We start from the raw sequence: 110623 nt of genomic DNA, 5'->3' as shown, positions 1-110623 counted from the left end.
TGAAGTTCTAGTGCTTTTTATCATTCGAAATTGTATCTTAAAATTATGATATATATTTTTGTACTAACTTTTTATTAGAGTATAGTTATGACATGTGAATTCCACTAAATACTTTTCTATAATTTCAAGCACAAATCTGAAAGGAATGGTGTCCTTCGAACAAGTGTACTATTCCGTTAGTGGGTTCATAATTATTAGAAAGCTAATATATTTAGTAAGGTCAAGTGATAGGAATGCTTAGGTGGAAGCCGCTTCCGATTAGTAATATTAATGCATAATTAATATTACAACTTAATCTTGACTTAACCCTTCGGGTCACACCCTTAGCAGTTAACGAACCGACTCGACGAATTAATTCGGAAGAAATTAATTCGTCGCCCAAGTACTAAATATTTAGATGTCGGAAATTCGAGCTTAGAGCGCCGAAACCGAGTCAAAAAACAGTAAATGACGAGACGCGCAAATAATAATAAATTGCCAATATTTCCCAAAATACCCCTAACATCGGAGTGCCCCGAGCATCCGAGTGCTAGGGGCAAAAATGTCCTTGCATAGGTGGCTAGCAAGCACACCAAGCCGAGCCATGCATGGCCGGCTAGCTAGTGCGTGCTAGCGCACCATAGCTAGCAGCCGCAAGCAATGCATGCTAGCAGGAGCTAGCAGCCGCAAGCCTTGCGTGCTAGCAGCGCACGCAAGGGGCTGGGCTCTCGGTCGGGCTGTGGCTGGGCCATAGGGCCGAGTACTAGGGGAAACTATTGGGAGCATATGGAAGCAAGTGGGGTGAGGGATATGTGGCACAAGGAGAGTATTGAGTGGGGAGCAAGTATGGTCCCCTACTCTCCATGTGGTCCTCACCACCTTTTACATATGATAGTGTCACTTGTAGATTTATTATTAGTTTGCTTATTTATTTTATTTTAGCTTTAAAATAAATTGTGGAAATTCATGACTCCCACATTGATGGGATAGAAATTCCCACTCTTCCTCTTGCCTATAAATACCCATCTTGGGTATTTGGGAAGAGTGCTTGAGTAGGAGTTCAATGGTGCATTGCATTAGCAAAAACTCTTAAACTCATATAATACTTAGGTTTTGGTCGGACCTCGCTAACCTCGAGGTAACGGACCTAAAAGTCGCTAGTAGTTTTTGCGGGCGGACTTCCGTAGGAGGCTCGCGTATTTTCGGAGCTTAAAGCTTTCAAGTAAGAGCCCGACTTTGAAGGCGAAACACGCTACAAAGGTAAATTTCGATTTTATCCTTTAATTTTATGTTAAGTAAGAGCCCGGCTTTGAGGGCGAAGCACGCTACAAAGGTAAATTTCGATTTTATCCTTTTATGTTTATTTGTTATGTTTTATGGTTTTATTAATTGCGAGTGGTTCTTTTGGTCGGGGTTGTTTCCGCGGTAAGTTGGATTTACCAAACCCCAACAAAATCTTGCTAGACATTCCGTGTACGCCAATTTTGATTTTAGATTGCACCACCTCAGTTGTGCCAAAGTTGGAATTTTAAGTGCTTTTACTACAGAGCCTCTTGATTGACTTATTACTTGATTGCTCTCCTGGGTCGTCCCAACCTTTTTGGAGGCCCTGTGCAAAAATAGAATATAAAATTTGGCTTATGATTTTTCTCTACTCACGTTATATTTTTTAATACAAGAAACAAAATCGTTGTTCTTCACAAAAACGGAATATATAAAGTTTGCAATCATAAAAAAGTGAAATACTTTGTAAGTAGAGGTTAGTCATTTATTATATATGACAGAAAAAGAAATGCATTAATGGTTTTGGAAATAGTAAACATTAAATAAGAATAGGCATTAAATACATTTTGTAAAAAATGAGAATTGAACCAAGGACCTCTTGCAAGTGAAGGTGGTAGAGATCATGAAACCACTAAGCCATTATTAATATACCTGAATAATTTTACAACATATATTGCTTATACATTTTTAATGATTTGAGGCCCCAACCAAAGTTGGGCCCTGTGCGGCAGCTCATGCTGCACACCCTAATGGCCGGCCATGCTCCTGTGCTTGAGCGATTATAAGTACTTGATTGAGTTTTTACTACAGAGCCTCAAGAAGACTTCTTATTCAAGGATATTAATGCAATTAAATTGGTTTCATAGAGCATCACGAATGGTGGAAGTCATCTGTCCAAAGAACATATTGCCAAATAGATCTGTTCATGTTGCCACCACACTTGTACTTCAGATTTGTTTTCTGATCCTGCTTAAGAGACTAGTGACTGGTATTTACTTTTTTGTTTCGTAAGTAGCCCACAAGGGAGAAAATGAGTGATCCTTTGGTTGTTATACATAAGACTTAATACAATTATAGTTTATGGTTTGTGTCTCACTGTTGTTTTATTTCATTTGCTTCTAGTTTAAATTGCAGAAGGAAAATGTTCCTGTGTGTAAATTGAGGTTTTGGATGAATTGTTTTTCGGCTATGTTACTTGGACTCGGGTACTCATGTCCAACATGGGTACGTGTCCAAGCGTCCAACTCGGCTATTTTGTGAAAAAATTCCATAATTTTGAACTAAAAGTGAAGTGTCCGGGTTTTATACCCATGTCCGAGTGTCGAGGGTCCGACACCGGTACGTGAGGTGAAATGAAGAGTCCGAGTAATAATATAGTTTTTTGGGGAAGGGGAGCTTTTCGTAATTAATTGTTACACCAAGGAAACTGCCTTAAGCTAGTAGTATAGTACAAGTGCTTTTACTTTAAAATTTCATAACAGATTTTTGTGGTTTTTTTTTGTATAACAATTCAGGGATTGTTGAAAAGCAAGACTCTGAAATTGCTTCTTTGCCAGTGTTTCGGAGCCCCACAGACATGGGGCTACGCATTCAAAAGAGGCTAACAGGTGGAGGAGGTCTTAGGAAATATTTCAATGAGTGAAGAGCTCGTTACAGTATGTTATTGTTGCAATGCTTGAAACGTCACAGCACTTGTTGCCGGGTAACAATTTTATTTATACAAGTACGCGCGATAATATTTAATTTTTTCACATAAATTTTATTTATATTATTTGCCTTCAACTTATCTTATTTTTAACTTGTATTTATCTTCTATGAACTTTTTCATTCTTATCTTACAGAGTATATTCTTATCAATCTTGTTGGAACTTGTATTAGGTATTATATAGTCTCCTAAAAAAATATAGTCTCCTTACTAGATCTTATTATAAACCCTATTTTATCTTGTTTGAACTTATTTGCTCTAATTAAATTTATTAGCTTTTATAATTTTATCTTAGCTGAACTTAGAGTATACATACCATTATCATGCATAAGTTCATGTACTCTATAATATAAAAGTTGGAGAAAATTAAATTAGATTTGTTTAGAATATTTTAGCATTGCAATTAGAGAATTTTGGAGTATACTATGGTTTCTCCATCTGAGTTTTCAAGCAATACCAGTATTATGGAAGATAAACAAGATTTAATCAGCAATTTTCCAAATAATGTCATTGACAAGATCATAGAAATCTTGCCAATATCCGATGTAGCCAAGATGGGTGTGTTGTCTAGAACTTGGAGGAACTATTGGTTGAATCTTGGTAGCCTTGTTTTTGATAATGTTTTTTCGAAATCACAGCACGATGACAATGGAAACTAGATTTGTCAAAGTACCACTCCATCATCAGCAATATACTCTTTCGACACCATGGTCACATTCACATACACGTTCCATCTTTACATCCCGGATGTTGAATTGACTCAGTATAAATTGTTATGCACTAACATTGATTCTAATAATGCTCTTCAATTGCCTTTAGTAACCTTTAATGATGATCTTGAAAATTTGAAAAAAGAATTACAGGTTACTAAAGACAAAAATGAATCCCTTGAAAAGGATTTAGAAAGAGCTAGAAACAACAAAAGTGCAATCCACATGGGAGTTCCAAAGTGGATATTTGAAGCTCAAACCAGAAGGACAGAGGGTTTGGGTTTCAACCACAAAAAGAAGAACAGTGGTAAAAAGAAAAAGTACGTGGAACTCCCTAGTGAGACTGTGTGTTCCTTCTGTGGCAAGTCAGGACACAAAGATACTGATTGCAAAAGAAAGGAACTTAAGTCCACTAAAAATATAGCTTATGTATGGCAAAAGAAAAATGAGTTTGCTGTATCAACAAAGGAACCCATGAAAGATGGGGTTCCTGAATCTAACCCTTAGCTTCTTTTGCAGGTCGAAGTGAGGGGGAACAACCAATGATACCTCGATAGTGGTTGTTCCAAGCACATGACAGGAGATAAATCAAGATTTCTCTCACTGACGGCCTATACAGGAGGAACAGTGACCTTTGGTGATAACAAGAAAGACAACATTGTTGCCGTAGGAAAAGTTGGAAGGTCAAGTTCCCAAGCTATTGATAATGTTTTTTTAGTCGAGGGCCTCAAACACAGCTTATTAAGCATATCACAATTTTGTGATAAAGGAAACTCTGTAAGTTTTGATTCTGAAAAATGTAGCATCATTCAGAATGACATTGGGAAAGTTTTGCTGGAAGGAACTCGGAAAGGAAACACTTATACAGTGGATCTCAATACAGTTCCGAGGAACAACTTAACTTGCCTCAGTGTCATTGAGGATGATCCTTTACTGTGGCATAAACATTTTGGTCATGCAAGTTTCTCTTTGATTGATAAGTTAAGAACAAGGAACTTGGTAGAGGGACTTCCTTCAATCAAGTTCCTATGTGACAAAATTTGTGACGCTTGTGTGAAAGGAAAACAGGTCAGGACATCCTTTAAATCCAGAAGATGGTGAGTTCCACGAAACCCTTAGGGTTAATTCATATGGATTTATGTGGTCCTATGAGAATTCAAAGTAGAAGTGGAAAGAAGTACGTCTTAGTAATTGTTGATGATTATTCTAGATTTACATGGGTTATTTTTATGTCTAGTAAGGATGAGACTTTTGACGAGTTTGTTACATTTTCCAGGAGAATTCAAAAGTCCACAGGTCATCAACTGATACACCTTAGATCCGATCATGGCACTGAATTTGAGAATTTTAAATTTGATGATTTATGCAGGGAACAAGACTTAAGTCATAATTTCTCAGCTCCAAGAACTCCACAGCAAAATGGAGTTGTGGAAAGGAAGAACAGAACCTTAGAAGACATGGCTCGAACCATGTTAATAGCCAGCGATCTTCCAAGGAACTTCTGGGTAGAAGCCGTGAATACAGCCTGTTATATTATAAATCGTGTCATGCTAAGGCCTATATTAAATAAGACACCCTATGAACTGATGAAAGGCAGAAAACCGAACATATCTCATCTTAGAGCATTCGGTTGTAAATGTTTTGTGCATAATAATGGTAAAAGAAACATAGGGAAATTTGATGAAAGAAGTGATGAAGCCGTATTTCTTGGATATGCTACTAACAGTAAAGCGTATAGAGTTTACAATAAACGTACTATGTGTGTTGAGGAAAGTGTGCATGTTATATTTGATGAAACTAATCCACTTCCATGTACACAGGAACATGAGGACTATGACTTTGAAATTGGTCTAGTACGTTCTCAAGAACAAGAAGAAAATGCAGTAATTCCAAATAAGCAGCCAACTCGAGTAAATGAAAATCATGAAAATCCGGAGAAGGAACTCGACATACTGACTGAAGTTCCGTCGATAGAATAGCCTCAGAATGAAGAACCTGCCGAGAAACCAATAACACAAGAGGAAATCACTGAAGAAGAAGCAACTGGCTCAGATAATAAGAATAGTCGAGTTACTATTCAAACTTTCCAGCCCAAACCTTGGAAGCACCAAAAGTCTCACCCACTGGACAAAATTATTAGTGACTTATGCAAAGGAACTCAGAATAGATCGCAAATGAGGAACTTCTGTGCCTTCAATTCTTTTCTATCTACTTTGGAACCTCGCAACCATAAAGAAGCCTTAGAGGCCCTGACTGGATTATAGCCATGCAAGAGGAACTTAATGAATTCAAAAGAAATCAGGTATGGCATCTTGAACCTAAGCCACTAGATAAAAAGGTCATAGGTTTAAAATGGGTCTTTCGAAACAAACTTGATGAATATGGTACAATTGTAAGAAATAAGGCTAGGTTGGTTGTAAAGGGATATAACCAACAGGAAGGTATTGATTTTGAGGAAACATTTGCTCCTGTTGCTAGACTTGAGGCTATTAGAATTTTAATATCTTTTACTGCTTTTATGGGTTTTAAACTGTATCAGATGGACGTAAAGTGTGCGTTTTTGAATGGTTTATTAAAAGAAACAGTTTACGTCGATCAACCCCCTGGATTTGAGAATCCAAACTTTCCAAACCATGTTTTTAAACTTGATAAGGCTCTCTACGGGCTAAAACAAGCTCCAAGAGCATGGTACGAAAGACTGTCCAAGTTCCTTTTGGAAAATGATTTTAAAACGAAGAAAAATTGATAAAACTTTGTACTTAAATTCTAAAGGAACTCATCTCTTAGTTGTGCAGATCTATGTTGATGATATTATATTTGGTGCAACTAACGAATCTTTGTGCAAGTACTTTGCTGACTTGATGTGCAGTGAGTTCCAAATGAGCATGATGGGGGAACTCAATTTCTTTTTAGGACTACAGATCAAACAAACAGAATCAGGAATATTTATACATCAGCAAAAATATGTCAAGGAACTCCTGAAAAAGTATAACCTTGACAGCGCAAAGACTAACCACACTCCTATGGGAACTAACTCTAGGTTAGACGAAGATCCCTCAGGAACTTGTGTGGACCAGACAAAGTACAGAGGTATGATTGGTTCCTTACTATACTTAACTGCAAGTAGACCTGACATTTCTTTTAGTGTTGGTCTGTGTGCTAGGTTCCAATCAAACCCCAAAGAATTGCATCTAACAGCCGTCAAGAGAATACTAAGATATCTCAAAGGAACTGACGACTTGAGTTTATTCTATCCAAGAAGTGACACATATGATCTTACTGGATTTGCCGATGCCGACTATGCTGGGGATTTGGTGAATAGAAAAAGTACATCAGGTATGGTCCAATTCCTAGGATCTTGTTTAGTTTCTTGGAGTTCCAAGAAACAGAATACAGTTGCTCTATCCACAGCAGAAGCAGAATACATAGCAGCTGCTGCATGTTGCTCACAACTGTTGTGGATAAAACAACAATTACGTGATTTTGGCATAGTTCTTGATTGTGTTCCGATATACTGTGATAATACAAGTGCTATTTGCATATCAAAAGATCCAGTACATCATTCACGTGTAAAGCATATTCATGTTAGGCATCATTTTCTAAAAGACAATGTGGAAAAAGGCTCTATTAAACTAGAATTTGTACAGACTGAATATCAAATTATTGACATTCTAACAAAGCCTTTGAGTAGAGAAAAATTCGAAAAGATGCGATTGGAACTCGGAATGATAAAGCTGAATTGAGCAGTTCTTCTTGGAACCCCAAGGTATGTCTTAGTGAAACGACTGAGCATTGCTATATATAACCTTGGTGTGAAAAACATAATCTCGAATCTTGCAATGAAAGAGTGTGTAATTCTTATGAGTGTGTGATCATGTGATAATGTTGATGAAGAAGACAAATTAAGCCATATTATTTTCCAAGTTCCTTTGTGAAAAGCTCTGTACAGGTCAACCAGTATTTTACTTTGAAGTAACTTACTGGAATTTTTTTTCTTTTGTAATTTTTAATTTTCTTTATCTTTCAATTTTTATCTTTTTATTAATTTTATCTTATAAATTTCAAAACAACAAAAAGATTTTTTTATTTTCTCAATTAGATTTTATCTTATTTTTTATCTTTATCTTTAATTCTTATTTTATCTTAATCATTGTAAGTAAATCACAAAATCCTTTACCTTACCCCACTAAACTCTCAACCATCATTCATCGATAATTACATTCTCAAGCCTGAACACATCCTTCAAGAAAAATCATTGTTAAAGCTGAATTTAAAAGTGGTGAATGGGAATGTTTGTTTTGCATCTGATGTGCAAAGTGAGTCTGAGGGGGAACACAGTGAGGGGGAAGGAGAAAAGAAAGAGGAAGATAGTGAGAAAAATACAGAAGAAATTGGTGAGAAAGAAACAGAAAAAGATAGTGACAAAGAGGTCGAAGAAGACAAGAGTGATGGGGCAGTAGAAAAGAAGAGTAGCAAAGGAGAGAAAACAGAAGGTGAATCAGAGGAAGCAGGAGAAAAAGAAAAAGAGAAAGATACAATAGAAAAAGAGAGTGAGAGTGATATAATAGAAAAAGAGAGTGAGAGTGAGAAGGAGGAAGAGGATGATCAAGAGAAATTAATGAAAGAGTTGCTTCAGGAAATTAGGGGCTCTGTCAAACACACCCCTGTAACAGGAAGAAGAAGGAGAAGTATCAGACTTGCTACATCTAAACCCAGAACCCTGCAATCTGAGCCTGTTATTGTTGAGTTGGATGATGATTCAACCAAAGTTTCTGAAGGAACTTCCATCCAAGTTCCTCAGGGTCCCTCCTCATCTTTTCCAGAAGAAACTCCATCACCACCTCCAATTCCATCCCCTGCTCACCAAACCACACCTTCTCCACCTGCTTCACAGCCTCGTACTTCTGGTCTCGGCTTCAGTGCTTTTAGCTCTGGTCCAAGTTTCTTGCAAATCCAGGAGGAACTTAAGCTTTTGTCCACTACACTTACACAGAGTATAACTAACCTTTCTTCTAAAGTGGATAACCTGGCTACTAAAGTTGAGGGGCTGCAAACTCAGATGCTTTCTCTGGAAGATAAAGTAAATGCTCATATGGACTCCTTGGCTCAGGAACTCAAAGCTAAAGTGAAGCAAAGTTGTTACAAGACCATTCTCGATGCGATCAAGGATGTTACCTTACCATGAAGCTGCTACCATTTCCTAGCCCTTTGCAAAACAAACCTACCCCACTCTTTCTTGTGTTTTATTAAACAGTGATATTGTCCTTCAATTTTATTTTGTTTGGCTTGTTTTGAACACTTTATTTTGTTTTATTTCGGTTTGTATTAAACTGGCTAAGTTTGTCTTTGAATTTGATGTTTTCATTTTGGTTGCATATGAACTGTGTGCGCATGCTTAATCGTTCATGAATTCAGATTTACTACTCCCTCCGTAGTTTAGTAATATATATAGCATGCTCTTTCTATCATTTTGATAATGTCAAAAGGGGGAAGAGAAGAACAAACTCAGAAAGCTGGACTCAAACCGATTCCCTTCAAGTCTTTATCATTTAAGTAAAGGTATAAATTTCACAATTTATTAATTTCATGAATGATGCAGACTTCTTTATCCTTAGTTTATTTTATTGCTTTAAATAATTTAATTGTTTTATTTAAGTATTGGTTACTCTGATTGCTTGGATGTTTGTTTTGTTTAACCGAGTTTGTTTTTGTTTGTCATCATCAAAAAGGGGGAATATTGTTGAATTGACTACCTTAATATTTTGATGATTGACTTAAATAAAACAAACTCTGACTAATGATGTTTATGAGTCTTGGTTGAACAGAAAAATTCAGGTACACAAATACATGTTCCGGAGTAGGAACAACAGAGTTTGGAAGACTTGATGATGAATACAAGCTTTCAAGATGTCCTCACAACTCTATATACTTAGTTACTCAATGTACGAGCTTAAGAAACAAAAGTGTTGGAAGGAATGGAAGGAATTAAGAAGAAACTCGAAGTTCCTGAAGGAACCTGTAGTTCCCGAAGGAACTTGACGATTGACTCAGAAAGTTTTAAACGAAAGTTTTAAAACAGTTTTCATATCCCTTAATTTAAGGAAGTGATAAAAATCAGTTTTGAAAAAGATTTAAAAAGATTTTATAAATAAATAAATAATTCATTAATTTAAAAAGATAAGTTTTAAATTAATTAATTATTTATCTTTTAATTAATAAATAAATAATTATCTTTTTTTAATAAATAATAATTATCTTTTGAATAAGTCTTTAACTGATTTTTAACTTGGTAAATATTGGCTGCTTAAATTAAGGAGCACGTTGAATTTAGGAGTCAAGCTAGGGAAATCATGTTCCTAAATTTCCTCTGCCTACATCCCAACTTCTCAGTCAAAGAGAACGTGGGATTAAGGGGGAAGTAGGAACTTGATGGAAGCTTGGTTTAACTCCTTATAAAAACAGATCAACATTAAGTTTTGAAAGTGTGGAAAAACAATCTTAAGTATTCTGAGCATAGAGTTTCAAAGTGTTTAAAAGAGAAGTTCCTTCCATCCTTAGTCTCTTAAGTTCTTTAGGAAATATTTGTAATCATTGTGTAATTGGGATTGGGTTGTGAGAGTTGTAAAGTGTGAGACTTGTGAGAGTTCTTTACACTGTACAAGTGATTCGGAGTAGAATCACAAAGTGTGAGAAACTGTGATTGAGGGATCACAGTTGGGTAACTTGAGTTCCTCACGGAACTTGAGTCTAGGCAACGTATTAGTGATTGTAAATCATTTTTACATAGTGAATTTATTCATTGCCTATCTCAGTGTCTTTTCTCTTAGTAGTAGATTTAATTCTGCAAAATTTACCATAGTCTACATACACTACAATTCACCCCCCCTCTTGTAGTATACATTGTTCTATCACCGGAGGACGAAACTGTTGGTGAAGAAACACTTAGTTTTAGTCCTTGGTTATCTTTTCTTTCAAGGAATGGTGTCAAAGACCTAGTATTTCTGAATCTGCTTGATGCCATCTTGTATATATTCTTTTGTCGAGTTAGAAGAGATGACTCTAGGTTTTTTCACTTTGAATCCTCCACCTAATGACTTTAAGCGGTTTGAACGTCTATGGAGACTTGTACTTTGCGAAATGAAATTCAACATTGACATCGGGAGTTTAATTGCAAATTGCCCCAATCTTGCTAGGTTAAAGCTAATGGGCTGCACCGGGATAAACCATCTTGCTATAGACGCGCCAAAACTCAAAAACTTATCTATCAAAGGCGAACTTAGATCCTTAAATTTTATAAAAGTTACTAGCCTTGTCAGTTTAGAATTAGCCGTGGAAGGCGAATGGGATAACCGTTCATGTACACAATTAGCTGATGCCTTCAAGAATATTGCAACTTCATGTAAACTCACGTCTCTTCAAATTGGGCTTAGTTTGTCTAAGGTAAATTATATGGAAAAAAAAAAGATATATATTTCTTTGTCTCTATGTTTTTTTTAACAAAGTGCTCATTAATTTGATGGATGGTTTTGTTGTGGAAGTTCTTGGCTGCAGGTGGTATAATGAGACCCCTTCCAAATGCACTCACACATGTTAACAAGCTATACTTCGTCGACAAAGACTTGGATAACTATGGTGTATTTTCTTGCACATTTGGCTTAATTCAAAGCTGCCCATCAATCAAAAAGCTTGCAATTTCTGTAAGTAGCTAGCTTAAACATATATACTATATATATTTATTGCATAATTTGAGACTAATGATGATTATTATGCGCATTGTCCCCTAATAAAATCTCGTGCACTGGTTACTCCAAGCAAAAATTTAGATGTTCAGCATAAATATTGTTGAAAATTAGATAATACACCCGGGTGCACCATGCTCATAGTGCACCCGGGTAAACAAAAAAAGGCGGAAAGAACATGTAGTGTTTGATAAAGAACATACCAATGTTTGACAAAGAACATACCTTTAATATGTTCTTTGAGTGTGATCAGTGTGTTCTTTGAGTAAAATTATATGTTCTTTACATTGTAACTTATTTAACATATGTTGATAAACATATATGTATTTTTGGGTTTAATAATACAAAGTATGTTCTTTGAATTTGGCGTGTATGTTCTTTAAGGTCGTAGTGATGCCCAAATTCTACTTTTATTATCATATGTCATATTTAAATTACTTTTATTATCGTATATTCTTTAAGTTTGATTAGTGTGTTATTTAGGTATTAACTATATGTACTTTACAATATAAATTATGTTCTTTTAACATATGGTATTTTGAAATTTGATATTGAAATCTTAAATTATTTTTAATTGAAAATAATATTAGAGTAAAAAAAATAAATTATTATGGAAAGTTGAAATTTTTTTGGAGAGATAGAAAACTATTTTTTGGGGAAATGATATCTTTGGTAAGAATTTTTTAAGAGGTGATCAACATTGGCATGACTCGCATCCCGACCCGATCCGGCCCGAAATAGGGTGGGATTGGTCAAACCTAAAAATGCATTTTTAGTTAAAACTCAAACCGGGTTAGAAAAAAGCCCGAAAACCCGCTACTTTTCTACGGGTTTGGGCACGATAAATTATGATATGGCCCGGCCCTACTAGATTTTTTATCACCTCTAAATTTTTTCCGTTAATAATGTGTAATTTTTCAGAAAATTTAATTAAGTTTTAATCTCGTTTTTTTTATTATATCTTTATGTTCTTTGGTAATGCATGTTTTTGTCAAATACAAACATGTTCTTTATCAAATACATGTATGTTCTTTATGAAACACAAGATGTTCTTTCCGCCTTTTTTTTATTTATCCGGGTGTATGATGAGCACTGTACACCCGTGTGTATAAACCACGGATTAAATATTGTTACGATAACAAGTTCAAGTTGGATCATCTACTTGAGGTGGAATTTGAGGGCATTACAGGGTCACGCGCAGAGGTCAAATTGATTGAATATGTGCTTTCTGTCTCGAATGCTCTTGAAAATTTGTTTATCGTACTTGGAAAGCTTGATTACAATTCAGCATTTGCGTTGCGAAAAGAATTGATTGGTTTGAAAAGAGCTTCTCCAAATGTACAAATTGTATATCTAGAGAAATCGAAGACGTGGCCATGTGACTATTGTAAGTCTTCTAGTTGTTGTTCTCCTACTCCGCAGGCTTTAGAGCAGTTGAGACTGAGATGAAATCAGTCAGTGATTTGGATACAATACATTTACTTCAACGTTTAAACAAGTGGGAACTTTTTCTATTTTTATTAATTTTAGATGGATTTCAACCTTTTTTTTCTTAAGAAATTTCAATTGTGGAGATATTGTTATGTTTTGAGTATAGTTTAATTCCACCATTGCCATGAGGCCCACAACAAATGTATAAGGCTCGTCGTTTCTTTTTGTTTATGCCCTGTTCTTTTCACATTAAAAAAAGTTAAATAAAATTAAGATTAGTTTAGTATAATGTATAAAGCTCATCGTTTCTTATTTTTAGGCCACGACTCTTCAACTGTCCATTGTTCGTGAGCTTTTGGGTGAGCTGTGATTGTGTCGATATGTTTTTTTGGCCTAGAAGAATGACTTTTCTTCTTCTTTTTTTTTTTTTTTTTTTTTTTTTTTTTTTGTGTATCTAATTGGTTCTTTGAGAATACTAAATGCTAAAAACCAATGTAGAGGTGCTATCTTGATATGTTGATCGATTATGGAATAGGAGAAACGAAATGATTTCCAAAGAGAGTAATTATCCTTGACTTATTGACCGTCAAGGTCTCAATTACTTGTTTGGGAACCAACAATTCATATTCATGAATCATGATAGATACATATAGCACCTTGTATTTCCACTAAGGCCCCGTTTGGTTTAATGTAAAACATTTTCAATGGAAAATTAGTTTTCATAGAAAACATATTTTCAAGGAAAAACACAATTGCAAATTAGTTTTCCTTTGTTTGATTGCATATAAGAAAAATAAAAAATAAGAGTGGAAATGTAAGGATGAATGAGAGGGAAGTAAAAAAAGAGGTAAGGAGGAGAGAGGAAAATGTGACTTCCCTTGTTTTTGGAAGGAAAATGTTTTCCATCATTAAAGATGGAATTTTCTACCCTTGAAAAATTGTTTTCCACTCCTTAACAAACCAAACAAAGGAAAATGGGAAAAAAATGAAAAATTCATTTTCCATGAAAACATTTTACATCAAACCAAACAGGGCCTAATAAATGTGACGCCTCGTAGAACAAATTACAAGTACAACATATTTTCTTTCTAAATTTTCCCATCTAATTCAAATTATATTCACTTTGGAAAACAACGTTTATTAATTGGTACGTGAACAGAATAGACATACGTACTTATAATTACTCTACTCGTATTATATATCCAAAGCAAGCATTTTATGATTCATTCCCATCCATTACAACTTTCATATTCAAACTCTAATTATCATCAAATAGTTTCTCCTTCAAAGTTATCTACAAATGTCGAAGGCAGACAAGATCGCATCAGCAATCTGCCCGTGGTACTTTGTAGAATTAATGAAACAGAAATCTTGGGTATTATTTCTCAGAAAACCACTATATATAATACAAGCTAACACAATCCCAATCAAGATAGATTTAGGAAAGTATCAAAAGATATTGTTAACTACTAAAAATATGCTATCCAATATATCCTAAGATCTTTGGAAAATATATCCTATTTTCCTCAATACCCCCCTCAAGTTGGAGCACTCGGATCAAAGATGCCCAACTTGGAAAGGAGAAAATCAAACTGTGATTTCCCAAGTCCCTTGGTGAAAATATCTGCTAACTGAAAAGAAGTAGGCACATAGGATGGAGATATTAGCCCTTCATTGATTGCATCACGGACAAAATGACAATCAACCTCAATGTGCTTAGTGCGTTCATGAAACACTGGATTTTTAGCAATATGAAGAGCCGATTGACTATCACAAAACAACTTGATTGCCTGAGGATGTTCAATCCCCATACTCAATAATAAAGCCTTTAACCACTTTAACTCTAACGTAGCGGAACACATGGATCTATACTCGGCCTCAGACGAAGAAGTAGCCACTGTAGGTTGCTTCTTGGTTTTCCAAGAAATAGGAGAATGACCAAGAAAAACAAGCCATCCTGTCAAAGAACGACGAGTGAGAGGACACGTCGCCCAATCCGAATCACACCAACCCTGCAAGGTTAGGTCACTAGTTGCACTCAACAAAATTCCTTGACCTGGGGTACCCTTCAAATATCGAACCACACGCATGGCCGCTTCCCAGTGCTCAGAACGCGGCTCTTGCATAAATTGTGACAGAACATGTACTGAATAAGCCAATTCCGGTCGTGTAACCGAAAGATAAATCAATCTCCCTACCAATCGACGATAGGACGCAGGGTCCTTAAGCAATGGACCATCGACAAGGCCAAGCTTATGGTTTTGTGGAATAGGAAAACCACTCGGCTTTGCCCCTAACAAACCTGCTTCAGAAATAATGTCCAACGTATATTTCCGTTGGCACACAAACACCCCAGATGAACTACGAGCCACTTCTATACCCAAAAAATACTTCAAGGGACCAAGGTCCTTCATTTTAAAACAGTCACCAAGATAAGCTTTAAACACAGTCAATGCAGCGGAATCGTTCCTAGAAATAATAAGATCATCTACATACACCAAGACATTAATCTGAACTGTGCCTCTAGTGTATGTGAAAAGAGAGTAGTCAGAGTAGGATTGAATAAAACCATACCCTTTCAAAGATGTCGTTAGCTTTGCAAACCAACATCGCGGAGCCTGTTTCAAACCATACAATGACTTCCTCAAACGACACACCAATGATGGATCATAACTCTCAAACCCAGGGGGCAATTTCATGTACACCTCCTCATCAAGGTCACCATGTAAGAAGGCATTGTGAACATCCATCTGATGAAGATCCCAATTTTTAGAAGCCGCAATTGCAAGAAAAGCTCGAATTGTAGTCATCTTAGCCACAGGAGCAAAAGTCTCTCCATAATCTATGCCTTCCTGCTGATGATTACCGAAAACAACTAAACGATACTTGAGTCGCTCAACTTGGCCATTAGACAAAAATTTTGTCTTGTACACCCATTGACTTCCTAGAGCTTTCTTGCCTAGAGGAAGGTGCTCTAAAGTCCATGTGCCATTATCTTCTAAAGCGTTTATCTCTTCTTTCATGGATTGCCTCCAACCCTCATGCTTCATAGCTTCTTTGAAAGATTTCGGTTCTTTGTCATGAACAATGGCTACGAGAAACTTACGATAATTCGCAGAAAATTTGTCACAATTTATATAATGTGCTAAAGGATAAGAGATACCTGAAGGAGTGTTGGAGGACGGAGTGGACTGAGACGGACTATTAGCAAAAACGGAATGAGTGACATAATCTCGAAGCTTCACTGATGGAATTTTGTCACGTAAACCCCGACCCAAAACCTCTGGTTGTGGCGGCTCAGAGGCGACGGTAGACTCCGGCTGGGACTGCTCGGAGCTGCTGGTGTGAGGCACGGTAGACCCAGCGTCAGCAGGCTCGACTGTGTTGCACTGCTGTTGCTCTGCGACTGTTCCTGCGGTCTCTGGATTTCCAGCGGTTGGAGCAGAATCTGGCAGGACCTTCTGCCCAGCCGTGGAATTACCTGCGGTCGCAGGTTGCTGCGAGTGAGGGGCAGCATGCTCTGTGCTCGTGGCTGCCTGCAAATCTGTAATTTCCCCAGCATTTTCAACACTCAAATCCCCCTGATTATCATCCAACAATTCATACTCTAGAAAATCATCATCCACCCCCCCATTGATGTCATCATGGGACACAATATTCACATCCTCCGGAGTACCATAAGGAAAAACATCTTCTACAAACCTCACGTCTCGTGAGACAAAGAACTCTTTGGACTCAAGATCATATAATTTCCATCCTTTTTTTGCCAAAAGGATAACCCACAAAAACACATTTTCTACTACGACTCGCAAATTTGTCACCCTTAGTCTTTTGGTTATGAGCAAAACAAAGACAACCAAAAATACGAATGGCATCAAAATACGGTGGTTTATCAAACAATATCTCAAAGGGAGTTTTGTTTTTTAACAATGGGGTAGGAGTACGGTTAATTAGATGAACTGCGGCAAGAACACATTCCCCCAAAAATAGATAGGTAATTTTGCTTGAAACCTCAAAGCTCTCCCAACTTCAAGAATGTGTTTGTGTTTACGATCAACCCTCCCATTTTGTTGAGGAGTTCCCACACATGATGTTTGAAAAATTATTCCAGTGGTACTAAAATAATCAAACAAGCAATTAAATTCGGTACCATTGTCACTCTGCACAATTTTAATTGTTTGGGAAAATTGTCTATCAACCATTGCAACAAACGACAAAAACATGCGTAATACCTCAGTTTTATCAACCAACAAATAAATCCAAACTGCTCGTGAATAATCATCAACAATTGTCAAAAAATGACGAGCTCCACATGACGAAACGTGTCGATATGGACCCCACAAATCACAATGTATTTTCTCAAAAATCCTAGAAGCTCTACTATCACTTAGAGGAAATTTATTTCTAGGATGCTTAGCACGCATACATACTTCACACCCCTTAACTAAACAATCTTTATTGCTACTAACATGAGGAAGCAACTTAACTACTTTTTCGGAAGGATGCCCCATTCGACGATGCCACAACTCTAAGTTTGATGTTGTTCCAATGACGCCAACATGATGCACCAAGTCCGATTTGCTAAAATAATATAGTCCGTCCCTCCTAGCTCCCTTTCCAATCAGCTCCTTCGCTTGGTCCTGTATAGCACACATATAAGAGTTAAATTGGACAGTACAATTAAGCTCATCAGCAAGTTGAGATACGGAAAGCAAATTACAACTCAAATAAGGGACAAAAAGCACCCCGGTGAGGGTAAGCTGATTCGATAAACGAACAGAACCAATCAAAGAGGCTAACACTGTGTCCCCGTTAGGTAAACCAATGGGACACTCAAAATTTCGTGTATCAAACAACCAAGAATCATCTCCTGTAACATGGTGAGTAGCTCCGGTATCAATAATCCATGAAGTGACATCAAACTTACCACTCAAACGATTTTCAGACACATTGACATTACCAAACAACCCCGTGATTGCTTTCCATTGCTCGCTTGAGAATACTTGACCATTAGACGGTGCACCCGAACCCAAGACTGCATTGGCACGCATCGAACCTTGACCACGGCCAGCCGAGAGTGGCCTCCCCTGGCTGCCTTCGCCCGTGCTAGGTGGATAGCCATGTAACTGAAAACACTTGCTCTCTATATGTCCCCGTTTCTTGCAATGATTACACACTTTATCAGACCAACATCGTGAAGTCTCATGTCCACCCTTTTTGCACTTTGCACACACCAAGCCACTAGCATTACGGTCAGACACCTCACGACCACGGGCTTGACCAGTACGGACAGCAAAGCCAGCTGCGTGCACTGGTTCCTCTCGAATACGATCAAGACCCCTCACAAGTTCATCTTGAGAGACCTGTTGGTAAGCCTTATTCAATGTAGGTTGTGGGTCTTGTGCTAATATGTTAGACCTAGTTTGAGCGTAATACTCGGAACAAAGACCTAATAAAAATTGTTGAAGTCTATCATCCTCCTCACGCCTCTTTTCATGTTGCCTCCCCACATTACATGTACACTTCCCACATTTGCAATTAATTAAAGGTTCAAGTTTAGCAAGTTCATCCCATAAGAGCTTCAACGTCCCAAAATAAATAGCCACTGTCATATTCTTAGATTGTTCACACCTATTAATTTGGGCCTTTAAATTTTGAATACGAGGACCATTAACCACACAAAACCTTTCATGTAAATCGTCTCATAAGCGTTTTGCATTATCATAATTAGAAAGCAAAGATTTTACCTCCGGATCAATCATGTTCATAAGCCATGAAACGAGCATACAGTGCACCACAACCCAATCCTCCTTGGTTGCAGGCGGCACGCAATCAGTGATAGTACCATCCAAAAACCCAAATTTCCTCCGAGACGAAAGGGCAACAAAGATTGCATGAGACCACGAATCAAAATAATAAAGTCACCAGGTCTATCATGTGCCCCTAGATAGAATGGTGAATTGGTTTCTATTTTTTGTGGTGGCGGTGGTGGTGGTGTATCATCACCGGCCATGGCGAAATTTTATGAGAAAAATACTCTGGCTCTTATACCATGTAGAATTAATGAAACAGAAATCTTGGGTATTATTTCTCAGAAAACCACTATATATAATACAAGCTAACACAATCCCAATCAAGATAGATTTAGGAAAGTATCAAAAGATATTGTTAACTACTAAAAATATGCTATCCAATATATCCTAAGATCTTTGGAAAATATATCCTATTTTCCTCAATATACTTACTGATAAGATACTCGAACTGTTGCCACTTGACGAAGCAGCCAAGATGAGTGTGTTGTCCAAACAATGGAGGACCAATTGGTGCTGTCTTAGGAAACTTGTTTTCAATAGGGATTTCTGGAAGCGGCAGAATCGCAATGGCAATGGAAAATTGGAGTGGGAAACATACACCAGCATCGTCAACAATATCTTACTCCGCCATCATGGACCTATACATGAGTTCTTCCTCGAAATCCCTCGCATTCGACAAGATAACATTTATTATAATGAATTTCTCAATCTTAATCCGTGGTTATGTTTTCTTTCAAAAAACGGTGTCAAAGAAATCACTCTCGGAAATATGTGGTATTCTGTAAGATATGTACCTTTGCCATCTCATATCTATTCCTGCATCGAGTTGGAGGAATTGATACTGAACAGGTATTTTATTTTGAAACCTCCACCCACTGATTTTGAAGGCTTTAAACATATTCGCAAACTTGAGCTCGATTCAATAACAATTGAGGGTGATATACTTCAGAGTTTGATTGCGATTTGCCCCAAACTTACTATACTAACGCTCAAGTATTTGGGCATTAATTCAATTAATCGTGAAGAAGCTGCTGAAATAGCTGATGTCATAAAAAATCTTGCAGCTTCTTGTCATCTCAAGTCGCTTCACCTAAGGGACTTCTTCATATCGTCGTCTACGGTAAGTTTTATGGCTGAACAACTTCACGAATTAGGTTCTATAATGTTTTTAATATACTATACATATTGATTATGTCTATTTTGTTGTGCTAGCTCTTTGTTGAAATCGAAAAAATGAAATTGTTTCCTTTGGCACTTACCCACCTCTGTGAACTGTCTCTGGGAGTACTTGATTTTGATGACTTTGGTGAATTTTCTTGCACTTTCGGTTTTATTCAAAGCTGCCCATCCATTAAGAAGCTCGCTATCAATGTAAGTATCCTATTATGTCCGAACTACTTCAACTGTTTTTTTTGAAACAAAACTACAAGTTTTTAACATTTTGGAAAACAAAATTTTGTTAACCTCATGTCCAATAATCTACTTTCAAGTCTTTACCTTCTAATAAGTTGTCTTCTTTTGCAAATTATTGAGTAATATGACGATGATTGAATAGACTTACCTTGACAGATAAGAGCTTATCGTAATGAGAAATTTGGGTTAGTTTTTTAAACAAATGGATCTAATCTTTTAATGGTTAAAATGAAATAAGAGGGATTGGTTGAATGAACAAATGAGTTATTTATATTTTTAATTAATGTTACCTATAATTTATGGTTAAATTAGAGATATTTACATAAATAATTGAATTATGAATTAATGAGTATTTTTATAAACAATTGTCGCCACACCATTTGGCTAACCAAACAAAAGATTTATTGTTTTGTGGGATAGAGAGAAAGAATTAGTCGGCTTATTTAATACTCCCTCCGTTTCATAATTATGTTCCTGTTTCGCAAATCGATGTAAAATTTTACCCATCTTTGACCGCAAATATCTTTAATCTCACATTAGCAAAAATTATAAAATTTAGATATTAATAATCTACTCACCAAAACGAATCAAACTAGATCCCACATGATTATATTTGCTCTTATAGATTAAGAGAAATTTAGAAGATTCTCTCTTTCTTAAAAAAGTCAAAGATTCAAAACAGGAACATCATTGTGGAACGGAGGGAGTAGAAGATTAGAGTTTAGGGTTGTTTTGGATGTGAAGAAGGGTTATTAGATTGTTAAAAAAAATGAAAATGTGAAGTTTTGTCTTCTGATGTGTGTAGGTTGCTTCAAGGGAAGATGTAGAAAATCAGCATAATTATGATTATGACAATAACTATAAATTAGGGCAACTGGTCAAGGTGGATATTAATGGTGTTACAGGTTCAAAACCTGAGCTCAAATTGATTGAATATGTACTTTCCGCTTCAATTGTTCTTCAAAAATTGATTTTTAAAAATTGCCATTTCACATGGTGGTGCGGATGAGCATGCTGTCAAAGCACTGGACGGAGGCAAAAGTGGTTATCACTTAAGACCCTTGTTTTTGACAGGTTGCTTTATAAGTGGTGCAACATCAGCAGTAATATACTTCTCCATCATAATGGTCCTGTATTCAACTTTTGGCTTTATATACCAGACATATTTGATGAAGGGAGTCCGAATATCAACCAGTGGCTGTCTTTCCTTTCAAAAAATTGGGTAAAACAGATCACTCATAGCTTGTAAACTGTTTTGGCAGGGAAGATGGGGATGAATATCCACCACTGCCTTCTCATATATTCTTTTATTTGTCGGGATTTGGTGAAGTTGAAACTTAATTTATTTTTCTGTCTAAAATCTCCAACCAGTGACTTTAAAGGCTTTACAAATCTGCAAAGCCATGAGCTGCTCCACATAGATCTTACAGCTTTACAAATCTTGCTTCATAAAGCTCTTTTGTTGGGTTTGGCATGAGGCATTCAGTTATATATGTACCCAGCCTTAAAAGCTTAGTTATCGAAGCTCTATTTGAATCTCTAGAAATCAGTAATGGCCAGCATCTTGTTAACATTTCAATAAGTTTGGAAGAAGCAGAGTTTGAATTCTTCATGCACCGGGATTGTTGACACCTTCAAAACTCTTGCAGATTCATATAAACTTCGGTGCCTTCACTTTGGGGAAGGTTTGTGCAGGGTATAATTTATATCCACTGTCAAATACAATTTGTCTTTCATATATATCAGAATTGCAGCATATTATACACTTGTATGTTTTTTTCTTTGAATTCTTAAATCAGTTTGGCCCCTAAATATGATCTTTGTTCTGTTTTTTCTATTGCATGTTCTTGGCTGCAAGCGGTTTCCTGAATACGATGCCAATGGCATTTAATCACCTGGATAGGCTTTGCTTGGCTGCTCTTGATGTGCTGACTTTGATATCTTTCAAGTTACTATTAGCATGGTTCAAAGTTGTCCATGCATCAAGGAGCTTGATATTGAGGTGAGCTAATTATGATTGCTTTCTGAGTTTTTAATGACTTAACTAGTTGATCTGACTTGCAAGTAACAACAAACTTGTCATAATTATATAGCCTGTCGCTATTATAAAGGCTTCCAGGTTACAGCAAAACATTCCTATGACATAAACCGTTGCTGTTGCAGCCTTCAAATTCCTTTTTCACGTCTTTCTTTTGTGGACTGTTGTATAGAATAGTGAAATCTCACAAGAAGTTAATATCATGCTGTTTCTAACAAGATTTTGCCATTTTAAAGTTTAATGTCAAGTTTAAAGTTGCTAGAATTTGGCAGCTCCGTTTATAAATTTATACTCGTATGAAACTAGTACGTAGTCATTTTTGTGTAGTTTACGTGTTGTTGGATTGTGACGAGTACGTATTATATTACCCAAAACAAGCATTGTATATTTGTATGTATTATTAATTATTATTGAGGATATATTTTTTAAAAGATAATAATCGGGAATATTTGGTGGTTATTTGGAGTGTATCTTTTATATTGTTTCTTAATCTCTAATATTACCAAAGGTATTGTATGTATCTCTAGGGTTAACATTGTATATATATTGTTTTTTGTTTCTTGAATGAGAATTAAGCAATCTTACCAACGATATGGCATGCATCTCTAGTGTTAACATTGTATATATATCGTTATTTGTTTCTTGAATGAGAATTAAGCCGTATGTTCACACAAAAATTAACAATTATTTATTTCCATCCATTACACCTTTGGTCTTCAAACTCTAATATCAAATGGTTTTTCCAATAACTACAAATGTCGAAGATCGCATCAGCAATCTGCCCATGGTACTCATTGATAAGATACTCGAACTGTTGCCATTTAGAGAAGCAGTCAGAACGAGTGTGTTATCCAAACAATGGAGGAATAATTGGTGCTATCTTAAGAGTCTTGTTTTGGATGACGATCTCTGGAAGTGGAATTTCCGCTTCAAGAAAGTAGATTATTAGGAAAAGATATATTAGTATATTTACTAAATCTTATTTTGTTTGGCAAGATATATTTTGTTGATATATTTTCTAGCTTATCTTAGGAAAAGATATTGGAAGATTTTAGTTTCCTAGTATGATTATACTTCCTTGTAGCGCAAGGAGAGTGATTGTATAAATATTTGAGGCCTTGGATGAATACAGGCAAGTGATTGAGTTTCAATCTTATCATGGTATCGGAGCTAAGGTTGCTTCAATAAATTTTTTTACCATTCTACCACCATGGCTGGCGATCCACCGCCACCACCACCAACAAAAATAGAACCTACCTCTCCATTTTACCTTGGACCCCAAGATCGTCCGGGCGATTTTATCACCTCTCAAAGACTAAAACTTGATAATTTCAATGAGTGGTCTCATGCAATCTACATTGCATTGTCCTCGCGACGGAAATTCGGCTTTCTCGATGGCACTATCACGAGCTATACTCCTCCTTGCACAAAGGATGATTGGGTCATGATACATTGTATGCTCGTTTCGTGGCTCATGAACACAATTGACTCGGAGGTTCGTTCTATGCTATCAAATTATGACAATGCCAAAAAGTTGTGGGATGACTTGCAACAACGGTTTGGCCTCATCAATGGCCCTCGCATTCAGCAACTAAAATCGGAAATAAGTCGATGTGAGCAGCCCAAATCGATGCCAGTTGCGGTGTATTTCAGCAAGTTATCTGTTTTGTGGGATGAGCTTGATAAACACGAGCCTCTAATCAATTGTAAATGCGGCAAGTGTACGTGCGATATTGGGAAGCAACACGCTGCAAGGCGTGATGGTGATCGACTCCAACAATTTTTGCTTGGGCTAAATTCGGATTATTATGCTGCATTACGCTCTACCCTGCTTTCTCAAGATCCCTTGCCGACCTTGAATAGAGCGTTTCAAACTATTTCCCAGGAGGAACGTGTTAGGGGAATCTCTAGCCACAAAGAAGAGCAACCCGAGGTGGCTGGTTTTGCGGTTCGAATGGAGCACACCTCCAAGCCGCGTTTGTCCTTGGCCGAAAGAGCTGCGATTGAGTGTACTTTCTGCCATAAGAAGGGTCATGATACCACCACGTGCTTTGACAAACATGGGGTCCCTGCTTGGTATATTGAGAAATATGGTACAAAATAAAATAATAAGGGGCCTAGTCGTGGCAGAGGTGCGCCTATTAAGGCCAACGCCACCCTGCTGCGGCAGCTCCACCTTCGGCATCGGCTGCTCCGACTCTCACTGCCGAACAGTGGCAGGCCTTAATGGCCGTTATGGGTAACACACCCCCACCACCCCATCGTGTGAATGGTAAGTGGATCATCGATACCGGTTGCTCCCATCACGTAACCGACAATATTTCTTGTTTATTGGAGGTTCATGATGTGCCTTCGTGCAATGTAGGACTCCCGGATGGCCAGAGTGTAGTTGCCATGAAAGAAGGGGTTGTAAAACTAACGGACAAAATCACCCTTTATAATGTGCTTTTTGTTCCAAAATTAAATTGTAACCTAATTTCGGTTTCACAATTGTGCTCCACTACTAATTGTGAAGTCATAACTAACTCTTCGATTTGTACTATACAGGACCAACGCACGAGGGAGGTGATTGGAACGGGTGATCTAATGGATGGACTATACTATCTTCGGGAGGAAGCATCATTAGCGGCTATTTCAGTTGAAGACACCTTGAAGCTATGGCATAGGCGTTTGGGTCATCCTTCCGAGAAAGTTGTAAAGCTACTTCCTTTCCTTAGTAATTCTAGTGGTCATTTAAATTAAGATTGTGAAGTGTGTCATCGTTCTAAACACACTAGAGACAAATTTCCTTTAAGTGAAAATAAAGCTTCCCATATTTTTGAGATAGTACATTGTGATTTATGGGGACCATATGCCGAACCCTCTTCTTGTGGTGCTCATTATTTTTTAACTTTGGTAGATGATTACTCTCGTGCGGTTTGGATTTATTTATTAATTGATAAAACGAAGGTATTTAAAATATTCATGTCATTTATTGCTATGATTGATAGGCAATTCTCACAGAAAATAAAAATTGTACGGAGTGATAATGGTAACGAGTTCTTTTGTTTGAAAAACTATTTCCCAGTACAGGGAATTTTATTTCAAACCTCTTGTGTAGGAACCCCACAACAAAATGGAAGGGTAGAAAGAAAACACCAACACATACTTAATGTTGCTCGTGCCCTTCGATTTCAGGGGAGGTTACCAATTTATTTTTGGGGGGAGTGTGCTTTGGCTGCGGCTCATGTTATTAATCGTACCCCTTCGGTCCTCCTAAACAATAAAACACCCTATCAAATGTTGTTTGGCTCCCCACATTTTTTTAGTGAACTCCGTGTGTTTGGGTCGTTGTGCTTTGCTCATAATCAACGGGCAAAGGCTGATAAATTTGCGAGTCGTAGTCGTAAATGCATCTTTTTTGGTTACCCCTTTGGGAAGAAAGGATGGTATCTATTTGATCTTGACAAAAAGGAATTTTTTGTATCTAGAGATGTTCGTTTTTTTAAGATGTATACCCTTATTTAGATGCCGTAGGCACAAATATAGATGTTGCTACTGATGATATGAATGCGACTATTACTTTGGGTGATGATACGGAATATTTTCACCCGTATGATGAGGGCAACGATGGCCAGCCACTGCTGCCACCACCTGTGGCTGTGCCGCCGCTGCAGGTGGGAGGGTCACCACCGCAACAGCTGCTACGGCAGCAGGAAGGGAGGAGGAGCTTGGGGATGCCACGACACCCGGTCTAATGGGGTGTGGGCATCGTATTAAAATTCCTTCGACAAGATTCAAGGGCTTTGTTGCTCATACTAATGTGGCTCAAAATAGTTCATCCAAGGATCTTCCTAATCCAGTCATTCCACCTCCCTCGGGTATGTCGTATCCTATAGCACATTATGTTAGTTGTGATAAGTTTTATGCAAAACACCGAAATTTTGTTGCAGCAATAACAGGTGGAAAGGAGCCTAGATCATTTAAAGAAGCTATGCAAGATAGTGGTTGGAAACAAGCAATGAAGGAAGAAATGCGTGCCCTTGAGGATAATGACACATGGACCTTGGAGAAACTACCTCCCGGTAAGAGGGCTCTTGGAAGTCAATGGTTGTACAAAATTAAATACAACTCTGATGGGAGCATTGAAAGATTGAAGGCGAGATTAGTTGTCTTTGGTAATCATCAAACCGAAGGCATAGATTATGATGAGACATTTGCTCCCGTTGTCAAAATGACCACAGTTCGTGCATTCCTTGCCATTGCCGCTACAAAGCACTGGGAATTACATCAAATGGATGTACATAATGCGTTTCTTCATGGTGACTTGAATGAGGAGGTATATATGAAACTTCCACCGGGCTTTACCGCCGATGAACCGGGTCTTGTTTGTCGTCTCCGAAAGTCTTTGTATGGTCTCAAGCAAGCTCCTCGTTGTTGGTTTTCCAAGCTTACTACGGCTCTGAAAAAGTGTGGTTTTGTTCAATCGTACCCGGATTACTCTCTATTCACTTATACACAGGGCTCGATTCAACTTAATGTCCTTGTTTATGTGGACGATTCAACTTAATGTCCTTAATTCTACTGCCTTGAAATTGTTCAAAAATTATTTGAGTAAGTGTTTTCATATGAAGGACTTGGGAGTTCTCAAGTACTTTCTTGGCATTGAGGTAGCACGGAGTAGTACCGGTTTGTTTTTATGTCAACGTAAATATGCACTTGATATAATAACTGAGACAGGGCTTCTAGGGTCGAAACCGGCTTCAACACCCATGGAGCAAAATCATCGCTTGGGTCATGATAACAGCCCCCCTCTTGATGATCCAGAACCGTATAAACGGTTGGTTGGGCGCCTTGTTTACTTGGCTGTAACTCGGCCAGATTTGACATACTCCGTGCATGTACTCTCGCAATTTATGAAGGCGCCACAAAGAGCTCACTGGGAGGCTGCCATCCGAGTGGTGCGCTACTTGAAAAGCACCCCAGGTCAAGGCATCTTGCTGCGTACGGACAACGATCTCACCCTCAACGGGTGGTGCGATTCGGACTGGGCAGCATGCCCACTTACTCGTCGTTCCGTGTCTGGCTGGCTGGTCTTCTTAGGCCGTTCTCCTATTGCGTGGAAGTCCAAAAAGCAGCCCACCGTAGCCACTTCATCAGGTGAGGCCGAATACCGATCCATGTGTGCTATAACCATGGAAATGAAATGGTTAAAGGGTCTACTTTTCAGCCTAGGGGTCCATCATCCTCGTGTTATTCCTATATTTTGCGATAGTCAAGCGGCAATTCACATAGCTCAAAACCCGGTGTTTCATGAACGAACAAAACACATTGAAGTTGATTGTCATTTTGTTCGAGATGCAATTCAAGACGGATTAATTACTCCAATCCATGTTCGCACAAATGAGCAACTTGCGGATATTTTTACCAAGGCCTTGGGTAAACAACAATTTGATTATCTTCTTAGCAAGTTGGGCATCTTTGATTCAAGTGCTCCAACTTGAGGGGGGTATTAGGAAAAGATATATTAGTATATTTACTAAATCTTATTTTGTTTGGCAAGATATATTTTGTTGATATATTTTCTAGCTTATCTTAGGAAAAGATATTGGAAGATTTTAGTTTCCTAGTATGATTATACTTCCTTGTAGCGCAAGGAGAGTGATTGTATAAATATTTGAGGCCTTGGATGAATACAGGCAAGTGATTGAGTTTCAATCTTATCATAGATCAAAAATCAATGTGGGAAACATACAACACAATCATCAACAACAGCTTTCTCCATCACCATGGACCTATACACGAATTCTACCTCTACATCCCCGACAACGGACAAAACAACGGTTCTTATCAGAAAACTCTGAATCTTAATGCGTGGCTACATTTTCTTTCGCACAATGGTGTCAAAAAAATTACCCTTATAAATTATCTGTGCTTATTTGCAGCTATACCTTTGCCATCTCATATTTATTCATGCATTGAGTTGGAGGAATTGACACTTTCCAAAGGTTTTATTTTGAAACGTCCATCTACCGAATTTAAGTGCATTAAACATATTCGCAAACTTGAGCTCAATTCAATAACATTAGACGGTGACATATTTAGCAATTTGATTGCGAATTGTCCCAAACTTATTATACTAAAGCTTGAGCACTGCCTCTACCATAAGAATATTGTTATAGATGCACCAAAACTGGAAAACTTAACTCTAAATGTCTCTTCATCTATTGGATTGTTGAGTTTCAAAAATATTCCGAACCTTGCTAAATTAGAGCTATCTTGGTGTGATTCATCAATTACTGATCGCCAAACTGCTGAAGCAGCTGATGCCATAAAAAAACTTGCAGCTTCTTGTGATCTCAAATCCCTTTTCCTAAGGGACTATAAGTCTAATAAGGTAAGTTTTTTGGCGGAAATACTTGTCGAATGTATAGTGTATAACTGTATATAATTAATATGGTGCTATGCTATACAAATTGATGCATTTTATTTTGTTGTGCAAGATCTTCGCTGCAATTGGAAAAAAGAAAGTTTTTCCGTTGGCACTTGCACATCTCTATGAACTGTCTCTGGGAGTACTTAATTTGAATGACTTTGGTGTATTTTCTTGCACTTTTGGTTTTATTCAAAGCTGCCCATCCTTTAAGAAGCTCGCTATCTCAGTAACTATCTTATAACGTCCAACCTACTTCAATTTTTTAGTACTATTTTGGAACTGAAAATACCTTTTAAGTTTCTTATTTTGCAAATTATATAGTAATACCGAGTACTTGTTTATCTTATTAAGAAGAATGAATCTTATTGAGAGAAATAATTAAAATAATAATATGATTATTTAAGGGAGCGTTTGGTTCACAAAGTGGTATGGGTTTGTTAATAGGAATGAAAGGTGGTATGAAATCATTAGGAACTTGATTCTTAATACTGTACATTGTGTTTTGTTGTTTAAGAAATGTTATTTTATTTTTATTTGATACCATGAGTCATACACATCTCTGTCCTTGGGTTTCTAAATACTATACCATGTGAGTTTTTTTGATACCATTTGTCATACACACCTCTGCCTTTGGGTTTCTAAACACCATACCATTTGAGTTTGAGGTATGTGTTTAAAAATTGAAATTTTTTTAAATTACCAACAAAAAAATGATACCTATTTCAAAAAAAAAAAAACCCATTTATTTTTTTTTTAAATTTTACCATCCCTTAAATTTTTATTTTTATAAAAAAAATATAAAAAAAAATAAATTAAAAAAAAATAAAATAAAAAAAAAACTACTTAGATTCCCACTTTTTCTAAATTTTAGTGGTTTATGACCGATTATCCGTCTTTGGGCCCTAACTCCATTTCCATTTTTTGTTTCATCAACTGCAAAACCTCTTTCCCGCGTCACTTTCTCCATTTTTCTCTTACCTGAAACCACCATGGGAGGCCCTACCTCCATTTCCCTCTTTCCGGTGGTTTTTCCTTCTTTTCTCCATTTTCCTACTTCACTTTCTCTCTCCTCCTTTTTACCTGAAACCACCATAGGAGGCAGAGGAAGGAGCCGTACTCAACTGAAACACTTCAAGCAAAGCAGAGATAACGTATGGAAAAGTGGCTCCAAATCCGACGCCGCTATCGACGGTGAGTACAACTACGGTGATGCTGAAAGAAAACGCAGGGGAACTAAGAGCCATTGAAGACGCCCAATTGATGAATTGTCCCAAGAACTCTAATTCCCAAAAATGCGAATTGAAGTTGGTAGAGGTGTTTTAAAGCTAAAAAATAGCGGTTAGTAGCTGGTTGGGCCCACAGACGGAAAACCTACTGGAACTTTGAAAAAGGTGGAAATCAAAGTAATTTTATAATTTAAATGGTGGTAAAATATAAAATAAAATAAAATAAACGGTTGGTTATTTTTTAAAATGGAGTCTTTTTGTGTAGTAATTAAAAAAATTCCTTAACAATTAGATTTTTCTTAAATAAACGTTAGGGGTATGGATTTTACTCATTTCAACTCCATACCTCATACCTAAATCCTACAAACCATTGCCCCCTAATATTGTTTAAAAAGTAGTATTAAAATGAAGAAAAAAAAGTGATAAATTAAATGCATTTGAAGTATCTTCTGATATATTGATACGCGTTTCAATGTGTAGGTTTCTCGTCCAAACATAAATGTGGAAGTTGAGCACGATTATGATTATGACAATAATTATAAATTGGGTAATCTGGTTGAGGTGGATATTGATGGTGTAACTGCTTCAAAAGCTGAGCTTAAATTGATTGAATATGTGCTTTCTGCTTCAATTGTTCTTCAAAGATTTACTATCAAATTCGGAGCAATTGGTGATGTTGCAGAGTTGAAGGTGCAAAGAAAGTTAAATGGGTTTCAAAGAGCTTCTCCAAAGACACAAATTGTTTTTTAAGAAAAAATTTCAAAGACTTGGTTAATTATGTACTCTGGTAGTAAATTTTTTCTGTGAGACAGCATCCTTGATGCTAAAAAACAACCATTGCTTGATGTTATTTTTCGTTTTCGGTTGTTAATTTTTTTGAAAACAAAAATTAAAAAATAGGAAATAAGAAAAAGGGGTGAATACTTTTTTGTTGTGAATTTCAAAATTATCAAGATTTTAATAAACTTGACTAATGTTTGATTTATTGACATATTCACATGTATCTTGTAAATTAAAAAAACCAAAAAATAGAAAATCACAAGGATGTACCGTACAAACCCTAGGCAAAAGTTTCTAATATATATGAAGTTAAGTCATATAATCATATTAATTACGTTTATTGATACGAGAATTTCACTTCATGCTTATTCCAATTGAGATTTTTATGAACTTAGCCCAGCTTTCATTTCTTATGTCTTCATTCTTTTGCCACTCTTATTCCCTTCTCCGCTCTTGTTTTAGAATTTCTTTGTTTGAACTTACATGGATTGGAAAACCTTTCTGCTTTTGGATTAAAGACAGGTTAGACATGGTAGAAAGTAAGTTATGCCATCAATTCACCATCATTTACTTGGCTAGATAATCCATGATATGACTTACTCGTGGAATTATCTTTATATTCCTTCTGTCCTTAAAAGATTGCCCCAATCCCTTGGTTGCATTCACTTTTTTAAGAAACACAAATGACTTTTAGGGACGAAGGTCGTAAAATAAGTCAAATCATTTTTTTTTTTTTGGCCATGATATTAGAGTTGCATAATGTTTAGGCAGCCAACTAGAGATTGACTTGGTCATGATTTGCATGAAATCTTGTTAAGTTCAACATGGTTTGTAGATTCAGTTTTAAGACTTTAAGAGGGAACTTGGTCCAAGGTTTATTTGAAAACTGGTAACATGGATATCTTGACATCTAGTATAAATCTTGTTAAGTTCTAATTTTTGGAATGCACCAATATCTAGTATATATGCTGATAACTAGATGAAATATATTGCAAGTTTGGACTCGTCTCATGAAGTTGATTTTGAACTCTATCTATTGTGAAGAATTTAACTTTTGTTTCGCTCTCTGCTGAGTACTATACAATGACAATATGTTTCAAACCTTCTAAAAAACACAACATTGTTTGTTAAACTAGGCCAGATTTGATAAGCAATCTGCCAGATATAGTAACTGATAAGATCCTTAAACGTTTGCCATTTCACATGGTGGTGCAGATGAGCGCGCTGTCAAAACATTGTTGACAAAAGTGGTTATCACTTAAAACCCCTGTTTTTTTAAGTAATGTACTTCACCACCATAATGGACCTATATACAATTTTTGTCTATATGTTCCGGGCAAACCTTGATGAAGGAAGTCCAGATAATATCAATCAATGGCTGTCTTTCCTTTCAAAAAACCGTGTAAAAAATCACGATTGTGTATCCTCACCTTATAAAAAGTAGAAGATAGCTCTTAGGAATAGTGTCCTACTAACTATACTCTCAAAAAAGTGTACAAAAATGTATATTTGTTTTTTTAGTTTTTTACCCTCATTAATATGTTGTTTTTTTTCATTAAACCTATCATCAATGAAATTTTTTTTTTAACAAAAAACTTGTATGCTTTTTTTTTTTTTAATGCTTTATACTTCATATGTTATTATTATTATTATTTAAAAAGAAAAAAACTGTACGTACAAAGAGACTGTTTATTATCAAAAGACCGTCTATTTTTACTCCTTCGTGGTTATTCGATCTTCTTATTTACAATATTGTCGTCATTTAATTACAACTATTATTAAGGTTTATTAGCTTTGAAATCTACATTGTTTGATGGCACATGAACAACATTATGGAAATTGAATGAGATTCATATTAAAAAGTGATATTTGAGCAGGTGTTATCAAGAGGTATAAAAAACTTAAAAATCCTAAAATCAAGGAAAATCGATGATAGGAAAAAAAATTGGTATTAATTAATTATGGAGAGAATTTAAGAGGAAAAGTATAACTAACGGAAGAACTTACATTATTAAGTTTTTAGCTACAACAAACATTTCACATTTTAAAACTTCGTATGACCAATGCTCACAAAGAATTCATTTGAAGAAAAACACACTAGGCATTATTGAAACATGTAAATCAATTAAGAGTTCTAAACTGATAATTGCTACTTTAATTATGAAGGAATCGGATGCAAATCAATTAAATACTATTTAATAATAATTTGAAAAAAACACTATCAAACTTTTGAGGGTTTTAAAAAATAACTGTCATAAAAGATTTTTGTGGCTTTCTTATTATATTTCTACATAGCCACCACATAGACACATAAATCAAATAGTATGTATTAAAACTACCTGGTCTACCAACCAAACAAAAGGTATAAATACACGTCAATACAGCTTCTCTGCAAGAGCTAGCCCTTTGCGCGCATCGTGCGCGTAGGCTACCCTAGTTGTTATAAAGGTGTTGAACATCTACAACTACATTATTCTCATACATCTACAACTTAAAGCTTTATATCTAGGATCTCCAACAAGTGACTTCAAAGGCTTTACGAATCTGCGAAGCCTTGAGCTATTCTTTGTGGATCTTGCAGCCGAAACGTTTACCTGAATAACCATGAATTGTCCCCATTTAACTTTCAAAAAGTTGTATTAGTGAACTGGCATGAAACATCTTGTCATCGATGTATCTAGTCTTAAAAATTTAGTTATCGAAAGGTATCATAAATCTTAATCTCTAGAAATCATTAATGGACAACATCTTGTTAATATGTCATTAGATTTGGAGGAAGATTGGGGTTGGAAGATCCAAGCATAGGGGACTGTTAAAACCATCAAGACTCTTGCAGCAAGATTCATATGAACTTCGGCGCCTTCACTTTGGGGATGGTTTGTTGATAGTATAATTTATATCCACTGTCAAATACAAATTGTCCTATATGTATATGTTGAGGATTGCAGCAAATTATATACTACCTCCGATCCAAATTACTCGCAACTTTGGGGTATTATTTGTGAGATATAAAATATTGAGGTGATTAACGTGATGTAGATGTATTTCGTGTTACTATTGGTATGGTTCAAAGCTGTTCCTGCATCAAGAAACTTGATATTGAGGTGAGTAAGATACTAAGATCTATATAATTGATTTGATAACACCCAATTTTCATTTTTCTCTTTGGTAACACCCAATGTTACCAAATATGATGATAACTTTTACAATTTACCAAAGAGAAAAATGAAAATTTGGGTGTTACCAAAGAGAATTTCTCTTTAACTAATTGATCTGACTAACAAGTAACAACAAATTCGCTACAATCATATAGCATATCTAGGGTTGAAGCACAACATTCATATCTTCAATTTCATCTTTTTGTCTTTCTTTCAATGCCTTTGTTTGACGGAATAGTCATTACAATCTCACAAAAGTCGCAATAAGTTAATAACAGGATCGATTTGTCCATTTTTTTCAGTTTTTATATGATAAATAATTGCAAGAAATTGGCAGAGCTATATGTAAGTATGCAACTTCAACCATTTTAATTGTGCAGTGTATGAGAAAAAAAGTACTGTAAAATCAAAAAAATAATAGTTTGAAATGTGGGCCGAATTTGATTAATGTAGGTGAAAAGCTGTGACGTGTTTACAACACTGTCTTGGAAGCTTCGCCCCGACTATGGTGCAATCGGAGATGGTGTTGCCCCCCAAGAATTAACACAACGATCTATCTTAATGTGCACTCAAAAAGAGAGATTAAGAACTCACAATATGCTCATAATTAATTTAGAGGAAAACTGGAAGAAAAGAGAGAGAGGAAGGAAATTGTTTCTGTGGGTATTTTAAAAGCCACGGAAATCAGATTTTTATAGATGAAGGAAGGCATAACTGATGGAGAAAATCAAGCCACAAAATAATTCGTGGGAGGAAAATCAGGGGCAGTTACAAACGTTTAAAAACCGAGTCAAACGTTGTTGCTGGCTTTCGTAACTGAACTATCTCATAAACACTGGAATGTCAGTTACGACTTGGCCCAAAAAGGTAGCCCCACCTCACCGCGCACGTGCCACAAACACGAACCAAACCGGCCGGACGGCGGCGTGCGTAGGGATTCCCCTTCTAGCCCACAACAATAGGGAAAGCACTTCAAACACCAAAGTATAAACACACATATTTAAACCAAGTAAAAACCTTCCTTATCCCATCAATGTGGGACAAAGAGTTATCTTCCAAAAATAAGAAACCTTCCTTCGCATTATTTCCAACACAGTGTAAGTGTACTTGGTGTGAGAGTTCACAGCAAAATGTTGTTATTCCCAGCGGAAACAATAACCAGCACAAAATTGATTTTGTTGGAATTTGTTTAATTGGGCTTAATTGGGCCTAAAATTGCAATACACAAATGGGGTTCTCGTTCCTAGGAAGGGCCTAGAAAGTCCACAATTTATATACACTGAAAGTTGAATTTTCTTTTCCAAAAAAAAAAGTTGATTATTTTTAATGAAAACTTATGTTTACTACATTAATTAAGGTTATATTTTTAGGAAAAAGATGTATGCAGCCCTAAGGACTGCATATAAGAACCTAAAAGTGGAAAGAATTGACAATAAATATACAATTATTACACCGATTTACTCATGAATTGTTGATAAATTCCCAATTTAATACTAAACAAGGAAAGATATTAAATGCTTATGGGCTGCATATAGCATTACCCATATTTTTATTACTCACACCAATTTTATTGCCTGATTGGTACTTTATGGAGTATTTGTTTTATGGATTTTTTGTAAGATTTTCTCACATACTGTTCATATGGTTAAGTTTGAAAAATTAAACATGATAATTTAAATTCCTTCAAATACAATATGTTCATGTGGAACTGTATCCTTTCCATTATACCTGTGGCAAGCAAAATCAAATCTCTTATCTCGGGTTTTGATCCAACTTGTGCTTGCTGTAACCTTGGTGAGGAAACTCCTATACATTTGTTTAGGGAATGCACCAATGCTGCACAGATCTGGCAAATGATTTTTGACAAGGTCAAAAGACCAAAGAATTTTAGCTATGATAAATTCTTTGGTCTAGTATGGAATGATTGGGTGACTTTTAACCTCTCTCAAAATAGCAAATGGGTCACTACTTTCATCCTAGCCCTTTGGCATTTATGGAAGGCTAGAAACAAAAGAATTTTTGAGGATACTGTTTTCTCAAAAATTTCAGTCTTCAATGGTTTTATTATTGACCACCAGATCACTTACCATGTTTTGCAGGATACAATACAGGGAAAGGGAAAAGGTATTGCAGTAGCTAAACCACAGAGATGGATGGGCCCACCTTCGGGATTTGTGAAGTTGAGCGTTGATGGGGGCATGGAAAAATTCTGCCGATGCAGAAGGAGGGGGAGTCATCAGGACCCCATCTGGGGGATGGTATGTGGGGTATTCAAGCAAATACAATGCCATCACTCCTCTTGCAGCTGAACTGTATGCTATCAGGGAAGGGCTAGAGATGGATAAGGAATTTAAGATCAAGTTCCTGGAAGTGGAAACAGTTGCAGAGATTCTTCTAAGGATGTTGCCCTCTGCACTCTCCAATCATCACGATGAAGTAGCTGCTGCAATCATGGATGTTGCCCATCTGCTAAATCTAAAGAGTTGGACTGTCTACGTGGTTCACATTCCAAGGGAGAGGAACAGGATGACCCATAAGCTGGCTCAGTTTTCCATGACCATGAACCTTGATCACAAGATGCACTTCTCAGTCTCTGACTGTGCCTGAAGCTGAGTCAGACTTAGCTGATGTGCATGCTGCAAACTTGTTTGGCAGTGGAAGGTTTGGAGGAAAGGAAGATTTTTTGCTCCTGCTATGATCTAGCAGTGTATGTTTTTAATAGTTATCCTCTTCCTTTTTTGGGAAAAACTTTGGTCTGTAATTTTTGTTTCCACAAAACCTATATACTTTGCTACGGTAACTCTCACTGTGGTGAGATGTTTACTGGGGGTCCTTTTGAAAACTCTGGCAATTAGCCTAATATAATACTTCATCTATTTGTGTTAAAAAAAAATTGTCACTTCTAAGATGTTACAATATTTGTTTCTTTTTAATATTTTTTTTATGAAGTTTCACAAATATTGCTAGGTTAATGTCTCTGTCTACATTATAATACACAATGCACTTTTATTTTTTTATCGGCATTTCCTTATAAGTTAATTCCTTGTATTGGTTTTGAGGCTAATTCATATCGTGTTTCTGGTCTCTTACCTTGAGAAAATCAAAGTTATTAAGTCTAGAATATTACTTCAGAATAGATAAATTGAACATAGCTTAAGTCCATCAGTTCATATCATATAAATTTTGTCTTTCACAACTATCAAGAGCCGGCAAATAGGCAATAACATCACTGATTTAGTGATTTGGGCTGCCCAACGGTCAAAAAAATCTACAATATTCTGTCGTTTCATTAAAGAAATCCTGTTACATTTATGATTTACTGAATTTGGAGTAGACTACTAGACTTTTTTTTTTCTTTTTTTTGAAAAGGTACTAGACTATTTATTAGTGGCACATTGCAACGTTCGAATGAATAAAATTCCAGAGTAGAATATTGTAATAATTTGTAAATGCTAATCGTATCTAAATCTTCCTTGTTTAAGGCATTGTCTGCCAGCCAGTCTGCGACAATCTAACGCTATCGTAAGGAGATATAGTAATTAAGTTCGAATTGCAAAATACAAAGCACTAGATACAAATTTGATATGATATTTTGGTTGACAATTCTTCATAGAAGTCATGAACATCACATAAAGGGAAAACTCTTCTATCATGAATACAACGGCAACTCGAATATTAGGTTATTTTGAGTTTATTGGGTTCACATTATATCATAATTTATTGGGTAATGCTATACATAGCCCTTAGGGCTATATATAAGCATTGAATATACTCTTGGAAAATGTATAAAGTTAGGAATTCATGACAAAAACACGCACAAATCGGTGTAATTAGTATGTTTATGTCATGATTTTCTAAATTTAAACAATTTTTAAGAGTAAATTTAAACAATTTTTAAGAGTAAATTAAATTTAAACCTGGTGTACACATAAGTTATTTTATACATATATGTATTTTAAGGTGACCAATTGATAAGAGTAGTTTCTAAAAACACCAACTTTAACAACAAATGGATAACTAATAGAAAAAAGGGCTTGGACTTTTCGTAAACAATTATTATATAGGTGCCATATCTTTTTAGGAGAAAGTGTAGGATCGGAAAAATGTCTAGATTTGCCTTTTTGAGAGTTATGCTTGTAAATTTATACTATGTCATTTTTTGCTCTTATTATTTATGTGGTAATATTTAAAAAAGCTTTGATCATCTACTGCTATTTTTAATATGTGCATTAAAAATGGCTTAAAATAATAATAGAAATTAAAACAAAATCAGATAGAGGAAGTATTTTGGTACTCCATATTTATATCTTTGACGAATAACATAAATCACATGTGACATGTCACAACTATCTTGTAACAACTCCTTACACACTTTCTTGTATCACTCTCTCTCCCTCTCAAGTCTCAATTGATCTCTCACCACACACTTTTGCATCTATCTCATGTTATGTTTGGTTTTGGTGTTAATCTCATGATATATGTTTGTAGACTTGCTACATTGAAACTTAATTAATTATTTAAGTGCTAAATAGGGAGAAAAAACCTAGCTTTTTCTTTTTTTTTTCTTTTTTTTTTCCAGTGTTTAGAGAGTTACAAAGATGAGGGTGAGAATCGATCCCAACATCTCCTGAAATTGGGAGGAAAGCTATAACCACTTGAGTTATCGTTACTCTCACCTAGCTAATGTATGAGTAACATTACAAGTATTAACAACTACGGTATAAGAAGATAAACTACTAACCGCATAGTATTGGATATAACTCCACTAATCATTTTATTCATCCAAATGAGCGTTAAGGAGCATGTGATCTAATATATGCAAATTAAACCTTCAGTCTTAACTACTAAACAAAGACCTCATTGATCAAATTTAATGTTCGACAAAGAAATAGTAGTTACATTCTTAAACATAATTTAAGTCATTTATATTTTTTAAAAAACGGAAATTTCACCATATACCACTGAGTTTAAGCTTAATTCACCGTATACCACCAAAAACTTTCTAATACACCATATAACCTTCAGTTTTATGGAAATGTCACAACATGCCATTAATGACTAACGGAGGTTAACACCGTTAGTCATTAAGGTTAATAATGTCACGTGGCAGCTTGTGATTTGTTCCCTTCTAAATAATTTAATTTTAAAATAATTATTAGATTAATTATTAAATAAATTAAAAAAAAAAAGAAAAAAGAAAAAAAATCAACCACCACCAACGTTCCCCCAGCCATCCACCACCAACGACACCCCCTACCAGCCACCGCCAACGAACTCCCTCGCCGGTGCGGAATCCGACCAGGACCTCCGCCGGCGCTCCTCCCCTTCCCCTGAACTATCGTGCCTCCCTCGAAAACCCCATTGAATCACCTCAAAAACCCCCCTACCTCCCTCGAAAAACCGTCCCCTAAACGCCGGCCGACGTCGAAACCCCCCTCCCTCGCGTCGGCAAACGAATTCGCCTTGTCCCGATGAAATCTCCACCCCATTGAACCACCACGTATGCCGAAACCCTAAAACCAAAATCTAGGGTTTCGATTTTGGTGTTTTGGGGTTTCGTGGTGGTGGTTTTCGTGGTGAAGGTTAGAGGGGTTAATCGGGGATGGGATGGAGGTTTTCGGCCTTTTTGCGAAGGTTAGAGGGGTTAATCGGGGCTTGGATGGAGGTTTTCGGTGATTTGCGAAGGTTAGAGGGGTTTTTCGAGGCTCGATGGTGTTTTAAGGGTGGTGGTTATGGTGGTTTTGGGGGTAAAATCACCCCTTGACCCAAATCCTACCCCCGGCTAGATTTAGGGAGGAGCGCCGGCGGAGGTCCTGATCGGATTCCGCACCGGCGAGGGAGTTCGTTGGCGGTGGCTGGCAGGGGGTGTCGTTGGTGGTGGATGGCTGGGGGAACGTTGGTGGTGGTTGATTTTTTTTCTTTTTTTTTTTAATTTTTTCAATAATTAATCTAATAATTATTTTAAAATTAAATTATTTAGAAGGGAACAAATCACAAGCTGCCACGTGGCATTATTAACCTTAATGACTAACGGTGTTAACCTCCGTTAGTCATTAATGGCATGTTGTGACATTTCCATAAAACTGAAGGTTATATGGTGTATTAGAAAGTTTTTTGTGGTATACGGTGAATTAAGGTTAAACTCAGTGGTATATAGTGAAATTTCCGTTTAAAAAAATTAACATTTGACATATTGTACCTTAGAAATGCTAGTAATGTTGGAGAGAAACACTATGCACTTGGTCTACTTCAACTATTAAACACTACCTAAGCGAGCTCTTTGACAGATAGATACTCTTATTTTTCTTTCTACTACGAGTAAATGTTTTTACCAATCCAAAAACGCTAACTGCTACTTACAAGACTACAACGTACCACTAAACAAGGCCATGAATAATTTATGATAAATTTATCTTAACAACAAGCACTTTGCTTAAAAAATTAAATATTAATTAATGAAACGACAAAAGCTAACCGATAAACTTAGCAAACATTGACCAATTCTTGCGTGTAAAATGGAACGTAATATCCTTAGAAAATTTCCTATTATCTTACTCCAATCTTCAGAAATACTACGTATATGCATAACATATTATCATCTGTTATGAAATATTTGTGGATATCCATTATCCTTCTTTGTGTCATTCCGGAACAATCTAGATCTAGGGTTTATATTCTTATCCAATCAAACCCTAATATATTGTATGTATATGTACACCTTATCATATGGAATAATATATACAGATTTATTCTCTATCAATCTCTCTTATATTTCTCTCTATTTTCATAACACGTTATCAGCACCAAAGCTCTAATTATTATCTTCTTATGTCGCACCTTGGGAAGAAATTAGAAGGAGATTAATTTTGATCATGGGTTTTGATCTTTTAATAATGAAATCACACGTTTCAAGAATGTCATATCATTTCCAATCCTCATTAATTAATTTGGGACTAATACAAGTAGTCTCACGGTATTAATAATTTGGAATGTTAATAGTAGTGCCGCTTTATTTAATTACAAAGAACTCTCGTATTATTTTTCGGTTGCATTGGTTTGTTTATCTTGAATTATTGCTATACTTTATTTTCTTTTCATTGACGTTTTCATGAGTTACAGGCTAGCAGATGACGTTGACAACATGAATTTGACGATGATAAGGCTGGTTTTTATAGTGGGAAAGATTTTGATATCAGAAAAGTTCATTTTTAACTATCCTGTTATTGTTAATTTTAAGCCTTTACATAATATGTTTATATTGTTTCCCAAATTTCCGTATTTTTATTATTGCTAGAGTTCAATGAGCAATTTAGGAATAGTTGGATTTGAATTAGAAAATAACTAATTAGTAGTTTTGTTTTGACTATGAGTTTTGTTTAATTTGAATATAAAAGGGTATTTAGAATTATTATTGGTGTTAATTTTATGAACGTATGGTTTTCATGAACTTGTATTACATATATTTGCTAGATTTTGGTATTATTTTTCCTATCCGTAAATGAGTTTGGTTATTTTTCTATGCTTCATAGCAAATATGAATGGTTCGATTTAGCAATTATTTACCCATATAATTTGTTTGTGAAATCCTATGTCTAATGCCTTGAATGTTTGTAAATTGTACGAAGTAAGCCTAAGGTACATGTGAAACTATTTATAATTTATGTATTGAATTATGTTTTTATATTTCAAGTATGATATGAAACATGTGGTTTTCCACTAACGTGAACGTGTTAATTTTGGTTGCTTATGTGCTTGTTTCTATTTTCTAATTAAGCTTTATCAGGCAATATATTGATATAATTGACCCGACAGTATAGTTGATTCAATCGATTCAGGTATGTTTTTATTAAAGCGTGAAGTAATAGGTTTTCATATTTTTACCTTTTTATTCAATTATAGTATTATGTACCTACTTGAAGTTTGATTATTGGAATAAATGTAAATTGAATACGATGTGCGGACCTGAAGTTCCTTATATTTATAAAGAGTATTCACACTAGCTTGAATATATAAATGGCTCAAAACCCTTAAGGATAATACAAAGAAATGAGCATGATCTACAAAGCTAAAGCATATTGCTTAGATTTCCACTACATACTAACGTGATTCTACAAACACAATGTCATGTTTACCTTCTCTTTCTGAAAAATGTAGATGGATTGGTATATATTCTCGTACATATGGACTTGAAGTTCCTTAATTAATTAAATATATAGCAAAAAGTGTGTTATGAGTTCAAGTAATTAAACATGACATTGTGAGAAACTATACATAATCAACGTTTTATTATGCCCATAAATATAAGAGGTTTTGTTTTTTTTAAGATGAATGTAATTGGGCATGAGGAACATGATAAGTGTTCTTTAAGTATAATTTTATATAAGCATGTTTTTGCTAAAAGAAACACTTTACTTGATACATACATGACATTGCCAAAAGAATTTATGGCTTAAAAGTTGCAAGGATTTTAAAGGTTGTTGGATTGATTCATTCCATACCCCCATTTGCAAGGATTAGGGGGAGAGTGTATGTAACCCTTGCATATAAATAATAAAATATATTGATGGTCAGTTTGATACATACAATAACTTAAATATCAACGATTTATTTAATAGAAGTGGCCACATGTTCATTAAATAATTTGAAATGATACCATCCTGAAGGTGGATATAAACAAATGACATTTATCATATACTAGTTGTAAATGCTCTAATTTAAAATTGATGTCCTAAGAGTACAACATCAATTGTTGATGAACCTATAGCACATCTGAAGCGTGATAAATCAATAGGTTCTAAAGATAATTAAGTATTTTTGAAAAGGAAAGGAGTCACTATTGACAATGACAAATTTGAGGAAGTGGTAAATATCATTATATTTCTAGAAGAAATCACTTTTAGTAAAGTTCATATGTTTGATTATATATAAAAGACTCCAAAAGAGTATGAAATATCCAACAAAATTAACATGTATCAAGTTTATAGTTTAAACTCCAGCAGAGTATGAGTAATTATTGGATAAAATATTAATCGATTGTCTTGCCAATTGTATAAAGAAACACATGTTGGTGTTCTAAAATCACATCACATTCATGGCCATGCATATAGTAAGTTTAATAAAGTGATCACTAGTGTTGAAAACTGACCAGAGTTCAAATTTAGAGAAGTGATTGGATGTGATAATTAAATTAGGCCATCCGGTTTAATAATAATTACTCGTAATGGAAATCTGAAGTTTCATTTGATAATGTGCTGACGCTTTCTCAATGTTAAATATATAAAATGAATTGAATGGCAAGACGTAACATTGAGATTGGGTTACATTTGGATTGTGAGTTATAATAATTTGTATTGATGAAATTTCAAGATTTAATATGTTTTGATTTTTTTTTTTATATATATATATATAAAGGAGTAATGGCTAACCAGAAGTTCACCAAAATAACTTATATATTATTGTCAACTATCAAGTGATTAGAAGCTCACCAAATATACTATTTAAGTTTTTAAAGATCCTGAAGATCATCACCAACTAGAATTACGAGCAAGTGATTTATGCTTGTATAACAATTTTTTTGATTGGGGCTATTATATGTCAGCACATATGAAATAGGAGAAGAAAGAAAAACGTACAACTGCACAACATATGTCTCCCCATTGACATTGATCTCCAGAAGAGAAAATATTATTGAAAATTTAATAATAAATACACATGAATTATAAAGTTAATGAATAAATAATTCTTCATTGAAATTGTTCTCCAGAAGAGATAAATTTTGATTGTGATCCTCCTAATGAAGTGAATTTTATTAATGCAAATTTGTCTACTAAGTTGGTATATAATAAGATGCCCCTATAAATGAGATATTTTACAAACTTAAGGGGAGAAGAACGAATTAGAAAAAGTTGGAAAAATTAATTAAAATAAATAAATAATAAATATGATCCCTATAATGGTAGTTTGAAAATTTATATATATGCCAACTTTTGTATATACATTATCAAGATATGTTGCACATTTACGATTTGATTTGTATTTAGTTATGACTCATGTTGCATAGCGTTGAAGATACATTTTGGTCATATTAATTATGTGTATACATTGAGATAAAATCTTGCCAATTGTACTTGAATCACTACACCTGAAGTGTAGGTTGTATATGATCGGTTCCAAAATAAAGATATGTTTAATAGATATGATATTTGGCAAGATAGTGCAGTTGACACTAATAGTGTAATAGTATATAAATATCATAGTGTATGAAATACCCTAAAAGTGGTATAGATATCTGAATTATTATAATAGATGGCCTATGATGTAAGAAAATATTATGATGGTACCAATGAGAAATGTATTCAGATATCATAGTAAAATAGCATGCGGAAAGTAAGTTAAAGGAATTTTATGATACCGGTACATAATGGAACCAATGAATAACATGCATATGCATAATGGAATGAAATATGGATTTTTAAATCCACAAGTAAGGGATCTGAAATATATGTACATTTTGATGTTGACATAATGATAATGATCATAAGTTTATCATGGACCCGAAGTCCAATGAAATATGGATTTTTAAATCCACACTGTACAGTGTCTTGCATTATTTCGAGTCTTATATGCATATGTAGGAAGTTAGATGCATTACTCATTGTATAATTTGTTTATATGTTGTAATGTTTTATATATCTCATATTGCATGGATTAATTTCATATAATGGTTGTGGTGTATGTGAATGTTCTTTCAAAGTATAGTAAGACATATTTACAACTTTGATGAAAAATTAGAAAGAGATATTTATATTCCAATGGGCTTATAATTGTAATGAAATTATTGATGACACTTATTTAATAACATGTTATGAATCATGTAAAAGGAGTTCCTGAAGAACTTATATACGACGTATTAAATGTCCAACCCTACAATTTTTATGTCTTGAATATTGCAATTGTTATCAAACTCTTGAAAAGTCCTTGTGATTACATTATTGACATCTCAACCTGAAGTTTGAGCATATGAGAGTTAGTAAGATTTACTATTTGTTTTTACAAGAGAGCTATCATGTCAATCATGAAACATCTAAATAATATCAATGGAATACTTATGCACGAGAATGTTTTCTCATGGTCCAGAAGAATCATGATTAACGTACATAATTAAATATGTTATATTATAATTCATATGAGATTGAAGAATGACATTAATAATATCAAGTTTTGTCATCAAATTATTATTAATGAATGTTAAATCAAATAATGATCACCAATATTTATTACTAACGACTTCCAGAAGAAGTCATAACCGCATGAGTTTAACCTTTTTAATCAACTATTAAATAGAGATTTGGAATGGTGATACTGGAGATAAACACATATATGGTGAAATGAAGACACTTCACATGTTCGCGTGAAGACTTGAAGAATTGAAGATGCAACTTCAGCTTAGGAGAGTCGAAGATTAACAAGTGATATTTTACCAACTTATTAGAAGATATCCAACATATTGGATTCATTGTTACGACACTAGAAGATCTCAAGTTATATATTCATCAGGGGGAGAAAATACGCGCTGCACTCTTTTTCCCTTGACCATGGTTTTGTCCCAAATTGGGTTTTCCTGGTAAGGTTTTTAATGAGGCAGCATCTCGAGCGTATTACGAAGAATGATGTACTCTTTTTCTTTCACTATGTTTTTATCCCACAGGGTTTTTCGTAGTAAGGTTAATGAGGCACAATCTTTGATAATGGACATCCAAGGGGGAGTGTTATGAAATATTTGTGGATATCCATTATCCTCCTTTGTGTCATTCCGGAACAATCTAGATCTAGGGTTTATATTCTTATCCAATCAAACCCTAATATATTGTATGTATATATACACCTATACAGATTTATTCTCTATCAATCTCTCTTATATTTCTCTCTATTTTCATAACATCATCAACCATTATTCAATTTAATTGCTTGGTAGATTACTAAAATTAATAAAGAGCCAAATACCATCAAACCTAGAGGCCTCAATTCAAATATCTGAGTTAGGTTTAGGTAGCTTGAGTCGGATATATTTCAAAATTGAGTTATATGCTAAATTATTGTGTCATATGAATCGAAATCTGCATTGAGTTTTTTTAGATCAATTCAGGTCAGTCAGATCAAATTTTAACACCTTATTCAACCCCATATAACTAGGACCTTTTTTATAATAATATACCGGAGTAACATCAAAACAATTAAAATAAATAAAGTCAGGCTTATTTGGGGCACTTAATCACATGATTAAAATAATATGAAATACATACTTAAAAAATTTATAATCTACTGCAAAATTCTAGGGGTATGTGCTTTGCCTTGTTTATTGCTTCCTTGCTTCCGTTACCCACTTGCACAACGTACCAAATCCCATGTTCTAATTTAATTTTTTATTATGAGCTTCTTAGTTCTATAAATAGATGCCAAATCACATAAATTACACCAAATTCATTACTTTAAACTTTCATTTTTCAACAATTCAATCATGATAAACTTTAAAAATCTTGTTCCTCTCATTTATGTCATACTATTGGTAAACACATATTATTTCCAACTAGTAGAGTCATGCCATGCTATAGACAAAGCAGCATTACTTGATTTCAAACACAAAATCACTGACGACCCGTCCCAGCTCCTCGGCACTTGGGTGTCCATAACCGACTGCTGCACCGCGTGGGAGGGTGTCGATTGCAACCCCGCCAACGGACGAGTAGTAAACGTGTCTCGGTCCGGCCTCCAATCCGGTGACGACTTTATATTGGACACTTCCATGTCAGGTACACTCTCCCCTTTACTTGGTAACCTTGCCTACCTTCAACTCCTTGACCTTAGTAACCTTAAAGAGTTGACCGGTCCTATACCACCTCAACTAGGTAAATTGTCTCATTTGACCCATCTTTATCTTAACCTTAATAAGCTTAATGGTTCACTACCCTCTTCTTTAGGTGGTTTACATAAGCTAAAGGCGCTATATTTAGGCCAAAATAGCCTCTCTGGTGCCATACCAAGCTCGATTTTTCGATCATTGACATCAATTTTGGAATTAAGTTTTGGAGAAAATGTATTATCTGGTCCAATACCATCTTCAATTGTTAATATGATTCAACTTATTAGGCTAGATCTTCATAAAAACGAACTCTCCGGTAGGATCCCTTCTGATATTGGCAAATTAAAGAGACTAACAAATTTGGATTTGTCCATGAATCAAATTGGAGTTAACATACCTTATTCTATAGGTAAACTAGCCCAATTACGCGATTTGTCCCTAGACTACAACAAACTCACCGGACCAATCCCTTCTTCAATAGGCCAGCTTATTTCATTGCGTGTATTAGGCCTTGCTAACAATAAATTATCCGGTGTTTTACCGAAAACCATTGGTAATCTTCCAAATATCCAACATATAACATTAGAAAACAACATGATCACTGGCCGTCTACCACCAAGTCTAGGACATCTTACTACATTAATCAACATGTTATTTTCAAACAACCGGTTTGTCGGTCCAATACCGAGAAGTTTTGGCAATCTAAAGAGCCTAATGGCCTTAGATTTGTCGAAAAATCAACTTGTTAGTCCCCTCCCTCATCAACTTACTAAAGTTAAGGATTTGCAAATACTTGATTTGTCTTACAATCCACTTGGTCTAGTAAATGTACCAACTTGGTTGTCCAAAATTAATCTGTTTCGGCTAATGTTAGCCAAGACGGGGCTTAAAGGCGAGCTACCCTCGTGGTTGTCCTCCTCCTCGATAGGTTACCTCGATTTATCGAGCAACAAACTCTCCGGGAAGTTGCCAACATGGATAGGAAACATGACACAGTTATGGTTCCTAAACATATCTTATAACGGATTCTACTCAACCATTCCACAAGAATTCAAGAATCTTTTATTACTCTCAGATCTTGATCTTCACTCAAACAAGTTCTCAGGTCCCTTGGATCTTATTTTCGATAAAAACGTGGATGAGCCACGAGGGCATTACAACTCTATTGACTTGTCTAGTAACATGTTCACGGGTCCAATTGATAAAAATGTTGGTAACAAGCTCGCTATGGACTCGATCACTTCCTTGATCTTGTCAAATAATCAATTGGGAGGATCGATACCAAACTCGATAGTGAACTTGACACAATTGCAAGTATTGGAATTGGTACGCGACGGGCTATCAGGACCAATCCCAGAAGAAATTGGAAATGCTAAGGAATTGAAGACAATCAAGTTGTCTAGGAATTACTTGAATGGGAGTATTCCAGAAAAAGTGATAAATCTGGAAAACTTATCAATATTTGAAGTGTTGAGAAATAAATTGAGTGGCGAAATTCCAGCACATAAGGCTAATTTCCCTGCTTCGGCATTTTTTGGTAATCCTGGTCTTTGTGGTGTGCCACTTCCTCCTTGTAACCTTTCATAGACGTTATTTAAATTTTATTTTTGATTCATTTTGTAATCTAATCTATAACTGTATCTGCAATTGTAATTGTAATATTGGTTATTTAATCAGCAAAATTAATAAATGATTATTTATTTTGTATTACTTTAAAAATTTGTGTCTTGATAATGTAGTGCGATTGATTAAAGAGTAAAATAACAAAGTTTGAATAAAGTGGTATATTTCCAAAGGTAAAACTGTCGATCAAATAAGCAAATAATGGAATGATCTGAGCAAAACAGATAAGCTTAATCCTTCCAACATACCAATCAACGCACTCACCCCTTCACACAACATAAATAAATTAATTAATTAAATATATAAAATAAAAGTTTTGCTCGATCTACTTCATCTATACTGCTTTAATAATGGACTATGCTGCAACGATCACTGTCGTCTGTCGAATAATCTACTCAAATACTGTTACGTGTTTAAACTTGTTGAGTTGAATTCCACTACATCTATAAACTTATACTAAAGGCGAAACTTGAAATTGGAATGACACTTGTCATTTCCTGGTTATAAAATTTCCCGCCTTTTTTTCCTTTTCTATTTTTTTTAATTTTTTTTATTTATTTTTTTATTGCCATAATAGTTATTTCCATTTTAACAACATATTTAATCTGATTACACTAAATTTTTTTATATATATTTTTTATAAACTAGGAACTTTTTAGCTACAAAAATATTAACATCTATCTATAAACTTATACTAAAGGCGAAACTTGGAATGACACTTGTCATTTCCTGGTTATAAAATTTCCCGCCTTTTTTTCCTTTTCTTTTTTTTTTTAATTTTTTTTATTTATTTTTTTATTGCCATAATAGTTATTTTCATTTTAACAACATATTTAATCTGATTACACTAAATTTTTTTATATATATTTTTTATAAACTAGGAACTTTTTAGCTACAAAAATATTAACATCTATCTATAAACTTATACTAAAGGCGAAACTTGGAATGACACTTGTCATTTCCTGGTTATAAAATTTCCCGCCTTTTTTTCCTTTTCTTTTTTTTTTTAATTTTTTTTATTTATTTTTTTTATTGTCATAATAGTTATTTCCATTTTAACAACATATTTAATCTGATTACACTAAATTTTTTTATATATATTTTTTATAAACTAGGAACTTTTTAGCTACAAAAATATTAACATCTATCTATAAACTTATACTAAAGGCGAAACTTGGAATGACACTTGTCATTTCCTGGTTATAAAATTTTCCGCCTTTTTTTCCTTTCCTTTTTTTTAATTATTTTTTATTGCCATAATAGTTATTTCCATTTTAACAACATATTTAATCTGATTATACTAAATTTTTTAATATATATTTTTTATAAACTAGGAAATTTTTAGCTACAAAAATATTAACATAGATTAAAATAAGGTATTGTAATATATCATTTTTCAAGATTATCATAATATTATCAACATCAATTTTTTTCTCCAACTTTTATCATTTGATAATAAAATTTATTTTAATTAAAAAAGAAAAATCATTTGGTAGCATACTTTGTATATTCTTGAAATTACATAACGTTTATAAGAACAAAATCTCTGTTATAGCATACATGTATATTTTTTATACAATCCAATCTTTACGTATTTGGTATTGGTATAAACTAAAATTCAAGTTATTTTGTTACAAATAATTTTTTTAGATGAATTAATGTTGAATTTACACCATTATTTATAATTTATTTGTTGTAAAATTTTATTAAGACCGTGCATGGCACGGGACTTAACCTAGTATTCTACTAAAGATAATATACTCCCTACCGCTCATAGTTAGATACTTATTACATGTAACACGGTATTCAATGCACAATTTTATTTTTTTTTAACACTAAAACACAACTTTAACAATCAACATCTTTGATTAGAAATTAACCAAAATTTATAAAAAAAATTAAAAAAAAATGTTTATATTATAAAACTACACATAGAAACCTGTATATCTAACGATATCTTACATGACCATTTTTTTCATATATTAATGAAAATATGCGGTCAAAATTATAAGTTCCACCATGAAAATAGAAAGTCACTTAATTTTAGAACAAAGGAAGTAAAAAAAATGTAATTAGTTTAATAGATGGTGAGTCAATGCCTATGTACTATGTTTATAATTACTTATAAATATCTAGTGTATAAGTTAAATTATGAATATTGTAAGTTAGTCAAAGATTGCTTGGGTTTAGACATAGATAAAATATTTTATTACCTTAAGTTTCTTAAACAAGTTGAGTCAAAGATCCATAATATGTGAAAAATTTTACTAATTTATTTATGAAGTTAGAATTTTAGTTCTTTTTTCTCTATTCTCTCTCCTCTCTTCTCTCTCCTCTTTCTTCTAGGGTTTTAATTTTCTTGGCCGTTTAGGCCGAAAATAGTCTAATTTCTTCGAAAATTAGATTATTTCCGACCCTTTTTCTTTAATTCAATTTAGTTTTTTGTTTTGTTTTACGATTTGGTTTATTTGTTTGTTTTGTTCACTCCATCTGTGAGAGTTTTTCCCAATTTTCTGGGTTTTTTCCAATTTTCTGGGATTTTGATTCTCATCTATGGATGAGAATTTTATTTTTAGGATTCTTATAATAATTGGGAAGGTGATTTGGATTCCTATGGGTCTGGGATTTGTCATCAACCGGTCGATCAAAACATCAGCGCAGATTGCGGAGGTCTCAACTTGGAAAGATGCAAAGATATCGAAAATCATTGCTCGCGTCAAGCTTGAGGCGATGGAGTATGAGCTATGCCAAATATGCAAATTAGTTATGATTTTGATTGTAAAAGTTATGATATTTTCTCTAAATCTGTGGTTTACATATCCTTGTTATTGTAGATGTCGTATGGCTTTTATTTAATGATATTATTTTTCCCGTTAAAAAAAAAAGTTCCATAATATGTGGTGTGTTTAGTGTACGGCAGTAGCGTAAATGCTCAACATAGAGGATGGAGACAGACATTAGTACATTACAGTCAGGCCCGTTTCTGAGATTTCGGTGGCCTGGGGCAAAAACTTAAATCGGGGCCCTAATTCACGTATACTATATAAAATTTTTAAAAATTGGGTATGCAAAATGAAAATGCATATTTTATTATAGTTAATAATCTTTAAAAAATCAAATTTCATAAAACATTGAAATTACATTCCCGTAACTCTCGTTGAAGTAATTACACCAGCCGAACCATTCAAACTAAGTATTCAATCAATTAATTAGATTTTTTTTCCTCAAATTAAGTATTCATCAAGATTTTTGTTGTGTTGTACAATACACACTTGTTGCTTTCTTTCTTTTTTTTTTTTTTCAAATGTATATATAAGTAATACTCCCTCCGTTTTTAAATACTTGCTCCATTTCTATTTTTTGCACTATTCATTTATCCTACTTTGACTAATGTTTGTGATTTATACCTAAGAAAAAATATATACTTGTTGGAATTATCTCGATGAATAAATTATTAATTTTCAATTATTAGAAGTTATACCTATTGATAATTAAAGATATTAGTGATCAAAGATTAGCATTGACATGCGTGTCCAAGATAAATAGAGCAAGTATTTAAAAACGGAGGGAGTACTATTTAGTATGAAATACTACCTCCGCTTCATATTTTTTTGCAACTTTGGGTATTTTTTGTGATATAAAATATTACAAAGTTGCAAAAAAATATGAAACAGAGGTAGTATTTATTTTGGGGCCTTGTATTGTATTGAAGCTGGGCTTTTTAACAAGGGGCCCAGAGCAGCCGCCCCAGCTGCCCTCCCCTTGCTACGGCCCTGACGTAAGTACGTAACTACTCTTCACCCACTTGGGTAGTTACTTCCACATCAGCCAAACCCATTAAATTAGAGAAAAAATAGAATAAAATGGCTTGATTATTATTTAAGGTTGAGTGTTTATACAAACCTAATATCATACGATTACAATCTTTCTAAAAGAAATACTAGCATAACCATAAATCCTAAAAATATATTCTCTAAATAATATCTTAACATAAAATAAATCTAAATATATTATTATTTTAATTAATAAGATCAATATATATTTTCCTATATCTTATATCTCTAACATATTCACATTTCATTAAAAAAAAAAAAAAAAAGTTCTAACTTAACAAATCATCTCGTGGCTGGTGCATTAATATTGTCTTTTCGTATTTTTATTAACCTTTTATTTTCACATTATAAAGTTTTTATCGAACCCAATTAAGTTTACATCAACAGCTTCTTCGATCGACCATCAGAAAATCTGCTCGTCTTTCACAATATCAAGGTACTTCTTAATTCATACGAGTACATTATTAGTTTCTTGTAAAATATTAAATTATATACGTAGTAATTTTTTTTTTTTTTTTTTATCTTAGCTTGTTATTGCCATATGCGCCGTGTTTGTTTTCACAATTTCACATATTCTTGAATTAGGGCTATAGGAGATGATCTCAAAACCTAGGTCTTATTTTGGGAATTGAGATCTTTCTATGAAGTTCAAAACACCAATTTCATAATATAATATATTACTTAAGAATTCGATCTCAAATTCAATTATTTGTTAACTTGTTCGATTAGGCTCTTATTTTAGTCCTATACACGGCTACACCGGACATGCTCCTAAAAGGTTATGAATTTATACATATTTTTTATTTTAACGGAGTAATTTAATTAAATTTCTTAGAGGGCAGAGCATTATTGTTTAACACGTTGATGATTAGATTACTTGGGAAACCGGCTTAGCATCTTATCAATATCGCCATGAATACATCTATATGCTTAAAAACCGCGTTTTGTAATCATATTAGTTCACATAATACAAATTCATTGATAATCGATTGTGTATCACTTTATTTGTTTAGCATTAATGTGTACCTATTGTCGTTTTTTAAATGCGTTTCAGACACCATGTTATCGGAAAAGACGAGGAAGTCAGTTGAGAATCCACACCATGACAAGTTAAGTAGTCTTCCTGACAATTTGATTGAAACTATCTTAATGTATATGTCAATAAAAGAAGCAGCAAAGACTAGTATCTTATCTAGACAATGGCGGTATAAGTGGACTACGATTCCAGTTCTTAATTTCAATCTTGAAAGCCTCAATATTCCTATAAGGGCTGTAACAGCGATTGATGATCAATCTGGTGTCGATAAATATAACCATATCATCAACACTGTTCTAAAACAACATTCTGGTAATGTTCAAAAGATCAAAATGACCATTATCAACAAAAAACGTCGTAATGATGATTTACAAGTGCCTAATGAATTTAGATGGATACAGGAATTAATCTTGGGTTACAATCTCAAAATTTCATATAATTTGCCACCTTTCATATTTTCTTGTAAATCACTTGAAGTTTTACGCCTTGAATGTTGCATTTTTACGTCTCCTCTATCTATGATCGCGTTACCCAAGCTCAAGACCCTTGACTTGAGAAATGCCACTTTTCGTCCCAGTTGTTTGGAGTCGCATATATCTCAATGCCCTTTACTTGAAAATTTGCGTCTATATGATGTTGAAGGGATTGTAGATTTAACACTCGATGCTCCAATGCTCAAGTCATGCGTTTTGAAAGGAGCATTCGAGTCCATTCACCTCAATAACGCTACTTTACTCTCTTTCCTATACCTTTGTCCTTACCGTATTTTTAGAAGATATTTGGATTATTTTCAACCATTGGATTATTTTCAATCGTTTTTTCAATTGAAAGCGTTGAGAGAATTGGAGGTCCATAGCGAATCAATACAGGTACCTTAGACTCTAACAAATATTCTTACCTTTGTATCAATAACCATTTTCGAGTTATGTATTTGATGATGCGGTATATTTTGTCAAGAATTTATTTGCAGGAAACTGCCCTGAAGCACGGGTTAAGAACTTACCTGAACTACAAGAGTTAACGGTATATGAATTTTCTCCTGGAGATTTAAGTATGGTGTCCAGTCTGTTTAGCCTGATTAGAAGTTGCTCAAACCTTCAATATCTCGAAATTCATGTAAGTTGAAGAGTGATTTTCGTCGTTTTACCAAGTCATTGAAAGAAAAGTTATTAGTTTCTCATGATCATTCATTTTTCTTAGGTGAAGGATTCTATTTCCAGTATCTTGCCTTCTTTAGAAAACTTCTTGAAGGCTATGGGAGACACTCCGAAATGCTTCCAACACGTAAAATCGATACATCTTGTAGGGATCTATGGAACAATGTACGAGATGGAATTATTAAAATTTCTACTCATCAACTCCCCTTCTTTAGGAAAGATGATTGTAAAGTCCATACATAAAGATACTTGCAAAGAACACACCACATTGTTGAAGGATTTGCTCAGTTTCAATCGAGCTTCATGCACAGTACAAATTATACTTCTTAGCCGACAGGTAAATTGAATTGATCAATTTTATTTATTTATTTTTTTTCCTGATGATTTAGCGCGTTTTTTTTTTTTTTTTCTTCTTCTGATGATTTAGGCAAAATTGGCTTCAATAGCATAAACTTTAAACAAGGTGCCCGGACCTTAACTAGTAGGTGTAGTAGCACCAGAAACTTTTTATTTGGGTGCAATAAATGAAATCCGGCATTTGAGATTCTGTCAAAGACCATTTTTTAGTTCAAATTTGCCCCTTAAGGTCCTGATTGACTTCAAAACCTTAACCAAAGTGTTTTAGCAAATCGATGCCTTCATGCCTTTTGGTACATTTTTTATAAATTTGATCTTAAATTTTATTGAGATAAAAATGACACTTGGAACCTGAACATATCAATTTTCTCACATGCCAATCGAGGCACGTCAAGGCGATTTTGATGTACTAAAATGGTATTAAATATTCTCCATCTTCGACTAAATCTCTAATAATATTGGGTTTCATTTGTGATATTTTGTGCACTTGATGGTGAAGAAGTTTTGCTTGCTGCAACTACTAGTTGAAATTCTTGTTTATTAAAAAGTTGTGATGTTAAGGCCAAGATTGCCTTTAATTGAAGGTTATCATATGTAATTAGGTGCGAATTTAGCAAATTTTGCATCCGAGTGTGCCATTTAATTGCATACTTTGATAGTGATAGAATATATATATATATATATATATATATATATATATATATATATATATATATAGAGTGTGGATCACGTGAAAACAAGATTAAAACTGAAAACTGAAAACATGCAATCTCTACCCTAGATTATGATCTATTACTCACCCCTCATCTAACGGTTCAGATTTTTCCCCCAAATTAAAGCAAAATGATAGCAATTTCTCTCTCCTCCTTCATTTGCACGTAACTTTTTCCTCCTCTATTTTCTCTCTCCTACTTTCTCTCTGCTACTTTCTCTCTCCTACTTTTCCAATTCTTCTACCAATTTCATGCTACTAATTCAAATCTAGCTTCAATTACTTTGATTTTCAGCAATTTCTTAGCTCTACAATCTATTATCAAGTAAGTTATTTGTGTTAATTTCGTTATTTTGCTTGATTTGAGTACTTAATTTCGTAATTTTTGTTTCACTTTTTCAACCAAATTTAACTCGTTTTTGCTAGATTTTGATTCATTTCATTGATTTTGAGTTTTGTTTTTTTTGGATTGAAATTGCAGTAAATCGTTGATTAAGCAGACGAGAACTCGAATCAAAGTTGTCCGACGAATGAAATGCGACGGAGAAGTTTTTGAGGAAAGACATTGCTGATCTGCTTGCTAATGACCTCGAGAAGAACGCTTATGGAAGAGTGAGTGTGTTTTTCCGTTATTTTTTTAGCTTAACGATTTGAATTTTGATAATTGATGAATTTTTTTAATGTTTATTTGAATTTTTCCATTGTACATATGATGAAAAATGTTGGTGCATCAGAATATTGTATTGTCTTTGTTTATATTTTAATTTTGTCGATTAATTTTGACCGAAAAGCATGTTTGCTTGAATTTTGCGAGAGTTGAATTATTCATTTCTATTGAATTTGTAATTTGACTGTCAACATTTGAGGTGTTACTTAGGTCTAAAATTAATCTTCTAATGAGTAAATTAGGTTTGAGTAAATTAGAAAATCATAGGAGTACATCTTTTTATTTTCTTAGTCATAGGAGTATATGTTTAGAACTAATGGCAGAAGCTCCATTAGAAGCCTTGCCAATTTGCTAGAAGCGAGTTGAATACCCCTTAAGCTTCTTCATCCATTACAGGAGTATTGAACATGTTTTAAAGATTATGAACACCAGGGTTGCAAACTGGAAATTTCTCCTCGTTGTTTTGATACCTGTCTGATTTATTGAACTGTTCAACATGATATAGCGTTTAAGTTTGGTATGAAATTTCTGCAATTCTGTTATCTTAGGATTATTTGCTTAGGAATTAGGACTTGTTTAATATGTTTCTTCCGGATGTCAATTGATGGCCTTGTATTGGCACTTGGGGAATGGTTTATGATAGTGTATTGATGTTGTACTAGTACTTCTGCTCTGGCTCTTAGAATTCTTTTTTTTTATCTATTGTTCAGTCATTTGCTGTACTGATTCCATCTTTTTCAATAATAGTGTGTCCGTTCAAGTGATATATGGCTTACGTTGTTGTTATATCTGTATTGACTAAGCCTTGAATAATGTCCAACAGCTTATAGAATGTGTTTGATGCTTTGATATGTATGAATCACGTGTTGCATTTCTGCATTTTTCTGGTTTACACTTAATTGACATTTGATGCCTGAATTATATTACAATGTATAAATTTTCTGTGAGCTGTTAACTTTGTTCCATTCCAGCTATTAAAATTCTGTTGCTTTTTGTGTTTTATTGCCTTCTAAATTTTGGATTTTCTTACATTGGTAATGGTGATAGTTACATTGTGTTTTTGGCTTGTTGCTAATCAATCACCCTTTCATTATTTCAGTGCAAGTTCTGTGGCAGGGAGGGTACTATTACAATGTTACCAAAATCTGGCTGCTATCTAACAGGTGATGACTGACTGTGAAGCAGGAAAGTTTGTCCGTTTGATGAGCTTTGACTGTCGGGTTTGGAGCCAGTGGACTACTCCTTTGGTGGTGACAAGGAGGAGCAGCAGAAATTATCTTATGATAAGGAGCAGCAGGAGAAGTTATCTGATGACAAGGAGGCCGGAGAAGGAGAAGTTATCTGATGATAGTTACCTTACTTTTGTAAATAGTGACATCTATATAAATATGGTCAATGTTGTCAAAATTTATATAATTACCTTATTTTTATATATAGTGACCTTCGTTATTTTTATATATAGTGGCCTCTGTATAAATGTGGTCAAAATTGATATAGTTACCTTATTTTTGTATATAGTGACCTTTATGTAAATATGCTCAAAATTGATATAGTTACCCTATTTTTGTATATAGTGACCTCTAAGTAAATATTCTAAAAATTGATATAGTTATCTTATTTTTGTATATAGTGACCTTTATGTAAATATGATCAAAATTTATATAGCTATCCTATTTTTGTATATAGTTACGTTATTTTTATATATAGTGACTTTATGTAAATATCGTCAATTTAGATAAAGTTACCTTATTTTAGCATGTAGTGACCTTTAAAACGTTGCGTTTGTCAAAAAAAAAAAACAGAGCTTATGGTGAAAACTAAAAACAAGCAATCTTAGCCATTCATTACTAGCACAAAAGATCAGACGGTTCTAAAGCCCTAAGATCATTCCAACCTTACATATAATCAATTCAACTGTTTTAAAGGTTTTTTTTTTTTTTTTTTTTTTTTTTTGACAAACGCAACGTTTTAAAGGTCACTACATGCTAAAATAAGGTAACTTTATCTAAATTGACGATATTTACATAAAGTCACTATATATAAAAATAACGTAACTATATACAAAAATAGGATAGCTATATAAATTTTGATCATATTTACATAAAGGTCACTATATACAAAAATAAGATAACTATATCAATTTTTAGAATATTTACTTAGAGGTCACTATATACAAAAATAGGGTAACTATATCAATTTTGAGCATATTTACATAAAGGTCACTATATACAAAAATAAGGTAACTATATCAATTTTGACCACATTTATACAGAGGCCACTATATATAAAAATAACGAAGGTCACTATATATAAAAATAAGGTAATTATATAAATTTTGACAACATTGACCATATTTATATAGATGTCACTATTTACAAAAGTAAGGTAACTATCATCAGATAACTTCTCCTTCTCCGGCCTCCTTGTCATCAGATAACTTCTCCTGCTGCTCCTTATCATAAGATAATTTCTGCTGCTCCTCCTTGTCACCACCAAAGGAGTAGTCCACTGGCTCCAAACCCGACAGTCAAAGCTCATCAAACGGACAAACTTTCCTGCTTCACAGTCAGTCATCACCTGTTAGATAGCAGCCAGATTTTGGTAACATTGTAATAGTACCCTCCCTGCCACAGAACTTGCACTGAAATAATGAAAGGGTGATTGATTAGCAACAAGCCAAAAACACAATGTAACTATCACCATTACCAATGTAAGAAAATCCAAAATTTAGAAGGCAATAAAACACAAAAAGCAACAGAATTTTAATAGCTGGAATGGAACAAAGTTAACAGCTCACAGAAAATTTATACATTGTAATATAATTCAGGCATCAAATGTCAATTAAGTGTAAACCAGAAAAATGCAGAAATGCAACACGTGATTCATACATATCAAAGCATCAAACACATTCTATAAGCTGCTGGACATTATTCAAGGCTTAGTCAATACAGATATAACAACAACGTAAGCCATATATCACTTGAACGGACACACTATTATTGAAAAAGATGGAATCAGTACAGCAAATGACTGAACAATAGATAAAAAAAAAGAATTCTAAGAGCCAGAGCAGAAGTACTAGTACAACATCAATACACTATCATAAACCATTCCCCAAGTGCCAATACAAGGCCATCAATTGACATCCGGAAGAAACATATTAAACAAGTCCTAATTCCTAAGCAAATAATCCTAAGATAACAGAATTGCAGAAATTTCATACCAAACTTAAACGCTATATCATGTTGAACAGTTCAATAAATCAGACAGGTATCAAAACAACGAGGAGAAATTTCCAGTTTGCAACCCTGGTGTTCATAATCTTTAAAACATGTTCAATACTCCTGTAATGGATGAAGAAGCTTAAGGGGTATTCAACTCGCTTCTAGCAAATTGGCAAGGCTTCTAATGGAGCTTCTGCCATTAGTTCTAAACATATACTCCTATGACTAAGAAAATAAAAAGATGTACTCCTATGATTTTCTAATTTACTCAAACCTAATTTACTCATTAGAAGATTAATTTTAGACCTAAGTAACACCTCAAATGTTGACAGTCAAATTACAAATTCAATAGAAATGAATAATTCAACTCTCGCAAAATTCAAGCAAACATGCTTTTCGGTCAAAATTAATCGACAAAATTAAAATATAAACAAAGACAATACAATATTCTGATGCACCAACATTTTTCATCATATGTACAATGGAAAAATTCAAATAAACATTAAAAAAATTCATCAATTATCAAAATTCAAATCGTTAAGCTAAAAAAATAACGGAAAAACACACTCACTCTTCCATAAGCGTTCTTCTCGAGGTCATTAGCAAGCAGATCAGCAATGTCTTTCCTCAAAAACTTCTCCGTCGCATTTCATTCGTCGGACAACTTTGATTCGAGTTCTCGTCTGCTTAATCAACGATTTACTGCAATTTCAATCCAAAAAAAACAAAACTCAAAATCAATGAAATGAATCAAAATCTAGCAAAAACGAGTTAAATTTGGTTGAAAAAGTGAAACAAAAATTACGAAATTAAGTACTCAAATCAAGCAAAATAACGAAATTAACACAAATAACTTACTTGATAATAGATTGTAGAGCTAAGAAATTGCTGAAAATCAAAGTAATTGAAGCTAGATTTGAATTAGTAGCATGAAATTGGTAGAAGAATTGGAAAAGTAGGAGAGAGAAAGTAGCAGAGAGAAAGTAGGAGAGAGAAAATAGAGGAGGAAAAAGTTACGTGCAAATGAAGGAGGAGAGAGAAATTGCTATCATTTTGCTTTAATTTGGGGGAAAAATCTGAACCGTTAGATGAGGGGTGAGTAATAGATCATAATCTAGGGTAGAGATTGCATGTTTTCAGTTTTCAGTTTTAATCTTGTTTTCACGTGATCCACACTCTATATATATATATATATATATATATATATATATATATATATATATGCTATATGGTTACAATATATACTCTGTATTAATTAAGTATGACCTTGATATATTATACAGGAGCTTCTACCTACAGAAAAGGTGTCACGTGCCTTATTTTCTTGGAAGCGGAGATGGGTATAAGTTAATCATATGGTGTTACCACAATGATGGTTTTCAACAACACTCGAAGAATACTAGGTATATTGGAATTTTATTTGAAATTTTTGGGTGCACTAGAAAATTTATTTTTAAACTGTATGATTCAATTACTTGAAATATTCGAATTCGATCCAATTTTGTGAGCTTATAAAAAAAACAGATTGGATATTCTAAATTCCAGATGAATTTATTTGACTAGATGACGACCCATTTTGCCGAGATAGAATTTCAATTTGTTTCTCTTGTCGAAATATCAAAAAATTTCAAAGAATCCATCTGGAAGCAATTAAGCAATACATAAACACCCCCTTGTATAGTTGTTTACAGTATATAAAAATAAAATCTGAGAATAGAAGCAACTTGATCACAAAATAGAATAATCATACTCAACTAGTAGTAATCTATTCCCTTTGTGTTACTTCCATTTGCCCAACTTAAAAACCCACGTTCTAACCTTCACTATAATTAGATGCATAATTTCTCCATAAAACGCATCAAATTCATTGCTAGAACTAAACTTCATCAATTCTTCATACGTTAATCATGTTGAAAGACATAAATTTTCTTCCTATAATATACATTGTACTCTTGGTTAACTCAAATTTTTACCAATTAGTAGAATCTTGTCATGCTATTGACAAAGAAGCATTGCTTGATTTCAAGCATAGAATCACTTATGATCCATCAAAGCTCCTCGGCTCATGGCTCACAACCACGGACTGCTGCACCGCGTGGGAGGGCATTGCTTGTGACCCTTCCAACGGACGAGTAATAAACATTTCTCGCCCTAGCGCCATGGAAACCTTCATGTCAGGTACACTCTCCCCTTTCCTAGGCAACCTCACCTACCTTCAAGTCCTCGACCTTAGCGACCTTAGCGAGTTAAGTGGTCCGATACCACCTCAACTAGGTAAGTTGTCTCATTTAACCATTCTTTTCTTAAACAATAATAAGCTAAATGGTTCACTACCCTCTTCTTTTAGTTACCTTCATAAGGTAAAAAAGCTCTGTTTAAGCCGAAATAGCCTCTCTGGCACCCTTCCTTACTCTGTCTTTCAATCATGGACTTCGATTTTGGAAATAGATCTTTCAGAGAATCAATTTTTGGGCCCAATACCATCTTCAATTTCAAACATGAATTCACTAACTAATCTTGCACTTCAATACAACAAACTCTCTGGTAGAATTCCCTACAAGATTGGCAAACTAAAGAGTCTAACAAAGCTATTGTTAACATCGAATCGTATCACTGGAAGTATACCTCATTCAATAAGTAAACTCTCCCAATTACAAGATTTGTCCCTTAACCTAAACAGACTTATTGGACCGATCCCATCTTCAATAGGACAGCTTGCATCTTTGCTAATATTAGATCTTAGTCACAATAAATTAACCGGTGTTTTACCAGATTCCCTAGGCAATCTTTCGAAATGTTTTTATATGAACATACAGAACAATATGATCACAGGTCATCTACCACCAAGTCTAGGCAATCTAGTGAGCCTTGAGCAACTAGATTTGTCGAAAAATCAACTAGTAGGTCCAATTCCTCATGAACTTAATAAGATAAAAGATTATTTGTCAGTACTAAATTTGTCATACAATCCACTTTCTTTAGGGAAAATACCTAGCTGGATGTCGAAGCTTAATAATCTTAGTTATCTAATGTTAGCCAAGACGGGGCTCAAAGGCGAGCTACCCTCGTGGTTATCATCCTCACTATTAGTCCATCTCGATTTGTCGAGTAATGAACTCACAGGGAGATTGCCTACATGGATAGGAAACATGAGTGATTTGTGGTACCTTAACATATCTTGTAACAAATTCTACTCCACCATTCCAAAAGAATTCAAGAATCTGGTATCAATCACAGATCTCGATCTTCACTCAAACAACTTCTCAGGTCCCCTGGATTTTATTTTTGACAAGAACGTCGATGGACCACTAGGACATTACAACTCCATCGATGTTTCTAGGAACAAGTTCACAGGTCCTATCGACAAAAATGTTGGAAACAAGCTCGCCGTGAACACGATAAGTTCATTGATTTTGTCAAATAATCCATTGGGAGGACGGATACCCAAGTCCATAGGCAACTTGACCCAATTGCGAATGTTGGAGATGGTGCGCGACAAGCTTTCAGGGACGATCCCAGAGGAGATTAGTAATGCTGATACTTTGAGGATTATTAATTTTTCGAGGAATTACTTAACCGGAAGGATTCCAAAGAAGGTGATTAATTTAGAGTGGTTAGAAGAGTTTAAAGTCATAAGAAATAAATTGAGTGGCGAAATTCCAGCACATAAGGCTAATTTCTCTGCTTCGGCATTTTTTGGTAATCCTGGTCTTTGTGGTGTGCCACTTCCTGCTTGTAAGCAAGTTTAGTTATTATGATTCATAGTTACAAGTTGATTACGTTTTGTTTTTGATACTTCTTACTATGTGTTATTATGAAATTGTAACTGTGTGATTGTAACAGGCTAAATTGAACTTTAATGACATGAATTATTGTTAATTTGCCTAATACATATTCCACAACTACTATTTTTATCCTACACTATTTTTAGTCTAAAATTGTCGATGTCCCGCTATCAAATTCAGGGAATTTATTAAGTTGCTCGTCAAAACACATATGACCATCTTATTTTCTCCGTTTTTTATTATTGCACCATACAAGTTGGGCACAATTATTTTGATAGTGAGAAAAAGGAAGAGATAGAAAGGTAAAAATACAAAAATGTCTATATGATGTTATGATAAAGTAAATAATAAGTGTGAAAAAGTAAGGATAATTAAACGGGCTAGATTGAATACTTTATCTATTACAATACTAGTAGCGACTAGGATTTAAATACAAACTAATCAATACTTCGTATAAAACTAGTTGCTAATATAGGCAATTATTGACCAATATTTGTACTACTACGTACTAAATCCACCAATCCTTTCACGTGGAATGGGAGAGAAATCCGTAAATTGTACTGCTCTCAGTTTTATCACACTCCATCAAATATATAATGCAGAGATTAGTAAGTCAATTCAAAGGCAGATCAGATTAGTAAGCTTAATAATACCGACCATAATTCAATTCAAAGGCTTATTAATGAAAAATAAAATGTAATTATAATTTATAGTGGCACCTAGTTATCCACATACTTCGTACATTACAACTTTCTCAGCTCTTTCAAGTCATGGGTTTGACCCAACATGATCCCATTTATTCAGTGGGTTGAGTTGGGGTTGGACTTTCAAACCCGAATCTGATAATAATATAATATAACCCCTTTGATTGTTTTTTTGCTAGCTAGGCTACTATTAATATTAAATAAATGGATCAAGTGACCCGTTTTATAAACAAGCTAAGTTGACTTCTATTATATTGAGTATATTGACAACTTGTTTACTAAACTATTCTAATTAAGATTGAGGACATTCAAATTGTAAACACTAAGCTTACACGAATTATTACCTTTGACATGATCGAGGGGTGATGGTGACCCAACACTTATAAAATCCTGGATCCGTCATTGCACGTGCCAACTCTAGAAGTAGTAACACTTGTACTATTCTATTCAACGGGCATGTGGTTTTCATTCTTAGTTATTGGTTACTTCAATCACATCCTTCTCCTCTTGTAATAACCAATTTCCTAGTTTATAAATAGATGCCTCATCTCTCCCTAAACACATCATATATTCAATGCTAAAAACCTACATTATTTCTCAATAATGAAATTCATCATAAACTTTCTTCCTCTCATTTACACCATACTCTTGATTAACACATACTATCCCCAATCAGTAGAATCCTGCCATGCCATAGACAAAGAAGCATTGCTTAATTTCAAGCACAAAATAACCCATGACCCATCACAACTCCTCCGTACATGGCTACCCAACACGGACTGCTGCACCGTGTGGGAGGGCGTCGATTGCAACCCCGTTAACGGCCGAGTAGTAAACGTGTCCTGCCCCGGAGTCCAATCAGGAGATGACTTCATATTAGACACCTCCATGTCAGGTACACTCTCCCCTTTCCTAGGTAACCTCACCTATCTTCAACTCCTTGACCTTAGCAACCTTAAGGAATTAACTGGTCCTATTCCACCTCAACTAGGTAAATTATCTCATTTAACCAATATTTTCTTAAACACTAATAAACTAAATGGTTCACTACCTTCTTCTCTAAGTGGCCTTATTAAGCTAAAAAAGCTCTATCTTAGTCAAAACCGCCTATCCGGGATCATTCCCAACTCTGTTTTGCAATCATTGAAATCGATTTCAGAGTTGGATCTTTCAGAAAACCAATTTTCAGGGCCAATACCATCTTCAGTTGTTGACTTGATTTCATTAACTAGTCTTACACTACATGATAACAAACTCTCTGGTAAGATACCTTTCGAAATTGGTAAACTAAAGAGTCTTAAAAGTTTGCATTTGTCACTTAATCGTATTAGTGGAAGCATACCTGATTCAACAGGTAAACTCTCCAAATTACAAGATTTGTCCCTTAGCCATAACAAACTCACTGGACCAATCCCGTCTTCAATGGGCAAACTTGTTTCATTGCAAGCATTAAGCCTTAGTAACAACAGATTAACTGGTGTTTTACCGAGTTCAATTGGTAATCTTCCAAAAATCCAATATATTTCCTTAGAAAATAATATGATTACAGGCAATCTACCACCAAGTCTAGGGAATCTTACTACATTAATCACCATGGTTTTTTCGAATAACCGGTTGGTAGGCCAGATACCGCGAAATTTTGGCAATCTAAAGAGCCTCATGAGCTTAGATTTGTCAAAAAATCAACTTATAGGACCAATCCCTCATCAACTTACTAAAGTTAAAGATTTGCAAGTACTTAAATCTTTCATATAATCCACTTGGTCTAGTCAAAATTCCAAGTTGGTTGTCCAAGTTAAATCTGTTTTGGCTAATGCTGGCAAAGACAGGGATTAAAGGCGAGTTACCTCGCTGGTTTTCTTCATCATCCATAGGTTATCTCGATTTATCGAATAATAAGCTCACAGGGAAGTTGCCTACATGGATAGGAAACATGAGCGAGTTGTGGTTCCTAAATATATCTTATAATGAGTTCTACTCAACCATTCCAAACGAATTCAAGAATCTTTCATTACTTTCAGACCTTGATCTTCACTCAAACAAGTTCTCAGGCCCCTTGGATTATATTTTCGATAAGAATGTGGATGAACCACGAGGGCATTACAACTCTATCGACGTGTCTAGCAACATGTTCACGGGTCCTATTGATAAAAATGTTGGTAACAAGTTGGCCATGGACTCGATCACTTCATTGATCTTGTCAAATAATCCATTGGGAGGACGGATACCCAAGTCGGTTGGAAACTTGACCCGATTGGAAGTGCTGGAAATGGTGCGCAACCGGTTTACAGGGACAATCCCTGAAGAAATTGGTAATGCTAAGGAACTTAAGACAATAAAATTGTCTAGGAATTATTTGAGTGGAAATATTCCAAAGAATGTGATAAATTTGGAAAATTTGACAGTATTTGAAGTTATAAGAAATAAATTGAGTGGTTGAAGGTTCAATGGGCACTCAAGAGGGGGGGGTGAATTGAGTGTTAAGTAATCGTTGGCTAATTTTTGCTTCTTTTCGAATTATGTGTGAGGAACCAGTTGTGCTGGTTCCCGTACGCAGCGGAATATAAATAAGCAATAAAGAAGACAACAAATTTAACGAAATAAAACAAAGCAATAAAGAACACAACAAATTTAACGAGGTTCAGCCAACTCAGGCCTACGTCCTCCTATCCTAAGTTCTTTATTAATCTACTCCGAAAAACAAAGACAAAGAACACTCTGCTGTTTCCCTACTCCGGGAACCAGCAAACCCCACACTCTACTCCGAGTATGCTCTCAACTTACCCTCGTAAGTTCTAAACGTGTTTGAACTCACAAACACTCACCCAGCCTTTAGCCTCTTTGCCAAAGACTCAATTACAAGATCAAAACTCTCTAATGATCTAACTCTCAAAAGTTAATGTAGAGAAAATATTAAACACTAAATGCTCTTGTATATAACTTGATGAATGGGATTAGTGCTTAAGTATATGCTCTCAAATAATTGCTCTTTTAATTCCTAGAGAGGCACACGAAATATGTGAAATAAGATGAGTTTATATAAGCTTAGATTCCTAAAACCTAGTTTCCTTAAATCACACAATCTTAGAGAATAAGATATATTGTAATTTTAGGAAAGTTTTTATCTTATTTGATTTAATCACAAAGATAGAATCAATTAAGATAAATACTCCTAGTTTTTAGGTAACCAAGAATATTTCATCTTATTTCCAGCTGCACAAAATATTTTCAAAATAATCTTTTCGAAAAAATCTTTTTGTAAAATCTTTTTCCAAAACGGCAGCTCGAATATTTCGTACAGTGAACCTGGTTCCCCGACCTGGTTCCCTGAATTGAAACATGTTATGAAACCTGTTCCAACTTTGTACCAGATTTCATATCATACTTCAATATACTTTTAAGCACTTATATAACCCAAACATGCAAGCATACTACGGAGCATATTACATGAAAACCTAGATAACATATTAAAGCATAAATCGTCTTTTCTTCATGTAATCTTCAAGATTTGAATCTTCCTTGAATACTTCTATTATGAGCAAACAATCTTTCTTCGAAATATCTTCGAAAGGCTTCTATGCTCCAAGTCTTGGAATCAACTCAACTACTGCACATGTAACATGGTTAATGCACAATAAAGAGTATGTGACTGCTGTACCACGTAGCAACCATGGAAACAGTACATACTGGTTCCCTACCAGTACATAACACTTTTATCATATAACTGTTCCCTGTATAAAGACAAGTTAGTTCAATAAGAAAACTCATGTAAGTAATAACTTGTCTGGGGAAACAGTGTTCTATGTTAGCTGGTTCCCCCAACTGTATCGAACACTTTCAAGGACCTGTTTCCCTTAGCTGTTTGTCATCATTCAAAACTATCAATCAAAACCTAAGGGACTCAACAAATTCCCCCTTTTTGATGATGACAAACTTTTGAAGTTCCTGAACCTGTGGACATGCTCAAAAAGAAAACCGTCAAAAACTTCAAGGACTCAAAACTCTTTGGAACAAGTCAGTTAGGCTAACTGGTCCCCTAAACAGAAAATAGAAAATACGAAATAAAAAGACTCAAACTGACTCAATCTAAACTAGCTAAACCTCAAACTGACTCAATCTAAACTAGCTAAACCTTAGGCTTCAACTTCAAACTACTTCCCCCTTTTGGCATCATTAAAAAGTATCCACAAGTAAAAGCAATGTGCACAAGTTAATGTGCTTATCCATACAATGGCATCAACCACCATTCAAGCATTATGCTGCAAAAAGAGATTAGTCAAACAGTTCATACCATAGCAGAGTTAGTAGTTCATACAAGCCAACAAAGTTCAACCAAAGAAGCCCAAATCCATCCAAAAAGAAAGTTCATGGAATGGAGAGAAGTAGACAGACCAACAAAATCAGTTATTTTAGAATAAACATGAGGGTGAGGAAACAAGAACAGAAACAGCATCACTCCTCATCATCATTCTCGTTCCCTTCCTCCTCCTCGAACTTTGCAACATCTTCTGCATCATCATCTGGTTCCTCTTCATCCCACTCAACCTTGTCATCATGCTCTACTTGAACCAATCTCATTATCTTACTAAGCATATTCTCATGGTTCTCCAATCTGTTTCAGAACCACTTCCTGACCTGCTGGTTCCTCTAATTTTTTTTTTTTTTTTTTTTTTTTTTTTTTTAAGAAATCATGAGAGATATGTACTGATTCAGAATGTTCTCCTTGTTGCATAACGAGTGCAAAACTAGCATCACATCAATCAAGCAAGGAGGTTCTTGCTGGTACCCTTTTTCTCTTGGTTCCTGGAACAGCGTCAATGGACTGTTCCTCCTGCACCTTCTCAGTGAACTTCTTTAATTGAGTTACTCTACTTCGTACCATGGTCTTAGCAATGGGTGTCTCCTCATAATAACCAACAATCTCTATTTCATCCTCTTCACTCTGAATTTTCTGAATTTCCTCCAACTTCGGGCTTAAGGACACTTATGCTTCCATCTGATGTTCCCCCTGAGACTGAGCTGGTTCCTTGAGTGAACAGTAACCGAATGAACAATGATGAAATTAAAGCATACGAGAGAGAGAAAGAGAATTTCGAGTGATGATGATTGATGATCTGCACAAAGGGTTAGTGTATATTTTTAACAATGAAGCACAAAGAGAGAAGAAGGAAAGAAAAGAGTTAGTTGAGCCAATAAAAAGCAACTGTAAAGGATATTTTTAAATTAAAATCAAAAATTTGGTAATTTATCTTTTACCATAATTATCTCAACCAACTATAAATAAGGCATATGATATGTTTGCCTTTTATATGGGATTAAATAACTGAAATAAGATAAATTCCTTCCAAAAGGAAATATCTTATAGTAATCTTCCGAAAATAAAAGATATTATCGGATGACATATCAGAGCTGGTCTGCTGTTTCCCTTTGCTGGTACCTGTATAGAACCATGTCACGCTGTTTCTGGCAATTCAGCCTGATTTCACCTGTTTCTTACAACAATGATTCTCAATCCTTTTGAGATTTTGAACCATCTACACAACACTTGAAAGATATCAACATAAGTATGTACACACACTATACAAGAGAATACCATTCTAACCAATCATTGAAGGAAGTAATTGAAGCCAATACCTAAAATCTAACTAGACCTAAAAGGACTCTTAACCTACAAAAAGACTCTCTACACAAAGGCTTTGTGAAGATATCAGCAATTTGATCTTCACTTTTACAAAACAACATCTCCACCAATCCTTTTTCCACATTGTCTCTTAAAAAATGGTGTCTTATTTCAATGTGTTTTGTCTTGGAGTGTTGCACAGGATTCTTTGAAATATTGATTGCACTAGTGTTATCACAAAAAATAGGAACACTTTTATAAATAACACCAAAATCTTTCAGCTGGTTCCTTATCCACAGTAGCTGGGAACAGCATGAAGCTGCAGCTATATATTCAGACTCTGCTGTGGATAGGGCCACTGAATTTTTCTTTTTAGAACCCCATGAAATTAGACAAGAGCCAAGAAAGTGTGCCATACCTGATGTGCTCTTTCTATCAACTAAGAAACCAGCATAATCTGCATCTGTGTATCCAATAAGATCAATGGTACTGCCTTTGGGGTACCACAATCCCAGATTTGCTGTTCCTACAAGATACCTAAGTATCCTTCTAACAGCCTTCAAGTGAGATTCCTTTGGATTGCTTTGAAACCTAGCACACAAACCAACAGAAAACACAATGTCAGGTCTACTAGCTGTTAGGTAAAGTAGAGAACCTATCATTCCTCTATAAAGGGAAGCTTCAACATCTTTTCCCTTAAGATCAGCATCTAATTTTGTAGATGGGGGAACAGGTGTATCATAAGCCTTGCTGTTCTCCATGCCGAATTTTTTCAGCAACTCTTTTGAGTACTTTTGTTGATGGATCATTATTCCATCATCCATTTGCTTAATCTGCAACCCTAGGAAGAATCCTAGTTCTCCCATCATGCTCATTTCAAATTCACTCTGCATAAGATTAGCAAATTCATCACATAAAACCTGATTAGTAGCACCAAATAAAATATCATCAACATAAATTTGTACTACAATCAAGTGTTTCCCCCTGGTTCTTATGAACAAGGTCTTGTCTACTGTTCCCCTCTTGTAATCATTTGCCATCAAGAAATTGGACAATCTTTCATACCAAGCCCTCGGAGCTTGTTTCAACCCATATAATGCTTTGTCCAACTTGTACACATGTTGGGGGAACAGTGCATCTTCAAAACCAGGTGGCTGCTCCACATATACTTCTTCCTTTAAATATCCATTGAGGAAGGCAGTCTTTACATCCATCTGAAACAACTTAAAATTCATGTGAGCAGCATAAGCAATTAAAATCCTAATAGCCTCTAGCCTAGCTACTGGTGCAAACGTCTCATCATAGTCAATTCCTTCTTGTTGATTGTACCCTTGCACCACTAGCCTTGCTTTGTTTCTGACTATAGTACCAAGGTCATCTAACTTGTTTCTAAAGACCCATCTAGTGCCAATGACTGATCTTTCCTTGGGACGGGGAACCAGGTGCCAAACCTGGTTCCTCTGAAACTGATTTAACTCATCTTGCATAGCTAGTACCCAATCAGGATCAGTCAATGCAATTTTATAGTCAGTAGGCTCTACATTAGACAGGAAAGAATAGAAAGCACAAAAGTTTTGAAAAACATTTGTTCTCGTTTGAATCCCCTTATTTATATCACTAATTATTTGATCAGTGGGATGAGAAGATTGATATCTATAACTTTTAAAATTAAGACTGTTTTGTGCTTTCTCATTAAGTTGGGAACCAGCATGTTCATGGATCTCTCCTTCTTCTGAGGAGCCAGGAGGATTCACATTCATGTTGTTTCCTCTATCATTACTTACCTCAGGTTCAGGGGTGGTACCTTCTTCTGTTCCCCCTGAACTCATTACCTGTCTATTATTTGAGGAACCATCAGGACTTGGTTCCCCTTCAGAGTCCTCATTATCTTCATTTTCTTCTCTAGGCACTTCATCATTATCATCTGGTGGAGTATTTGGTAGGCCTAGATCTGCTTGCACTTCATCCGTGGGACCAGTATACTGGTTCCCCGTGAAATCCATCAATCCAGTCACTTCATCAGGTTGTACCTGCGCAATCTCAGAAGACATGTTAAATTCATCAAAAATGACATGGACACTCTCCTCAACACGAAGAGTCCTTTTATTAAAGACTCTATATGCTTTGCTGTGAGAAGAGTATCCAAGGAAGATTCCCTCATCACTTCTAGGATCAAATTTATCAAGCTGGTCCTTCCCATTATTATGCACATAACATTTACATCCAAAAATGCGAAAGTATGTAATGTTGGGCTTTCGACCTTTAAGCAGTTCATAGGGAGTCTTATTTAACTTTGGTCTAATGAGACCTCTATTCAATATATAGCAAGCAGTGTCAACAGCTTCTCCCCAAAAACTCTTTGGGAGACCACTCTCAATGAGCATCGTCCTCGTCATCTCCTCAAGAGTTCTATTCTTCCTTTCTACAACACCATTTTGTTGAGGTGTTCTAGGGGCTGAGAAGTTGTGATTGACTCCATGTTCCCTACAATAATCAATAAAGTTAGCGTTATCAAATTCAGTACCATGGTCTGATCTTATCGAGACCAGCTTGTGGGTGAGCTGGTTCTCCACTTGTTTCACCAATGTTACCCATTCTTCAAACGTTTCATCCTTTGTGTGTAACATCATTACCCAAGTGTACCTAGAATAATCATCAACCATAACACAGACATATCTATGACCTCTTCGACTTTGTACTCTCATGGGACCACACAAATCAATGTGTACAAGTTCGAAGGGTCTGCTGGTACTCAAAACAGTTTTAGACTTAAAAGAAATTTCGACCTGTTTCCCCCTTACACATTCAGAACAAACTTTATCAGCTTCATACTTAATGTTAGGAAGGCCTACAACTAAGTCACGTGTTTTAAGTTTGTTTAGAAGTGTTAGGCTAGCATGTCCAAACCTCTTATGCCAAATCCATTGATTATTGTCAGAAACAGCTCTCAAACAGATGGACTTGTCTTGAGGGATTTTATCTAAGAAGGTGATGTAAACATCATGCTTCCTGGTTCCCTCACATACAAGTTCTCCTGTTTGTGAGTTAACTATGTGACATAGGTTGGCTTGAAACTCAACTATATTACCTTTGTCACATAATTGAGAAATACTCAAGAGATTATGTTGCAAGCCTTCAACATAATAAACATCATCTATTGCGTTAGAAAGTGTCTTACCAACCTTACCTAAACCAGTGATGGTTCCCTTGCTGTTATCCCCAAAGGTGACACTTCCTCCATCAAAGGCCACTAGTGAAAGGAATTGATCTTTATCCCCGGACATGTGTCTTGAGCAACCACTGTCCAAATACCAATAGGTGTCTCCCTTCACTCTAGCCTTCAAGAGCAAATCAAACATTAGTTTTAGGAACCCAAACATACTTGGGTCCCTTTTCAACAACATTAACATCTTGTTGATCCTTTCTTCTCCACACATATTTTACACCCTTGCTGTTCTTATTAGCACTAATTTTCTTAGCTGGACATTCATGTATCTTATGTCCATTTTTACCACAATGAAAACACACATGCATCTCTTTAGTCATGACATACTTGCCTCGTTGATATTCTTTGATCCAGGTGGTTTCTCTGGGAGACCAGTTAGTCCTGGTTCTCTGTCTAGTATAACCAAGACCAACTTTTCCTCTGTTTCCTCTTGATGAAGTCAGGTAATTTAAGGATTCTTGAGCATTCAATAATTTGTCCACATGTCTATGACTATCATTAAGTTCTTTTTCTCTGGTTTCAAGTGTTTTAGTTAACAATTCGTTTTTCTCTTTAAGAAAATCAAAGTTACTTTTTAAAGCTTCGAATTGTAGATTAAGCTTTGAAACCATAGAGTCAATAGACATGTCAACAACCACTGGTTGCTTGTCCTTTTTCAGTTGATTGATTTCCGCATGCAAATCACAAATATTACTTTCATACTTATCAATCGTATTACTGACATCTACACTGGTACCTGTAGGGGAAACAGTGAACTGTGCAGCTTTAAGTGAAGCAATTTCCTTGTGAGAGTTTTCCAGGTTGTAAGCCAATGTTTCAAAGGCCTTCAACAAGGAAGTTCTAGTACACGAATTTGCTTTACTTATAGCTACTGAAAAATCAAGAGTATCACTAGTGGTTGATAAGTCTCTAGGGAACCAGGAGGTCAGATCCTCTTCACCATCAATTGGTTCAAACGATCTTTCCTTTTCTAGTTCCACTTTACACTTGTCCAATTCAACCTCTAGTTCTGCTACTTGATTTTTTAGTTCATAACAGACTCCTTCTAGATGATCACAACTAGCAATAGCAATATTACATTCACCACGTTTTTCTTTTAATTCTCTTTTGCAAGTTATGTATGTTTCACTTAGTTTATAGCATTCATCTAGTAAGGAATCAATACAAGCAAGCATATTTTCTCTATCATATTCATGCATATCTTCTCTAATTTGCTCTAAGCTTACCTTGCGTTCATGTAGTACATCCTTCTTTGCCATAAAGCATTTGTTGAATGTACTGGTTCCCCCTCTGGTTCCTGGACCAGTGCTGTTTTCCTTGATGTTTGTAAAGGCAGTTAGGCAAACATCTGAGTTGGGTGATCCTTCTTCTTCATCTGACCCTGAGTCAGAGTCTCCCCACATGGAAGCTATCATGGCATTCTTGTATGCTTGTTTATCTCCGGATTTAGACTGTTTGTCATTCCACTTAGGACAATCTCGAATAAGATGTCCTTTTTCTCCACACTTGAAACATCCTGTAGAAGAAGAATTAGAGTTAGATTTTTTATAGTTTTTAAAATGCTTACCTTTGAAATTCTTTCTTTGATCTCGAAGAGATCTCTCAAATCTTTTTGCAATCATGCTAATTTCATCTTCATCATCTTCTACTGTTCCCTTAAGCGCCATGCCTCTTGCTGGTTCCTTCTCAGACTTAGAGTCAATCAGCATCTCATGAGTCATAAGGGAACCAATCAGCTGTTCCAGAGACAAGGTAGACAGATCCTTTGCTTCGTATACTGCTGTTACCTTGGCTGTCCATGCATCTGTTAAACTACGCAATAATTTTCTCACAAGATCCTCGTCAGATAAATTTTTACCAAGAGATCTAAGATCATTTACAATAGTCATAAACCTACGAAAGCAATCATTGATTTTTTCATTTTTATTCATGGCAAACAATTCATATTTAGACATGATTAAATCAATTTTAGACCGTTTTACCTCACTGGTTCCCTCAAACGCAAGTTCAAGGGTGTCCCATATCTCCTTAGCACTACTGCAGCCAGATATACGATTTGTTTCGGTCTCACCTATTGCTTGTTGTAGTATTGACATTGCCTTAGCATTCTTCTCCAGCAACTTGTAATCAGCAGTGACCAATTCGCTATCTTTCTTGGGAACCTGGTTCCCCTCAACATCTGTCTTGAAAATGATATTAGGACCATTTTTAACTACGAGCCAGCATTCATAGTCAATACCCATGATAACATTCTGGATCCTGTTCTTCCACCAAGCATAATTATTTCCATTAAACTTGGGTGACTTGTTGTCATAACCGATTGCACTTAATTCTTGAGTACTCATTCTTAACTCCTCTAGATGTTACTCTTTCGAGAAGCTTAGGCTCTGATACCAATTGAAGGTTCAATGGGCACTCAAGAGGGGGGGGTGAATTGAGTGTTAAGTAATCGTTGGCTAATTTTTGCTTCTTTTCGAATTATGTGTGAGGAACCAGTTGTGCTGGTTCCCGTACGCAGCGGAATATAAATAAGCAATAAAGAAGACAACAAATTTAACGAAATAAAACAAAGCAATAAAGAACACAACAAATTTAACGAGGTTCAGCCAACTCAGGCCTACGTCCTCCTATCCTAAGTTCTTTATTAATCTACTCCGAAAAACAAAGACAAAGAACACTCTGCTGTTTCCCTACTCCGGGAACCAGCAAACCCCACACTCTACTCCGAGTATGCTCTCAACTTACCCTCGTAAGTTCTAAACGTGTTTGAACTCACAAACACTCACCCAGCCTTTAGCCTCTTTGCCAAAGACTCAATTACAAGATCAAAACTCTCTAATGATCTAACTCTCAAAAGTTAATGTAGAGAAAATATTAAACACTAAATGCTCTTGTATATAACTTGATGAATGGGATTAGTGCTTAAGTATATGCTCTCAAATAATTGCTCTTTTAATTCCTAGAGAGGCACACGAAATATGTGAAATAAGATGAGTTTATATAAGCTTAGATTCCTAAAACCTAGTTTCCTTAAATCACACAATCTTAGAGAATAAGATATATTGTAATTTTAGGAAAGTTTTTATCTTATTTGATTTAATCACAAAGATAGAATCAATTAAGATAAATACTCCTAGTTTTTAGGTAACCAAGAATATTTCATCTTATTTCCAGCTGCACAAAATATTTTCAAAATAATCTTTTCGAAAAAATCTTTTTGTAAAATCTTTTTCCAAAACGGCAGCTCGAATATTTCGTACAGTGAACCTGGTTCCCCGACCTGGTTCCCTGAATTGAAACATGTTATGAAACCTGTTCCAACTTTGTACCAGATTTCATATCATACTTCAATATACTTTTAAGCACTTATATAACCCAAACATGCAAGCATACTACGGAGCATATTACATGAAAACCTAGATAACATATTAAAGCATAAATCGTCTTTTCTTCATGTAATCTTCAAGATTTGAATCTTCCTTGAATACTTCTATTATGAGCAAACAATCTTTCTTCGAAATATCTTCGAAAGGCTTCTATGCTCCAAGTCTTGGAATCAACTCAACTACTGCACATGTAACATGGTTAATGCACAATAAAGAGTATGTGACTGCTGTACCACGTAGCAACCATGGAAACAGTACATACTGGCTCCCTACCAGTACATAACACTTTTATCATATAACTGTTCCCTGTATAAAGACAAGTTAGTTCAATAAGAAAACTCATGTAAGTAATAACTTGTCTGGGGAAACAGTGTTCTATGTTAGCTGGTTCCCCCAACTGTATCGAACACTTTCAAGGACCTGTTTCCCTTAGCTGTTTGTCATCATTCAAAACTATCAATCAAAACCTAAGGGACTCAACAGTGGTAAAATTCCAGTACATAAGGCTAAATTTCCTGCTGCTGCATTTTTTGGTAATCCTGGTCTTTGTGGCGCTCCACTCCCTCCTTGTAAGCATTCATAAGTATAGCTCATCATTAAATCTAGTTATTATGTATACTATAAAGTTTATTTTGCTTCATTTTTATTAAATTCTAGTTTCAATTTATAGTTGTATTATTTGTGATGTATTAATTAAGTAAATTTGTTGTGCAAACTTTTTAGTGCATCTTCTTTTTATTCTAATTTGTGAATTTTTGCAGCTGTTATTATACTTTAATCTCTATATATAGTATAAGCTTGGTGACTCTTATTCAAACCTTAGAAACCATTGCAAAATAAAAAATTTGAAATTGGAGGTGATCCTGAGATTGATTCTCATCACTCACCCTTATGAAACTCTAAACACCAAATAAAAAATTTGAAACTTTCGCACAGAAAGTAATGCATTTAAATAAACTGAGTATGTATATATGTTCTTCTAATCTATCTTTTTCAATACAATACATATTCTTTTAGTTGTTTAATAAAAATGAACGTGTTATATATAGGTTTGAACTAGGGGTGAAACAAATTCGGGTTAAAACCGAACCGAACCGAAAACCGAACCGAATAAGAAATATGGTTCGGTTTTTTTTTTGAAGTGGTTCGGTTCGGTTTTTTAAAAAAAAATATTTCGGTTTTCGGTTTGGTTTCGGTTTGAGGAAATGGAAAACCGAAAAAAACCGAAAACCGAAATTTAGGCCCAGATTGGCAGATTTACCCTAAGTATATAAGGAAAAAAAAAAACCCTAACCCTCATTCTCTGATTCTCTCTCCTGACTTCCTCAGTTCCTCGCCTCTTACCCTACCCTCATTGCGAATTTCTCAGTCTCTCACCCTCACTTTCTCAGTTTCTCAATCATCTCTTTTGTGTTTCTCAGAATTCTCACTCTCCAATTCTCCATCGTTCACCGGCACAGCGCACTCGTTCAGGCGTTCACTGTGACACCGTCCACCGTCCAAAGGTATGCTTTTAAGTTTTGATTATGCTTGATGTTCATATTTTTTTATGGTTTTAATTATGATTAGTGTTAAATGTTAATTACGAAAATCTGCAAATTACATGTACAAATTTGTTAAACATTCTGATTAGGGTTTTAATATATGCTTTATGTTCATATTGCGATGTTGTTTCTGAATTTTCTATTCTGTACAAATTAGTAAAACATTCTGAATTTTCTGGTATTTTGATGCTTCGGGGTTTTGGTCTATTCAAGGGTATTTTGGGTTTTGGTCTAGTAAAACATTCTGATTAGGGTTTTGGTCTAGTAAAACATTCTGAATTTTCTGGTATTTTGAAGCTCTATTCGATTGGACTCTGTTGAAGATTGTTTCAGATTATTAGTTAGTTATTAATTCAAGGGTTCGCATGATTAATAGCATTATCATTGTCTTGATAAGTGTTTATTAGATTGTTGATCTTTGTTATTATTGTTAATTTTGATTTTACTTGTTTTGGGTACAGTTAGTCAGTTAGTGCTTAATTTGATTGTTTTTGGGTGGTGGGGTGGAATCTTAGGGGGCTAATTATTATTGCTAAATTGTTATTGTCTTTGGTGCAGTTAGCCAGTTACTACTGATTTTGTTTATTAGGGGTATAATTATTATTCCCTTTAAAAGATCCAATATTCTTAATTTATGAGTTTGCATGTATTCTTACAGATTGTTATTCAACCACGAATTATTGAATGACAACCAACGTGGGTGGTGTTCCTGACCAGCCTCAATCCGAACATGAGACTGACCAAGTCTCTCAAAATCAGAAAAAAGAACAGGGAGCAAAAAGGAAGAGGATGAAAGAACGCTCTGAAGTTTGGGAGCACTTTGATAAAGAAGACTTACCTTCTGGAATGCAGGCAATTTGCAAGTATTGTGGGATGAGCTACAAGTGTGGGGCAAAGAAAAACGGCACTAGTGTGTTATGGGCTCATATTTCGCGATGTCGTAAGTATCCCTTTAACACCCCTAAAGATTCAAAACAAAGTTTGCTTTCATTTAAAAGTGCTAAAGAACCAAGTGGTGGTACTAGTGGGTTGACATACCACAAATTTGATGCTGGTAGTATTAGAAAAGCTTTGTCATTTATGGTGATTGTTTATGAACTTCCATTTAAGTTTGTTGAAGGTATAGGTTTTAGACATTTTTGTGGTGTAATAGAGCCTAGATTTAATGTTCCTTCTCGAATTACAGTAGCCAAAGATTGTTTTGAAACATATTTAACTGAAAAACGAAAGCTGAAAAATGTGTTAAAAAGGTGTAATTCAAGAGTTTCTTTAACCACTGATACATGGACCTCTATACAACAAATCAATTACATGTGCTTGATTGTCCACTTTATTGATAATAATTGGAAATTACACAAAAGAATTCTGAATTTTTGTCCTATTTCTAGTCATAAGGGTGATGATATTGGCAAAGAAATTGAAAAGTGTTTGCTTGATTGGGGGCTTGAAAATGTCATGTGCATAACAGTTGATAATGCTAGCTCAAATGATACTGCAATTGTGTATATGAGAAGGAAAATAAATGGGTGGAAAACTGGGGTTCTTAAGGGTCGTTTCCTTCACATGCGTTGTGTTGCACACATTGTCAATTTGGTTGTTTCTGATGGGTTGAAAACTGTTAATGAGTCGGTTCAACGTGTTAGGCATGTTGTTAGGTTTATCAAACAATCTCCTGCTAGGTTGCAAAGGTTTAAAAAATGTGTCTTAGATGAAAAAATCAACACAAAAAAGGGATTGTGCCTTGATGTGCCTACTAGGTGGAACTCCACCTATTTGATGTTGAATGCTGCTATTGAGCTTCAAGATGCTTTTGAGAGGTATTCTGGGGAAGACCCTCACTATGTAGTTGATTTGAATGAGAGGGATGGTAAGGGTAGCCCAGATTCTGATGATTGGAATAATGTAAGAAGACTTTCTGAATTTCTACAAGCCTTTTATGATCTGACCTTGCATGTCTCTGGCTCTTTATATGTCAGTTTGAATTTGTTTTTCATGAATTGGTGAGTGTTGCTGTACTTATGAAAGATTTGGTTTCAAGTGATGATGTGGATATGTGTCTTATGGCTTGTAGAATGAAAGAAAAATATGAAAAGTATTGGGGTGATCCAGAAAAAATAAACCTCCTGATTTTTATTGTCGTTGTCCTTGATCCTCGTTATAAGCTTGATTATGTTGAGTGGATGATAACTGAAATTTATGACCCTATTGTTGCATCAAAGTTAGTTGATAATGTGAAGGTAGCTTTGAATGCTTTGTATGAGGAGTATCGTGTTTCTTCTGGTAATGATGTGAATAGGGAGGAAGTGTCTTCAAGTAAGGATGGCAAAACTCCATTGAGTCCCAAACATAAAAAGATTGAAGTCTTAAAGAGTAAGTATAAGAAACACAAGTGTGAGAGAGATGGAGATGCAAAAATAGAGTTAAACAAATATTTGGAGGAGGATACAGCGGAGGATATTGATGAATTTGACATTTTGAGCTGGTGGAAGTTCAATTGTTCAAGGTTTCCTACTGTGGGGAGAATTGCCCGTGATGTTCTTGTTGTCCCTGTTTTGACAGTAGCTTCTGAGAGTGCATTCAGCACTGGGGGCAGGGTTCTAGATCAGTTTAGGAGCTCATTAACTCCTCGAGTTGTAGAAGGTCTTGTTTGTGCTCAAAATTGGTTACGTGTTTCACCATTTCCAAGTATTGAAGAATGTTTAGAGGAAGTTGAGCTTCTTGAAGAGGGTAATATATAAGAACATCTAATCATAAGTTACTTATTTTCATTATGTGTATATATTTTAACTTGGTTATTTTTGTTATGAATTATGATAGACTTGAAGAATATGGCAGTTGGTGATGCTGATATTGATGAAGTGCTTGAAATAATAGACTGATGTGGCTCTTTGCTCATTGTTGACTTGTTGTTGCCACTTGCCAGACTTGCTACTGCCTTGCTCTATCACTGCTACTGCCTTAGTCTATGCTGCTGAGTGTTGACCTGCTTTTGCTGCTGACCTGCTGTTATGATGTTGCTGCTGCCCTGCTGCTTGTTGCTACTGCTGTTAAACAATTTTTTTACTGCCTTTTAGAACTTGGTCTATGCTGCTTGTTGCTACTGCTGTTAAACAATTGTTAAAGTTGTAATGTTGAACAATTTTATTTTTTTTTGGATGAAGTGTTGAACTTTTAAAACTTTGAATTATAACTTTGAAGTTTTAGAACTTGTTAATGTTGTTTAAATCTCATTAAGCATTTATGCTACTACATATGTTGATGAATATAATATTTATATGATTTAAGCCCACAAAAATTGCAGATTAAAGCCCAAATAAACAAGGCCCAAAAAAATTCGGTTTGGTTCGGTTTTTTCTTTTGAAACCGAAATTTATATGGTTTGGTTTGGTTTGGTTTCAAAAGTAAAGTGGTGCGGTTTGGTTTCCAAAAACCAAAAACCGAATTAGGGTGGTTCGGTTTCGGTTTGGCCTATAAACCAAACCGAAAACCGAATTTTCACCCCTAGTTTGAACTACATGTTTGAGTTTGGACGTGATGATTAGACATGTTCTTCGTTGCTTTTAGGGTTCATGTTCATTCAGTTTAATTCTTATGCTCTTTTAAGGTTTACTCCCATTTGTTAATGTCTTTATTATGCTCTTTGAATCCAGTCTTTACATTCATCGGTTATAAAGTGAGCGTTATGCACCTGGGTGTACGAAACAATAATACTTACAAAACCTATACATAATGTGACAAGGACGATGAAATATGGTTGAGTTATAATTAATTGGAAATTATTTTCTTTGTGCAATTGTACATCCAATTGTGCTTACATGAATTCACATCTTTCCTCAAGTAGCTTTATGTTATCTACAAGTTCTCTACCTTTGCTTAGGATAATTATAGCCTAGACTTTTCTATATTTGCATATATACTGTTAGATTTGTCATAGGTAGTTCATATTTTACAACACATTTTATCTAGATTTTCTGTACATTTCCATTTATATTGTGTCAATTGTTTCATATATAATCAATTATCTTCGATGTCAAAGCCAAGTCATTTAGAGATCTTCACTAATATAGATAATTTGTCGATCATTTGGGTGTATTAATCATTCCCCCTTTTCTCAAGTTCTAGATCACAACCATCGATGGCAACTTATTACTCTTATGCTCAACCCAGATCAGTCCACGAATTTATTGTCAAAGTTAGTTTTTCTTTTTGATTATTCTTTAATTGTACTTTTGTTTCTTATATTCTACAAAACTTTCAATTTTGTTGTGATTATTAATAAAGTAATTGATTTTATTTTTTTTTAATGTTGGTTTGTAGGGTTGATACATGTACTCCCTCTGTTTCAATTTGTTAGTCTCATATATTATTTTGGGCGTTTTAAAAAGATCTACACATATTGAATATATTTCACTTTTAACTTAGTTTTTATTTCCTATTTTATACATCCTAACTTCGTTATAGGTTATGTGCAACGATTAGACATTTTTCTCTCTGCTTTATGTTAAATCGTTACACATAACATGTAACGGAGGTAGTATTAAATTTTGATTGGTTAAATTAATTGATTGTGAATTTTTGACCTGACTCTAAGTAAAGAAATTACTCCCTTGATTTATGCAATTAAAGCTAATGCTTTCTAAAAAAAAAATCAAAATTTTAAATAAGGCAAAACTATTTATGAATTGTTTTTTTTTTTTTTACTTTAATGTTAGATTCAAATATTCTCCTTTTCTTATTTTATGTGATTGATTGTATATGGGATTATCATATTGAAACGAAGAGAGTATATGTTTTGGATTTCTTATACTACATATGTTTTGTCAGAGTCGCGGCTATTATTCGGCTATTATTGTTAGTTTGTTACATTGCAGAATGCAGAATGAACGTATTTTGATATAGTGCCTATAAAATATCGGACTTAGTTTGATCAACATATTAATTGTTAATATGCAGGATGCAAGTGGTAAAGATGTTAATCTTAGCATTTACAAAGGGAAGGTATTGTTGATTATTAACGTTGCATCACTATGGTACGTATGATATGGCGTGAACTATCATTTTAAGACGTACATTTCTTTTGTTGGCACTACCATTTGTGCTAAACTCAGCTCACTCCATTTCTGTTTTGGGTGCAGTGGTCTTACCAAAAAAAACTACACTTACTTGACACAATTGTATGATAAATACAAGGACCTAGGTAGCTTAGCTTCTTTGTTCTATGTTCTTCCTTTTGTTTTTGTTCGCGCTGTTATACGGAAGGTTAGACGACTTATGAATGTGCTGAATTGCTGCAGGATTTGAGATCTTGGCATTTCCAAGTAACCAGTTTAAGCAAGAGCCAGGAACTAATGAGGAGATCGTGGAGTTTGCGTGCACGAATTACAAAGCTGAATTCCCCATTTTTGACAAGGTGTTTTGCTTGTTTGATCATTTACAAACCACCATAATACTCCATTTGATCATATGTTAGTACCTTCATAAATTTGAGTGTTAGAGGACTAACTCAACCAAAATCTTAAACTAATGGTTAAGGTTTAGAAATATGTTTTATACTTTATCACTTCCCCTCACATGAAAGGCCCTTTAGGCTTGAAATGTGAATGCAGCACAGACCTTCCCATACCCGGTGCGAAATAATTCCACTTTAAAGGAGGGGTGGTTGAGATTCGAGCCCGTGACCTCTATATCACGTTGACTCTGATACCATGTTAGAGGATCAACTCAACCAAAATATTAAGCTAATGGTTGAGGCACAGGAATATGTTTTATACTCTATCATTGAGAAGTGTGGTCCGGATAAAATGTGAAACCTATTACTCTCTTCATGTTTTAATAAGTGTTATAATTTGACTTTTTCATTATTCACATGATATTGTTTTGACTTGATTAATTTACTAATATATAAAAATAATAAATGTTATTGTATAATACATTGTTAAATTCATTATAATGTATACTTTCATAATATTTATTTTCCTATAATTTTACTACCATATAATTAGATAAATTAATGGTCAAAGTCGTATCTTGACATCCGTGTTTGGCCAAAATGTAACTCTTATAAAAAACACGGAGAGAGTGATACAATCAAGAGTATTAGGGTCTATTCGACATAACTAGTTGTAGTTGTTGGTTGTTAGGGAGTAGCATTTATGACTTAATTTGTTTAACATTTTGGCTTCTTTTTTTTCTAGATTGAAGTGAATGGTAGTAATGCTGCCCCAATATTTAAGTACTTGAAATCAACCAAAAGGGGGTTTATGGGAGATAGAATAAAGTGGAATTTTACCAAGTTTGTAGTTGATAAACATGGTAACGTTGTTGATCGCATCTCACCATTTACTCCCCTAAAGATCGTCGAGGTAAAAACTTAAGCTTCACTCGTTATGATACCAAGAAACAATTTGGGTAATTTAATTGATCTTTTTTCGACCGTTTTGCAGAAGGACTTGAAGAAACTGCTGGGCGTCCCTAAATAAGGAGGCATCTTGACCAAGACATATGATACTTATGAATCAGACTGACTTCATGTTCCTATCTCGTTTCTATTGCTATCAAGATATAACATATAAAAAAAAATTAAAAAAAAAAAATTTATTTCAATGTTTTTTGTTTTTATTTTGAAATATATAACCAAAATTTGGTTGTTTCATATGTGTCACTCTATAATCTATATGAATACATCATGTATTATGTGTGGGTGACCATATCATATGACCGTTTGTGAAAAAACGGAGTATTCTCAAATTATACTGACAAAGTAACTCATTATTATACCTAATGAATGCTAACCCTTAAATAATACGAAGTATAGTAACCCTAGCTGTAATACCCCTTATGATTGCTTTAAAACGATTAGATATACTACTCATATATCAACAAGGTGCATCTTCCTTTTAGGAAGCTCATTCGCTAAGATAGTCCACAGTTAAGCGTGCTTGGTTGGGAGTAGTTTTGGGATGGGTGACCTCCTGGGAAGTTTTCCTTAATCCTATGTCAGTCGTCTAGCGAAGGAGAATTCTGGGGCCATATTGAAGTCCCTAGCTTTCTAGGCGCAACAAGGGCGTTGCCGTTCTCAAGTGGGGTGTATATTACTAATTTAGTAACCCACATGATACCCCCTTTAACACTAATCACTCGAGTCCCCATGGCGGTTTGCCACATAAAAGTTACTCCCCTTTATTTTGACAAATTAACTAAAAATTTCAAAAAACTATACTAATAAGTATTAATTCTGCTGAGGGCCTAAGGGGATACCAGTGGCGGTTTCAGGAATTTGCCCTTGTAAGTATGGGCTCTCGAAGTTATCAAGCATAAGATAGTTTTGTTAACTAATATACTACCTCCAATCCGTTTCTGAAAATTCGACTCACTTAATATTCATGGAGTAAAAATAAAAATAACTTTAACCATATTTAGTGACTTATTATAAAATTAGCATATGTGATCTTATAATCATAATAGATTTCCCTTATTATAAATTTTTCAAATATCAACTTTTTATAATTTTCACTTATACATATCCGAAGATATTCATGGTCAAACATGTTCATTGGATATCGCGCAAATGCAAAGTGAGCCGAATTTTAGAAATGAAGGGAGTACATTGAAAAATATTATATATAATAATTGTACAAAATATAAGTATGATGGTAATATATATTCTAAGTATATGGCCTGGTTTGATTTTATTGAAAAGAAAAATATAATACACAGTAATAAAAATCAAATGAAGCAACAAAAAAATTATAGAAATTAACAAGCTATTGTGTTAAATGTCAAGGGGGAAAAAACAGATAAACAAAAAGTATGATTGTGAAAAAAAAAAGCAAAATAAACACAATTTCTTATAAATGCAATGGTTGGCCACACGGTGTGACCAACAACTTTAGGGATTACTTGGTAAGTATTAAAAGGGTCATTTTATCAGTATAATAGGGATTACTCAGTCGTATTACAAAGGTTGCTTGGTCAATATTATAAGGGTTACTTTGTTCTAGTTTTTTTTATAAATGGTCATACGGTGTGGCCAATCATACACAAGACTTGCTGCAAAAATAAAAGAGGTTTAAAATCTGATGAAGTAAAATTCTATCACGTGAAATGCTTGACCACTAAACCACGGATAAGTTTAACAATATAAAGCAATTGCATGATTATTCAACTTAGATTTTTCCAGCTCTTAATTACGAATTTCCCCCAAATCCATGATGAACCCATACTGAAACCGTCACTGGGCAATACCTTCCATTGTTGAATGAAATCGTAAAGATAAATTTTTGGCTCGATGGTCAAATGTTAACAACTTAACACAGTTGTAAATACAAGATTTATATACTTTTATGCCTCTTAAATGATGTAGCTTGTGATTGCCTTACACAATGCTAAATTTACACTTAAAAGGAATGGTGGATAAGATTTAAACTCGCGACCTAGCTTTTTGTCACTTTACCTCTTGATATCTTATTAGAAAATCAACTCAACTAAAAAGTTAAGCTAATGGTTAAAGTCTAAGATTAATTTATATACATTATACTTAATGATCAAATATATCATACTTGGATCTTGTTTTGACATAATATTTTAAAACAAATTTTATTATGTAAAATTAACAAAAATTATAGATGATTATAAATTATAGATAATTATTGAAAATTGTAATTTATTTAAACAAATAAAACAATACAAGTAATCTAAATTATTTACAAGGTATCCACTACGTCACCTAACTTGAATCCCATCTGAAGACCCAAATTGACATCATTACGTCACCCCCCGCATATTCATTTAAGATATCTAAGGGTTCGTTTGGCATTGCAGTGATTTTCTGTTTTTTGGTTTTTTGTTTTCTAAAAATATATGATATGAATCCCATAATGAATAAAAAATTATATAAATTTATTAAAATTATGATAATTTTGAAAACTGACAACTGAAAAGTGGAAACACCTTTTTCTTGTTTCCTGTTTTTAGTTTTTTTGTTTTATAAAAAACAAGAAACTGAAAACCAAAACTAATGCCAAACAAGCCCTAAATTTATTGTTTTCTTATGGTTTTTTTGTATCAATAGTATCCACAGGGTAATAAATAAAAAGGATCAAAGAGGTGGAGGTGTTAAAAACTGACTCGATCTATCCAATTTGATCTAATCTTTAAGAATTAAAGAAAAAAAACCAAATAAACAAACTCATTTAAATTATATAGATACAGTAATTTAACACGACTCATCTTTAGTAGCAACTCAACCCGACATTATCAATTCCGATCCAAGTACCCAATTTGACACATTTAAAATGAAATACTCTAAACATTTGGACTTTTGGAGTTTAGCTAAGGTAAAAAACTTCTCAATTTGATTTGGTTAGGGGGAACTTCAACTTCTTCCCACATAACGCCACCTTCCACCGATACTGTTTCAAGTTTCAACTCATCAAAGTTTCTCAAACCATCATCCTTTTTTTCTTGCATTGCCTTTTTGACGAATTTTCTGTAGAAACATTCAAATCGATTTCATACCAATATCTCACCCAGTTGTTTTTCGGTGAGTTCTTACTTCGTTGATTATAGTTTGTATCAACTTCTCTTATTTTACAATTTAATTGATTATAGTTTGTTTGGTTCTATGCTTTAAGATTTGAATGCTGTTTTGCTGCATTTTTTGTCTCCTGATTTTAGCTATTAATCTGGGTATTTGAATCAATTAATGGGTCGAATTTTCCATTTATAAGGATGTGAAATATGTGAAAATATTCTAAATTTCTAATTGGGTTTCTGGGGTTTAATTCCGAATTACAAAATTAATTAAATTGGCAATTTTTATTATTATTTCAATTTTAATTGAATTCTATGGCCCAATTTTGAATTTTTATATTGGGGTTTTCTTCAATTTGGTGACAAGGGTTTTTGTCAAGATTACTTTTTGACCCCAACTATTGATTTTTCACATGTTTCCTTTGATTTTATGATCATAAGTATTTGATTTCTGATAAAATTTTCTTAATGTATTTGTGATAGGTGATCTTGTCATATTGTTGAATTTGTGTGATAAATGGATGATGAAACAGCTCCAGATTTACTTAGTGATCTGCCACTTAGCATAATTGAGATTATCCTTTGCTTACTGCCTATTAGAGATGCTGTTAGAATGAGCACATTGTCAACTAAATGGAGGTATAGATGGGCAAACCTTCCACAGCTTAATTTCTGTGACAAATGTGTCAGTCCTGTTCCGGACAAGTCGGTAGTTGAAAACAAGCTTATAAAGTTTATTACCCATGCCCTTTTTCTCCACAAAGGCCCCATTCATAAGTTTAAGATTTGTACTTCGATCCTGCAAAGTTGCCCTGATATTGATCAGTGGCTACTTTTCCTCTCGAGGAATGATGTTAGAGAGCTCACCCTTGAATTGAGTGATGGTGAGTGGTTCAGGGTGCCAACTTGTCTGTTTTCTTTCAAGAAATTGACTCTTTTGGAGCTTTGTCGATGTGAATTGGATCCTCCACCTGGGTTTACAGGGTTTCTATGCTTGCGTATCTTGACACTCAATCAAGTTTTGGTGACACCTGAAGCAATTGAAAGCCTAATTACTAGCTGTCCTCTACTTGAGAGTTTAACATTGTCATACTATGATGGTTTGGACTTGAATGTCAATGCCTCTAATCTTAAGTACTTGCACCTAGAAGGTGAATTCAAAGATTTATGCCTCGAAAATACCCCAATGCTGGAAGAAGTTTCTATCTCTTTGTATATGAACACAGATGAAATTCAGGAGCATTTTGAGCAACTTTCAGGTTGCAATTTCGTCCAGTTTCTTGGTGGTGTACCCAATCTCAAAAGGCTAGCTGGACATGTCTACTTTACGAAGGTAACATGAGTATATGACCTTATATACCTCAGGAGTATGACTATGCTGCATCCTTAATTTGTTCTGTATATTTTTTTTTTTTTTCCAGTATTTAAGCATAGGCATTGAGCAGTGGACACCATCACTGACTTACAGCCATCTAAAGATCATTGAATTAAACCAAGTAAGTTTTGAGGACATGAAAGAGTTACTGGTTGTTCTTCGCCTGATTACAAACTCCCCAAACTTGCAGGAGCTTCAGATCTCTGTAAGTCATGATGAAGTGCATTAGTTCAGAATTATCTGCACTTATGATTTCTGTTACGTATGTTGAATCTGTGTACTCTTCTCCTGTTTTGTGCTTAGGGTTCATCAAACACAAATGTCATACTGGATGCACCTAACTTAGACTTTTGGGGGACTGAATGTCCTCCAGATTGCACATTCAAACAGTTGAAAACCGTGAAGATGACAGATATGTATGGAGTGCCTCATGAGATGGAATTGATAAAATTTTTACTGGGGAACTCTCCAGCTCTTGAAAAGATGAGTATAGTGCCCTGTATATATGTTACAGAGTTAAAAGTGGATATGCTGGTAGAATTGGTAAGACTGCGACGAGCCTCTCCTCTAGCTGAAATTCAGTTTATCCAAGAATGAATATTGTGCATTTTTATAATGCATTCCCTCAGAATATAAGGTACACCATGAAGCCAATTTAATTCATTCCCTCACAATAAAAAAAAAAATTCCATGAAACCATTCTTTTTCAAAACAACATGTATGAAATTCTCTGCATTGCATGTAAATTTATATGAAAGTGCAAACTGTGGATGAATAATTTCTCCCAAAAAAATTTAAGTTTGAATGTGCATCATTTCTTATTACAGTAATCTGATATACTGTAAATCCGTAGACTATGTAACTGCAAAGATAGAATTATCATGGGAAAATTGAGGTTGCTTTGCATTTTTGCTCAATCCATAATAATATCTTATTAATCGTGTTCGAGTTGTTTTAGATGTTACTGACTTTCAAAGTTCTCAGACCTTGATTGTACTACCCCCATTTTTAACTAATGGTTGCGGTTTGTTATTTTGGCTGTTCAAAATAATGGTTACACTTACACATTATCTTATTATTTCTTTCTTAACTTTTCCCAACTTACTTCATACGAAAGTATTATACGGAGGAATTCTTTTTCTTACAATATCCCCCCATTATACATTGTTTTTCCTTCATTTTCATATATTATGCCCCTTTTGTTCGCTGCTATCCTGTTGGGTCGACCTGAAAATTACCATGTTTTGGGCAGATTTTTTGAGCTGGGCACATTTTTATTTAATAATTGGGCTTTTGCAAGCCTAAATGTAAATATTGGTTAAATTTCCAGCCCAGCCTAAAAGCCTGCTCTATCTGGTCCAAATTTTTTGGACTACTCAGCAAGTCCAATGTATTGGCCCAAAATGGCCTTTATATGCCAAAAGTTGATCATTGATGTATCTCGGCTCGACGGCTCGAGATTCCTCAAGTAGAGGAGCGTAACCATTATTTTGAAACCTAGGATAAACAAGCAATTGAGTGTGATGTGTGAAGCCTGAAGCCTTCTTAACATACTGTATACTGTTGGCCCATCTTAAATTCTTTAACAGTTGCACACCATGAAAGGTTAAACACTTCAAGAAGTGGAGCCCTAAACACCACCCAAACTTGTCATTGTCTTAACTTTTTGCCATCTTGCCCACCCTTCTCTTTGTTCTCTTACAACATTCTCTCCTCTTTGCTAACCAACAACCATTGCATCCACCACCACAATAGCCACAACCTCACCGACGATGAGAATCTTCCTTGACAATGTACAGATGAATTATCGACTTTAACAAATTTTAAATTTTTTATTTTTGAAAAAGATCACCAGAGACTGACCAAAGCATTCGGAAAATATTTCACCAACTCACCAGTCACCACCTAAGCAAAACTGTCCAGAGAGGATCCCTCATGCCCATACTTAGGTTAACGCTGGATCCCCGAACTCTCTCAGTCTCTCCCCTTAATTAATGGGTTTTGAAGTCTTGGGGGAGGGCCATTGCCGGTGCCGGTGTTGACACTAGAATGTAGGCTCCACCACTTGAGCTCATGAAATCAATTGCATTAAGGAGATGTATCTCTGATCTGAGCTCATTTATCAAGCATGCTAATGAAAATTGGATTGCCAACTATTTTGCTATGTTGTAGAACCAATGTTTATGCTTTTTTCTGGGAGGGGTGCACGTAAACCCCAAGAGCAAATACAAATCGTACACATACCCTTAGGGCCTGTTCTAATAGACTGAAATCAGTTGAACTGAACTGAACTGAATATTTTATAAGAGAAGGAAATTAGGAGCAGAACTGAGTTGAACTGAACTGAGCTGAGCTGAATTGAAATGAACTGAAAATAAACGTATGAGAACAGGCTCTTAGTTTTAACCATTAGGCTGAGGGCCTGTTTTCCTACGTTGAAATTCAGTTCAGTTCCTAATTTCCTTCTCTTATAAAAAATTCAGTTCACCTCAGCTCAGTTCAATTCAGTTTAGTTCAGTTCAGTTCAGCTGAGTTTAGTCAATAAAAACAGGCCCTAAGACCTCTTTGGTTAATTGGTTATGTGTTGTAGCATGAGCTCACATGTCAGTAGAGTGATTTCTAAGGATCAAGTTAAACATCTTATTAAATGGGCGAGGACGCGAGATGTAGGACTGCCTTATTTCTTGCAGGTGCGGCTTTTTTGTGAGATGGATCATTTTTTATGTATGTTTTGGTTTAAACCAGCTTCATCATACTCCGTAGTAGCAATTAGTATATGATACTCCTGGAGTACCTTATATTGTACTACCTAATATTGTACTCCAGGCCTAACTTAAATTAATGGGCTAAAACCCAACTAAAAGAAGCGCATGCGAAATTTTATTTTACGAAATAACAAATAAAGTAAATAAAATAACTTAAATTGTATATAAGAAAGATAGACTCAAAATGTCAAAATCAAACCATTTTATTTATCTCTCCACTCACTTTTCTTTTTTCTCTCTCAGTTTGAAATTACAGTTTCTCCAATTGAAATGGAGTGAAAAACCTTCAATTGCATGTCTGCAAAATATTGAAGACAAAATTCCTACTCAAGCAAGCCCAAAACTAACATAAATTAATACTTGAAGTAAGTTTTTAAATAATTGTAAATTATTTTGCTAATTAGCTTTGAATTTGTGATAAATTTTTGTATTTTTAAAAATTTAATATGCAATTAATACATGGAGATATGATGTAGTAGATGAAAATGAAAAAGGAGATAAACAAATTTCGCTTCTACATTTTGATTTTTGGCTACTGTTATCTCAAGATAATATTACTGTTCTTTAGATCTTATGTTATTTTGTGTTTAATTTGTGTTATTTTAGTCTTTGAAAGTAGTGGTGGGGAATGTTATTTTGTAATTTAAATGAAATTATTTTACTTAAAACCTAATGTTATTTTGCTTCTTAGGCTTCTGTTATTCAATTGCGTTCTTGTGTTATTTTGTTAAAACCATGTGTTATTTTACAGTGACCATATGTTATTTTGATAAATATAATTATGTTACTAAATTTTTCGTGCCTACAATTGTGTTACTTTGTATATAATCTTATGTTATTCTTTCAATATTTTTATGTTATTCTGTACATTTAGTTTTATTCTACTGCTTTTGTTTGATTGTCTTCTTCGGACTTATCTCCTTCTTTAATCTGCCATCATTAATGGCATTCCAATATGCTTTTTGAGTTTCTCTCTCCTTTTTTTTCCCCTTTCCCCATCTTAATTGACTGATTTAGGGTATTATAATCCTTATTTTTTATCAAATTTTCTCTCTTCTGTTCTCGTTTGGGGATATCTTTTTTTTTAAAAAAACAATTGTGAAGTTTTAATCCCGGAGTACCGTGAGCATTGTACTCCGGGAGTACAATAGAAATTGCGCCGTAGTAGTTTTACATGGTTTGGCGTGGAAAATATTGTCATGTTAAATAACCTTGTTCAGCCCAATCTATAATCATTGTTAAATCTCTAGTGAAACATTATGCTAAGTTGTCATTAAGTTCAACTACAATCTTTAGTAAATCAGCAATGTATAACAATTTGTCTCTTTGCTGAGTACCAAACTAACCAGGCAAAGTGGCTCTTGTGCATGTTCTTTGAATTCACACTGAAATTTCGGAGTAACCTTTGATGAGTCTAATCTATAGTCATTGTCGATCATTTGGAAACAGCAAAATTTCAAAAGATGCCCAAACATGAGACAATCAAGTCACAATCAATCTGGCAGTTTCTTCATTAAAGGAAGGCTACGCGAATACGAATATATCAATATATTATACACTCTTCTTTAAGATATGGCTGGGAAATTACACCTTTCAAAATGCCACTCTATATATGCTTACAAGTCTAGGATATCATAAATTGTAAGGTGAAAAAAACAGGAACCCTTTTTCACATTGCACTATTCTAATGAACTTAATGCACTTTTTAACAAAGATTCTTCATGCAATCAAGAAAGTGGGTCACCTGAATTCCTCGTTGTATTATGTTTCTGGATTCTGATTCTGTACAATACCAAGTTATAGACAGACTCTGCTGAGCTTCACTAACTGATTTACGATGATGCTCAAGAAAACCAGATCGTCTGATTCATTCCACGATCTTGTTGAATTAACCCGATCTCTAACTCTATGAAAATATATAGTAGTTCTCTGATTGGAAAAGGACTATCATCTAGGTCCAGAGAGTTCCATTGCTTGAACAAGCAATGAAGAATCGTCAGTGAGGTCAGAGTACCGCTCTGATGAGGAGAACTCGTTGCCTCTGCTCCTTGCGGAATCAGCTCTTTGAGAAGCTTCCCATTTCTCTGCAAGACCATCTCCCTCGAGCATCCTTACCACTTCTGACATCCTTGGTCTCTGGTTAGGGAGGAATTGAGTACATAGAAGAGCTACTTGGACTATTTCGTCAAGCTCAATCCTGTCATACTCATTCTTCAAGTCCTTGTCTACCATAATCTCTAGCTTCTTTTCTTGGTGAATCTTCTTCACCTGCAAATACAGTCAAAATTTAGAGGAAAATCATTTTTAAAAAACGAATTGTACTAATTTCCTTCAATTAAATTTGCTTACCCAATCTAACATAACTCCTTTCTGGTTTGCTGCTTTTCCAAAATCTAGTGCCCTCTGACCAGTTATTAACTCTAGGAGCAGGATTCCAAATCCAAAGACATCTGTTTTTTTCTGAAGATTGTCCAGTAGAGAGGTATTCTGGAGCTATATGACCCACGGTGCCCCGAACAGCTGTAGTGACATGTGAATCCCGGTGGTCCAATAGCTTAGCCAAACCAAAATCTCCGACAATGGCCTCACAGCAATCGTCCAGCAAGATATTAGCTGCTTTAACATCCCTGTGTATTATCTTAGGATCACATTGCTCATGAAGGTACAGTAGTCCCCTAGCTGCCCCTAATGCAATTCGTTTTCTGGTACCCCAGTCTAGAGCTGGCTTTGCTGCATGGTCAATTGTTGTGAATAGACAAAATTAGCATCTTTCTAAACATTGACAGGAGTGAAGGTTATGCAATTTTGTTTGCACCAAAACCTACATTAAAGATTAAAGATTCGTTCTTTTCATCTGAATTTTCCTTGACGTATCTTAGTTGTAAAAGTTGTTTAGTCATATATTGAGATTAGGTCGCCCTTATTGGAACTTATGTAAACTTATTTATCTAAGGTGAAAAGAAAGCAAGATTATGCTTAATTGCCCTTACCTTTAAGACGAGAAGCGACACTTCCATTCGACATGTAAGGGTAGACCAAAAGCCTCTCTGTGGAGGTCATACAAAAGCCATTTAGGCGTAAAAGATTCCTGTGCACAGCCAAACTGATCATCTCAACTTCAGTCTGAAATTGAATCTCCCCACCAATGGCATTGCCATCCTTGAGCCTCTTAACTGCAACAATAGTACCATCTGAAAGGTGTCCTTTGTACACAATCCCAAAACCACCCTTCCCAATTATGTTTTTGGTACTGAAGTTGTTTGTTGCACTTTGAAGCTCCCTAAAATGGAATCTCTTCAAGTTTCCAAGGCAAACATTTTCATGATGTCGATCTGTAATGATAAAATTTGTATCGTGGTTTTAGAGATGAATTCTCGAAGATTACATATGTACTTAATTGACTTGTAATATAATCGCGTCTTTTATTACCTTTGACATCGAAGAACATCTGTCGGTTGTGCTTGTACCGCCACCATAAGATGAAACCAAACCCACATATCAGAAGGCAAGTGCTAGCTAAACTTGAACCTAAGGCCAGGGCAAGCTTAGCATGACCTTTAGATTTTTGAGCTGCCTGAGGACCTTCATAACAAGAAAATTCCTTACCAACTTTCTCACAGTTGCTTTCATTACTATAATTATTTCAAGGAATTTTTTTAAAAAAATATTAGACTTAAAAAATTATTTAGCAACAAATCAAGAAATTAGTACTCACTAGCTGTATTGTTCACATTGAAAGATAGAGGTAACTGAGCAATTCCATAGCAATCTTTCTCGCTCGCTGTGGCACAAATTTGAGGATTTCCTACAACACTATTACAGAATTATGGATTAATGAATGATAAATGTAATTAATTTGAATTAATCACAAAACTCCCAAGGAGGTAAAATAGATAGTATAAATTAATCACTGTAATGTCATTCTCACCTGAATGTTTTTGCTTGGAATCTAGGCACAGGACCACTCAAATTATTGCAGGACAAATCTCTAGAACATCCAAAAACAATAAAAATGTAAGTTAGCTTAGCTTACAAAAAAAATCATGAATTCATGATTAAAGAAGGAGAAAGAAACGTACAGGAATGTAAGCTGGCTCATTTCAGCTAAAGATAAGGGAATTTCTCCTGAGAGACTGTTGTTGTTCAACCTCCTGTTCACAAAAATGAAGCAGATTACCATAAGTTTACAAGTCATTATGGTACGTATAACCCCTCTGTCCGGAATCAATAATCACACAAATAGTGTAATTTGAACTACTAACACGACAACTAAATCCCGACGAATAGAGTAGGTGCAACTAAATATGTAATGTTGATCACATACAAGTAATGGAGGATCTTCAAATGGGAAAGAGAAGAGGGGATTCTTCCTCTGAAGTGATTATCAGAAATATCAAGTGTTTGAAGCTTTGACAACTTTCCAATCTCAGTAGGAATATGTCCAGATATATTGTTATTCTGCAGAAGCCTGTCAAAATAATGAACAAAGAATGAAAATTTAATTTAGTCCATCATTATTTTATGACATGAATAAAAATGTCCTATGTTTTTCTCTCTCATAATTAATGCTTCACCACTTACACAGTCTGGAGATTTGTCAAGTTCCCAATACTTGGTGAGAGTGTCCCATATAAGCCCTGACTTGGTATACCCCTGTTTGTTTCACAATCAATATCATATTAACACTATGTAATGATAATCTCCCATTGGTATTGGTACGGAATTAATTACTGTTATACCGTCCACATAAACTCGGGAGCACAAAGCGTGTTTTTTAAGGTTAAGGCTAATTCAAAAACCCGTTTTTCGGGTTAGTAAGAGAAGTAGAAAGGGAAAGATGCTTACAAACTAACAACTCTGTCTTCAGAAGAACAAGAAACCATAGCCCAACTGCATGGATCAACTGCATTTCTATCCCAATTATCAAGAACACCATGTGGGTCCCTCAAAGAGTCCTTAATATCCATCAAAGCTTGAACTAAACCAAAATTACAAACACATTAAACCCATCAGTACATGATTAAGAACACTAATTACTCAACTAAACACATTAAATTCCATGATTACCTTCATAATTAACTCCATCAGGAGTAAGTAGAGCAAAAGAGGAATTGCAGAAGAAGAAAAAGGCAATAAAACCCAGAAAAAACTGCCTCATGTTTAACAATTTCATTGAGGCGATACGTCGAATACCTGATATACAGGTACCCAAAATGAAATAAACCCAGAAAATTGGAAAAACCCAGTTGAGATTGAGAGCAGGTGGAAAGTAGTTTGAGGTAAAAAATTCAATTTAGTGTAAAAATAGAAAGGTGAATGAGAGTGCGAATTCAGAGTGTTGATGGTCTCCAGAAATACAAAGAGTGTGCAAATTTCTGACAATGTGACACACCATGTCAGGAGGACCCAAAGGCAAAAAGAGGCTTTGGTGTGTGAGAGAGAGAAAAGGAGATGAGAAAGATGGCCAAAGTGTGAGAAGGAACCAACATGCCTGCCACTGTCTTACCAAAGCTATTGAAAGGAATAATTATTTAACAATACAATAATGCTCGTGGTGGGAATGCTCGTGATTGAATTCCGTCTACATCACTGTCTTTTGTTGTTTTAATTATGGAGTAATAAAAATAAATATAATTATATGAGAATTACCGTATTTAGCAACACTATAAAATCTATAATACTCGTAATGTGAATATTTAGGATTAAATCTAGTCTACATCAAGTTATCAGTGTTTACGGATCATTATTGTCTTTTATGACTGTTTTGAAAAGCAAATATATACAATCGATTAATCGAAGGACAATCTAACCAATACAATAATGCACGTGTTGTGGATGCTTGGGAAGATCGGGGAACTTTCGAATTAGGTCAGGTTGAGTCGGTTGTAACATAATCCATATCTAGCTAAGATCAAATTTTGTCTACATCAGATTATCACTATTATGTAACTCTTGCTAAAAGCGAACATAAACAATGCAAAAATAATGATACCATCAAAACCTACTATTGTAAAAAAAAATTATTAATGGAATTGAAAAAGTGGTAAGAGTATGGGTAGAGATTAGAAAAGGTAAGTTCCTTCAATCATGCGTTTGGTTTATATTCTTAGAAAAGGGTGACGTTAGAAATATTCCTGTTGTATAGTTATTTGGAAGTTCTTCTGATTAAAGCTAAATATTGATGCCGTAGCTATCTGTAAACCACTCTTTTGAGGTTAGTTTTATGTGAGTGATGCCCTTGCACCGAATTTGTTACAGGGTTGGTGTTGTCTCTTCTTTAGATGTTGTATGCTAGACAGTATTTTGGTGTGATAAATCAATTTCTCGAATTGACCATTGTCGTTTTTGTGTTTTCCTAACTTATTAAGGATGTAGCGTATTTTAATTTAAAACTCCATCTTTAAAGATAGATAAGAATTGTTCTTAAGTGATTGAGTATATAAATTAATTCTATTCTAAAAGCATTAATATATATACATCGGCACTTTATCAAAGACATTTCATATAAGAGAGTGTGAATGTGTGATACAATATAAAATTAATAACAGAGTACTATTTAAACTATCACATAAGGTAGTTATTTGTTCCTATGTGTGCATGAAGAACAATCGTCTCATGTTGTAAGAATGATAGCAAGGGTTCTGCGATACTCCTAATGTCATATAGTTTAGGTAAAGCTTGCATTTCCTAACTTGATCCAATAATCCGACCTGGAGGGATTGAATTGGCAGAAACTCAAACAACCCAACTTGACCTAAGGTTGAACAACTGTTTTATCAAAGATGGTTTATCTCATGTCAAAAATAAATAAAAATCAAAAACAAAAAAATTAAAAAAAAAAAAAAAAAAAAAAAAAGATGGTTTAAAATGCACTATTGGCCCAATATTGATAATTGATAATGAAGCTTAAGATGTTACAAGGGTTGGCGGGGGATGCAAGGTTGTGGTCAAGATAAAGTGTGATCAATGTGAAGAACTTAACAATCAGGCAATCAAAATTCCTAGAGAGCTGCATACGAGTTTCAAACTTTCATATAGGCAATCAAAATTCCTAGTGAGCTACATACGAGTTTCGAACTTAAATCTCTAATAGGTTGGTCTTAAGGTTGGTTGCATTGATTGCTTAGCGTGGCTTAATTAAAGGCATGATGCACTTTGTAACTGCGATGTTTTCGAAAAAAGACTCCATATAATTGTATAATTGAGCTATGTATAAGGTGCCATAAGCTCTTAATATATATTATGACTTGAACGTAGTAAGAGTGTAAAATTAAGGGGACTTGAAGTAATGTCAAAGCACGCATGTGAAGGAAAAGATTGTTAGGACTTGGGAGTTTATCAAGCGTGCAAAAAACAATTGTCCCATATCAAAATATGAAAACTAAGTAGCCTATCAAGTTTGTGCACTACTCATTTTATTGCAATATAGTTTCATAATATGAAGTATAACTTCACCAACAAGTTAATTTTGGAACACAGATCTCTAATTAAAAAAAAGTTTTGTTTTTTTGAGCTTTTAAGCAGAGTAGAGCATGTGTAAGAAGAGCAATTGTATGCAGAGCAAATGTCAGCAAAGCGAAATAACTTATTTATACTAAGGCCTTGTTCTTTTGAGTTATTGTGATCTGCTTTGTAATGTATTGAAAGCTTTGTTCTGCTGTGCAAAAATTTGCTCGAGTCTACTTTGATCCGTTCTTCCCAAAAGCTCAAAAGAATAGAGTTTAAGCAAAGCAAAGCATACCACAACAGCTCAAAAAACAGGCTGAAACTCTCCAAAATATGAGTAGTAATGGGAAAGATGAGAAAGAGTGAAGAGGAGATTTGGAATAAGATAAATTTTCCCGGTAATCTAAGTAGAATTTGAAGTGATTTAGGGCAGTCTAGTGGGTCACCCAATTTAGCTGTCACACAATATCCACTGAGACCCCTCTTTTGGAATTCTAACATTCCCTGTTTATCCAACCAATAAAGTTACGGTATGGTTATCCTACTAAACCAATAATACTAAATTAACAATAGTAATTTGGTTTTATAAACGTATTAAAAATGGGGAGGACCTATGATTGGGCTTGAGATTGGCAACCGCAATATCTACTCGTGAGATATTCTGTTGGGACTTTGGGAGATGCATTATCTACTTTTTTTTTTTTTTTTTTTCATTTTTTCCTTACTATCTCCGTTACATATTATGTGCAATAATTAGACATTTTTCCTCTTTAATTTATGTCAAATTGTTGCAAATAATATGTAACGGAGGTAGTATTAATGTACCCACATTTTATTTGCAAAACATAAAAATGATGAATATTTATTTATTTTTGTAAAATAAAATTAAAAAAGAAAAAAAAAAAGGAAAATTAAGAGTTGGAGTAATAAATTTTGAGAGTTAAGGGTTTGAGGAAAAAAATCTACTTCATTCTAATCATAGCGCCTATAAATTTTGAGAATTAATGATGGGAGAGAGAGTTAAGTATGCACTAATAAGAAACATGGATGGTAAAATGTACCACTACAACATAATAGGTGATAGGTGGTAAATATCTATCTATAATCTATAACTTACTAAAGGAATAACTGCTGACATCATCACTTTTTTCAAATTGTACACGTGTCATCTTTTCCTTCATTTTTTCCCGTCCAAACTTTTTTTCCTTTTCATATTTTTTTTTTAAAAAAAAAATCTGAATAGTGATTCCAAAATAGTTTAATATAGCATATTAACCTTACAAAAAAAAACTTCTTAAATAGATACCTTAAGGAAAACAAATATCAACCTTTTACAATTTACATATGTGATTATTCCATCTATTTACAAAGTTCGCTAAATTTTATTATAGACGTGAGTTTTCTTCTGTTTATATTATGTATTATTTTAATTTTTGTATTTTGGTTTGTGTTAATAATATCGTGTGTAATACAAAGATTTTACATATTTTGACTGATGTGTCTTTGAAGCAGTTCTACACAATTATAAAAACTTTTGTTATATTTGTGCATCGCACGAGAGTTAATCTAGTATTAGGGCCTGTTCTCATACGTTGAAGTTCAGTTCAGCTCCTAATTTCCTTCTCTTGTAAAATATTCATTTCAGTTCATTTCAACTCAGTTTAGCTGAGTTCAGTCAATGAGAACAGACTCTTCGAAGAAAATAATCAACAATAAAGGATGACAAAAAGTAGCACTACATGCATAATAGTATACAAAAAGTACTAATGATACAACTTATACTTTAGTGGTACATTATACATGCATAATAATAAACAAAAATATAACATTGCAAAAACACATCAAATGAAAAAAAAAAATTAAATAAAAACCCCATAATGCCCTTTATATGCATGCTTAATAAATAGGTGTTTTGCGCCTATATGTACCGGGAGATAGTGAATGATATTTATTTATATACAAGTATTATTAAGGAAAAATTGTCCGCAATAATCCGACCTTTTGGCCGTCCGCTAAAATAATCCCACCTATGGATTATTTTTATATTTTTAAATAATCCCACCTTTATACCCACCCCGCTATAAATGATCCCATTTTACTTGGAACCGGTTGAGCAGGTAATTTTTTTTTTTTTAAGTAGAATTTACACGTGTCACTTATTGATTAGTCTAAAAAATAAATAAATAAAAAAAGTAAAAAATCACCACCACCCCCTAAGCAATACCAATTCAACCACCACCATACCCACCACCACCCAACCTAAACCCTAGAACCGCACCCACATATGAAACCACCGCGACGGAAGAAGGAGAGAGAGGCCGGAATCGCGACGGAGGTAGAAGAGAGAGAGAGGCCGGAATCGCGTGAAGGAGACTAGGGGAGAGAGGCTGGAATCGTGATGGACAAAGGGAGGAACGAACGGAATTTGGACGAGGATGGGAAGAGGGACTGGGATCGGGACGGGGGAACAGGTTTTCGAGGGTGGTTGGTGGTTTCAGGGTGAGGGGACAACGAGTCGGCGGTTTAGGGGGAGGGATAGGGCGGACAGATCGAGTTGTTGGTGGCCGACGGCGCTGACGCTGGAGTTGGGGGCTGGTGATTTCGCGACGGAGGTTGATGTTGTGACTGCTGTCGTGAGGGAAGGAGACGGTGGTTATGTGATGGAGGGAGGTAGGGGGTTCAAGGCACCGCCGGCGCCAGGGTCGGGGGTCTGGGTGACCGGTGCTACGGGATGAGGTGTCAGGGGTGGCGGGGAAGGCTTGGGCTGGTGGTGGTTTTTATTTTATTTTATTTATTTATTTATTTATTTTTTAGTTTTTCTTAAAAAACATTTAACTTTTTTTAAAATTTAATTTATTTTAATTTTATTTTTTTGACAAATAACATGGCGACACGTGTCAAGTAACTTGTTATAACAGGTTACCTGACTGGTTGGGACCATTTATAGCGGAGTGGGTATAAAAATGGGATTGTTTAAAAATAATCCATAGGTGGGATTATTTTCAGCGGATGGCTAAAAGATCGAATTATTGCGGATAATTTTTCCTATTATTAAAGGCTTAGTGAAAAGTGGGGTTGGTTAATTATAGCGTGTTCCTACTTCAAAATCAAATCACATCCATCACTTTTTTTTTATCTATGTGGTAATCAAGGTCTTTTAGTCAAGAAAGAGTCCAAGAGATGAGATTTATAACGACAAAAGGCAGCCAACTGCCAAAAGCTATAAAAGGTGTTCTTCCTTAGCTTCTTCTCATGAATCTCATCTATTCCAAAAACTTTAGCCCCACCTTCCCAAAATCAAGAACATGGCTAACTTTTAACTTATACCGACGGTATTTCTCTATGTTCAAAATTTTAGAATCCTCACTATGCCTAAAATGAATGTATTGATGATTTAATAGATGGCGTTGAGCAGGTTCAGATAGTAGCATTATTTAGGTTTGACACAATAATTTTCTATGTAAAATTGGTTGTATTTTGTACATTGTGCAATTAAGGATCCTATTTACTTGTATCTTATAGACAAATAGGTTTAATGTGAAGATTCAACACAAGATAGGGTTGAATTTGTGTGCTAGACTACTATATATGCTACAGTACTCCATCAAGAGATCTATAGTGCACTATATCTTGTTCTTTTTGATTAATTTTTAATTGAATTTAGCTCAACTTATGCCCCGTTCTTAAGAGTTGTTCAGCTCTGCTCTGCTCTGCTCTGCTTCAATCTGCTCTACTCTGTTCTATTTTACGCTGCTCTGCTCTACTTAAAATAATACTTAATATTGAATTATTATAATAATAGTAATAAATAATTTATATTTAATAATAATAATAATTAATTGAATTATTATTTAATAATAATTAATTGAATTATTATTTAATAATAATTAATTGAATTATTATTTAATAATAATTAATTGAATTATTATTTAATAATAATTAATTGAATTATTATTATAATAATAATTAATATTGAATTATTATTATCATAATTATAATAATAATTGATATTTAATAATAATAAGAAGAAATAATTAATATTTAAATAATATTATTAAAAATTAATATTTAATAATAATAATTCATAATAAATACTTAATAATAATAATAATATTAAAAATATAATATTTAATAACAAATAATTAATATTTAAAAACTATAATAATTAATATTTAATAATAATAATAATAATAATTAATATTTCATAATAATAATAATAATAATAATAATAATAAATATTTAATAATTTAATAATTATAATTTTAATAATAATAATTAATATTTAATAATTATAATATTAATAATTAATAATTAATAATTAATAATTATAATTATAATATTAATATTTAATAATAGTAATAATGATAATAATAATATTTATTATTAATATTAATAATAATAATAATTGATTTTTTATAATAAAAATTAATAATTAAAGATAATAAATAATATTTACATATAATACTAATTATTAATTTTTAATAATAATAATAATAATTATTATAATAATAATTAATATTGAATAATAATAATAATAATGCGATAATATTATTAGTAGTAGTAGAAGTAGCAGTAGCAGTTTCAGTAACAATAGCAGTAGGCAGTAATAGTAGTAGTAGTGGCAGTAGGCAGTAGCAGACTAGCAGTAGTAGTAGCTCTTCTCTGCTTCAATCTGCTCTGCTTTGCTCTACCCAGAAGCTCAAAAGAACAGGGCCTTAGTACTCTATTTCAGCTCAACTATTCATATGATCTTATATTAATCTTGAAATAATAAATCACTATCTTCTTAAATAAAACTACAGTATGTGGAAAGAATAAAAGACTAGAGATAATCAATAATGGTTTGCCCCATTACCTTGATCTATGTCGGGCCGAAAAAAAAAAATTGGGTAAGAACATTTATGGTAATAGAAATCTTAATACAAAATACAAATCAGTTTAATACAAATAAGTTAGCTATTTTGATAATAAAAACTTTATTGGTGTAAGTTGAACCCATGAACAAAACTCACATGTGAATGGATTCCCATATCAAATGGGTATACAAGTGAGGAGTGTTGGGATGCATATCCACATTAAAGATGAAATACTAAAGAAAAAGTTATATCCACTTTATAAAACTAAGACCCTCTCCAATGGTGAGACTTGAGAGAGTTTCTTTAGGAGAGAGAGAGTATTTTTTGCAAATGACGGATACCAATAAGTTGGTATCTAAACTTAGCAGCTCCAAAACTTAGCAACTCCAAAATAAAGTTGCTAAGTTTAGATACTCAACATTGAGTCTCATTAGACAAAAAGTATATGGGCCCTCATCAATATTATACTCCCAAGAATTATGTTTTGTAATTTATTTAAATTTTCATTTTATTTTTTTTTCTAAAAAAAACTTATAAAATGATAGGCATGTCGCGTACCTAACAAAAATAAACCTAACTAGACCACTACTATGTAGACGGGCAAGCAAGGGTCGGATCCCAAGAGACTATGGTTCAACTAATTAAATAGACTCAAGTAAATACTAAGCAAGTAACGAAATTAAATAGTTGAGAATTAATAACTAAATATCAAGAGCGACGATTAAACTAAAGAAAATATACTCAAAAAAAAAATTAAACTAAAGAAAATGATAATCAAATACTAAAACATCCAAGATCAAGCATTACCACGAATACAATTAATGCAATAATATTTCTACCCCTAACATATAATTCAATTGATTAAAGAGGAAAATTAATCCCTGAATATTACCAATGGTCTCTCCCGAGTTATCAATGGCTTCCCTAATCACAATCAAGCCTACTTCCGTGGAATCATGCAAATTAAAGACTTTGAGCACATTACTCTAACTTCCTAATCATCCATTCAACCACTCCCGTGATGAACTTCAAACCCTTAATTGATTTATTCAAACCCGTCAAAAAACTCCCGTTGCGATTAAAACAATGGATTAATAACAATACTAATTATCCCTAATATAGTATTGGCATGAGCACAATCAATTAAGCATATCAATTGCAATTATCATTAGAGAACTTAAAGAATTAAATCAAGCATTAATCATATTCGGGTTCCGCTAGATCTTGGACTAGGGAAACTACTCACACATATTAATGAATTCAAGAATAATAATCAATAAAGAAAACATAATTAACAATAATAAAATAGAGAATTGAGAGAAGAAATCAATACTTGGAATTAATTATGAAATCTTGAATCTTGAAAGCAAAACCCTAAAAAATAATATGGAAGAACGTAATACCCAAAAAGAAGTCTAAAAATAATATCTGAAAAAGTGATAGAGTGATAAATAAAAGATTATCTAAAACCTATTTATATCCTCTCATAAAACTAGGTATTTCTATCTTAATAGGACTCCTAAACGCTGCCAAAACGAGCTAACACAGGTGGGTTGTGGCATGAAGAAAACCGCCACAACCAGGCTGTGGAGCGGGCTGTCTTCGCCTCTCCTTTGCTCCGATAATGGACGCCCACAACCAGGTTGTGGCCATAAGGTTGCACGCCACAACCAAGCTATGGAGTAAGCTGCCAAAATGCTCCATTGATGCTAGAAACGCTCCATATAAAGAAATATCTCGTGATCAAAAATAAATTCCATGCAAATCGAGCCCTATTCCTATAAAAACAAAAACAAACAAACCGAGAAGAGTAGTATTGAAATAGAAAGAATAATAGCTCAAAAAGATTAGGAGAATGAAGAAAACACAATAAAATATGACCAAATATCACATATAAATCGTGTATAATATCGTGTTATCATAATATGATTGGGTGTGCCATAAATTTAAAGTGACATTAGTACACCTACGAAAGTCTCACCATTAGGAAATCTATACTTCTATACTTAGTATTTAAAAACACAAACCACAAATCTATACTAAGCCACATGTCATCATAATCACTCATATACCACATGTCACCTCTCTTAATGCTTTCTTTTTAAATTCCCATTTTAATATAAAAACAAAATATATAAATTATGTTTGAGTCTTTAATCTTTATGCATTCTAAAACTTACAAATTTAAGTAAGAACATTAAGTGTTTTATATTCAATATAGTAAATTAAAGTTAAACTAATTAGCGTTCATTACATTAACAATAAAATAGTTTTTTCATCTCTTTAACTTAAATATAACTTAAACCAGTGTATCATTTCATGCCCTACAATATCTATGTATATATCTAGCTAAATTCCACAACACCGACACTTTTCAAGAGAAATAACTTAAGTAACAACTCGTGCATCGAACGGGTCAAAAGGCTAGTTATACTTTATATGAGTTGCTAAATTGAGAAGTGGGTTGGGTATCACCATTGGAGGTACAAAAACAACTCATTCTGTATTTCAATACTCAAAGTTGAGTCTCACCATTGAAGATGGTCTAAAAACAAAGCCAAATAGCCAATGGTTGCCCATTTAAGGTGGACATCAAAAAGAGAGAAAGAAAAAAAAAAGTATTAAAAAACTCAAAAGATGATACTTTAGGAGAGAGAAATCTAATGAGCATGTCAAGGCCATGAATATTGGCAAATGGTGGGCAAACAATATGTATCCACTTGGCACAGTATGAGTGGGCTGTCAGTTTTTCTTATTTTCTTAATTAGTAATGAATATTATGTTCATAAAAAATTATAGGGCAACCAATGGGTATACATGGGCATAATTGGACATGGTAATTGGGCATGGATGAGATGGAAGAGATAGATATTAATAATTTTTTAAAAAAAAAAATTGATTTTTTTTTTTTTTGGAGGAAAAAAAATTTGATGACCACCATTGATTTGGGCAACCAATGGCTTTACTTTAAGGGCTACTCTCCTTATTGCAGTACGACGTTAAGGTGGAAGCTCCTTGAAAGTGTAAAATAGATAATCGTGACAGGTGTGGCCAAGGCCTATTTAGCATATATTGTTAACGATTTTTCTTAGGGGGTAAGAGGCTAGAGTATTAAGTCAAATACAATTTGATCTCAAATGCTACATCAGTAATACTCTTAGGTCTTGTTCTTTTGAGCTTCTGAACTGAGCAGCAGATTTCAGGATAGCAGAGCTGAGCAGATTTCAACATTATTATTAATACTATTATTAATGTTGTTGTTGTTGTTATTATTATTATTATTATTATTATTAATTTTATTATTATTAATGTTGTTGTTGTTGTTGTTGTTATTATTATTATTATTATTATTATTACTATCAATGTTATTATTATCAATGTTGTTGTTATTACTATTACTATTACAATTACTATTACTAAGTGCATATACCATTGATTTAGGTGAGTGAAAACATAAATATATGTATACCATAATTAACATGTGTTAATAGTAGAAAGATAAAAGACAACGGTTTACTTATATTTTTTTCACCAAAATTTTAAAATAAAATGATTTAATGAGTAATAATGATTTTACTTATAAATTTGTCTTAATAATATATTTTTAACCATAAAAATAATAATGATATACAAAGTACTACTTGAAAACAACCTCTTTTTTTTAAATTCTTAAATAGTATGGAAAGATTTGAAAAATAACTCAACTCAATGAACTAACAATCAATACCCACATGCATATAATGTTTCTACACATTGTGAATCTAATATCAAATGTTTATAAAAGAAATTGTTATTAATTGTTATTATTATTATTTATTTTTTTGAAAGAATTGTTATAATTATTAGAAATTATTAATTAATAATATTATTAAATATTAATTCTTAATAGTTTGAATTATTAAATATTAATAATGATAAATATTATTATTAATTATTATTATGATTAATAAATATTATTTATTATTAATATTAATAATTATTAAAATTATTTTTAATATTAATAATTATTATAATTATTCAAAATAATAAATTATTATCATCAATACAATATTAATTATTATTATTGAATATTAATTATTATTGTTATTATTAATTATTATTTGAATATAGAGCAGAGCAGAGTAGAGCGGATTTCTTTTGAGCATAGCAGAGCAGGTCTAAAGAACGGGGCCTTAGTAGTTTTCATAAATGAACTACTAATACCATTAACCCAATTCAAGATAAATTCATAAGGATGCGATATCTTTTTAGGATCTACCCCGATAATTAGAAATTGGTTAATCAGTAAAGATACATGGATTTGATGCCCTGCCCAAGAAAAAGACCCAAGCGGCCAAGCCCTAGTAGTCTGCTAAATGGTGATTCAACAAAGGTTCCACATCTTAGAACCAAGCCAATTTTGGAGCAGTTTTGTGATAATAGAACCAACTGGCAAAAAAACATTAATGCTACAAAGACCAATGCACCATCACAATCCTTGGAGAGATAATTCAAGAATAGACTGAGGGGAAATCCCATGAGTCTTTTATTCACTCTCATTCAATCATGACGAGGGCAAGTCAATTTTTTAAAGCCTCACATTGGGTTTGCCATGAGCGAGGGAAACCCCATCCCTCTCGTTCTAATGAGTTTTAATTAGAATGTCGATTTCGTCTGCATAGATTAGAATTCTAAGAAAAAAAAATCGATGAAAACAAAGAAAAGAACCCCTTTTATTCTCAGCGTACATGATTACAATGATCTTATTTGGAAAAACTAGCTGCAGCGTGTAACTTTTAGCAGTTAAGTAGCAGGTAACTGTTAGAGTGGCGGGTAACTGTTAGAGTAGCTAGTAGTTGTTAATTAGTAATGGGTTGAGGTTAACTATCAATGTAGCAACTAAAAGTATGAGTATTTGACACATGTATCATTAAGAAATTAGAATGTTCAAATACAATGAAAATACATGCATAATAATTAGAAAGTAAACAAAAGTTGTCAAACACTATTCAGTTACCTTTCAAGCAATAATATTTTTAAGGAAAAATTTACAACAATAATCCTAACTATGACCCCTCTTCCAATATTAATCCCAACTATAATTTATTCAAGTATAATCCAAATTTTAACAAGTATCTTCTCAAAATGATCTGATAACCGGTTGAAACTTCTTGAGCAGGTTATGATGCTATGTGGCAGGTCATGATTAGTGCAATTTTTTTAAAAAAATTCATTGCTTCTCTTTCTTCTTCGCCTACCAGCAACCATGGTTGATTCCCACCATCACCTCCCTTATCCCTTTCTAACTCTAGCCAATCTTAGCATGTTTTTCATCAAAACATCAAGACATTCCCAATAATTTTCAAGTTTTCTTTTGAGTACTTTTCAAGTTTTCAATTACATCAAGAGGTGGCTAGTAGGACTTAGATAGAGAGTGAGATCGAAAGAGAAAAAATTAAAATAAAATGTAATTGGTTTAACAAGTTGCAGGTCACCTAGATCAATTTGGGAAGATAAATCATATAGTTTGTATTATACTAGAATAACACATAGTTGAGATTAATTTGGGAAGAGTGCCCATAATTGGGATTATTGTTGTGAATTTTTCCTATTTTTAACGTTTGACAATAGTTATCTTTACACTACAAAGTATATCATTTATGTAACTAATATACATATATTACCTCCGTTTTTATTCAGTTGACACATTTCTTTTATCATGCTTGCTAATTACACACTATTTTAACAATTAATATATCTTATTCTTGATATTGTAAAATAAAAGTGGATATTAATAAAATATACATTGAGACGATTCAAACAAGATCACATTTGACTAAGTATATTAATAATAGCTATAAATCACAAAAGTTAATCAAAGTGAAATTTTGTGAATAGTGTAAAGGTCAAATGGTGTCAATTGGAATAATGGAGGAAATACTCGGAGTATATGAGTATAAAACTCAAATGTTATCCTGTAAAAAGTTGCTATTATTAATATACGATTTCATAATATTAACTTTAATACATCTTATTAACATATATTATCATTTATCCATATATTAATGATTAAATTTATACATTGAAATGTACATCTATTCAAATTGTGTTGACCATTCTCAAATGAGGGGAGTAAGAGCCTCTTCTGATTTACTGAATTAAACTGAACTGATTGAAGATGAACTGAATTGAGCTGAACTAAACTGAATTGTTTATAAAAGAAGGAAGTTAGGAATTGAATTGAGTTAATTGAAGCTTAACTGAACCGAACTGAACTAAACTAAATTAAACTAAGGTGTCGTTTGGTTGCTATGGGAATTTACTTCCCATAGGAATTTGTATTTCATGGAAATTAAATTCCTACATCAAAATCATGGGAATTGTATAAAGTTGTTTGGTTGGCATGAGGGAAGTTGCAAATCATGGGAATTGTATAAAGTTGTTTGGTTAGGTAATTAACTTCCCATGTTTTGTGGGAAGTCACAATTCCCATGAATTTGCAATTCCCTCATTTACACTTTTTATTGTCAACCAAACAAGTCATGCATTTTTAAATTCCCATGATTTTCCACTTCCCCTAATTTTTTTGGGTAACCAAACAACCCCTAAAATTAAATTGAAGATAATAGACCCTAAATTTTTTGTTAAGGGAGAGGATTATTTTATTTCAAGTATATTCATATTGTATGATTAATGGCCCAAGATATGCGAAGTAAAGTAAGAAAAGTAGTGGGAGCAGGTAAAAGTGATGGGCCAAACCTTCAAATGAATGGAATCGGACGATAAGTTTTTTCATTAAGCAATATTAGAAGATTATATTGGGGTTGAGACTTGAGATAAGACCTTTAATAATTAAAGTACAACCTGACTTAACCAAAACCATTATTATCATTACCACAGGCTTTAATCATATATTCATATGTATTTAAGTTTTATGCACTCCACGTGCACCAATGTACCATGGTTCATGGACCATTACAATATACACCCTTCGTTTCATAATAATCACAACATTTTAACCGGCGCTATAGTGATGCACTACTTTAACTATTAATATTTATAGTTATATATTATTACAAAGTATAAGAGCTTGACCTAATGAGTTCATACATAAATACTAATCTAAAAATATATTTCACAGCAATATATGGTTTTTATAAATTGAAAAAAAAAGTCAAAATAAACATATAATAGTGCAAAAGTCAAAGTGTTGCGATTATTACAAAACGGAGGGAGTAATATTTTGA

General features: G+C 34.2%; 9 protein-coding genes, 2 long non-coding RNA genes and 1 pseudogene across 11 annotated transcripts; 10 read left to right on the top strand and 2 right to left on the bottom strand.

The window, feature by feature from the left end:
• Nucleotides 1–19430: 19430 nt before the first annotated feature.
• LOC110737956 lies at nt 19431–21415 on the top strand. The gene is made up of 5 exons (XM_021918331.1): nt 19431–19781; nt 19874–20032; nt 20880–20979; nt 21149–21206; nt 21337–21415. Exons 1-5 carry the CDS (start codon nt 19431–19433, stop codon nt 21413–21415), a joined length of 747 nt encoding a protein of 248 aa, XP_021774023.1.
• A 6416-nt stretch (nt 21416–27831) lies between these two features.
• Nucleotides 27832–30503, top strand: LOC110737779 (F-box/FBD/LRR-repeat protein At1g13570-like). Its single transcript, XM_021918159.1, has 3 exons — nt 27832–28488; nt 28595–28753; nt 30234–30503. The coding sequence occupies exons 1-3, from the start codon at nt 27832–27834 to the stop codon at nt 30501–30503; spliced, it is 1086 nt and encodes a 361-aa protein (XP_021773851.1).
• A 5378-nt stretch (nt 30504–35881) lies between these two features.
• Nucleotides 35882–36298, top strand: LOC110737696. The gene has a single exon (XM_021918061.1). The coding sequence runs from the start codon at nt 35882–35884 to the stop codon at nt 36296–36298; it is 417 nt and encodes a 138-aa protein (XP_021773753.1).
• A 9876-nt stretch (nt 36299–46174) lies between these two features.
• On the top strand, nt 46175–48260 carry LOC110720764 (LRR receptor-like serine/threonine-protein kinase FLS2). The gene has a single exon (XM_021899808.1). It carries the CDS (start codon nt 46209–46211, stop codon nt 48135–48137), a length of 1929 nt encoding a protein of 642 aa, XP_021755500.1. The 5' UTR covers nt 46175–46208; the 3' UTR covers nt 48138–48260.
• Nucleotides 48261–53065: 4805 nt separating this feature from the next.
• On the top strand, nt 53066–54442 carry LOC110737606 (F-box/FBD/LRR-repeat protein At1g13570-like). Its single transcript, XM_021917964.1, has 3 exons — nt 53066–53804; nt 54013–54158; nt 54263–54442. The coding sequence occupies exons 1-3, from the start codon at nt 53066–53068 to the stop codon at nt 54440–54442; spliced, it is 1065 nt and encodes a 354-aa protein (XP_021773656.1).
• An 878-nt stretch (nt 54443–55320) lies between these two features.
• On the top strand, nt 55321–57412 carry LOC110694886. The gene is made up of 3 exons (XR_002505979.1): nt 55321–55593; nt 55750–55880; nt 57035–57412. It is a non-coding gene; the product is annotated as an uncharacterized LOC110694886 (long non-coding RNA).
• Nucleotides 57413–58200: 788 nt separating this feature from the next.
• Nucleotides 58201–60290, bottom strand: LOC110694846. Its single transcript, XR_002505957.1, has 3 exons — nt 60018–60290; nt 59731–59861; nt 58201–58576 (listed from the first exon to the last, which is right to left on the bottom strand). It is a non-coding gene; the product is annotated as an uncharacterized LOC110694846 (long non-coding RNA).
• Nucleotides 60291–61024: 734 nt separating this feature from the next.
• LOC110694760 (probable leucine-rich repeat receptor-like protein kinase At1g35710) lies at nt 61025–63073 on the top strand. Its single transcript, XM_021871962.1, has one exon. It carries the CDS (start codon nt 61067–61069, stop codon nt 62906–62908), a length of 1842 nt encoding a protein of 613 aa, XP_021727654.1. The 5' UTR covers nt 61025–61066; the 3' UTR covers nt 62909–63073.
• A 1029-nt stretch (nt 63074–64102) lies between these two features.
• Nucleotides 64103–76463, top strand: LOC110737530 (annotated as a pseudogene).
• Nucleotides 76464–81547: 5084 nt separating this feature from the next.
• Nucleotides 81548–84059, top strand: LOC110694668 (probable phospholipid hydroperoxide glutathione peroxidase). Its single transcript, XM_021871865.1, has 6 exons — nt 81548–81616; nt 82378–82454; nt 82560–82621; nt 82719–82834; nt 83619–83786; nt 83868–84059. Exons 1-6 carry the CDS (start codon nt 81560–81562, stop codon nt 83901–83903), a joined length of 516 nt encoding a protein of 171 aa, XP_021727557.1. The 5' UTR covers nt 81548–81559; the 3' UTR covers nt 83904–84059.
• Nucleotides 84060–86524: 2465 nt separating this feature from the next.
• Nucleotides 86525–89577, top strand: LOC110720733 (F-box/FBD/LRR-repeat protein At1g13570-like). Its single transcript, XM_021899781.1, has 4 exons — nt 86525–86965; nt 87439–88288; nt 88377–88535; nt 88634–89577. Exons 2-4 carry the CDS (start codon nt 87473–87475, stop codon nt 88925–88927), a joined length of 1269 nt encoding a protein of 422 aa, XP_021755473.1. The 5' UTR covers nt 86525–86965; nt 87439–87472; the 3' UTR covers nt 88928–89577.
• A 3005-nt stretch (nt 89578–92582) lies between these two features.
• On the bottom strand, nt 92583–96603 carry LOC110720722 (protein NSP-INTERACTING KINASE 1-like). Its single transcript, XM_021899771.1, is given in 12 exon segments — nt 92583–93363; nt 93445–93552; nt 93554–93825; nt 94086–94427; nt 94525–94677; nt 94811–94908; nt 95024–95083; nt 95175–95246; nt 95420–95563; nt 95677–95748; nt 95941–96073; nt 96163–96603. Coding segments are annotated over 12 exon segments (1881 nt in total). The 5' UTR covers nt 96269–96603; the 3' UTR covers nt 92583–93042.
• Nucleotides 96604–110623: the final 14020 nt, after the last annotated feature.

This window comes from Chenopodium quinoa, unplaced genomic scaffold, assembly GCF_001683475.1.
Source record: "Chenopodium quinoa cultivar QQ74 unplaced genomic scaffold, ASM168347v1, whole genome shotgun sequence".
NCBI classification, from domain to species: Eukaryota; Viridiplantae; Streptophyta; class Magnoliopsida; order Caryophyllales; family Amaranthaceae; genus Chenopodium; species Chenopodium quinoa.
Note: the sequence above shows the minus strand (reverse complement) of the source record. Positions and strands in the feature narration are given on the sequence as shown.

Excerpts from the sequence above, each read along its gene's own strand:
- LOC110737956 (XM_021918331.1), top strand. The coding sequence starts at position 19,431 with ATGTGGTATTCTGTAAGATATGTACCTTTGCCATCTCATATCTATTCC. Across the intron at positions 19,782-19,873 it reads TCTTCATATCGTCGTCTACG|CTCTTTGTTGAAATCGAAAA; the intron begins GTAAGTTTTATG and ends TTGTTGTGCTAG. Across the intron at positions 20,980-21,148 it reads GGATATTAATGGTGTTACAG|GTTGCTTTATAAGTGGTGCA; the intron begins GTTCAAAACCTG and ends TGTTTTTGACAG.
- LOC110737779 (XM_021918159.1), top strand. The coding sequence starts at position 27,832 with ATGTGGGAAACATACAACACAATCATCAACAACAGCTTTCTCCATCAC. Across the intron at positions 28,489-28,594 it reads GGGACTATAAGTCTAATAAG|ATCTTCGCTGCAATTGGAAA; the intron begins GTAAGTTTTTTG and ends TTGTTGTGCAAG. Across the intron at positions 28,754-30,233 it reads TTAAGAAGCTCGCTATCTCA|GTTTCTCGTCCAAACATAAA; the intron begins GTAACTATCTTA and ends TTCAATGTGTAG.
- LOC110737696 (XM_021918061.1), top strand. The coding sequence starts at position 35,882 with ATGGGGGCATGGAAAAATTCTGCCGATGCAGAAGGAGGGGGAGTCATC.
- LOC110720764 (XM_021899808.1), top strand. The coding sequence starts at position 46,209 with ATGATAAACTTTAAAAATCTTGTTCCTCTCATTTATGTCATACTATTG.
- LOC110737606 (XM_021917964.1), top strand. The coding sequence starts at position 53,066 with ATGTTATCGGAAAAGACGAGGAAGTCAGTTGAGAATCCACACCATGAC. Across the intron at positions 53,805-54,012 it reads CCTATACCTTTGTCCTTACC|GAAACTGCCCTGAAGCACGG; the intron begins GTATTTTTAGAA and ends ATTTATTTGCAG. Across the intron at positions 54,159-54,262 it reads TTCAATATCTCGAAATTCAT|TATCTTGCCTTCTTTAGAAA; the intron begins GTAAGTTGAAGA and ends TTCTATTTCCAG.
- LOC110694760 (XM_021871962.1), top strand. The coding sequence starts at position 61,067 with ATGTTGAAAGACATAAATTTTCTTCCTATAATATACATTGTACTCTTG.
- LOC110694668 (XM_021871865.1), top strand. The coding sequence starts at position 81,560 with ATGGCAACTTATTACTCTTATGCTCAACCCAGATCAGTCCACGAATTT. Across the intron at positions 81,617-82,377 it reads TCCACGAATTTATTGTCAAA|GATGCAAGTGGTAAAGATGT; the intron begins GTTAGTTTTTCT and ends GTTAATATGCAG. Across the intron at positions 82,835-83,618 it reads AATTCCCCATTTTTGACAAG|ATTGAAGTGAATGGTAGTAA; the intron begins GTGTTTTGCTTG and ends TTTTTTTTCTAG.
- LOC110720733 (XM_021899781.1), top strand. The coding sequence starts at position 87,473 with ATGGATGATGAAACAGCTCCAGATTTACTTAGTGATCTGCCACTTAGC. Across the intron at positions 88,289-88,376 it reads GACATGTCTACTTTACGAAG|TATTTAAGCATAGGCATTGA; the intron begins GTAACATGAGTA and ends TTTTTTTTCCAG. Across the intron at positions 88,536-88,633 it reads TGCAGGAGCTTCAGATCTCT|GGTTCATCAAACACAAATGT; the intron begins GTAAGTCATGAT and ends TTTTGTGCTTAG.